Source organism: Brassica napus, chromosome C2, assembly GCF_020379485.1.
Source record: "Brassica napus cultivar Da-Ae chromosome C2, Da-Ae, whole genome shotgun sequence".
Lineage (NCBI taxonomy): Eukaryota > Viridiplantae > Streptophyta > Magnoliopsida > Brassicales > Brassicaceae > Brassica > Brassica napus.
The window spans coordinates 42,528,500-42,662,107 of NC_063445.1; the positions used below are offsets into that span (position 1 = coordinate 42,528,500).

General features: G+C 37.4%; 10 protein-coding genes, 2 long non-coding RNA genes, 2 other non-coding genes and 4 pseudogenes across 15 annotated transcripts; 10 read left to right on the forward strand and 8 right to left on the reverse strand.

The window, feature by feature from the left end:
* The first annotated feature begins 15,309 nt into the window (after nt 1-15,309).
* Nucleotides 15,310-18,217, forward strand: LOC106416982. The gene is made up of 6 exons (XM_048749100.1): nt 15,310-15,493; nt 15,548-15,621; nt 15,710-15,820; nt 15,915-16,025; nt 16,120-16,200; nt 16,406-18,217. The coding sequence occupies exons 1-6, from the start codon at nt 15,310-15,312 to the stop codon at nt 18,215-18,217; spliced, it is 2,373 nt and encodes a 790-aa protein (XP_048605057.1).
* An 8,183-nt stretch (nt 18,218-26,400) lies between these two features.
* On the reverse strand, nt 26,401-28,934 carry LOC106379765. Its single transcript, XM_013819644.3, has 5 exons — nt 27,940-28,934; nt 27,551-27,804; nt 27,382-27,463; nt 26,896-27,280; nt 26,401-26,799 (listed from the first exon to the last, which is right to left on the reverse strand). Exons 1-5 carry the CDS (start codon nt 28,120-28,122, stop codon nt 26,534-26,536), a joined length of 1,170 nt encoding a protein of 389 aa, XP_013675098.2. The 5' UTR covers nt 28,123-28,934; the 3' UTR covers nt 26,401-26,533.
* Nucleotides 28,935-30,166: 1,232 nt separating this feature from the next.
* LOC125582408 lies at nt 30,167-31,387 on the reverse strand. Its single transcript, XM_048749101.1, has 3 exons — nt 30,767-31,387; nt 30,490-30,537; nt 30,167-30,256 (listed from the first exon to the last, which is right to left on the reverse strand). Exons 1-3 carry the CDS (start codon nt 31,385-31,387, stop codon nt 30,167-30,169), a joined length of 759 nt encoding a protein of 252 aa, XP_048605058.1.
* Nucleotides 31,388-31,451: 64 nt separating this feature from the next.
* On the forward strand, nt 31,452-35,516 carry LOC125582409 (annotated as a pseudogene).
* Nucleotides 35,517-39,212: 3,696 nt separating this feature from the next.
* LOC125582410 lies at nt 39,213-39,731 on the forward strand. The gene has a single exon (XM_048749102.1). It carries the CDS (start codon nt 39,213-39,215, stop codon nt 39,729-39,731), a length of 519 nt encoding a protein of 172 aa, XP_048605059.1.
* A 14,209-nt stretch (nt 39,732-53,940) lies between these two features.
* On the reverse strand, nt 53,941-58,080 carry LOC106345194 (annotated as a pseudogene).
* Nucleotides 58,081-58,443: 363 nt separating this feature from the next.
* On the forward strand, nt 58,444-60,859 carry LOC106453874. The gene is made up of 7 exons (XR_007319988.1): nt 58,444-58,513; nt 58,600-58,625; nt 58,728-58,775; nt 58,929-59,043; nt 59,422-59,502; nt 59,810-59,973; nt 60,077-60,859. It is a non-coding gene; the product is annotated as a ycf3-interacting protein 1, chloroplastic (transcript).
* Nucleotides 60,860-66,606: 5,747 nt separating this feature from the next.
* On the forward strand, nt 66,607-68,115 carry LOC125574880 (annotated as a pseudogene).
* A 1,757-nt stretch (nt 68,116-69,872) lies between these two features.
* Nucleotides 69,873-70,737, forward strand: LOC125582381. Its single transcript, XR_007319987.1, has 2 exons — nt 69,873-70,180; nt 70,269-70,737. It is a non-coding gene; the product is annotated as an uncharacterized LOC125582381 (long non-coding RNA).
* Nucleotides 70,738-83,480: 12,743 nt separating this feature from the next.
* Nucleotides 83,481-86,163, reverse strand: LOC106451836 (DNA-3-methyladenine glycosylase 1). Its single transcript, XM_013893815.3, has 5 exons — nt 85,325-86,163; nt 84,707-84,764; nt 84,535-84,618; nt 84,082-84,217; nt 83,481-83,938 (listed from the first exon to the last, which is right to left on the reverse strand). Exons 1-5 carry the CDS (start codon nt 85,830-85,832, stop codon nt 83,675-83,677), a joined length of 1,050 nt encoding a protein of 349 aa, XP_013749269.2. The 5' UTR covers nt 85,833-86,163; the 3' UTR covers nt 83,481-83,674.
* Nucleotides 86,164-89,540: 3,377 nt separating this feature from the next.
* On the reverse strand, nt 89,541-91,560 carry LOC106453876. Its single transcript, XM_048749103.1, has 3 exons — nt 91,556-91,560; nt 91,421-91,506; nt 89,541-91,331 (listed from the first exon to the last, which is right to left on the reverse strand). Exons 1-3 carry the CDS (start codon nt 91,558-91,560, stop codon nt 90,553-90,555), a joined length of 870 nt encoding a protein of 289 aa, XP_048605060.1. The 3' UTR covers nt 89,541-90,552.
* Nucleotides 91,241-93,306, reverse strand: LOC125582377. Its single transcript, XM_048749055.1, has one exon. It carries the CDS (start codon nt 93,012-93,014, stop codon nt 92,358-92,360), a length of 657 nt encoding a protein of 218 aa, XP_048605012.1. The 5' UTR covers nt 93,015-93,306; the 3' UTR covers nt 91,241-92,357.
* Nucleotides 93,307-95,738: 2,432 nt separating this feature from the next.
* LOC125582379 lies at nt 95,739-96,513 on the forward strand (annotated as a pseudogene).
* A 1,978-nt stretch (nt 96,514-98,491) lies between these two features.
* LOC125582378 lies at nt 98,492-99,076 on the forward strand. The gene has a single exon (XM_048749056.1). It carries the CDS (start codon nt 98,606-98,608, stop codon nt 99,014-99,016), a length of 411 nt encoding a protein of 136 aa, XP_048605013.1. The 5' UTR covers nt 98,492-98,605; the 3' UTR covers nt 99,017-99,076.
* A 5,489-nt stretch (nt 99,077-104,565) lies between these two features.
* Nucleotides 104,566-108,786, reverse strand: LOC106439594 (LRR receptor-like serine/threonine-protein kinase GSO2). Its single transcript, XM_013881075.3, has 2 exons — nt 105,102-108,786; nt 104,566-105,027 (listed from the first exon to the last, which is right to left on the reverse strand). The coding sequence occupies exons 1-2, from the start codon at nt 108,466-108,468 to the stop codon at nt 104,663-104,665; spliced, it is 3,732 nt and encodes a 1,243-aa protein (XP_013736529.2). The 5' UTR covers nt 108,469-108,786; the 3' UTR covers nt 104,566-104,662.
* Nucleotides 108,787-110,073: 1,287 nt separating this feature from the next.
* LOC125582380 lies at nt 110,074-114,000 on the forward strand. Of its 2 annotated transcripts, none has more exons than XR_007319986.1 (2): nt 110,074-111,314; nt 111,989-114,000. It is a non-coding gene; the product is annotated as an uncharacterized LOC125582380 (long non-coding RNA). The 2 variants fall into 2 exon arrangements; XR_007319985.1 differs by having other exon boundaries at nt 113,506-114,000.
* Nucleotides 114,001-117,375: 3,375 nt separating this feature from the next.
* LOC106453878 lies at nt 117,376-119,201 on the forward strand. Its single transcript, XR_007319984.1, has 2 exons — nt 117,376-118,318; nt 118,870-119,201. It is a non-coding gene; the product is annotated as an uncharacterized LOC106453878 (transcript).
* A 165-nt stretch (nt 119,202-119,366) lies between these two features.
* On the reverse strand, nt 119,367-120,317 carry LOC106453880 (mitogen-activated protein kinase kinase kinase 20). Its single transcript, XM_013896078.2, has one exon. The coding sequence runs from the start codon at nt 120,315-120,317 to the stop codon at nt 119,367-119,369; it is 951 nt and encodes a 316-aa protein (XP_013751532.2).
* Between the last annotated feature and the right edge of the window lie 13,291 nt (nt 120,318-133,608).

A 133,608-nucleotide genomic window follows, 5' to 3' on the forward strand; every position in this document is an offset into this window, starting at 1 on the left:
ACGAAACTCCACTCTTCATTTTCTTCTTCTTCTCATTCCCCTTCCCATGCGCATTATCCTGCGTTATCCCATGCACTTCCCAAAAACCTTTTACAAATCTACCTGCATGTATGTATGTTATCAAGCTAACGAGTTGTGGGTCGTCAGGTTCACCCGGCCATTTAGGAAACATCTCTTCAATTCAGTCCCTTAAAACCATTCTCCTCACACGCACCTGCAACACCAGGTTATAATTAAACTCAGCCACCAAAATAACACACAACTCAGCCATCAAATATAATAAATCAGCCATAAAAAAAACTAAGAACTAAGCGTTAAACCTTAACTCGGCATGCTCTTTGATTTCGGCAGCCAACAAGTTATCAAAACTTGCACGTGTACGCTTTCCACCCCATCGTAAAAGCGGAACGTCTTCATTATTCACCACCCTCCCAAAATTCTCACCGAAGTAGGCGACGGATTCATACGCCCAAATCAATAACGCGACGGTCATGCCGCTTATTGTGTATGACCCTCCTTCTGGAGCCAACGTTTTAATAGAGTCAATGAGAACTTCGTATGCAGTCGGACCCCATGGATATGACCCCATGGCTTCATCGTCGAATACCCTTATTGCACTTTCAAAAGGTATCCTTGAATTGTGATGCAAACAATTGACTCCCATGGCTTGAAGAAGTAGCAGCCCCAACCACTTACGCTTTTCAAAACTCCAAAGCGGACAGAACGCTAATGCTTCCTTCAGTTCATCTAACTTGGGTCCCATCCCAAGCGGCGCCTTCAACTCCTCCCAAAACTCTTTGTATTGATCAGATTTAAACCTTTCTGTTGGCAATGGACCTGTGTTTAACCCAGTGATCTCACCAAACTCGAGCAAGCTAAACATGATAGTATCATCAACCACGAGACACCATATCTCCTTCTTATGTACTCGCAGCTGTCTACATAGTAGATAGTGTACGGTCCTACCAGACCATATGCTTTCGCGTCCAGCTAGCCTAGCAACTACTCCAATGGGAGAGTTCACCAGTTCTTCCCACACATCAATTCCAATTGTTTCTCTAATGTGGGGGAAATTTCCTGGACGGAAATTTTGATTAATTTCTTTTTTTCCCAGGTTAGAAGACCCTTCAGGGTAAAGTCTTGGAGGGTAATCCCGTGATTTAACTTCAGCAACATCCATCTGATCATATAACCAAACAATAAATCAGCCACAAGATAACAATAACACATCCGTACAATAACAATAACTCAGCCACAAAATGTTTGAATAACTCAGCCACAACATAACTGTAACTCAGCCACAACATAAAAGTAACTCAGCCACAACATAACATTAACTTAGTCACGACACAGCGATAACTCAGCCATAACATAACCCTAACTCAGTCGCAACAAAACCCTAACTCAGAGGCAACAAAACCCTCAACAAAACCATATCACAGCCGCAACATAACCCTATCTCAGTCACAACAAAATATAATATATACCGTCGCGATATCCTACCGGAAAAGGCGAACTCATAGATAAGAATGCGGCGAAGATGATTTCGTACAAACGATTGAAGACGACGATTTCGGGCACGACGATGACGTAGAAAATAGAGTATCACGACAGAGAGGTAGTTCGAGGAAGAGGAAGTAAACACAGACAATGTCGATGATGGAGAGTAGGAGTATCCTCGCGGTTCCTTCTTCGACGGTTCCTTCTTCGAGACGACAAAGTCAATGTTCTTAGTTAGTTTATTTTTTTACTTCTATGTAGTTATGTTGGAGAAGAGACAGTTTGATTTTTATTCTGATGATGTGTATATTTAATTAGTGATGTGGATTTAATGTTTAAAAATAACTTCAATTAAAAAAAACTAACCAAAAGCCCTTACAGTCATTTACTATGGGTAGGAAAACATTCTAGTAATTTTTAAAATACGTTTAACACTCTAGTAATAAACCAACTTTTCTTATACATTCTAGTAATTTTCTCTTGATTTTATACATGCTTTGTTTTGGTTTGGGTTTAATAATCGAATCAAGTCATTCTCCTTTTAAGAATAACTATATCTTTTTTCCGCGCTTCGCGCGGATAATTGTTTTTATATGTAATTGTTGATTTTGTTGTAATATTTTTATATAATCTCTTTTTATATTTAATTGTTGATTTTGTTTTATATTTGAAAGTATTTAAATTCAAAGAAAGTTGTTTTCTTGTTTTCTCTTGTTTAAAGGTTTTTCATAGTTTTATTTCAAAACACTTTTGACGTATTATAATAGATAAGTTTTTATTTTTGTGGTATTGGACTTTTTATAAGCTAAGGTGGATCAATGTCTAATTAAATGTAAGAAATAGTAGTGTACATAATTTCTTATAACGACTAATTTTATTAAACTTAGGTGGAGTTTACATAATCCTTCATGAAGAGGATGAACAATTAAATTAAGTACATTGTAATAACATTCAAATAAATTGTCATTCGGAATTCTAGCCTTAGCCAAAAGATCTGCCACCTAATTTGTCTTTCTTCCCGTCCAAGTAAATGAGATATCTTTAAAGTTTTGCACCCACCAGCATATTTCCCTGATCCAGCTATAAGCTCCAAAGTGGAGATTACCATTCTTTAATATGGCTTTTTCACAGTCACTCTCAATGATTAGCATTCTATAATCCCTTATCCAACATGCTGTACCGCCATTAAAATTCCTTGATGTTTACTTTCAAACGCATTTTAAACCATCTTCCCTGCAGCTTGAAATGATTCTTTATAACATCCATACTCATTTCTTAGAATCCAACCTGCTTTCGCTGGAATAGTTGAGTTGATGAAACTCTCAATCTACATTACATTTACTGTTTCCTTGGTTGGGCCTTAAATGTACTTGTTAGAAATTTTTTTTTTAATATTTACGCTTATATGTATTTAATTTAGGAGACTTATTTTTACTTTTAAAATATGTGACCAATATAGCTTTCCTAATATTGTTTTATGTTTGGACATGTATATAATTAAACAATACATGATTATTGTTTTTTCATGTATTTATAACATAATATGAAGTCCGTAGCTAAGGTGTAACATAATATGAAGTTCGTAGCTTATAACATAATAATAGGCTTGTGGTTAAAAAAACATAATAATAAGCTAAGGTGGATCAATAGCTAGTTAAGAAGTTCGAAGCTTTTGTTCGTACATTTAAAAGAAAATAATTATTTAAATCCATAAATCTCGAATCAAAGCAACATATTTTTGTATCTCTTACCAATCTTTTCAAGTTGTAAAGCCATTGTATATATATACTTTTAACTATCTTCTTAACTCTTATCAGAATTTTGGGTTTCTTCTATGATTTTCATCAATGAAGTAACGTTTGATAGAGAAACATATAGTTGTTCCTAAGTGAACAATGGTTTTGGGAAGTACAAAAGAACAGCTATTAACTGTTGGCCTTGGCTTTTGTCATCATAGGCTCATAGCTTTTCATCTTATAATTTTTCCATCTCTAGCGTGTTCAGACTTAAGAGTACACACAAAAAATAAGATGATGGGTACATAACCTGACAGTTTTCTATTTGTTTCATGAACTATTCTTGTTTTGGACATCATCAATCATGTCTGCTTTTGGGAGGGTACCTTCAATGGTACTCTCAATATTAAGTACGGCAGGTTCTTTTGATTTAGTCAGACGATCCAAACCATGTCATCTTATTGAACTTCCCCATCTACGAAGAAACAAAGCAGTTGATGGCTTCATCAATTTTTAAAAACCCTATATGAAGGTAGAGAGCAATCAATCAACCTTATAAATGCCATGTCAAATGCCTCTTTTCGTGGAAGCTTAAGCTCAGATTCTAATGGAGCAAATATAGCTTCAATTTGAGGCATGTCATCATCATATTTTTCTGCAGCAAGGATCTTTCTTAAGGTGGATTCCGTAGCAAACTGAGCAACCATTGATGCCCTCTCCTCATAGATTTTCTTGATTTATAGATTCCGAAACACGGTTCTTATGTATAAACAAAAGGTACTGTCTATAAAGCTCTGACAAATTAAAACATAAAAGTGAAGAACACATGATGTAATAATTGATCCAAAACTAAGTGGCAGTAAAATTCTGAACGTAATAACTAATCCATAAACTAAGTGACAGTAAAAAATTTGAACGCTAATGCATAATACTCACGGCATAAATACACCTGAACACTTTCATAATAATTGACTTGTTTTAACTAACAAAAAGGTAAAAACTTAAAATTTTGGGTGAACGGAAGAAAGAAATTGACATATGAAACTGAACTTCCTTTAATGAACACAAACACAAAACATAAAAACAGACAACACAAGTAACAACAAACTTTTTCAAGATCTTTCTCTCTATGTCTCTCAGACAAACTTTAACGATTTGAGTTCAGTGTGTGGTTTCCCAAACTCTCAAATCAATGTCTGCATCACAATAGTAGGGGTGGGCACGAGGCAAGTACTTGCCGATTTTTGGTTACTTGCTATTTGACTTGCCTTGTCAGAGTAATTTATTTTACGACTCGATACTTGACTTGCTTGAAACAAGTACTTGTTTTATCAAGTACTTGGAAAAAAAGTTGATACTTGCAAATAATTTTTCTTGCCTTGTTACTTGCTAAACCAAGTAATTGTCTCTTGATTACATACAAAAAGATACATATTCTAAATTTTTAACATCCAAAAGTCACATGAATTTTCAAAGAAATAGACAAAAATGAAAATAAACGTTCAAAATATTGAAAGACCATATGAAACTCAATGTTCCTCCATTTTGTTCCTATATTTTATTTCGATGTTCCAAAAAAATTTTGCAAGTAACAAGTATTATTTAGCAAGTAACAAATATTTTATAGAACGAGTAACAAGTAACGAATAACGAGGCAAGTACCAAAAAATAAAACGATACTTGATACTTGCCTTGTCCTTGCAAGTAGTAAGTTTTTTTGACTTGTTACTTGCCTTGCTAATGACAAGTACTCGACTTTGCAAGGCGAATACGGGTCAAGTCACGAGTATAAGGCGAGTATCGAGTAATGATGTCCAGCCCTACACAATAGGGCGAAAAAACTAATAAATCAAGCCAATACCAACAACAAAAAAAGCAAGAAAATTAAAATCAAATCGACACATAAACAACTATAGATTGTCGTTGTATAATCTATGAAGCTCCACTTTCACTGTATCTGAACCATGAAGCAGAGTGAAGTTCCAGATGCACAGACTCATATATGCAAAGTTCCAGTCATCTTTTTAGACTCTATGAGATGATATATAGTACTTACAAACATATATAGCCTCTGAGAAAAAAATGAAAACACCATATTAGCAAACCAATAAGAGACCTTTTCAAAAAGAAAACTATTGCAAAATATGCATTTCAATTTTTCCGACTATTTGATTCTATTATCCAAAATCACATTGCTTTACCGTATAGATGTATCAATAGCTCAATGGGCAGTTATGATTTCTAGAGGCAACACCCCAAACGCAACCACATTGGTCTTCATTAGTTGTTCCATTCATAAAGAACTCGAAGCTAGATATCTGCAAAAATAACGAAGGTTACAATTCACAACAGCAAAAACGACATTTGGATTCTCAACATTTAACTCTAAGAAAAATCAAAACGTGTATTTTTTTAAAAAAGGAGACAAGCAAAAAAAGGCAAATCTATGTCTCAAAATAAACGTCTCGCTTCTCTCTAGGTTAAAAAAAATAAAAAAAAAACATCTCTCTTTTCCGCTACTCCTCTTCTCCATCTCATTGTTCATCTCTGTACCCTCTTCACCAGCAAGGGTGGAGTTCAGTTGAGGTTGTCTCCGTTATCAGATCCGGTGGTTCTGGAGCATGCTTGGCGGTGGGGTTAGAGGACGACCCTTTTCTCTGCTAGTTTTGTCTCTGTATCCGTTAACTCGCCTTCTTGTGGTCCAAATTCGACATCTCTGAAGAACACCACTTCATCAGCTCTGGGGGAGGAGACAACGGCCTTGCCGTTTGGTTTCTTTGACATAGGATCGCCGGAGACAGATCTGGCGGAGGAGACACAGGTTTTGGCAGAGGAGTCGGAGTGGAGAACCGCCTTACCGTTTGGTTTCTTCGACGTAGGATCGCCGGAGACAGCTTTGGTGGAGGAGACACCGGTTTTGCCGGTATAAGTAAAATGTCCTTTAAACCTATAAAGTTTAAGTTATTTACCAATCCAACCACTTTTATCCAAACTCATTCACTTGACTCGTAATCCGACCCAGTATTAATCCTGAATCCTTAATTTCGTCTCCTATTTTGGATCTCACTTTACCACCTCATCTTCTCAAATCACGATTTCAAAAATCCATCTCAAATACAAACTGATTTTCCTCTCTTTTATCTTCATCTCTTCCATTTTCTTATTCACAGTCATCATATTTTCCATATTTATCATTTTGAATACGAACCATTCTATTTTCATCTTCTTCCCCATAATATCTCTCAAAACTTGATTCATCGAAAAAACAAAAAAAAATCCAACGAAAATGGATTAAAAAAATAAATACTCACACTAAAAAAGAAAGATCAGTTTAAATCATTTATTTTTAATATTTGCGTTATTTATAAGTGATGCAAAAGAAATTTACATCACTTATATAAGTGGGTGCGGCAGTTTGCAGAAGCGGGTGGTTGCGGTTTCAAGCGCTATTAAGTGTTTTGTATTATTGACATAATGTTTGAAAATTGTTGCGTTTGCGGGTTATTTTTGAGTGGTTTACCCATAGATGCACAAATTAATTAATAAAAAAATATTAAATAGACAAAAATTTAACTGTAAAAATGATAATTTTAAAACTCAGTAATAAAATAATATATATATAATTATATTTATAAATCATATTTTTAATAATAAATATAAAAATTATATTTATAAAATCATATTATTACACTTGTATATATATTAGCATTTATATTATCTAAATTTTTAAAACATTTAAAATTTTTTATTTTTATATTTATATAATTTTTACAAAAAATAAAAAAAAATACCCTTAATACCCTTAGAAGCAACCTTACAATAAGGATGCGGTCTCGCTTCAAAACCCTAGGCCGGCAGCCGCCTCCTCCACTAGTTCCCGCTAGTCATAGATTATTGAGTCTTTATTTTCCTTATCTTTCGATGGTTTGCTTCTGGATTTATAAAGGATTGTAGGAGTTTGATGTAGTTTCTGGATGTTGATACGATGCCCGTGTGTTTGGTTTTTTTATTCCCTCTTTAGTGTTTAGTTATTTTTATGTGTTTCCCCTGCTTTAGTGTTTTACATGTATATGTTCCAATGTTATCATTGAAAACTCTAGTAACAAAAAAAAAAACAATTTTACGATAATAAAGTTTTCAAAAAAATCTAAATATCTAAATAAAAACACACAGAAATCTAAAATAAAAAAAAATCTAAATACCTTATATATTAAACACAAAAAAATGTATACTTAGAAGCAACCCTACAGTAATAACATTTTAATAAATAATATTAACAAAGATAACAAGACACGATTTTTGATTTTGTGTCTCTTCTCATTGTCCCACATGAAAAATGTGCTTTAACAATCAACTGAGTTTTTATATTATTTATCTAAATCATCTTTAAAGGCAAGTTTATGATTTTGATATACTTTGGCTTAAAAAATAATTTAAAATTTTATTTTCTCGAGTATATATTAATATAGTGGACCGCAGAAGTATACTAATAGAATATATATAAACCGTCGGTAGCTATTCTCTAGAGAAAATTCATCAAGAGGTACACTAGTCATGAAAATATGTTTTTAAATTTTTATTACTGTATATAAAGCGAAAACCTAGAAGATATACTAATTAGGAATCTAAAAGTTTTCTGCATACTTTATTTTCTCGAGTATATATTAATATAGTGCAAGCAGAAGTAAACTAATAGATATGAACCGTCGGCTGTTCTCCAGAGAGTTGCTCTGTTTACCTAAACCGCTTCGAATTTACTCATTAAATAATAGAATAACCGTTCGTAATAAAAAAAAAATATCAAAAGGTACACTACACTAGTCATGAAAGTCTACTGATAGAACTTTATTTGATTTGTTTAATAGTTTTACTGAATTGCATAAATTAATTAATTTTATGAAATTAAAATTAATTAACTTTGCAAGTTATGCTATAGCCTATTGCAGCTAAGCAGCAAGTAAAGAGCTTGGACCTGGAACATTTATATGAAATATACGACTGGGGCTCCAGTTTTAAGAAGCCCATATTTTGAAACATATATTGTGTATTTAGATATACATTGACATTAGTGTAAAATCTATAAGGAAATTTAAAAAACTTAAAATAAAAATAGTTCCTAAAGAAAATTATAAAATATAAAATATATTTATGTTATTGTGATTTAAATATGAATAAATTCGATAGTACAATTAAAATGATATAGTGCTATATTATTATAATTAATAATTTGATTTTTCGTTAAAGAAAATAAATATTTTAATATACTTTAAAAAGTTAATAAATATAGTTAAAAATTTTTAAATAAAAGGTAATATTTTTTATTTTGAATAGGGCCCCGGAAATCAAAGTATCAAATCCAGAATATGTTTGCATCCAGGTCCCGTCCAGTACCATTAGACCACAAGTCCACTGAGTAGTTTTACTTTTTGCGAGTATTTAGTGTTTTCTCTGGTCTATATGCTTACTAAAAATAATCAATTGATCATTCGCTATATCTCGGTTTAGTGCTCTTTCTTGTTCTTCCCACCACTACCATTCTTTCCCTCATTCTTGAATTACATGGAAGCAAAAAGGAAAGATGATCATGAAATTGGTTTTGATTTTACAAAATTCCCACCCTCTAAATGGGGTGATCACTTCCTTACTGTGACCGTCACTGACTCGGTGAGTCCAAATATTAATATGTATATATACACTAATCTAGATCATACATCAGTGCATAATTCGTTGTATGTTACATGCATGTCTAACGATCTATGAATTGTGTTAACTATTAGGATCTTGATGCTCTTGCAAAAGAAATTGAGTTACTAAAGCCTAAAGTGAGGGACATGCTAATTTTGTATTCGGAAGATGATGGAGAGACGACGAAGAGGAAAATTCTTATAATTCATTTTCTAGTCACTCTTGGTCTGGCATATCATTTCGAGAATGAGATTGAACACATAGTGAAAGTTGCTTTCGAGAAGATAGCGAATTTGATCGCCGATGAGAATGACCTGTACACGATTTCTATCATGTTCCGCGTTTTCAGAACATATGGTCACAACATGTCATCTGGTAAGAAACTTGAAAATGTCATATAATTGAATGCTTTGTGTTGCATGTTTCTCATTTCATATCGCAGCGTTAATGAAAATATACATATATCTATCAAGAAGTATGCATGTTTTATTTTTATAGGAAACTTAACTAAACTGAACTATAAATAATTTTTAATTATTTTATCTTTACCTATAGAGCTCAAAAGGCTAAAAACACCTATTCAAATATCAAACTATCTTGCTTACCTCTAAAATACAAAAAAAAAAGGTGTTTAACAACCCGGTTGTTTCCAAATAGATGTGTTCAAAAGATTCATAGAAGATGATGAGAAGTTCAAGAGATTATCTAATAAATGATTTCAAAGGGATGCTAAGTTTTTATGAAGCACTACACTTCAGAACAACAACGGATTATATATTGGATGAAGCATTGAGCTTTACATGGAGCCACTTGGAGCCAATAGCTACAGGTCAATTAGCAAGTCCAGGACACATTTCAAGGCTTATACAAAAAGCTCTTCACATACCTCAACACATGAACATTGAAGCACTGGTTGCAAGGGAGTATATTTCATTTTATGAACAAGAAGATAATCACGATGACACGCTGCTCAAGTTAGCAAAGCTCAATTTCAAGTTCTTACAGCTTCATTACTTCCAAGAACTAAAAACAATCACCCTGTATGTGAATATTCATCTAGTTTTAGGAAGTTTTCTTTGTGATTTCATATTTTAACATTTTGTACATATTTTCTGGCAGGTGGTGGAGGGGACTAGATCATACATCGAAATTACCACCTAATTTCAGAGAGAGAACCATCACTACAAGAAAATAAATGTATTGTGATGAAATTTTCCGTCACGATAGCAAAGAATTTGTAACAATATTATCATTGTTACGTTTTTGTTACCAATTATTAATGGTTGCAATAAGTGTGTCAAAAATTTTCTGGAGTAACAAAAATGTCACAATTTCTTGCGACTAAATTTTTTGTAACAAATCGTCACACATAGTTACGTTGTATACTAGTAACAAAATTGTAGTAATTTCTTATTTATTAAATTTTATCAAACCGTCTTAATTTGTGACTGTTTAATGTGACAACTATATCACTTCTAATAACGGATCTATTGTCACAAAATGTCACTAATATTGACGACATTATAGTTTTTTTACTGTCACCGATACTGACATTATATATTGCCCCAAACCGTCATTATTTATAACTAATTTAAAATCTTAATTTTGTAGCCTGTTTTTGGTCAATTTTTTTTTTTTGTAGCCTATTATTATCAAAAAATTAGTCACAAAACATAATGATCAATGACGAACGAAATAATATTTATCCGTTACTATAATTGTGTAACAAAATTTTTGTATTTTGTAAGATTCATTATGTTATTAATTTGTCATAATTAAACCTCACAAAGTATGACAGTAATAGTAAAATCTCAGTTTCAATTGGTTACTCTATAAATCGAAATAAATATAACTCGGTTTACAAAATGAAATTGGTTTAAAATAAAATTAGGTTTAGATAACTAAACCAAATCATTAAAAAAAATTCAACCCTAAAAAAATAAGCGGCCATGCCTGCCTCGCCTTGCCTCCTCCAGCCGCCATGCGTGGCCTTGCCTCCGCCGCACAACAGCCACTGCGACCACGGCTGGTCTTGTCTCCTCCACCATCAAGCTTCTTCTGCATCCTCCACCATCAAGCTTATTCTGCATCCTCCACCCTCCTTTACAAAAAACAAACAAAAATCAGATTCAAAGAGAGAGACAAAGACAGCGACAGAGAGATATATGTCAAACCGTGGAGTGGTGGTGAACGGCGAGCGTGACATCAAATGACGGAAGACAGAGATACCACTCATTCAATTCTTCAACCTGCACCAAAATCAAAGCCACGCAGAAGAGAGATGATGGAAGTAAAATTTATAATAAACGACCATTAACGGAGGTGGTAGAGAAGATGGAGAGCGATGAAGGCAGAGATCTTGCGAGGGTGGAGAGATCTTCTGACGAAAGAGAAGAGAGGAGATGCGGAGGCCAGCAGTGAAGAAAGCTATGTATGGAGATCTGAAGAAAAGGAATAACTTTGGTCCCTTGGATCCAATCTCATCCGACGGTGAAAAGCTTGATCATTGTGCTTGTGAATCAGCCAATAGGATTTTTTTTGGTTGTTATACTTTTTTTCTCAACTGACAGAATACATTTTATTCTTTAATGTTAGTTGTTTTAGAATTTTTGTTTCTAATCTCATTTTCGTACAGCAATAGAATTTTACTTTCTAATTTTTCTTTAGTTTTTATGTTTATTATAAGTTTTATTGTTGATAAAAAAAAAGTTATTAAAATTATAAGTTTACTTCACTTAGAGTACATGTTATATAGTTCTAGAAATGAAAAATAGATTTAGAAATGAAATTTATGATATATGATTTGGAGTTTGAGGTTTAAGTTTAAAATTTAGAAAATATTTAAAAATAGTTTGAAGTATGTAATATGATTTAATGTCTTAAGATATAAGGTTAAGTATGAATATATGGTTTGAAGTATATGTAAGGTTAAAAGTTTAAGTTTAAAAATTTGGGATTAAAGATTTTAAGAGAATAAATTCTGGTAAAAGTTTCTTTCCTTCTTTCAAGATTCAACATATACCAAGAGCAACTAATCTAGTGGCGGACAAGCTTGCACGAGGTGATCGGAATTCCCCTTCGGCTGTGTTCTATGTTGATTCCACCCCACCGGCTTGGCTTTCCGAGTCGGTAAGACCTTTATCTTAGTTTAGTTATTATAGTTGTCAAAAAAAAAACGGAATAAATTCTGAGTTTATGTAGAAGATTTAGATTTTAAGTTTAAACTATTATATTTGAAGTTTAAATTTATGATATAGAGTTTGGTGTAGTTTAGGGTTTAGATTTGAGATTTGGACTTAACTTAGGGGATTTGAGATTAAGTGTTTGGAGTATATTGGTTTAAATTTTAAAAATATATATTTGAATTGAAAGTTTAAGAATTAATTTCTAAATTTTAAAAAGATCGAATTAATTGTTTTGTATGTAAATTTAAATTTAGGGTTTAAGTTTAGGGAATAGTGTATAGAAAAGTTTCATATTCAACCTCAAAAGAAAAATGATAAACAATGGTTTTTTTTTTAAAACCAGGATAAACCACTGTTAAAACTGAGCTACATAAATAAACCTTGCAAGATCACCCAAATAATTTTGCGTTTGAAAAGTTACGACATTTTTTATTTGTTAACCTTTTCAATGCATCCATCACGAACATTTAGTTTATATATCTTCATAAACGGAGTCATAGCCTTTAGTCACATAGTTGTCGCTATGGTAACAATAAACATAGTTACAAGTATGTCACATTTTTTGTCTCATTTATTTTTGTCTCATTAATTTTTGTCATATTTATGTCACTAAATGCGACATAATTTGGTTACGACATAACCAGTCACAATATTGTGACTAAATAGCTACTCTTTTTTGACATAAAAGATCAGTTACAAATCAGTGTACGTTATGTCACAAATATGTGACTATGAAATCTAGTCTCAAAAAATCGTAACAATAGCTCTTTTTTCTTGTAGTGCATTGAGAGTTGGTTAGCGGCATTGATGATGTACTTTGAGCCGCAGTTTTCACTTGGGAGAATTATGTCGGCTAAGTTATACTTAGCAATCACATTTCTAGATGATGCTTGCGATACATATGCTTCTATTGACGAAGTTATGAATCTGGTTGATTGTATAGAAAGGTACATTCTTTATATATATTTCCTGAAAATTTATGATGTTGCCAGGACCGACTCAACATCATTTTGGGCCCTTGGAAAAATATAATTTTTAGACCCTATTATTATTAATTTTTATTTGTTTTCTGATTAAAATATTTTATGTTATTACATTTATAACACTATTTTAATTTAAATCTAATACATATATTGTTAATAAAAAATGAAAAATAAAAATAAAAAATTGGAATTTGCATCATATAAATCAACAAGCTAGCTAGTAATGAGTGAAATATTGCATTCTTCTATCAATAGATGGGACCCTGATTACATGGGAAAACTTCAAGGCCACATGAAGACGGCCTTCAAATTTGTAATGAGCGTTTATAAAGAGTATGAAGATACATTGAGGTCACAAGGAAGATTATTTGTGTTGGACGAAATGATAGAAGAGGTTTTTACTTTCAAAAGCTTAAATAATTAATATGTTCACGTAAACTGGCTAGTAAAATTATATGTTGTTGTTATTAGTTCAAGATACTCGTGAGGACAAACCTCCAACTTGTCAAATGGGCACGAGAAGATTACATGCCTAGCGCTTTGATGAGTATATAGAAACTTGGGGAGCTGAGATTGGTTCGTATACGGCCATATCTTGCTCTGATATGGGACTTGGAGAGATTGGTAAGAAGAGATATTTTGAGTGGCTAAGATCTAGACCAAAGGTTGTCCAAGTTCTAGCCGCAAAGACCCGTCTAATGGATGACATGACCGACTATGAGGTATCAGTTTTACTAAAATAATTTTAAAACTATTAAGTCGCGAATATGACATTAGGTTTGTTTCGAGAAATTTAGTTCTACTTGACTAGTTAATTATTGATTTGGTTTTCAATTCGCGGTTTAATGAAATGTGTGTGAAAAAAAAACAATCAACTTGAACATACAAAACGTTTAATTCCCTTTTGAAAAATTCCTCCTTTGTAATATTTGGCTAATATATCATGTATTGTATTGTGGTTTATATGATCAGGAGGATATTGGTAAAGGTTACACTGCAAACGCACTCAACTATTACATAAAACAACATGGAGTTACCAAAGAAAAAGCTATAAAAGAGTTTGGTAAGATGATTAAAGATATCAACAAGATCGTTAACGAGGAGTGCTTGAAGACAACCAACATCTCTCGTAGAGTTCTTAACCAAATAATCAATTATGGACGCTCATTAGACGTTCTCTATACATCTGACGATGTCTTCAACCACCGTGAAGGCATGCTCAAGGAGTATATCACCACTTTGCTCGTTGATCCAATTAATACATCTTTAGAGTTTAGAGTGGAGAAATCATAGCTTAACTTACTTTTTTGGGTTTCGAATAAAATGTGTTAGTGAATTTATGTTTTATAAAGAAAATTTATTTTGTTATGAGGACTTCACACTCAAATAAAAACATCTTGGACAATCTCCATCAGGTTCAGAGTTTTACGAGCATATGGTTACAACAAGTCCTCAAGTAAACAGAGCAGGTTTTCTGCATAACCATATGAAACATTGACCAAAATTTGAAGCGTTGATATGGCTCCCAAACTTCTTACATAAATTATTTAGAGCTTCTTAAATCTCGAGACCAGCCGTGAGGTAAAGAAAGTTATTGAACAAGTCATATGACTGAGTAGGGATGGGCGTTCGGGTACTCGTTCGGGTTCGGTTCGGTTCTATTCGGGCTTTCGGTGTTAAAAATTTCATCGGGTATTTATAAAATGACACAAAGAACACCAAACAAAGTTTTTCTCCTCAAACTAGCACTCAGGATCAGAAGTCACAAAAATAGGTTTCACTAAAGGGGTAATTTACCCTTATGCCCTCTTCTTTAAGTAATTAAAAAGAAAAAATTGAAATCAATTGTCGCCGTCCTCGTTTCATCGCTTCTTCTTCTCCTCATCGCTGTCTTTCGTCGTCGTCGTCTCTCCGTCGTCGTCATCATCGTCGTCTCTCCGTCGTCGTCATCGTCGTCGTCTCTCCGTCGTCGTCATCGTCGTCGTCTCTCCGTCGTCGTCTTCGCCTCTCCGTTGATCCGTCGTCGTCGTCTCTCCGTTTATTTATCGTCGTCGTCGTCGTTTCTCAATTGATATGTCGTTTCTACGTCTATTCATCTCATTCTCTCTCTCGTGTGTCTGATTTGATTAAGGTTTGAATCATTTCATTTTGTTATACATTATCTAGTTTTTGTTATATATTATTCATTTGTTGATGAATTGAAGTTGATTTTGTAGAACAATGGAAGTTTTGTGCATCTGTGGACAATGGATCTCAAAAGAATCTCTACAGTGGGAGTTTCTTGTTGATTTGAAGAGGAATGCATCAATCATTTCCATAGAAGAAGATCTACTGTATGAAGATTTGATGAAGATTGTCTCTGAAGATTTTAGTGTTAAAGAGGAAGAAATCAGTTTGAGTTATGGTATTTCATTGGATATGAAATGTATTATTGAAAGTTTCCCCCCACTCTCGATAGGTAATACTCGTCAGCTCAGAACTTTCATTTCCAAGACTAGAGCATTTGATGGAACCTGTCGTTTGTGTGTTAAGGTTTGTATGATTTTTTTCTTCCTTAGACTTTTCAGGATATGCTTCCTAATCAAGTATTATGCCTTACAGAACTACTCGACTTTTGCAGGTTAGTACTGATCCAGCTAGCTGTAACACTCAAGCTTCTGATACATTTGCTTCTACTGTTCCATTGAATGCCAATCCAGTGATTCTTTCTACTGTGCAGAGAGAAAAACATGTACATTGTCCCTAATTCCCTTTTTCTGTTTGTGTTTGCATGATATGCTTCATAATCAAGTATTATGCCTTACAGAACTACTCAACTTTTGCAGGTTAGTACTGATCCAGCTAGCTGTAACACTCAAGCTTCTGATACATTTGCTTCTACTGTTCCATTGAATGCCAATCCAATGATTCTTTCTACTGTGCGGAGAGAAAAACAGGTACATTGTCCCTAATTCCCTTTTTCTGTTTGTGTTTACATGATATGCTTCATAATCAAGTATTATGCCTTACAGAACTACTTGACTTTTGCAGAGTCTTCTATATGAAGGTGTTTCTACAGTTCCTCTTAATGCTCTTCCGGATTTTAGCCATGTCCATATTGGACTTTTGCAGGTTAGTACTGATCCAGCTAGCTGTAACACTCAAGCTTCTGATACATTTGCTTCTATTGTTCCATTGAATGCCAATCCAGTGATTCTTTCTACTGTGCAGAGAGAAAAACAGGTACATTGTCCCTAATTCCCTTTTTCTGTTTGTGTTTTCATGATATGCTTCATAATCAAGTATTATGCCTTACAGAACTACTCGACTTTTGCAGAGTCATCTATATGAAAGTGTTTCTACAGTTCCTCTGAATGCTCTTCCGGATTTTAGCCCTGTCCATATTGGACTTTCACCAACCACGAGAGGAGCTGGCGATATTAAGGTGAATAGCTATTTTAAGACAAAGAGAGAGTTGATGTTGAGGATGAAGAAATGGGCTTTAGAGTGGAAGTTTGAGTACAATACTGTCTCTTCTAACAAGTCAAGAGTGCTTTTCAGTTGTGTTGATGAAAATTGCACGTGGAGGATGCGTGCTATCAAGCTACCTCTTTCAGATTTTTTCGTTGTTAAAAAGTGTGTTCATGAGCATACATGCGATACAACACACAGGAAAGCCAACCACAGACAAGCATCTGCAAAGTTGTTGGGTTCTTTGATTTGCAGCAATTATGGAGAAAAAAAGGAAGGTCTCAAACCGAAACAGATCATTGAACAGGTCAGGATGCTGCATGGTGTTCACATCAATTACAAACAAGCTTGGAGAGTGAGAGAAGAAGCTCAGATTTTGGTTAGAGGGACTCCTGAAGACAGCTATTACAATTTGTCTAGGTGGTTGTATAAAATCACAGAAACAAACCCTGGTTCCTTGACTTATCAACATGTGGATGCTGCAGGAAAGTTCAAGTATGCATTTGTGGCTTTTGGTCCTTCGATAAGGGGATTTTCATTGATGAGGAGAGTTATTGCAGTAGATGGTACATTTCTGAAGGGAAAATTCAATGGGACTTTATTGGCAGCTTGTGCTCAAGATGGGAATTATCATCTATATCCTCTCGCCTTTGCAGTGGTTGACGCAGAAAATGGCGCCTCTTGGAAATGGTTCTTTAGAGGTTTGAGCCAGAAGATCCCGGACGCTTCGGATCTTGTTTTTGTATCAGACAGGGCTAACTCCATTTCTTCAGCGTTGAAGGATGTATATCCCTTATCTCACCATGGAATTTGCAGGATCCATCTGCTCCGCAACATCACTCCTACATATGCGAAGACTGGGTTGCTACCTCTGGTGGAAAGCGCTGCTGATGCCTATACGTGTCACGAGTTCTGGTTAATCTTCAAGGACATAAAGGATAAATGTCCTGAATTGGCTAAGTATCTGGAAGATTCTGATTTTAGGAAGTGGGCACGAAGCTATGCGCCTGCGAACAGGTATAATATCATGACTACCAACATTGCAGAGTCTCTCAATTCTATGTTGAGGATGCCTCGTGAGTTGCCCATTATCTCTCTCCTTGAAACTATCAGATTGACGATGACCACTTGGTTTTTTGAGCGACGCGAAGCGGCTGCGAAACATAAGCACCTGGTTACTCCAAAAGTTGTGCAGAAATTAGTATCTAGGTTAGGGGCCGCAATGTTGTTGAATGTGTATCAAGTTGATCGAAGCGAGTTTGAGGTGAAGAATGAAACAATGAAGTTTGTTGTTGACTTGGAGAAGCGGCATTGCACATGTAATGTTTTCGACATTGACAAGATCCCCAGCATCCATGCCATCGCTGCTGCTAAGCATATCAAGAGAGATGAAAACCGTTTTGTTGATGCTTCTCACTTGACAGAAACGTGGGCTAAAGCTTATGCTGAAAGCATACATCCTGGTGGAGAGTTGTCAACGTCCACCTATCCAGAGAATATTGATGAACTGTCTTGCCCACCTCCAGCTACCAAAAAGAAAAGTGGACGCCCTCCTACAAAGAGAAAGAGATCCGTTGGCGAGTTTGGGGTTCCTGGATCTAAATCTCAGTCCCACAAGTGCAGCAGATGTGGCACAGGAGGGCACAACAAGAGCACATGCGAGAGGCCTATAGGATGAAGTTCTACATTTTTATTGATTATTATTTGGATGTTGGCTATTTGATGGTTACATGATATGCACCAGACCATATACATTTTTTCTTTTGGAACCCTATCCTGAATAAGTATGATTTTTTCCAACTTTTGTAATATACAACATTATCTTTTGATCCCATTTCAATTCTTAGTTTAAACTTCTTTGCTAGAAAAAAACACAGTAATATTCAACTATTCTGGAATCCCATCCAGAAATCCCGAGTTCCTTTCCAAGGTTTATAATACAACATTTTCTGTTAAGAATATTTATGTGGAAAAGTGTAACAGATGATTCTCCTCGGTCTAGCGGCTAAAACACTTATCTGTCGAAATTGTAACGCTTGACTCGACCTGGGTTCGATACCCCTACTAATCATAGTTTTTTAAAAAAAATTTAAGTTGAATAAAAATAAAAGAAATATATTACTTTACTTACAACATGTAATGACTGAAATCAACTTGGCCTATCGGCTACTACACCTTAATTCCCTCTTTCCTCCTAGTCATCTTCAGGTTCGAATCCTAGTAGATGTGTATATATATTTTTTTTTCCTCCAAAATTTGCGAATCACATTATCAAATTTTCCAAATATGTAGATATTAATCCTTAGTTTTGATCTCATTTCATTTTTTTCTAGTTTAAGAAAGAAGCACACTAATATTCATGTATATTATTCATGCATACTCTGGAAGCCCATCCTGAACTATCAAAGATCTTTCCAATGTATTATACTATAAATTGTATGGCTAAATTCAATTATGTGGAAGCAACTAACAGATGATTCTCCTCAGCCTAGCGGCTAAACCACCAAACCTATGATACCGAAACATTTGTTCGACCCGGGTTCGACTCTCCTACGAGTAATGGTTGATTTTTTTTTTGTTCAAGCATATATCTCAGGAATCAATGAGTCTCTTCCAAACGACATCGAGTTGCTTGAAGATATTATCAAAGCTGATGGAAAATTTGATTTAACTGCTGAGTTGGAGAAACTCAAAGAAGAGCACTCGGAAGCGGAAGGAATGCTTGCTGATGTGAAGGTCAAAGTCCCTGATTGGGATAAACTTGGCGAAAGTTGGCTGTGTCATGAGTAATTTCATGTTATCATCTTCTCTTTTTATGTTTTTAAGGACCACATTATGTTTGATTTTCAGTTTTTATTTTAAATGAATAAGTACTTTTGTTTCTCTTGTGTTGTTTCTTCAATTAACAATCTAAATAAAAAACTTGTTCAATGTTTTTCACTATTTTGTAAGGTTTTGGCCTAGTGTTCTTGTATCTGGGTTATCTGATTTGCTTATTTGTTTTTGGAAAGCTATCCTGAATACCTAAAATGATATCCAGATTATATAAATCTATCGTCTGTGAATAAATAAGTTCACATTTACTTTGTTATCGAATATCCACCATAGCCTAGTGGCAAGCCCTTCTACTCTCAGTGTACCCTTATCACACAATAAGCCGTGTTCGATGCCCGTTGTGTATACTCACATTTTTTTCTGTTTTTAATTAATTATTCAAAAGTTATATTCGTTTTATTTTTTTCTGTTTTTAATTAATTATTCAAAAGTTATATTCGTTTTATTATAGCTTTTGGCATGTATAACACCCTTCGCACAACGGCTGCACACTTTGATTCATCTTTCGAGAGTTCACGAGTTCAATTCACATCGGATCACATTCTTTTTCAGTTTTTTGTAAACTTTAAAGGAATTTGTTTTTGGAAACCTATCCTGAATACCTAAAATGATATCCAGATTATATAAATCTATTGTCTGTGAATAAATAAGTTCACATTTACTCTGTTATCGAATATCCACCATAGCCTAGTGGCAAGCCCTTCTACTCTTAGTGTACCCTTATCACACAATAAGCCGTGTTCGATCCCCGTTGTGTATACTCACATTTTTTTTTGTTTTTAATTAAATATTCAAAATTTATATTCGTTTTATTATAGCTTTTGGCAAGTATAACACCCTTGGCACAACGGCTGCACACTTTTATTCATCTTTCGAGAGTTCACGAGTTCAATCCAAATCGGATCACATTCTTTTTCATTTTTTTTGTAAACATTAAAGGAATTTGTTTTTGGAAAGCTATCCTGAATACCTAAAATGATATCCAGATTATATAAATCTATCGTCTGTGATTAAATAAATTCACATTTACACTGTTATCGAATATCTACCATAGCCTAGTTGCAAGCCCTTCTACTCTTAGTGTACCCTTATCACACAATAAGCTGTGTTCGATTCCCGTTGTGTATACTCACATTTTTTTCTGTTTTTAATTAATTATTCAAAAGTTATATTCGTTTTATTATAGCTTTTGGCAAGTATAACACCCTTGGCACAACGGCTGCACACTTTTATTCATCTTTCGATAGTTCACGAGTTCAATCCAAATCGGATCACATTCTTTTTCATTTTTTTTGTAAACATTAAAGGAATTTGTTTTTGGAAAGCTATCCTGAATACCTAAAATGATATCCAGATTATATAAATCTATTGTCTGTGATTAAATAAATTCACATTTACACTGTTATCGAATATCCACCATAGCCTAGTGGCAAGCCCTTCTACTCTTAGTGTACCCTTATCACACAATAAGCCGTGTTCGATCCCCGTTGTGTATACTCACATTTTTTTCTGTTTTTAATTAAATATTCAAAAGTTATATTCGTTTTATTATAGCTTTTGGCAAGTATAACACCCTTGGCACAACGGCTGCACACTTTGATTCATCTTTCGAGAGTTCACGAGTTCAATTCACATCGGATCACATTCTTTTTCATTTTTTTTTTGCAAACTTTAAAGGAATTTGCTAGGCTATGGTGCATTTTGCTTTCTCACTCTTTTTCTGGAAACCCATCCTAAAAGTACCATAAGCATTTGACAATTCATCAAGACATCCTAAAAAATTTTCAATAACAATCTAAATGAAAAAAACGTTAGGGATAATTCATTACAAACTTAAACTTAAACGTTAGGGATAATTAACGTCAAAGTAGAAAAACAGAGTAAAAAACAGAACAAATATGACATTTTCACTTCCTTTGACCTTCCTGGAAATCTTTATCCATAAACTGGTCGAAGATCTCACAACATAGCTTGCTTCGTAAGTCCATCGCAGTTTCATCATTTATATTAGCCATGCTCTTCAATCCCAGTGACCTGCATTCCAGCATCTTCACAACAAAAATACCACAGTTGTATGGAAATTTTGTCTTTGGAAGCCCTTCTGCAAACTTAACTTGAAATGGACTGATATCTTCGAAATTAACCTCTTCACCAAGAAGTTCCATCTTTATGGCACTAATCAACACTGTCATAAATACCCAAAATTATACAATAAATTAATCACCAACAGACAACAAAATGAATATGTAAAAATGCATCACAAGCACAAGCAGCAAGAGACAAACTTTTATTTTCTAAATTAGCTAAAATTCTTTTTTCAGGATACGCATACTTTCACAATCCTATCCATAATCAATGTAACAATATAAATAAAACTGATTTTTCTACACTGAATGATAAAATTAATAAATCACAAAGAGTTTTTACCTGCCAGTTCTTGGATTTGATTAAGAGCACGTTTGATATTTGCTTTTGGAAGACCACAATGGAAGAGTGTGATTGTGTTATCAATCAATTGTATCTCCACCCCAATATAGTGATAGCTCAACTTATCTTCAATGACACCATATATAACATCAACATCTTCCAGCCATACCTTCTTTGGATGTATTAAACCTTTCACAAGTTCGCCTACACAGCCCTCCAATAACGTTTGTTTTTTCTTATGTGGCTTCCTGACAGATTCATAAGCGTACCCAACCACTTCTAAGAATCTGACTGGTACAAAGCATGCTGCTGGAAGATTGTTGTTGCGGAACCAAGTACCTTGCTCAACCCTCTTACAATTTAGCATTTCAAATGCAACATTTATGTGCTGCCAATGTAACAATATAGTTAGAAACTCCATATAGAACTGCTATAACATGGACATCTAACATAGCTCAACTCAACCTCTTCCTAAACATATGACACAATCAAATATCCACAAAGCATTATTACCACTCAATAAGAATCGAAACAGAGTTTGTAAATACAAAACTCAATCATATCCTTTTCCTAATCACAATGCATCATCCAGAACCACATTAATTATTAACATTAAATAAATAGAAGACAGAACAGAGTGTGGATTACCTCTTTGTTGAGATTCTTTTCTGCATCGTCCATTTTTTGAAAGAACTCTTTTTCAATTTCTCTTCCATTGATATAAAACGGTCTGTAGTTGATAAAATTAACTAGTATCAATCGAAACTTTTACAAAATAAATTAGGAATATTTATGCAAGGACAAAAAGTTGCTTACACACGATATATGCCCCGTAGATCCATCCAGTGTGCAAGCCTTGAAAACCGAGGAAATTCAGGTGTCACAAATGGATCAATTGGAAGGATTACCTCAGGTGTTACAGGCATAGGAGGGTTTCTAGGTCGTATTGGCCTCTTCTCTTCTCGCTGTAGAAAAGGAAGCAAATCTACTGGCTGAGCATTTGCTTTCTTCTTCTTCTTACAAGCGACAGCCTTCGCCTTCCCCTTTTTGAATGACAAAAATTCAGATACATTTATATCTTAATTCCTAGTATGATGTATAAATATTTCATACCTTTTTATCACCATCTCCTTCACTTGGATTCACACTCTGCGTCTGCTCTTCTTCTATCTGAAAAACAATACCGAGATATTAAACAAATGACATTATTTTTCAATTCAAGTTATCCAAGGCATTTGTTTTACCTTTTCTGTCATCTTCCAAACACCATCTACCCATTTTCTTGGTTTTCGCATCTCAGAATGGTTGAAGTAAATTTGTTCAGTAGAATTGTTCAAAGAGACAAAACACGTGCCATCAAACAAAATGACTTTAACTTTTCCAGCGCACCAGGCACCATTGTCGAACACCTCTACGTCATCCATTAGCTCATAACTTTTCTTCGCTCCAGGTCTCTCAGGTGGTGGTTGAGGACGTATTCTGTCAATTGATACACGTGTCTCAACACTCCTTTTCCTCTTCTTTTCGTCCAGAGACGGTGCGGAGTACTCAACTTTCACCATCTCAACCCCATCAACCAAATATGTTGCCAACACATTTCCTGGATACCATTTATGACAAGTATTGTCATCTTGTGATGAAATCTCCACATTTGCTCCGATCTCAAAGGTATTTTGAACTCTGCTTTCTACATCCTGTGATGGTTTAGATTCAAGGATATCCAGTCATTTTGATAGTTGCTTTATATTTATTAAAGGTTTTAAAATAAAAGTAATACCTTATTTTGCTCGTGAGTCTCCTAAATGTTTGGTGAAATGTTCTCATTCATAAGCTCGTGAGTCTCCTGAATTCAGGAATGGTTTCATGAACACGTACAAGGGCTTCCAAAAATTACTTGAAAAGTCCAATTTTTTAAAGAATGTACATGTTGCGTCTGAATTGAAGTAAGGACTGGAGTCTCAATATTCTGTTGAGCTATTGGAGAACCAGGTGTCTCTTTCGTGATCTAATTCATAGGCTCTCGTGTATCCTGAAGTCAGGAATGAGATTATGAACACGTACAAGAACTTCCAAAAATTAATTGAAGTACAACCAAATTCATAATTTTATAAATACCAACAGTTTTCAAAATTATACTTGCCTCATTGTTAAGTTGTTCATCTGCTTGATCTGTATTGGCTTCACCTTGTCTGGAAGCCGTCTCATGAAATGGAGTTGTGTCAGTCTGTGCAAGTACAACAAAAATTAGGAAGGCAATCCTAAATATGTATAACATCTTCCAAAATTACTTGACAACTCAAAAAAAAAACTGAATCAAGAACTAGATAAACATTAATTTTAATTTCCGAAAAAAAAGTTACCTCATTGTTTGGAGTTTCATATGAAGTAACTCTTTGTAGTTTCTCTAGTTTTGTCACACGTTCTTTAATCTGTTTCCTGTCTTTTTCAATCAAACACAAACGATCGTTCATGATCCTTAAATTATCTCCCACCATCTCGCTGATTCTGTTGATCTTTGATTCCAAAGACTCCTCCTGATACGAAGAAGAAGCTTGACTCATCCCTCCATTCCCAAACAGTAAAGATGCTCTTCTTATTTGTTCATTAGCACCGTATAGGTCTACTGACATGTTTCGCCAATCTCTAATTTTAAACTTATAACCTCTCTTGGATAAATCGGCCATGTCATCCAGATCTTTATTAGCTTCGTCTTCCATGCAAACATCAGCTTCTGGATCATTAGGAATAGGAGGTAGGATGCATATGACCTTAAGCTGAAACCATAAAAATAATTAGCTTTTAAATGGAGAATCATAAGGCAAAACAGAAACAAGAAAAAAATAATGTAAAAACTTACATGATCTTTGATTTCAATTAGGAGAACATCTATCAGCTGTGGAGAAGCTATTTGAAGGTACTTCTCACACAAAAATATTGGGGTAGACGGTTGAACGCTCAGAATAGGAACCACTTGACTGAATGCATACTGTAGCAAAGGTACTGACTCAAGTATCCATATAAGAAATGCCATAGGGAATCCTTGCAAATCATAATTGTTTTTGTCGAGGCTTTTGTCGACAGCTCTCTGAAGTGATTTTAACAGCAAATTATAAGCTGTTCTCCCCCATGGGTATGTCATCAAGACATCCATATCCTGCGCTATTTTCACATAATCCAAAGTAAAAGTTGTGCCACCGTCGAGAAGGCTCTTCTGTAGTAGTATGCTCTCAATCAGGAGGAGCATTGCAAGGCAGAATCTCTCATCAGAAGCATCTTCTCTTGTGTTTCTGAGCTGCTTCTCCACGTCCTTTACTGTATGAGTACGCCCTTTTAGGAAGTCCCACTTAAATCTCTCGGTTTCCTCTCGTGGTTCTCTTGCTTCACCACTACATTTCAAACCAGTCACCATGTGGAATTCTCTTATAGAGAACCTCATTGGCTGAGCACCAAAATGGAACCAGGCTTCGTGTCTCTTCACTGTCTTGATGCTTTTGGTGAGAACTGTGTGCACTATCTTAGCTGATAATTTCAAAGACCTCTCTCCAAGCTTGATCACCGGTCCCAAAAACGTCCCTCTTATTCTGTTGAACTCATCATTTCCTAGAATTTCCTTAACAGTTTTGATATAAGCAACTATCGAGTGTTTGTTTATCGATATCGTCTTCTCTGGCTCTGATCCAATCAGATACCTCAGCTCAGGCAGTGCTAGTCTTAATGGTAATGGATCTCCCATCTTGTTTCTATGCTGCGTAAAAAAGAAAAATTTTATTGTCTAAATTAATTAAAATCCAATTTTCAGGAAGGGTTTTCTGAAACAATACAAATCCCTCCTGAAGTCTATACACATGCTTTCACATGAACTAGAATTCTACCAATCATATTAGGTTAAAACGAGCAAGTCTATACACAAGCAAAAACCAGGAGACCAATCTCTCAGAAAGAAAACACACATAAGGTTGAATCTGCAACATACCTTAAAGAGATAGAGCTCTAGAAATGGTTTTTCTCGGAGAATAGAGAGAGCTCGCGTAAAAGATCGAGAGAGAGAGAGAGTTCTGGAGATGGGTTTTCGTCGGAGATCGAGAGATATGGAGATGATAGAGAGATTCGAGAGGCGGAGACGAGTGAGATTCGAGAAGTTTGAAACGGCGAGAGTGTTGAGACGGCAAGAGTTTTGTCTTTTTCCAATCGAAATGTATTGTTTTAGAAACCTATCCTATATTAATTGGTTTAAGTATGCTTATGTAATATTCTTTAACAGATGATTCTCCTCAGACCAGCGGTTAAACCGAGGCATTTCATAACTCAAAAGTCTCTCTATCCCCAGGTTCGATAAGTGGTGGATTCAAAATCAATTTTAATTTTTTTTTTTGTTACAGTTTGGAGTTAAATACAATTAAATGTAATCCATTAACAGATGATTCTTCTTTGCCTAGTGGCTAAAATCCCACACTATCCAAATACGCAAACTCTCTCCCTCTGGGTTCGATCCTTTTTGGATCTAAATTTTTTTTTTTTTGTCTGTAAACATCACAATTTTAAGCTTACAATTTTTTCTGGAAACCCATCCAGAAACATTATTTAACCTTCCAAGATATATGATACCCAAAAAAAATACTTGATATCCTTCCAATCTTTCTTATGTAACCAGACGCCAACAACATAACAAAATAAACAGTCATAACTAAAACCGAGTCTTAACTAAAACAAAAAATGTTTTGATGCATCATTCTCATTTCCCAAAGCTCTCATCCACAAATTGGTTGAAGATCTCACAAGACAAGGTTCTCCTTAGCTCCAATGCATTGTCATCATTAATCTTTGTCATGTCTCCTATCTTCAATGACTGGCACTCCAGAATCTTGACAAGAAATATCCCACAGTTGAAAGGATGTTTTGTCTTGGGTAAACCTTGTGCCTGCTCAACCTCAAATGGAATCATCTTCACTTTATCTACCTCATCACCAGAAGATTCCACCAGCAGATCAGAAATCAACACTGTCATATTTAAAAATCAATATCAAGATAGAATCAGTTGAATATTTCAAACCAAGAAACAGTTGAATACATCAAATACAAATTGTTTATACATACCTGCCAACTTTTTCACTTGAGGAATATCAATGTTGTTGCTTTCCTTTTGAAAACAATCATATACTGTGATTCTTTTCTTCTTCAAATGAATTTCCATCCCAATCCAGACATTGCTTTTTTTTCCAAGAGTAATCCCATACACAACATCAACATCTTCTCCCCATGTCTTCTCTGGATATACCTTCTCTCTTACAATATCTTTAAATAAATCGTTGAAAATCTTTTTACCTTTGACCTTTTCTTTCTTGTATGCCAAATCATGAGAGAGCAAGCAATGCAAGAACTCCATAGGTAGGAAGCACGCCTTTAGAATCTTGTAGTTGTGGAACCAAGCAGCATTCTCATTTCTTCTGCAATTTAGCATTGCAAAGGCTCCATCAATGTGCTGCAAAAAAAAATGCAAACATTATCTATTTTGTTACTATCTAATTTCTGAAACTAAACAAATCCTTCCTGAATTTTTTTAAAAATATGTAAAGAAATTACCTCTTTCTTAAGGTCCTTTTTTGCATTTTCCATGCTTTGAAAGAAAGATTTCCTTATCTTATTATCATTGATTGATAGGGACCTGCAGTCGATTAAAGATTCAAAGGAATTACTAAACCTCTTATACATAAATATAAGAATATATAGACAAGGACAGAAACATGCTTACGTTTCATGCATGCCGGGCTTTAATGTCATCCAATTTTGAAGCCTTGAAAGCTTATGTTCCGCAGGAGTTGAAAACGGATCAACTGCAGGTATAATCTCAGGTATTACAGTTAAAGCCGGATTTCTGTCAGACTTGAATGGAGTTTTTGTGTCTCTAGATCGTTTAGGCACCCTCTCGCTCCTTCTTAGGAAAACATTATCCATTCCTGAATTTTGTGATGAGGCAGCAGCTTTCCTTTTCTTATCAGGCTTCACCTTTAATCAAACAATAGACACCAAGCAAAATATTATCAAATTTGTTGCAATCGGAATTTCTGGAAACCATTCCTGAAACTAAAATGTATGTATATCAAACAATTCACGTGAAGTATAATTCAAGTTATGATTTACCTTATCTGCCATCTTCCAGACTCCATCTTTCCATTCTCTATGAATTCGCAAATCTGAATGTTTGAATAGAATAGTTTCCATAGAAGTATAGAGACACACCGAGTATGTGTTATCACCAAGTACCATGCTAATTTGTCCGCTGCTCCAGCCATTGTTGTAAAAGACTTCTACCTTATCCATCATCTCAAAGGATTTTTGGTCACTAGTTGGTGTTGCAGGACGTATTTTGTCAGCCGTGATAGTATCCTGAAGTTTCTGAAGTCTATGTTGGTCTGCGAAGAGTGTCGTGTACTCAACTGTCAGCTCCTCTAGTCCTTCACACAGTTTAAGATCAACAACCTTTCCTGGATACCATATTTCGTCATCAGTAGACAAAATCTCAACCTCTGCGCCTATTTGAAAGTAAGCTAGAAGCCTGCTTACTTCAACCTATGAAAAATGAAGATTCAGTAACATCAGCGGTTTCAAATTGTTAGAATAATAATTAAAGATCAAATATACTCGATGCATACCTCGTTTGTTTCTGAAAAATCTATAGCACTTGTCTGAAGATGCTCTGTTTTCTGAGTAATAGGCGGTATCTTTGAAACATGCTCAGTAGTAGGTTCAGTAGTAGGCTCTGTGGAAACTAGCTAGTAGTAGGTTCTGTAGTATCCTTGAGATTTTCTTCTGCTTGATTCTGCTCTGATGGTGTCTCATCGGATTGCTCTCCCTCACTTGTCTGAAGGTGCTGTGTTTGCTGAGTAAGAGGCTGTGTAAGAGGCTGTGTAAGAGGTTGTGTCTTCGAAACATCTGTGGAAACTAGCTCAGTTGTATGTTTTGTAGTATCCTTGAGATTTTCTTCTGCTTGATTCTTTCTGCTTGATTGTGTCTCCTCTCCCTCACTTAGAGAAAAATATTGGGTCGCAGTTTCTGTCTCACTCTATAAGACAAAAGTAAATGGTAAGAGTTAGTTGAATAGAAAAATATTACATAAACATTTTAAATATTTCTTCTTACGAAAGCATTCTTATTTTCTTTAATAACTAGTGCAATTAGTGAAGACAATGGAGAGGAAGGTGTGTGATGCACAGCATGTGTATCCTCCTGTAATAACAATAAAATAAAAGAGGTAGTTGTGAAGAAGTTTCTACAATTTAAAATTCAAGTTGTACTTATGAAAGACATTTCTATGCTTACTTTTTTATTGTTTGCTGAAATGATCTCAGTCAATGGCTGTGTAGCCTCATACGTTCCCTCTGTTACCGTCTGCAAAAAAAAAACAAAAAAAGTCAGGAAGGGGATCAAAAACACGTACAAAAGCTTCCAAACATTACTTGAAATCTCCAAGATTTTTTGAGTATTTACCTGCTGTTTCTAAATTGGAGAAAAAACTTGAGCCTCAATACTCTTTCGAGATATTGGAGAAGAAGGTGTCTCATTCATTTCCAGTGTTTCTTTTTGCAAAACTTGAGTCTGAGCAGCAGGTGACTCAATCACAATCTGCAAAAAATATTAGGAAAGGCCATCATGAATACATTCAATTATAATTTCTAGAGTAAATATTACCTCATCATTTGTTTTTCCTTCTTCTTGATTAGTTTTGGGTGGCGTCTCATCAGTAGAGGTTTGTGTTTCCCTCTGCCAAAAATTAGAAAGGTCTATATATGTAAATCACCCAAAACTAATTGTAAACTCCAACTGTCATTGAGTATATACCTCTTTTGTCAGATTAGGAGTGAAAACTTGACTATCAAGGGCAGGCGTGTCATCCGATGGCTCTCTCTCAATCTGTAAAAATTATCACGAAGGCAATCCAGAGTACGTTCTAAAGCTTCCAAACATTAACTTAAAAATCCAAGATTTTTTTTTGACCATGTACCTGCTGAGTCTGACTTGGAGTATAAACGGGAGTTTCAATACTCTTTGGAGCTATTGGAGAAGAAGGTGTCTCATTCATTTCCATTGTTTCTTTCTGCAAAACTTGACTCTGAGCAGCAGGTGACTCACTTGTTAATTTCTCTCTCACAATCTGCAAAAAAATATCAGGAAATGCCATCATGAATACATTCAACTATAATTTCTAGAATAAATATTACCTCATCATCTGGTTTTCCATCTTGATTAGGATTGGATGGCCTCTCAGTAGGTGACTCACTTGTTTCTTTCTGTCAAAAATCAGAAAAGCCTTTATATGTAAAAAAAATCACCCAAAACTAATTTGTAAACTCCAACTGTGAAAACAATATCATTGAGCATATACTTCTTTTGTCAGATTAGGAGAGAATACTTGTGTATCAAGGGTAGGAGTGTCATCATCTGATTCATTCATTGTCTCCTGCAAAAATCAAGAATGCATTCAAGAATATGTACAAAAGTTTCCAAATATTACTTCAAAACTCAACAATATTTATTTGTTACATACCTCATGTGTCAAATTAGGCTGTTGAGACATTGGAGATAAAGGCGTCTCACTCGATGGTTGCGTGTAATCCTGCAAAAATCAGGAAGGTATTCAGGATTTTGTACAAGAATTTCCAAATATTTTCTTAAAATTTTTTGAGCATATACCTCATTTTGTTGAGACTTTGGAGATGCAGCTGATTCAATCATTGTCTCCTGCAAAAATCAGGAATGCATTCAAGAAGTACAAAAGCTTCCAAATATTACTTCAAAACTCAACAATATTTATTTGTTACATACCTCATATGTCAAATTAGGCTGTTGAGACATTGGAGATAAAGGCGTCTCACTCGATGGTTGCGTGTGAGACATTGGAGATAAAGGTGTCCCACTGGATCGCTGTTTGTCAAATATTAGGAAGGCATTCAAGTGATGGATTCTCTACCTCAGTGTATTTTTCACACAAGTAAGTCGGCCCAGGAACCTCAACTGTTGGTACACACTTACTGAACTTATTCCTTAGCAAAGGAATCGACTCTAGTATCCAAAGAAGGAATACTAGAGGATAACCTTGCAACTCAAATTTGGATTTATTCTCCAAATGATTCGCGACAGCGTTTTGAATTGACTTCAGGAGCACAATGTAAGCCTCTTTTCCCCATGGATATGTCATATCTTGTGCATTTTTCGCATATTCCAAAGGAAAACTCCCTCCTTTGCTCTTCCGCAATAATATGCTCTCTACCAGGATGAGCATTGCGAGGCATACTCTCTCCTCAGAAGCATCTTCTCTTGTGTTTCTGAGCTGGTCCACCACGTCACTTAACTTATGACTACGCCCCTTTAGCAATTCCCAATTAAATCTCTCGGTTTCCCTTCGTGGTCCTTCTAATGCACCACTACATTTCAAGCCTGTCATCATATGAAATTCTCTTATAGAGAACCTCATTGGCTGCGCACCGAAATGGAACCAGGCTTCATTCTCCTTGACAGAAACGATGCTTCTAGTGAGAATGGCGTAGACTATCTTTGCTGATAACTTCAATCCTCTCTCACTGAGCTTCATTATAGGTCCCAGAAATGATCCTCGGACTCTTATCATCTCATCTGGTTTTAGGATGCTGTCAATAATGGAGATATACTCTGAGACGGAATATTGGTTGATTGCTGACTTTTACTTTGGCTGTGAACCAATAGGATACTTCAGCTCTGGCAGTGCTAGTTTTAGAGGTACTGAATCTCCCATCTTGTTTCTATCCTGCGTAAACAAGGAAAAAAAAAAATTCAAACTTTTCTGGAAGGCTTTCCTGAAATAACACAACAAATGCTTCCTGAAATTATTATAAACACTAGACAGTTTCACAAGCAACAAAAGACTCATAAGCAAATTCAAGACCCTATCAAAAATATCAACATTCCTAATCAAAACAAGACTCCAAGCAAAAAAGTTTCAAAATGTGTTACCATCCGAGTTTCAATATTCAACATTCAATAGATGCAGCAACAAATGCTTTCTGGAAATCTTCTAAAAACATTCAATAGATGCAGCAAGAGACAACAAACTTTTATTTTATAAATTTGTACAAACACACAGAAGGTTGAATCTGCAACATACCTCAAAGAGATGAATTATGCTCCAACAACTTTGTGTTCCCACAATTCAAAAGTCTTTCATTTGCTAAGCTGGTTAATAAGAAAGAGTAAAAAACAAATCAAAATCAAAACGCAAGCTTCACAAATTTTAATTCAAAAACCCTAATTTTGAAAAGTTACATAGTGATTTGTGTCCGATTTTGAGAGTAGAGAGTGTGACGCTGATGATTAGATAGCCGGAGAAGATGATTAGCGAGCCGGAGAAGATGATTAGCGAGCCGGAGAAGATGATTAGCGAGCCGGAGAAGATGATTCCCGAGCCGGAGACGATGATTCCCGAGCTTGAGACGATGATTCCCGAGCCGGAGACGATGATTCGCGAGCCAGAGACGACAGTGCCGGTGAGGGTTTGAAGATTCCCGAGCCGGAGACGACACGGTTCGAAGAGTCGCGAGTGAAGGAAATGAATTGTTTGTTTTTTTTTAATTCTTATAACACAATGGCAATAGTGACATTTTACCCTTTAATGAATGTCATTTTTGTGACTTTCATTTCCTGGTGTCATTTTTGTGACATAAACTTGAAAGGTGTTCTTTTGGACAATTGCCCCCTATTCAAATATCAAACTATCTTGCTTACCTCTAAAATACAAAAAAAAAAGTGTTTAACAACCCGGTTGTTTCCAAATAGATGTGTTCAAAAGATTCATAGAAGATGATGAGAAGTTCAAGAGATATCTAATAAATGATTTCAAAGGGATGCTAAGTTTTTATGAAGCACTACACTTCAGAACAACAACGGATTATATATTGGATGAAGCATTGAGCTTTACATGGAGCCACTTGGAGCCAATAGCTACAGGTCAATTAGCAAGTCCAGGACACATTTCAAGGCTTATACAAAAAGCTCTTCACATACCTCAACACATGAACATTGAAGCACTGGTTGCAAGGGAGTATATTTCATTTTATGAACAAGAAGATAATCACGATGACACGCTGCTCAAGTTAGCAAAGCTCAATTTCAAGTTCTTACAGCTTCATTACTTCCAAGAACTAAAAACAATCACCCTGTATGTGAATATTCATCTAGTTTTAGGAAGTTTTCTTTGTGATTTCATATTTTAACATTTTGTACATATTTTCTGGCAGGTGGTGGAGGGGACTAGATCATACATCGAAATTACCACCTAATTTCAGAGAGAGAACCATTGAGAGTTGGTTAGCGGCATTGATGATGTACTTTGAGCCGCAGTTTTCACTTGGGAGAATTATGTCGGCTAAGTTATACTTAGCAATCACATTTCTAGATGATGCTTGCGATACATATGCTTCTATTGACGAAGTTATGAATCTGGTTGATTGTATAGAAAGGTACATTCTTTATATATATTTCCTGAAAATTTATGATGTTGCCAGGACCGGCTCAACATCATTTTGGGCCCTTGGGAAAATATAATTTTTAGACCCTATTATTATTAATTTTTATTTGTTTTCTGATTAAAATATTTTATGTTATTACATTTATAACACTATTTTAATTTAAATCTAATACCTATATTGTTAATAAAAAATGAAAAATAAAAATAAAAAATTGGAATTTGCATCATATAAATCAACAAGCTAGCTAGTAATGAGTGAAATATTGCATTCTTCTATCAATAGATGGGACCCTGATTACATGGGAAAACTTCAAGGCCACATGAAGACGGCCTTCAAATTTGTAATGAGCGTTTATAAAGAGTATGAAGATACATTGAGGTCACAAGGAAAATTATTTGTGTTGGACGAAATGATAGAAGAGGTTTTTACTTTCAAAAGCTTAAATAATTAATATGTTCACGTAAACTGGCTAGTAAAATTATATGTTGTTGTTATTAGTTCAAGATACTCGTGAGGACAAACCTCCAACTTGTCAAATGGGCACGAGAAGATTACATGCCTAGCGCTTTGATGAGTATATAGAAGCTGGTGGAGCTGAGATTGGTTCGTATACGGCCATATCTTGCTCTGATATGGGACTTGGAGAGATTGGTAAGAAGAGATATTTTGAGTGGCTAAGATCTAGACCAAAGGTTGTCCAAGTTCTAGCCGCAAAGACCCGTCTAATGGATGACATGACCGACTATGAGGTATCAGTTTTACTAAAATAATTTTAAAACTATTAAGTCGCGAATATGACATTAGGTTTGTTTCGAGAAATTTAGTTCTACTTGACTAGTTAATTATTGATTTGGTTTTCAATTCGCGGTTTAATGAAATGTGTGTGAAAAAAAACAATCAACTTGAACATACAAAACGTTTAATTCCCTTTTGAAAAATTCCTCCTTTGTAATATTTGGCTAATATATCATGTATTGTATTGTGGTTTATATGATCAGGAGGATATTGGTAAAGGTTACACTGCAAACGCACTCAACTATTACATAAAACAACATGGAGTTACCAAAGAAAAAGCTATAAAAGAGTTTGGTAAGATGATTAAAGATATCAACAAGATCGTTAACGAGGAGTGCTTGAAGACAACCAACATCTCTCGTAGAGTTCTTAACCAAATAATCAATTATGGACGCTCATTAGACGTTCTCTATACATCTGACGATGTCTTCAACCACCGTGAAGGCATGCTCAAGGAGCATATCACCACTTTGCTCGTTGATCCAATACATCTTTAGAGTTTAGAGTGGAGAAATCATAGCTTAACTTACTTTTTTGGGTTTCGAATAAAATGTGTTAGTGAATTTATGTTTTATAAAGAAAATTTATTTTGCTATGAGGACTTCACACTCAAATAAAAACATCTTGGACAATCTCCATCAGGTTCAGAGTTTTACGAGCATATGGTTACAACAAGTCCTCAAGTAAACAGAGCAGGTTTTCTGCATAACCATATGAAACATTGACCAAAATTTGAAGCGTTGATATGGCTCCCAAACTTCTTACATAAATTATTTAGAGCTTCTTAAATCTCGAGACCAGCCGTGAGGTAAAGAAAGTTATTGAACAAGTCATATGACTGAGTAGGGATGGGCGTTCGGGTACTCGTTCGGGTTCGGTTCGGTTCTATTCGGGCTTTCGGTGTTAAAAATTTCATCGGGTATTTATAAAATGACACAAAGAACACCAAACAAAGTTTTTCTCCTCAAACTAGCACTCAGGATCAGAAGTCACAAAAATAGGTTTCACTAAAGGGGTAATTTACCCTTATGCCCTCTTCTTTAAGTAATTAAAAAGAAAAAATTGAAATCAATTGTCGCCGTCCTCATTTCATCGCTTCTTCTTCTCCTCATCGCTGTCTTTCGTCGTCGTCGTCGTCATCGTCGTCGTCATCGTCGTCGTCATCGTCGTCGTCTCTGCAGACAGCGACATCATGATGGTCTCGAAGGAATGCAGTGCAGTCCTTCAAAACAGAGCAGTCAGGAAATTGGAATATCCTGGAAAATTTGTCCTATCTGTTCAGATTGGAAAGACAGTCTTCGCTTGTTCTTTATGCGATCTGGGTTCCAGTGTGAATCTCATGCCTTACTTAGTTGCAAAATGCGTGGGACTAACCAACTTCAAGCCAACCAGGATTTCTTTGGTGTTCGCAGACAGATCAGTCAAGTTGCCAGTAGGTGTTCTTGAAGATCTACAGGTTCAAATTGGTGACACCACTGTTCCGGCAGACTTCGTGGTTCTAGAGCTCGAAGATGAACCAAAAGACCCTCTCATTCTAGGCCGACCTTTCCTGTGCACAGCTGGTGCAATCATTGATGTCCGCAACGGGAGGATTGATCTCCAACTGGGAGATATTGTGATGAAGTTCAAGATGGATGAGTTTCTCAAACGACCTATGCTAGATGGTCAGACCTTCACGATTAGCGACGAGAATGCCGCCTTGACCCCTCAACAAGGGATGATCGAAGAAATCCTCGCAGATGATCCTTTGGAAGTAGCCCTGATACGAGTAGAGTCTGAGCAGAACACGTGCAACGTTGATGCTGACGGGTAAGAAAAGATGCTAGACTCGTGTGAAAGCATCGAGAAGACGGTCGCTTTTCTAAGTCTGGGGGAAACGAGCAATCAGATTTCACCAGAAGGTGCAACTGCTCCTAAAAAGCAGACCAAACCAACCAGCTAGCTCGATGATTCGTGGAGCGAACTCAAAGCTCCAAAGATCGAATTAAAGTCCCTTCCAGTGGGACTCAGGTATGCGTTTCTTGGACCTAATTCAACATACCCTGTCATCGTGAACTCTAAGCTTAATAATGTGGAAACTGCTAAACTATTGTGTAAATTGAGAAAATACCACAAGGCAATAGGATATTCGTTAGCTGATATTCCCGGTATTTCACATGATTTATGCATGCATAGAATACACCTAGAAGATGAATCGATGACTTCTGTAGAACATCAGAGGCGGTTAAACCCAAATCTAAAAGATGTTGTTAAGAAAGAGATAATGAAACTTCTGGAAGCTGGTGTAATTTATGCGATTTCTAATAGTAAGTGGGTTAGTCATGTTCATGTAGTTCCTAAGAAAGGGGGGTCATTGTGGTTGCTAATGAAAAGAATGAATTGATACCCACTAGGACAGTAACCGGTCACCGTATGTGTACTGATTTTCGAAAATTAAATACGGCTACACGAAAAGACCACTTCCCGCTCCCATTTATTGATCAAATGCTTGAGAGATTGGCTAACCACCCATATTACTGCTTTTTAGATGGTTATTCAAGTTTCTTTCAGATTTCCATTCACCCAGACGATCAGGTGAAAATGACCTTCACATGTCCTTACGGAACTTTTTCCTATAGGAGAATGCCGTTTGGTTTGTGCAACGCTCGCGTGACATTCCAGCGTTGCATGATGTCTATTTTCACTGACCTAATTGAGGATATAATAGAAGTTTTCATGGAGGATTTTAGCGCCTATGGAAACTCCTTTTCTGCGTGTTTGTCAAACTTGTGCAGGGTCCTTCAGCGCTGCGAGAAAAAGCATCTCGTTTTGAATTGGGAGAAGTGTCACTTCATGGTGCGAGATGGGATTGTTCTCGGTCACAAAATTTCAGAAAAGGGGATCGAAGTGGACAAGGCAAAGATAGAAGTCATTGTTGGGAAAAATATCCCGGTATCATTTCCTCCAGCCTCCAGGCAGGACCCAGACGCTCAGGTCCCCGATAAGGGAACGCTCCAGGTCCCCGCTAAAAGGAACCCCGAGTTCGGTCCCTGGAACCGAGCTCCCTTCCAAAAAATGGAAAACTTCTGATAAGGAGAACCTCCCATATTTCCGAATATGGAAGAGTTTAACCTAATGGAACCGACTCCCAGACGACTATATAAGAGCTACTAAAACCCTAAAGCAAGGGATCGACTTCTCCAAGGCTTAGAGACTAGAATTAGACGGCTAGAACTAGAGTTCATTCAAAGATCATTGTTACCTCTTTTGTTCTTGTTTGTCTGATCAATAATACGTCTCTTCAAGCCCATATTCTCATCATTCTCTCAAATCCTTACGAAATACATACAAACTCATCCGGTTTACCAGCTTGTCCCTCGTTCTGTGGTACTCTAAAAGAGCCTACACAAAAATCCCCTAACAGATTGGCGCTAGAAGGAGGGGAGTAGTCTAACTACATGATGGTGGTGGTGGATGACCACGGTGAACCAACTGAAGATGCTCAAACGACAGCTGAGCCTCAAAAGCAAATAGACGGCTTGCAAAGCCAAATCGCCGACATTCACCGAGCTCGGGAGACTACCGGAGAGAACCCCGACCTCTCTTCAGAAGTTCAAAATCTGAAGGAGAAACTTGACGAACACTCCAAACAGCTGGAGCAAAGCGCCGAGAAGCTAAGCCAGCTTCAGTCGGAGAACACTGTCCACCGGGACCAGAATCAAGCCCTCAACGCAACAGGCAACAAGAAGCATCGTTTCAATACCCGAATTCGGCCCATGGGAAACCTGAACACTCCTAACTCCGGAGAGGGCACAACCGATACACCTCCTACGTCGGGAGTAGCTGGGGCCACTCGGGAAGGGACCGAGAATCCTCAAATCCACAACCTGGAAGAGAGCGATTCCGAGCCGGAACCCGGGAAAGAAGCACCCGAGAGGGCAACGGCAACAGAGTCCTCCATAATCGCCTACCTGGAGCAGATTTTCTCTAAGAGATTTGACGCCATGCAGTCCATGGTAGAACGACTACCAGGAGTAGCTCCCCCAATCCGGAGGAGTAATCCAGATTCCTACGCCGATACCCCCTTCGTGGAGGAAATCGCCTCAGTCGAGATGCCTAGAAATTTCTCCTTCCCCATCATCAAGATGTATGACGGTACTGGCGACCCCGACGATCACATCACGCAGTACAATCAAAGGATGTTGGCGGTTGCACCCCTTAAGGAGTCCCGCGAAGCCACGATGTGCAAAGGGTTCGGTTCCACTCTGATCGGACCTGCCTTGCAATGGTACATCAGTCTCCCCACCAGGTCCATATCTTCCTTCGCAGGCCTGAGCGACAAATTCGTGAAGCAATTCGCAAGCAGTAGGAGCTTGGAGAAGACTTCAGATGGTCTCTACAAGATCCTCCAGCATCGAGTGGAACCCCTGCGAGGCTACATAGCCCGCTTCAACCAGGAGAAAGTGGTGGTCCCCGAATGCAGCATCCTACCGCGATCTCTACCTTCAAAAGTGGTCTACTTCTAGATGGGGGGCTATACAAAGAGTTGACCATGTACCCTTGTAAGACCATGGAAGATGTGTTGTCCCAAGCCTGGGCTTAGGTGAAGATGTGGCTAGCCGTGCCAAGGATCAGCCAAAGCAGGACCAAAGGTCAGCCTGATCAGATCGAGGAGACCGAGAGGGAAGATCCTCCTAGAAAGGATCCAAAGACCCTGGTAGTAGGAACATGGGCAGGTTCCAGTACCGGCCTAAAGTTAAGGAAGAAAAGATGTCGGTATCTACCTGGCCCGATATCTCCCATCTCTCAGTACTAACACCAGAACTAGTCAACGCACTGAAACAGATGGGCCAACAGGTTAAGTGGCCTCCAAAGATGAAAGCACCTGACTCGTTCCGGAACCCGGAACTTTGGTGCGACTTCCATCTCGATCATGGCCACAAAACCGAAGACTGCATTGCCCTGAGGATCGAGGTCAATGAACTACTCCAAAAGGGGCATCTCTGAGAATTCCTCTCAGAGAAAGCCAAGGCCCACTTCAGCAAAGAGACAGCAGGGAAACCCAAAGGAGCTGCACCAACCTAACCACCTCGCCAAGAGCGGGTGATCCATGTCATATCCGGAGGTTCGGAAGTAAGCGGAATGAGCCACGCAGCCGCAAAGAAAAGCACCCGTAACGCAAAGCATGGTCTGGAAACGACCAAACCAAAGCGCCTACTTCTAGGCACCGACGAGATAAGCTTCACAGCTAAGGAGCAAGAGAAGATCCTAGCTCCCCACCATGATGCTCTAGTTATCTCTCTCACCGTAGCAAACTGCTTGGTGAAAAGAATACTAGTAGACAACGGCAGCTCCAGCAACATTATCTTCCAGACGGCATACCACGATCTAGGGCTGGAGGAGAGCACCCTGACGCGCAAGGTAACACCACTCATCGGGTTCAGCGGCGAGGTCAAGCAAACCGCCGGAGAGGCTATCCTCCCAGTATACGCTGAAGGGGTCAACATGTCTACCAAATTTCTGGTCGTAGATTGCCAATCAGCATATAACATGATCTTGGGACGACCATGGATTCACGCCATGGGAGCAGTCCCTTCAACCCTTCATCAGATGGTGAAGTTTCCTACACCCTGGGGCATCATAATAATCAGGGGAGACTAAAAGAACTCTCGATCCTGCTATCAGACCACCCTGAGGGGGAAGACCAAGATCTAATAGCAATTACAGAGAAGACCTCGGACCCCGCAAACCCAGGGATCAGAGGTCAATGATACAAGTAATTGGGGGTCGTTCCGGAGAAGGCGGACCATGAATCATTCCAAGAACCCGAGGAATCCTTAGAGAACCTATGTCGACCGCTCCGCATGGTCTCCCCCGAAGCCCTTCAAAGTTGCATCTGCTCGCAAGACCTGGTCCTTGCAGGACCCTCGTCCCCCGCCTCACATAGACAAGATCACCGAAAACCTTATCAGGTATCAGCCAGTGGTCTCGCGGATAAACAAGTGGGGCACGAGTACTTCAAGGAGACCTCCTCAGAGGGTATATCGGACGGTTCCGGAGTAAAGGGCGCCTCGCAAATGCAGGATGGAGACACTTAGCCAGGCAGGAGTCCTCCGAACCTGGTCGCTCTAGTGGATGAATGAGACTACACGTTTCATGGAAGTGCTGAAAACCTTCATCAACAAGAGACAGTGGTCCCCGAACACTAAGGTCTGGGGAATGAAACAAGTCTCGACCGCGGTCCCTAGACCCAAGAAAGAGGCAGAACCCCGCAGAAGGAGGAACCCTCCAGCAAGGACGCTCGTCCTAAAAGCAAGTCAAACCCTGCGGATCACCTAGCAACAAGAGGTAAAACATGGCCTAACCACCGGGGTACCTCGCAAGCTGATATCTTTTACGGTCTCCGGACCATGATTTCTATTAATTATTTTATCTATTATTTAAGCATAAGTTTTTCCTACACCTATGTACGCTTAAATGTCTCCGGACAAAGCTTATATAATAAAATAGTTCCGACTATAAAAGAGTAGTAGGAATGCCATAATACTTAAAGGGGCAAACGAGTTGGATCAGGTCCAAGAGACCTTCGATCCTGGCCAACCCTTAATGACAAGTGGTACGACAACGAAAAAACAAAACGGGTATGAGACATAAGGTAGGAATGGGTCTGCGCAAGCCTGAGTATGCCGTCAATACTACCTAAAACCCCTGTATAGCCTCAGGCATATTGGGGTCCCAAACAAAAATACCTAAAATGTGAAAGTACCTATATTAAAACGCTATGTGCTAGAATAATACAGGGGACACGAGGTATAATTTCCCTTGAGCAAGTGCAAAAGTCCGGGAGCACCACATAATATTCTACTTCTCTAGACGTGGGAAGTAGCAAAGCCTGGCACTTGGGTTTTCACCCACACCAGCACCCTCTAAGTCTGATAGTGGCTTTCTGCAGAAAGCAGCATGCAACACGGGAACTCGATAGTGACCAGCTTCCGAGCGGTAGAATGCGATACCCCAACAGGTACCGAGAGTGGCAGAATGCAGTCCCTTTAAAACCTTAATTCCGGGTTCTGAGAAAGAACTCCGGGCTCAGACAGGCCTCAGGGCCAAGAACTTATTGGTTCCCTAAAAAGACTCCAGGGTCCAAAGACCACGTATCCAACTCAAGACCTCAGGGTCCAGAACCCACGGGTTCCCTAAGAAGAGACCCTCGGGTCCCAAGATTATTAAAATTCTCCAACCGACCCCAGGGTCCCCAGAGGAGATCCAGTCATACGAGACCCACGAGGTCTGATCATTGCAAGGTCCAAAGGTTCCAAGGAACCTTAACACCCGGGATCCATGGGTTCTCTGACATCCATAACATCTAGAGCTCATGTGGCCCAGGTCCTATAAGAGACCCTCAAGCAATCAACGCTTGGCTCACTTGAGCAGTATTCACCAGCTCTGCAATCCTGACTAATGAGTCAAGCTTCAAGATCCCAGGGTCACTCAAACAACCTGCAAACTTCTGAAAGATTGTTGGAAATCACAGAACTAAAGATCCCAAAGACGAAGGACAAGCAAGCAAACGAAAAATGCAAATCCGGAAAGCATAAATCAAAAGGCCACAACAGGGCCATCGTTTGAAACAACAAAATACAAAGGCACAAAGGCCTGGTCCAGAGTTTTAAAGCCTTCACCAACGGCAGTTACAAAATAAAACCCCTCTAAGGGGTCAGGAGTACGTACAACAAAATATCGGGATCAGTTGGCTGGAGGGTCGTCAGCAGTGGGCTCTGGCATCTTCTTCACTTCCTCGTCACCAGGAACCTGAGGCTCATACTCAAAGGAGGGAGCTGGGAGTCCTAGAAGCTTGGCTTCGGTGATCTTCACCGTCTTGTACTGCTCTAGGGTATTCACAGGATCCCAACTATCGGTCTGACCACTAAGACACTCCCGCATCAGCTCCCATCGGGCCACGGCCTTGGCACAGTTCACAGCCATGGCCTTCTCGGCCTCAAAGGTTTCCGCAGCATCCTTCAGATCGTTCAGCTCCTCCTCCCTATTCTTCAGTTGGCTCCTCAGAGAGACGTTCTCTGTTTCCGCCAGCTCCCCTGCTTTCTCTTGGTTCCTCACCTTGAGCCTCAACGCCTTGATCTCCTTGTCCTTGGCTAGAGAAGCATCTTTTTCCTCGCGCAGCTGGGAGGCCAGAGTATCCATCTCGACTTTTGTAGAAGCTGCACCTTATATCCTCTCCCCGAGATGGTATAGTTGAGACGCCACCTACGCATAAGCTCTGATCAGCAGCCGGAACCAAAAGACCAAAGAATCGTATGAGGTATTACCTGAAGTAAGTGACCCTGGAGCGACTGAATAGCCATGGAAGAATCATCTTCCGATGCCAGAAGCACCGGAGTCGAAGGGAACACCTTCGCGTTGAGGTTGGTGAGCACTGTGGCCCAGTCATAAGGGGCAGAGGGAGAACCTTTAGGAGAAGAGCCCGACGCCTTAGATTTCTTCTTGGAAGAGGAAGGAGCTGCAGCAGCAACCGCCTGGCGTTTGCTACTCCTGATAATTTGCACCTCGTCATCGTCTTCGGTAGGAGCAACTTGCTTGGGGGCAGCTTTCCTTGTGGACATCACCTCAAGAGCCTTCTTGTACTCTGCCAGAGCCTTGTCACCCTTGGATCCTGACATCTCACCTAGCACATGAAAGTAGATCAAGTCAGCAACTATAAGAAGAGGTATGGAAGAAAGTGGAAAGCTTACCCCAGATACTGCAATGCTTTAATGCTGCTTTGCTCACGAGAAAAGGAATCTGACGTCGCTCGAGAGGAAGCTTCAACACCTGCTCGATGGTATCCTTCCCCGAATAATAGTCAACACGAGGCAAATCTGCATTAAAAAGACAAAAGATCGTTAGTATCCTAGTATCTAGATAACCTTCTTGGTTCCTACGACTAGCCTACCCTCCAATCGCCAAATAGAGGAAAAGCTCGGGAGGTGCATAAAGGCGAATTTTTCCGTCCAGTTTTCCTCAAAGGCCGGAAGCCATTTTCTCTCCTTCTTGACAACTTCCCTAACTGGGGGCTCCTTGCCTTGAGGATGAAGGTGATACCTCCACTCTGTGCTACTTAGAGGAGAGACATAGTAAGAACACAGGACCTCAGCCACTCCAATCACAAGTCCGTTGAGGTCACCTAAATTCTGCAGAGCTATTAATGTCCTCCAAGCCGGAGGGTTTAGTTGACTTGGTAAAATCCCTAGAGTTTCGGACATCTTAGCTACCAAAGAGGGAATTTGATCCCTGAACCCAGACGCGAAGTAACCTTCTTAGACAGGAACCTCATCCACACCGAAATCAGAAACCCTGTCTTCTGGATCAGATACTCGAATAGCAACATCATCAGGGAGCTCGTACTTCTTCCTCCAAACCGCGACCTCCTCAGCCCCTATCACCGAAGGAGGGCCAATCGGAAGATATCGGCTCCCCCCTACCGGTGAAGCTCTCTTAGCAACGATAGCTTTGGGATCTTTCGATTTGGCAGCCAGATCCAGAGAAGAATCGGAAGAATCCATAGATTCCGTCGGAGCAACCCTCGATCTACTAGATCTAACTCTACTACCTATGGAAGAAGAATCTGGAGAGAGACCCGACTCAGTCTTCATATCAAGAGCGGAAGGAAGAAAGGATCTAAAAGTAGGCAAAAGAGAAGGAGAGGTTACCTGCAGAATGAGGACCCAAGTCGAGATTTGGAGATCACAAGAAAACTGCGAGAGGGAGAGAAAAGAAAACTAAAGGAATCAGGAGGAATCAGAGGGGTAGAATCGAAAACCCTAGAAACACTTTACACGCGTCGGGGGGGAAAGACCACGCGTGAATACGAATCTCGAGACAGATATCGAAGAGCTCCCCCTTTTCTCGCCAAAATTTTGGACCAAAATACGGGGACCATAAGGATCCCCCTTACTATTTCCCCAGCTCAGGGAATCTCAGCCATAAGAAGCCCCAGTCCTCTCCAATAGGAACTCTCTCATCTGCAGAGTCAAAGCATCGACCCCGTAGCACTCCCGCCTTTCCTCAAAGCAAAGGATCATAGCCTCAAAGATCCCTGGATTCTCCCAGCAAGAACTCTCTCCAGCCCGCACGCGGTTCAAAATCCAGAGCTCCAGCCTCGTCATCTCCAGAAGATAAAAGAAACTACTACTAGACTCCGGTCAAACACGAAGGAGTCAATCCTCACCTGGGTTCAGAAAGAGTTCTGTCTTGAGTGGAACCCAGGCTAGCAAGACCAGTGGAACGGGGTCCTGCCTAAGGCGAACCTGCTGAGAATAAGCAACCCCGGTTGACTTGAGTGCACAGGTTATTCCCCGACTGCGATGACGAAATCGAGAAATAAGGGGCAAACTGTTGGGAAAAAATATTCTGGTATCATTTCCTCCAGCCTCCAGGCAGGACCCAGACCCTCGGGTCCCCGATAAGGGAACACTCCAGGTCCCCGCTAAAAGGAACCCCGACTTCGGTCCCTGGAACCGAGCTCCCTTCCAAAAATTGGAAAACTTCCGATAAGGAGAACCTCTCATATTTCCGAATATGGAAGAGTTTAACCTAATGGAACCGACTCCCAGACGACTATATAAGAGCTACGAAAACCCTAAAGCAAGGGATTGACTTCTCCAAGGCTTAGAGACTAGAATTAGACGGCTAGAACTAGGGTTCATTCAAAGATCATTGTAACCTCTTGTGTTCTTGTTTGTCTGATCAATAATACGTCTCTCCAAGCCCAAATTCTCATCATTCTCTGAAATCCTTACGAAATACATACAAACTCATCCGGTTTACCAGCTTTTCCATCGTTCCGTGGTACTCTAAAAGAGCCAACACAAAAATCCCCTAACGGTCATGATGAGCTTACAACCTCCAAACTCTGTCAAAGGAATCAAGAGTTTCCTCGGACATGCTGGCTTTTACAGAAGATTCATCAAGGACTTCTCCAAAATCGCAAGACCACTCACTCGCCTGCTCTGCAAGGATACAAGATTTGAGTTCGATAGTGATTGTTTGCCAGCCTTCCACACGATCAAAGGAGCTCTAGTCAGCTCACCCATCGTGCAACCACCAGACTACGAGCTCCCATTCGAGATCATGATAGACGCAAGCGATTTTGCAGTTGAAGCAGTGCTAGGACAACGAAAAGACAAGAAGCTTAACGTGATCTATTACGCGAGCAGGACATCAGATGAAGCTCAGTGTCGCTATGCAAGTACATAAAAGGAACTTCTAGCAATTGTCTACGCCTTTGAAAAGTTCAGATCCTACTTAGTTGGATCTAAGGTGATAGTGCACACAGATCATGCAGCATTGAGGTATTTGCTGACGAAGAAGGATGCGAAACCAAGGCTACTCCGACGGATTTTATTACTCGAGGAATTTGACCTAGAAATCAAAGACAAAAAGGGCATTGAGAATGGCGTTGCGGATCACCTCTCCAGAATGAAGATAGATGAAGATACAGCACTTGATAACAGCCTTCCAGTCGAGCATGTCTACTCGATCAGTTTGGGAAGCGTCAAAGAACAACCGCTCAGTCCAGTTTGCTCCAGCGTTCTGGAACACCTTGTCTGTGCAATCAAAAAGCAACATCCCAATCTTCCATGGTTTGCTGAGATCGCCAACTATCTGGCTGCTGAGAAAGAACCTGTCAAATTCACTGGCAATGATAAAAGGAAATTTCTAAGAGGAGCAAGACATTACTATTGGGATGAACCCTATTTGTACCATAGTTGCAAGGATGGAGTATTCCGACGATGTGTATCCGAGTCTGAGATTCGAGGAATCCTCTATCACTGTCATGGTTCCTCTTACGCAGGGCACTTTGCAAAATTTAAAACCGTCTCTAAGATCCTTCAAGCCGGTTTTTGGTGGCCAACAATGTTCCAAGATGCCCATTCCTACATCTCTAGATGCGACTCATGCCAGCGACAAGGGAATATCAGTAAACGGAATGAGATACCTCAGAACTTCATCCTGGAGGTTGAAGTATTCGATTGTTGGGGAATCGACTTCATGGGACCATTCCCACCATTCTTCAAGAACGAGTACATCTTGGTAGCAGTTGACTACGTTTCCAAGTGGGTGGAGGCGATTTCCAGTCCCACAAACGACGCAAGGGTGGTAACTAAGATGTTCAAAACCATAATCTTTCCAAGATTTGGGGTACCACGCGTAGTCATCAGTGATGGGGGTAGTCACTTCATCAACAAGATCTTTGCAGGTCTATTGAAGAAGAATGGCGTGCAACACAAGGTAGCCACGCCATATCACCCTCAAACTAGTGGGCAAGTGGAAGTTTCAAACAGAGAGATCAAGAGCATCCTGCAGAAAACAATTAACACAAATCGCAAGGATTGGTCGCTCAAGTTAGACAACGCTCTCTAAGCTTACAGAACAGCTTACAAAACACCAATCGGGACCACTCCTTACAATCTGGTGTACGGTAAAGCTTGTCACCTGCCGGTTGAGTTGGAGTATAAGGCAGCTTGGGCTGTGAAACTACTCAACTTCGACATCAAACCAGCGGCAGAGAGACGATCCATGCAGATTCAAGAACTGGAAAAAATTAGGCATCTTGCCTATGAAAGCTCTAAGATCTACAAGGAGCAAACTAAGGCTTACCATGACAAGAGGATCATCAACCGCAAATTTCAACCTAAGGATCAGGTGCTCCTGTTCAACTCAAGGTTACGATTGTTCCCTGGAAAGTTGCGATCTAGGTGGTCCGGACCATTCACCATTAAAGAGGTCCGCCCCCACGGAGCTGTCGTGTTGCTGAACTGAACACGAAAGGGGAAGAATTTGTTGTCAATGGCCAACGCATAAAGCCATACCTTGTTGAGACAGCAATCACAGAGGGTGAAGTGATTCCCCTAAGCGAGCCTCCCTTAGCCTAATAGGCCAACCAAGTCAAGCTAGTGACTTAAACCAAGCGCTTGGTGGGAGGCAACCCACTGGTGAGTGTAAATATTTCTTTTAGATTTCGTTTTTGTGTTTCTTTTTACTTATTTGAAGGATAAAAATAAAAAAAACCCGAGTTACTAAAAACCGGAACAGTCTCCGACTTTTCGGAGCAGCCGCTCTGCTAAGGTAAGTTCCTCGAGGAAAAAAAAAACGTTTTTATTAGATTTGAATTAATTTTGTAAAATAGAGGGAAACCCTAGGAAATAAGAAGTGGGGCACGAAGTGGGCCTATAAAAAGGGAACTTTCCCCATCTCTTTTCCACTTCCACAAAAACCGCCCCCCATCGTCCCTCTCTCCTCTCCCCCTCTCCTTTAAAAACCTAAAACTCTTTCAACTTCTTCAACTTATTGTGAGTTTTTCGGTTTCTACTTGCTTGCTTTCGAACTGTTTGGCTAATTTGCAGGACTCTACCATCACCAATCGAACGGTAAGAGGCGAAATCACACTGTGATTCTCGGCCTAAAAATCTCTTTTTCTTCTCTTCTTTGCGCTTGAATAGATCGATTTTAGGGGTTATCAAAATCAAAATCGACCTCTCCTTTTGCTGCTAGGATGGTTAATAGAAGTTGAGATGAGAATGGTTAAATCGATTAGGTTAGATGGAAAGTAATCACCTTTAGGCCAATGTTCTTCAATTGCACATGCATCGATTGTTTGGATATAGATTTTAGGATCTATTAAGTCGATTTCTGTTGATTATACCACTACAAGATTGTATTTGATTTACCATTATCAATCGCTTGCTCTTTATACATTGGGTTATGGAAAAGTCCGGAAAGAGCACTTGCAATCACAAAAGCTCCCAACTTTTTCCATTCAAACCCAATCGAAGGGTACTAAGAACTTATCCTTTGGTTTTGTTTTGCAGATGGCTCCCAGACGAACCAAGGCAGCATCTAGAATCAAGCCCCAATACGCTCGGGGTGAACCGGAGGATTACATTGTTCCCCCAACCTACCCATGGCCACGCAAAGAGGGAACCGAGATCTCCATCACAGACCCGAACATCCCAAAGTCCTCGAAGACAAGATGGGATAAGGAAGCCTCGCGCCGCTACAACACTCTGCTCAACACCAACATCTTCCCCACCCGTTTTGTCGACGCCGGGGCTTTGAGGATTTACATGCGGTTCTCCATGTTCTGGGAATAGCTGATCTCTGTCACAGAACTCACCTGCTGTACCCTGATTTGGTGAGGCAAGTCCACGCCACCGCGGAGCTAACTTTCAAGAGGCCCGGCTTCCCGATCTTTGAGGAAGCCTCTTTCACTTTCTTTGCGAGTGGTGTTAAGCACTCCATCAGCTTGGAGACGCTGACTAAGATTTATGAGATGTCCGAGGAGTACACTCAGACGTCCTTCCCCAAGAAGTTTATCCCAGAGCAAGCATTCTGGAAATTCATCGCTTCAGGGGATTTCAAATCCCGATCAGCCAGTCAGTCTCACATCCGTAACCATATTCTGTGCATTACTGCTAAGGTCCCGAGCAATCTGCTCTTCACAAATGACCAGATGTCAAAGGTGACACGGGGAGAGTTGCAGATGCTATGTGCCGGTGTTGAGGATGAGCTCAAATCCTCCGACATTGGGATTCTGACCGCGCCGATAACAACCAGTCCCGGTTGTGTGCTTGTTCAGATGTTTGTGGACAAGAAAGCCATACTGGTTAAGGGTTCTTTGAAGAAAGACCGTTCTGGGAGTTTGCTTACTCCTCTCTTCCGCCACTTAGAGATTGATCTCACTGTCTATTAGTGTAACGAGACAGCGGCGTCCATTGATATCCCTTACCTGATGAACTGCCAGATTCTCCACGACGAGACCACCTACAGTTTCCTCAGTCAGGACGGGAGAAACCTCTACTGCAAGCTGCCTCAACCGAACATCACCTCACTAAGTGATGTGACCAACATCTGTTTCGTCCCTGGTGCTCAGTATCTCTACGCCGACCCAAAGTCATCACACCGTGACGACACTATGGACGATGTTGAGTTTGTCCGCACAGATGGAGGCGACAATGCATATGACCTGGGTCCCCTTGATGACAACACAGATGACGCCGCCTACCGTCGCTGGATGGTAGATTCTCAGCGCAAGAACAACAGCCTCATGAAGAGGATACTGAAGGCGATTACTGGAGGATGCATGGGAGCTCCGAGCACAGCTGAACCTCATCAAGACCAGCCTACACCGCGTAGTCATCGTCCAGGGAAGGAGCGACCAGGAACTGCAAGGGGTGACGAAGAGACTCCACTCCGAGCAGAAGGAACAGGCGTTCCGCGGGCCAGTCCGAGAGCGATGATACTGACTAAGCAGTCTCCTAGTTTTGTCTACATTGTTATATCCGTTTGAACTATTTCTATTTCTGTTTTTGTTTCCTGCACTTGTTTATTATTTTCGCCTTTCCTTGAATTATTTTCTCACCAGGGATGGTGAGAAGTAAGTCTGGGGGAGGCGCTTATCTGCTACTAATCGTTTACCTTTGGTTTTTATGTTTAGAGTTAGTCCGCTTTGATTTCATTATCGAGTCAGTTTGTTAAGATCGAGTCAGTCCAAACTTTGTGGGAATCAGGACCTTATTCTATGATGTGTATTAACCACCCTCGTGCTCTAATTCTTCTTATTCAGTGACCTTAGCAGAAGCGACAGACGCACATGTGGATCCAGAACACCCTGACATTACATCATCTTGTTCTCCAAAAGCTTTCAGCTTGTCGAGGTTACTCTGGAAAGACTTAACTCCATCTAACTTGAACTTAATCTTGACAGCAATTCTTCTTGTTATGGGCGTTAGAATAAGGTTTAACGTGATCAACACTCAGAACTTCTTATTCTTATTATCCATCTTGATGATCCTGAGTGGCTAGCTCATCTTTAGCTAGTACCCACCTTAAAAACCTAAAGCCTTTGTTCCGCCGTCATGCATTTGTTATTCAGTATCTTATGTGCATATATGTACAAAAGGGCCGGAGAGGAAAGGATCGACACAGTCTCTCACTCGTTGATGCAACATAATTTTCTGCTGAGGAATAGGCGGAAGCACATGGAGCAGCCGCTCCACCCCCGATGATCTAACTAAGAAAAGAAGAGAGACAAGAATGAATGTGAGGTCAAGAACTCCAGTGGCATGTCACTATCACAATTGTTACCTCCTGCTTCGTCACCATCACCTATGTATTAGACCAAAAAAAATTCAGCTTTATGTACTTCAGAATAAGGTGATGAAGAAGGAGAAGATTCTAAAGAAAAAACAGACGCCACTAGTAAATTAGAAGGAGTATAAAGAAAAGAGATGATAACCATGCAGATCAGAGCGACTGTTCCTAAAGAAGAACATGCAAAAACAAGTAGAGGCTGTGGACATCAATGGATCTATCATCTCTTGCAATTTTGCGTGATATCCTGCATTCTCTACGAAATTTGGTAACCCCTAAATACTGATTAGCTCCACTTAAACACAAAAAGGCATGTTTCATACCTAGACCGTTACCCTATCTAATGCCTATGATGAGAAGCTCACACTACTCTTAATTGAATATAAGGAGTTTTGTCTGGAAGATTTTAACTTTGGCAGGTATGAGATACAGAGTATGGAGCCGTTTTGAACAGCAGTCAGTGGGGTTCTTGGAAAGGATGTATCGTTTTAGCTAAACTGCTTATATGGTTCAGAGATTCGTGGTTATTGTATGATTGCTAAGAATAGGCGAGTTCCCACACTTTCAAACCTTTCTCTCAGTTCTTGGTACTTGATTTTGTTTGAGGACAAACAAGGATCTAAGTCTGGGGGAGTTGATATATTGTGTTTTTGGCACATTATACGTATGTTTTACTAATAATTTTCAAGGTTTTATCGAGTCTTTTTAGTCCCTTTCGAGTCATAGCAGGTCTAGAGTTGCATTGGATGGGAAATGGACCAGCTAGAGGAAAAGAAGAGAGAAAAGTATGATTTGGAGTCTTTCGCGCGGAACAGCCAACCGGAGCAGCCTGAGTGCATGCTCCAGCGACGGAGATAAAAAAAAAGGAAGTTTCCAAATATTTCGGGATTTGCCCTAGATTTCCTATTTCTTTCCTATAGCCGCATGTGGCTCCTATATATATAGTTTCCTATTTATTATTTTAGACCTACATTAGTTTTTACGCAAGAAAGACCTAAGAGAGCTTGTGATTTGCGATTTGCTACTTGTAAGGTAGACGGCTCCATCTATCTCCTAGAGAAGATTATCCTGAACCCTCTGATTTCTTTGATCTATTATATGTAGTGTTATTCAGAAATTATGCCTCTCTGTTCTTGTGTTATGTCTGAGTAGTGACCGAGTTAGTTTAGGGTTCTAGGGTTTGGATTCGTGAGATGTAGCATAAATAAGTCATCTTTAGATTGTCTACATTCATATCTGTTCTTATTGCTTGCATTGAACCGATCACTTAGTGCATGAATTAGGGTTAATCAATTTAGCTAGCCGTTAATTGATAACTTGACACGATTTGAATGAGCTTTGCATCCTTAGTTAGCGAGAGTAGATATTACAGTGTATTGTGAACATATCAGACTTGATCTCTAAGGCTTGCCATCGAGTCTTGATCCAAACGAGAGTTTAGGTATCAAGACCGACTCGCAAAGGAATCAACACCACGAGAGTGGGTTGATTCAATAAGAGTGATCCGAGTTTAGACTTATTATAAACTGGACTTGAATAATTGTTTGGCTTGTGATTTCCATACCTGAAGAAGAAATCCTAGACTAGCGCCTTTAAATCAATTCAAAACAACTTAATCTTGTTACTTGTTCTTTACGTTATTTACTTCTTTAAAAATCCCACTTCGTTTTAGCTAAATTTTGATCCCATAAAGATAAAGTGTGAACTGGTCCTCTGGAATTTAATCTAAAGATATTACGACTACACTGTTAACTTGACGGTAGACAAAGATCCAATTTTAGTGTATCATTAAACCCAAAAGAAAACCATCAACAAAACATTAGGTTTAATGCATGATAGACACGTTGCTTGTCGTCGTGGCTTCTTCTCTGCGGAACCGAGGAAAGAGAAACCGGTGCCGGAAATCATGCCGGAAAACTCATCAATCTCTGCCTTCGATTCAATTGAAATCTGCTAGCATGCTCTTTCATCGTCACTGATCATAACGTTTTCATCTCAAATCGCCAGAAGTTAATTCCAGAGAAAAGCTTCAGACAAACAAGAACAAGACCTTGTCGGAACACCCGATAAAGCAGCTCCAATTCTTCTGCGTTCTGCACCCGATTCCCAAAGCAAAATCTAAATCTCAAACCTTGACCCTCATGGATACTTCGAGTTAACACATAATCGAAGATTGGTGCCCCTTCAAAATCAAGGCCCAAGCATTTCTAACCAACAGAGAATTCAATCCCAAGATCAAGCGGTCTAACCATAGCGAAGCAGAAGGTGAAGAGCTTTGACCATTGATCTGATACTAATCGGATACTTTACTGAATCAACTTAGAAACAGAGATAAATAAACAGCTTGACGATCTAATCTGTTTTTCAATTGAATATACAACAAAATCACCAAAAGTGAAACACTATAAAATTCGTCGAGACGAAGAAGAGATTCGCCTAGCGAAGAAAACAAGTCGATCACTTGGATCGAATATTTTACAGAAACAAAAACAAGAGTCTCATCTCCTTCTCTGTGAAAGATGGTAGTGAGAGAACGGAGAAGAGTAGAGAGAACTCTCATGACTTGATGAATAAGTACGATAATATCATAGTTAAATTTATATTATATTTACTTTACTACCATTAAAATATTATATATATATATATATATATAAATATATGTTTATTAAATGTATATTATATTTACTTTACTAATATTAAAATATTATATATATATATATATATATGTTTATATTATATTTGGTATAGTAATATTAAACCGATTCTACTGTAATACATATATATAGAATGAATCATCTATCTTTTATATCACACATATATATATATATATATATATATATATATATATATATGTTTATATCACATCAGATAGAATGAATCATCTATTTTTTAAGATAAATTTCTTAGGACAATCAAAATCACTCATAGTTATAATATCTGAAAAGGTTGGCAGAAAATCCAAAAATATTTATACTATTATTTGCAAAGTGATTTTTTCGCTCTTACGTTAGAAGTTAAAGTGTTTAATTTTTTTTATTATCCTTACTTAATAATAAGATTAGATTTGTTAAAATATTTAATTACCCATAAACTAAAAAGCGATTTTCATTAATTTGAAAATCATCATTATCTAAAAAGATTCTATATTATGTTATCCAAAAATATTTTACTCATGATATTTTTAAAAATAAATATAAGTCATTGTATATAGTTTTATGAATGTTTTCATCTTTATTTTACGTACTAAAAGAAATTTTATAAAAATAAAAAACTTTACTGTATATAAAAATTTTAATATTTAATTAATTATTAAATATTTCAAAAACATGAAAATAATTTATTCTATTGGTTTTTGGATTAATAATATATCTATACAAATTTTTATAAATTTATTAAGCCCGCAAATACAGACAAAACACCTAGTCGATATATATTAATTTTTGTATCACGATGTACGATACAGTGCGAATGTTTAGTATTTATGATGTTTAAAAATTTCCAAAGACATGAAAATACTTATTACTCCTTCCGTCTAATAAAGAATGTCACTTTGACATTTTTCACACATATTAAGAAAATGATTGAAATGTATTTAAATTTTTATTAATTACACATATTCAACCAATAATATTTTAGATAAATGAAATTATTTATAAAATCAATGTAATTTTAATTAATATTAAACTGAAAATTGCATTGAAATTCTAAAACAACGCTCTTTTTGTAACAAGAAAAAACTCTTTTTGTAACAAGAAAAAAAATGTTAAAATGACATTTAATACGAAACAGATGAACATAAAAACAAGAAATGCAAGATACATTACACAAGGTGGCCAGTACAAAAGGACAGAGATAGACTGGTTAAGAGGGTAAGCAACTGGTTAATAAGCCTGTCTTCAAACAAGAAGGCTAAGACCACAGAAAAGATTGTCATGAGGATTCAATGATAGTTCTTGAAAGTTACACATACTGGTGAGTGGTGAAATTTAGTTAGAAGGAATTCTATAAAACTAGTTCGAAATGATAACCCAGATTAATCGTAACAATCAATAACGTTACTCGGTCACATAGTTTGAAGCAACGGCCAAGATCCTCTCATCTCTTTGTGAAGATTTTCTTCTTGTTTCTTCAGCTTCTGTGGCCTCCTCTTGCTCATTGGCTAACACTATAAGGTGACCTTCTTTACACACAAAACTCTGTACGATGCATACGTTGTTAGATACATAATTTAAAACAATCCTAACTTATAATATTGTTTTGCATTTACCTCAATGATGGCTCTGAGTTTCTTAATATCGAGTTTGACTTGCTCTTGCGAACTGTATTTCTTTTTCTCGTTCTGTTGGTCGATGTACCATCGAATCAGTTCCTTTTGTCTCATTCCTGGCAATTCAGAACCTAAAGAAGAACAAGAGTTACTCATGTGTTTCAAGAGTTGTAAGAACTCATTAGTATGGAGAATTGAATAGTGAGTGATGTTGATTACTGTCTTTGCTAACAGTTTCTTCGTGCTGTCTAAGTCGAATGACTAATGCCTGGGTGATTTTATCATACTCTTCCTCGTTAATCACCAGCTTTGGAGCTACTGCTCCTTTATCTGTTGTTACATCAGTAATGTATGTTATGGTTCTGAAGTAGAAAAGGAAGATGAAATGAAAATATCATGCGGTAAGTATGTACCTGCAGTTGCAGAAGCTGGCTCAGCTGCACCATTCTGTTGCTCTTTATCTCCATTACCAGTATTTTCGACATCATCTGTGTCGTCAATGTTGTCACCGTTAGCATCTTGATACTCAGAGAGGTCAACATCGGCTGACTCAACACTGGATAAGAGAAGCAAACATGATTGTTTATGGTTATAATATTGGAACAAAATAAGAGAAACTTTAGGAGAGGTTTGAACGTTACCTAATGACAGAAGTCTTCAACAGTGTGACAGCCAAAAGAACATGACTTGGTTTTACCTAAATTAGAAGAAAAAAAAAAGTTGGCTTCCCAGATAGAGCAACTGAACGGTGAGAGACAGGAGAGAAAGGAGAGAGACGGTCGTTAAGGATAATTACCAGAGTTTCCAAGTGAGTCCTAGCAATGGCTTCTGAGAGCGTAATCAGTGCCTCTGCCTAACTGTCATCCTATACGCGACTCTTGTGCCAGGGGTTGTATCGCCACTACGTAAATCAACATAAGAATCGACCAGTAGCTTCCTTGCTTCTGGGCTTAGCTGCAGCAATACAGATGAAGGAAGATACCAAAAAGATTTTTAGCATCCCAACAAAAGATCGTTTAGCAACTAAAAGCATTTTTTGAGTTAGTTTACAACCTTTGGCTTTAAGGTTTTGGCATATGCAATGTAGCGCTTGAGTTGTACGGTAGTGAATTCAGGAGAAAGCGCTGCTTCATGCTTCTGGTGAACTCGCACGATATGATGGGCAATGTGGTAATCATAACGTAGACAAGATCAAACCTCGAGAGAATGGCAGGTGGAAGGTTAACGTTGTACTGAAAACAGACCACAAATAAGATATAGAAAACGATCTTAAACAAAGATAAAAGTAAAACTATCCATCCGTCTGGATTCATAGCCTCACCTTCAGTGGTTTAGATATATCATATCGACCACCAACGGGATTAGCTGCTGCAAGGATTGATGTCCTGGCATTCAACGTGGCTTGTATCCCAGCTTTCGTAATGCTTATCGTTTGCTGTTCCATTGCTTCGTGAATGGCGACCTTTGTGCCCAAATGTAACAGTAAATTTCCATTAGCCACAGTGTAGAAACTCAGTCCTCTTCCCTGTAATAAGCAATGATGATCGATCACTTACCTGATCTTTGATATCCATCTTGTCAAACTCGTCAATGCAACATATTCCATTATCAGCAAGCATCAAAGCACCAGCCTGTGCAAGAGTCAGATAGCATTAGTCATAAATAGATCGTAGAAAACACAGGAAGACCCACATTCTACTTCAATGCAAAAAATTACCTCAATGCAGAATTCACCAGTTTCTGGTTCTTTAGCAACAGTTGCAGTCAACCCAGCAGCAGAAGAGGACTTCCCAGATGTGTAGACAGATCTTGGCACTATGCCTGCTGTATACCTGAAAACAACAAATAAACACTGAGGGGTTTAGAATTAGATTTCAGAAAGACAAAAAAAAAAAAAAAAAAAAAAGCAAACCACAGTCACTGTTAATATTCAATGGGAATCAGTACTTGAGGAATTGGGATTTGGCACAGCTGGGATCCCCAACTATACAAACATTGATGTCTCCTCTAAGGTTGATGCCTTCATGAGTGGTGGTTTTGTGTACACCGCCTAGGAGCATAAGTAGAATTGCACGCTTGATGTCTTGATGACGAAAAACGGTTGGCGCCATGCTTCCAACTAACTTATTGAAGTAATCAGGAGTCTTCTTCATCAGCTGAATTTCGTATAGCTCTTCTCCCTACCAAGTTTTAACAAGTACCAATTTCATTAGTTGTATATAACATGTAAAAGGTCCCCTGAAAGACCTATATGTAATTTATTCTAATAAGCCATACAGTGAACTGCTGCTGATCATCTTCGTTGGAATCGTTTTGGCGGTGCCTCGTGTCAGTGTTCCTGCTACCATCAGCAATCTGAAAAGAAAGGTAAACATTGAGATTGGTTCGACACATATGTCACCTCAGTTTTCGATTCGACAGTTAATATCGTTGACAAAACCTGCACTGAGTTTGCGATAAAGGAAAGCCGGTACGACAGATCTCTAACTCCCAGAGCCTTGAGACCTTTGAATCCTTCGTGTCCAGCGGTGGAGCTTTTCTGCTGCGATGAGTCTCGACGGCATTTTGCTCTCTCCCCAGGTGATGCCATTGCCGATATGTCAGGTAAAACAATTACCGCTCCCGTAAATATAACACTGCGAGGACAAAACCCAAAGAAGAAGAACTCCGGATGAATCCAACTCTTGATGGGAAAAATAACTTAAGAAGGAAACTTACGTGTCACCGGCTCTGGCCTGTTCAACAATCTCATGGCGAAGAATGACATCCAAAGAGCGTGGTAAGGAACCAGCAGGTATCTCTTTAGAAGTCTCCTGCATTCTAACTCTCTGCCAATCCGCAAACTTGCTCTCTTGTCTAAGCAGTGCCCATCTTGCTCTGTTGAGACAAGTTGGGCTCACACAGATCGTAGGCTGCATCGAAACCATAAATCAGATAAAGCAAGAAATTTCAAAGCTAACATTTCATACAAAAAAAAAAAAATCAAGCAGTGTAGCACCTGTGTGTACTTAAACTGTTGCTCGACGTTCTTGATAACACTGCCACAATCTAAGCACTTGAAGGTCCCGTAAAGAAGCTCAGGTCTGACTTCGCTAGTTCGAGTAACCACGCCCGTCACCGACACAAGCTTCCCGATTTCAGCAGTGGTTAGCTCCCTCAACCTGGAAAGAAAGTTGATGATAACCAAGTCAGTCATCTCATAAAGTTGATAATCATAAAAAGACATATCAATTACCTCTTGGTGAAAGGGAGGTTGTAGAAGGAAACATTGATATCTTTGTTGGGAGTCTCAGGATTCATATCAATCACAAACCTCTTACACGCATTCCTTCTGAAGAGCGTCGTTGAAACCCATAACATGCGAGAAATCAATGTACATCATCGTGGATTCGCCGCCTCGGATAGCTTCGATCTCCGCCTCGTAATAGAGCTCCGGCTTGTTCGCATCCACTCGAAAACTAAAGCAAACGAATCAGAAGTTAAGTTAATGTCAAATTAGAGCCAATCAAAACTCGAAACAACAAACCTCTTGAGGAACTCTAAGAAGACGTTCTCCACTTGCTCGTCCATTACGAACCCACCAAAAGCCTCCATTTTTCAATTCTACCAAGAAACCCTAAATTCGTTTGAACAGAAGAAGAAGGAGGCAAAAAATATATACTCCCGCCAAATCTATAGCGCCATTGGGCCTACATATTGGGCCTAGTTATATTATTGAGTTTTAATCGAGTTTTGTTTTAATTTTATCAACTGATGGAGTCTTATCTACTTGTATTATCCTGGAAAATCTAAATTCCAAATTCATTTTTCTTTTTCAGAAAGAACTAAATAAAAAACGGAGTAGCGAACGTTGAATCGCGGAGTTTTTTTCTAAATTCCAAATTCATTCTTCATTTTAAATCGAGAGATGAAGAATCGCGGAGGGTGTTTTTTTGTAGATTACATAAGAGGAGAAAAATGGTAGCGGCTGCGACTCAGATAATTCGGTTGCCGTTACAGTATTGTGCAGACGCGACGGAGATTCGAGGTACTGTTCCGTTAACGTTGGAGCAAGAAGAGAAGGAAAAACAAAACTGAGAAGTTGAAGGAGAAGTAGATCCTGAAGATCTTAAATACGTCACGTCAGTCAGATCAAACGGGTTTGTAATCCCCATCTTCAGATTTTTTTTTGTAAAATTGTAGATAGTGTTCTGGAAACTTGGTGTGTCTTACAATTTGCTTACATAAACAGCTTTTCTTAGGTATTGGAGCTACTCAGAAGGAACAGAGATATGATGATGTTCAATGAGGTAAAAGCCTATCTCAATCAGTCTTTTATGTTTCCTACTGTATTAGAGTTTGCATTAAAAAGGCTGCAAATCCTGGTTGGTTCTCTGCTGGTTTGGTTTATAGTACCAATGCTTGGGATGGGATCTTAATGAGTCTGAGTTTTCAAATCATAGGTTAAGTTGACCATCATGATCCAGGATCCAAGCAAACTGGAAAAAAGGAGGCTGCTTGGAATAGAAAATGCGGATGGCCCCTAGTAGGGAAGACTTGGCTGAAGCCTTGGAGCAGGTTAACTTTGCTCTGTCTTCACTTAAGATGCAGTTAGTATTCTTGCCTTTTAAATCTTGACTCTACCTTTCCTTTAAGTGAAATCCGTCCTGATGCATCTACCTCGAAATAATAATAGCTAATTACAGCAGTTACTTGTAAGCCTTGGTTAAACAACCTTTCTTGAGTTCCATTTGTGAGACAACCAGTCTGTTTGTTTAAATGTTACATCTAGGCTTTGTATCATGCAAAACTGTCTCACGGTGTCACTTCACAAAACCAAAATAAAGTCGTTTGCTTTGTTACTAGGGGTAATCAAGTGAAAATTTGGTGGAGGAAATAGTTTACTGTTGGAATAAGTATGAAGATCCTTAAAAATGTATCGCTGTCTTCTCACAGGTAGATGAAGGAAAAATCCCTAAAGATAGTCTCACTCTCCAGATGCTCCATGAGGAAATGATCCGTTGGCCAAATTTAGAGGTGTTTCTTCTTTAAATCCTAGAATTGCGCCTGAGTGAATTCAAATTTATGATGAAACAACTGCCACAAGGTTATAAAACTGTTACAAATCATGTAGACTAATTTTCATGAGACATCCATGGAAGACTATATTGGTACAAAACCTTTCATCATTGATGGTGTTGATTCCTACATATGATGGAAGCGTATTCCTTTTTGTTTGTAAACTCTCGTGACTGCTAATATAAGTTTAGTTAATTAGATGAGCAGAACTCTGTTTCAAAGCCTTAATCTCAACCCTTACCTTATTTCTTATCTATCTGTTAAGCTTGAGGTTTCAAAGAAGCAGCGAGGAAAATCATTGTACGTGAAGTGAAATCCACAGACACCGGAATAGATCCAAAAGAAGCAGCCAAGAGACTCAACGTAGACTGCGACTCAGCTGCTGCAATTGAAGAAGCTGACGAGACTGGAGTAGCCAGCAAAGCCATGGTTTGTTCCCAAATCTCTCTCAGCACTTTCACAAATCCATGGTTTATTCAAAACCATTGGATCTAATCAGTTTTCTCTTGCATCTGTTCTTAATCTGTTGCAGGGTTATGGAGCCTTGTACTTAGTCTCGTCATTTCCAGTTATCATTGGTATCTCGGTTGTGTTCATCTTGTTTTACAATTCCCTTCAGTAGATTCAAAATCATTTAGATTTTACATGCACCACCATCACCAGTGAACCATCATCAATGTTTTTTGACTTAAGATTATGAAATAAATTTCAATTATTTAATCACATTCTTCCTCAATCAACGCCTTGTGGTATGCACAAACTCGGATAAATACTCCAAATCTTTTGGTACTATTATTATTAAGTGTTGTTCGTGCGAACATATCTTATCTCGATCAGATCGTGTCTCAATCTTGGGCATGGTCCCATGTAAATAATGTTATAAAACTTAAACTTAGGTATCTTTTTATGTTTTATTGTAATAAAGTCAATAACCTTTTGGCTGAGACTACTAATACGCAGGTAAAAGAAAAAAGAAAAGCTGGACGTGCAAATCATGACTTAGCCACCATTAGCCACCAAACGTGCAGTCCATGCTTACTCTCTCTCTCTCTCTCTATAATTAGCCACCATCTCGTTGATAATTTGTGGGATTATGAGAGCTTCTAAGTGTTTTAACCGTGATGAAGCACACGAACAAAGTAAAAAGGAGTGAAGTAACCGTAAGTATTTGAGAGAGGAGAGAAATTTGAGAATTTAAGAGAATGAGAGGATTTGTGAGATTGAGAGAATGAAAGAAATGTTTGTATTGAATTGTGTGTTTAATTGTGTAACATACATGGTGTATTTAAAGGAAACAAAAGCAATAAGCACTCAATGGTGGAAGAATAAATAACTAGTAGTGGACTAGCCACTCCTCCCCATTTGGTAAGTGATATGACCACTCCTCCCACTTCCTCCACTAACTAGTAGTGGACTAGCCATTCCTCCCCATTTGGTAAGTGATATGGCCACTTCTCCCACTTCCTCCACTACTTCCCTTTGTTTAATTCTTCATGTCAACACTCCCCCTCAAGCTTGACAGTAGTGAGTGTCAAGCTTGGAAAGCCATGAAGTATTCCCTCATTAAAACCTTTTCTTGGAAAAACCACTTGGGATAAAAACCAAGCAAAGGAAAAAGAGTAGAATACTCCACGGTGAGGAGATCATTGACATGGAAGGTTTATGAGTCCAAGTCTTGGAAGAATGGACTCACAAACTTTGCTACTGGCCGCCTTGGTGAAGATGTCAGCCAGCTGATCCGCATTTCTTGTATAACATGGGAGAATCACTTGCTGCTCCACTGCTTGTCTGACCTTGTGGCAGTCTACTTCTATGTGCTTTGTCCTTTCATGAAAGACTGAGTTGGATGCAATGTGTATTGCGGCTTGGTTGTCACAGTGCATGGTCATGGGAGAGGTGATCTCAATTCCCAAGTCGCCTAAAAGCCCCTTTATCCAGATAAGCTCACTGGTTAGCTTCCTCATTGATCTGTACTCTGCTTCTGCGCTTGAACAAGATACTACTTTCTGTTTCTTGCTCTTCCAAGTGACAAGATTCCCTCCAATGAATGTACAATAACCGGTGGTTGACCTTCTGTCTACTCTATCTCCAGCCCAATCTGCATCACAGTATCCTATCACCTCAGTGTTCTTGTTGCAAGCCATCCATACACCTTGTCCTGGCGCTTCTCTTAAGTATCTTAGAATCCTCTCCACCATGTTCCAGTGATGAACCTTGGGAGTTTGCATGTGCTGGCTCACTTGATTAACTGCGAAACACACATCTGGCCGAGTGATGGTTAGATAGATCAGCTTCCCAACCATCCGTCTATACTGCTTGACATCTTCAAATGGAGTGTCTTCATACTCCCCCTCTCGCAATACCTTGTAACCTTCTTCAAGTGGTGTCTTGGCATGTCTTCCTCCAAGATCTCCTGCCTCCTTTAATATGTCCAGGGTATACTTTCTTTGGGACATGAATAATCCTTCCTTTGATCTGCACATCTCAATGCCAAGGAAGTACTTCAGTTCTCCCAGGTCTTTGATGTCAAATGCGGCCTTGAGAAATGTCTTGGTTAAACTGATCCCCTCCTTGTCACTACCCGTGATGATGATGTCATCCACATAGACTAGAATTACCGTAATTCCTTGCTTGCTGGTGAGAGTGAAAAGTGTGTGATCCGCTTGAGACTTCACAAATCCCCTTCCATTCAATGTAGTGCTTAGCTTGTGGTACCAAGCTCTTGGTGATTGCTTCAAGCCATAGATTGCCTTTCTGAGTCTAAGAACATTCCCTGGTTTCACCATTTCTTCCATCCCCGGAGGTGGTTTCATATACACTTCATCTTCTAGTTCTCCTTGCAGGAAAGCATTCTTCACATCCATTTGCCAAAGGTCCCATTCTAGGTTCACTGCTAATGAGAGTACAATAACCGGTGGTTGACCTTCTGTCTACTCTATCTCCAGCCCAATCTGCATCACAGTATCCTATCACCTCAGTGTTCTTGTTGCAAGCCATCCATACACCTTGTCCTGGCGCTTCTCTTAAGTATCTTAGAATCCTCTCCACCATGTTCCAGTGATGAACCTTGGGAGTTTGCATGTGCTGGCTCACTTGATTAACTGCGAAACACACATCTGGCCGAGTGATGGTTAGATAGATCAGCTTCCCAACCATCCGTCTATACTGCTTGACATCTTCAAATGGAGTGTCTTCATACTCCCCCTCTCGCAATACCTTGTAACCTTCTTCAAGTGGTGTCTTGGCATGTCTTCCTCCAAGATCTCCTGCCTCCTTTAATATGTCCAGGGTATACTTTCTTTGAGACATGAATAATCCTTCCTTTGATCTGCACATCTCAATGCCAAGGAAGTACTTCAGTTCTCCCAGGTCTTTGATGTCAAATGCGGCCTTGAGAAATGTCTTGGTTAAACTGATCCCCTCCTTGTCACTACCCGTGATGATGATGTCATCCACATAGACTAGAATTACCGTAATTCCTTGCTTGCTGGTGAGAGTGAAAAGTGTGTGATCCGCTTGAGACTTCACAAATCCCCTTCCATTCAATGTAGTGCTTAGCTTGTGGTACCAAGCTCTTGGTGATTGCTTCAAGCCATAGATTGCCTTTCTGAGTCTAAGAACATTCCCTGGTTTCACCATTTCTTCCATCCCCGGAGGTGGTTTCATATACACTTCATCTTCTAGTTCTCCTTGCAGGAAAGCATTCTTCACATCCATTTGCCAAAGGTCCCATTCTAGGTTCACTGCTAATGAGAGTAGAATCCGGATTGTATGAAGCTTGGCCACTGGTGCAAAGGTGTCTAGATAGTCCTCTCCATACACTTGTGTGTATCCTCTTGCCACCAGTCTGGTCTTCTTTCTTTCTGGCTTCCCATTTGCAAGATACTTAATGGTATGTATGAGTCTGCTGGTCACGGCTTTCTTCCCTTTTGGAAGTTCTGTCTCATACCAGGTGTTGTTCTTCTCCATGGCCCTCATTTCATCATCCACCGATATCCTCCATTCATCATCTTCCATAGCTTCTGCATATGTTCTTGGTATCCATTCCAGGTCCAATGAACTCATAAAGACTTGATGTTCTTCTGGATAGTGAGCTAGGGAGCATAATCCACTTTCTGGATGTGCCACAGCTTGAGCATTGTAGTAAACAAAATCATTTTTAACCCAATCTGAGGCTGGTCTTCTGATCCTTGTACTTCTCCTTAGGACTTGTGTCTGCTCAGGTTCATTACTGCTGCTTGGTTCTCCTTCTTGAGCTTCAGTGTCTGGTTGTCCCATCTCATCTTGATCATGAGATAATACTGGGTTTTCTTCAGGTTGAGCTTGCGCCGGTTGATCTTCATTCCCCCCTTCATGGTCAGGATGAGAGTCTTCAGTGTTATGAACCATGGTCTCTTTATAAGGAGTAGTGTCCCGGCCTTTCTCTGGTTCCTTTTCTAGGTTAATGCCGAGTCTTTCCATAAGAATCTTCAGGTTGTTAGCTCTGTCCGAGGCAGAATGAGATAGATCTTTGAGTTCCTCCCAACTCTTCTCATCATAATAGGCCTTGGATTCCATGAACTTAACATCTCTGGATACTAGGACTCTCCTTGTCTCTGGTACATAGCATTTGTACCCCTTTTGGTGCGTAGAGTATCCAATGAACATTGCCTTTGTGCTCTTTGCCTCCAGTTTGTTTCTTAGTTCTCCTGGAATCAAAACAAAGCACACACACCCAAACACACGCAAATGATCAATTGATGGTCTAGATTTGTTTAGTACCTCATATGGGGTGGCATCAAAGAGGACTCTTGTAGGTGTGCGGTTGATTAGGTAGGTGGCTGTGACTACTGCATCCCCCCAAAAACGCTTGGGTACATTTGTATGGAACATCATACTCCTTGCCACTTCCATCAAGTGTCTATTCTTTCTTTCAGCCACACCATTTTGTTGGGGTGTGTAAGGACAGCTGGTTTGTTGAATGATTCCATGTGAGGCTAGATGTTGTTTGAAGGCTGTGCTAGTATATTCACCACCATTATCTGATCTAAGAATTTTAATCTTAACATTGAAATGGTTAGTAATATAGTTCTGAAAATTTTTAAATGCTTCTAGCACCCTATCCTTAGATTGCAACAAAGTGATCCATGTGTATTTAGATTTTTCATCAATGAATGTCACAAAATATTTATGTTGTTCTCTAGATACACATGGAGCAGTCCACACATCAGAGTGAATCAAATCAAAGCAGTTTTCATATTGGGTTTTTGATTTAGGAAACACAGTTCTGCAATGTTTTCCTAATATACACGCTTCACACTCATTTTTAAAAGAAATACTAGGCAACAGGATGTTCAAGGCACGAGAATGGGGATGTCCTAGTCTAGCATGCCAGATTTCATCTTTAGGGAATTCAGAAACAGAATGAAACACACACGATAATTGAGATACAGGTCTTGTGTCCTCAAGTAAGTACAAGTCTCCCTTGGTAACACCTTTGCCAAGCAACTTACTAGAATCAATATCCTGAAAGTATACATTGTTAGGCGTGAAAGTAACTTGACAATTGAGATCATTAGTTACTTTTTTAACAGACAGTAGATTTGAGGCAAATGTAGGCATATAGAAAGCTTTAGATTCTTTATCAAACAATCTAAGTTCACCTACACCTTTTATTGGAATTTTATCTCCATTTGCTATCATCACATTTCCTAAAGCCGGTTCTATGTTCTTAATCAGTTCTAAATCACTTATCATGTGATGAGAAGCACCAGAGTCTATAACTAAGGGCTTAGCCGATTTAAAATTATTCATAGAACCATTTGCATTGTGAGAAGTATTAAGGGAGATACCAAGAGTTTTAGATATACCAGATTCCTTGAGAGCCTTGATGAGAGCGGTTAAGTCAGACTTCTTGATGGTCTCATCTAGATTGGCTCTTGGCGTGGCATAGCCTGATGTGGAGGCAGTAGCTCTTCCCACACCTAGGTTGCTTATACCCATGGTGATTGGTGTTGTTGGCTCAGCACCATCAGTTGAGAAATTGGCTCTTGCATCTTGGTATTGAGGGCGGTTGTCCCTAAATTTGTTGGGCTTGAGGTGCGGATGTAGTATCCAGCATTTGTCCTTCATGTGGCCCTTCTTCTTGCAGTGATCGCATGTCAAGTTTTTCTTCTCATCTAGCTTGTAAGCTGCCTTGTTTGACACGGCTCGTTCAGCTTGATGTGCCATGTTTAAGTCTCCCTTGCCTCCAAATAAGCCCACAGAGCCTTCTTCCTTCTGAATTTGAGCGCATACTTCATCCAGGTCAGGTAACTTGTCAGCTCTCAGGATGTGCTTGATTAAGCTCCCATAAGATGGATTAAGCGTGAGCAGTAGTCCAAACACTCTGTCCTCTTCACGCCTGGTTAAGAGAGTGGCGGGGTCGGTAGTATGTGGTCTGAGTAGTTCCATCTCTGCCCAAAGAGACCGGAACTTGCCAAAGTGAGGCTGGAACTCCATATCTCCTTGGTTGAGGGTATTGATAGCTCTTTTTACTTCAAAGACCCTTGTAAGGTTGGAGGTATTTCCATATACTTTGTAGAGTGTATCCCACAGCTGCTTGGTAGTTTCACAGTAGGAGTAAGACTCCATGATGGCGGGTTCTAGGGAGCTAAGGAGCACTGTGAGAACCATGAGATCTTCCTGAGCCCATTTGTCTTCATCAGTAGCTACCACAATCTCCTGTCCATCTTCTCCTTGGGTGGTTTGTTTTGGAGCTGCTTCTGCTGAGACATGACTCCACAAACCCTTTCCTCCAAGGGCAATCTTCACCATCCTGGCCCACAAGAGGTAGTTAATCCCCTTCAGGGTCACAGGTATGCTGATGCGGTTGTTGTTATTGTTGTTGTTGTTCTCCATCTTGGGGATTTACTTGGTCAGAGGTAGAGTTTAAGAACTAGAAACAGAGTTTTGATTTTGCGGAATTTAGAAAGGTTTCAAGATTGTTGCTGCTCTGATACCATGATAATTTGTGGGATTATGAGAGCTTCTAAGTGTTTTAACCGTGATGAAGCACACGAACAAAGTAAAAAGGAGTGAAGTAACCGTAAGTATTTGAGAGAGGAGAGAAATTTGAGAATTTAAGAGAATGACAAAAAGACAATGGCTGCTAGTCGACATTTTCACACCAAAGAAACAAAAAGACAATGGCTGCTGCAGTTCTCATGCCAGCGATTAGCTTCAGAGACGAGAGCACTCATGAGGAAATGAAGAAGAAGATTCTAGTCAAGCAAGCGAGTATAATGCAATCCGAGAGGGAGATATCGATGGACCCTAAATCAATTCGGTCATTGTCTTTCTCGGGTTCGCTTAAAAGGAACGATAGCTTCGATATGGTTCTCTTACCGGCCATGTCACCTCCTAGAGACTTAGATGCGCCTATGCCTCTTCCGTTGCAGCCAGTGAGCGGTAACCTCTCAAACTCGACCACTAACTCTCCTAAACAACGTTCTGGTCTGATGCGTGCGCTAAAAGGTAAGGAACAAGATTTGTCTTGGTCGGCGTCATTCAGGAGAAGCAAATCTTATGGATCTACGAGCAAGAGACAGTCTCTTAAAAACTCTTTCTTCATTAAGACCGAAGAGCACCAGCTATAACAACACTTTAGAAGACGGATTCAAATGCAACGCTCTGTGTTTATACCTCCCCGGTTTTGGTAAAGGAAAACCGGTTAGGTCATCAAGGAAAGATGATTCTTCTTCCTTCACCCGAACCACTACCACCACCACGTCATCATCTTCTTCCGTTACAATTTCAAGAACGGTCTCCGTCAGAGAATCCACCACAACCACTATCTCGGTTCGAGCTTCAATGGAGAAGTTCGACTGTAGCTCCTACGCTTCGGAATCCGGAGGAGAAGAAGGTCGAGATCACTCCTTTAACTTGCCGTCCGAGCTACTCAAAAGCGGTTCCGAAGAAAACGACCACGATGATCCAGTTTCGGCGGCTTTCGTGTTCGACAAGGAACCTATTGAGAAGAGTTTTAAAGATGTCTGGTTCGAAAAACAGTAGATCGATGGATTCTTCGGTTCGTCAGGTTCGATTCTCCACGTTCCCGGCGTTCTCACCACGGTTATTAGAAGCCGCCAAGAACTTCAATACTTTCTTGGAAGCTCAGGTCGTTTGAGTGATGATGGTGTGTTGACTACAATTAATATATGTAATATACGAAGTCTTGTTATAATAATATTTTACTTCGGTTGTAATTTCCGAAGTATGTATCAATATTGTTTTTCAACTCGAAGAAAACAATATTGATGACACATTTTAATATTCTTGTTATGGTGGACTTGTCTAGTTTTGATCAAGTTCTCGATTGTTTGTGTTTGAGTTTGAGTTTATTTTTAGTGTATATATTTAGAAAAAAAATTTAACCTTTGATGTTGGTCAAATTTCTGTGTTATCTAGAATGAAAGGAAATACACTGCAGAAAAGTATCTAACAAAAACTAAATAAGTTATAACCTTATAACAGAAGAAAATATTATACGAAACAGATGAATAAACCAAGGAAAACAGATTTAACATAATTCACCAAATAGTTACATCTATAGACAAAGAGATAAATTTCATTAATGAATATTTGAAAGTATTTTAATTTTGCTATTACAGAATTACATAGAATTACGTTAACACAAAAATATATACTCCCTCCATTTTGTTTTGAAATTGATTTAGAGGATTTAACTAAAACTTAAAAAGTTAAAATAAGAGAAAACAGTCATAAAAACCTTGAACTTTCAAATTAAAATAAAAAAAACCTTGAACTCATGTTTAAACAAAAAAAAAATACTCCAATTTTCAAATACTAGTCATTTTAACTCTTATTTTTTGTTGACTAGGTCATTTTAGAAACCTGGAAAATCAACTGTAAAACCCGTAAACGTTTGTTAACTCTTAAACTACGTCGTTTTAAAAACTGATTGCACATTAATGAAATGATGCCGTTTTACATCTATAAACATTTAAATCATCTCATTTTTCGCGAAACCTTAATTTTCTAATTCTCTAATCTCTCAATCTTCTAATCTTTAAAATTTAGAGCCATTGATAATGCAAAGGATGGCTAGGACGATGGAGTTATTTCGGGTTTGTTGTAGTGAGAGATCTTAAGCAAAAAGTGTTAGGGACGCTACGACTGGACAACAGAATCAAGTTCGCGAATAAGGTGATAATGAAGATGATAGTGAGACTAATGAGAATGGTAATGAGGATGAGAATAAATGTATTGGTGTCGAAGAAGATTTTTTAAGTATTATTCAAGACGACCTCGTTTAACAAGTTAACAGACGTTTACGGTTTAATAGTTGACTTTCCGAGTTTCTAAAATGGCCGAGTCAACACAAAATGAGAGTTAAAATGGTCAACATTTAAAAGTTGGAGTATTTTGGCTCCAACACGAGTTGAAAGTATTTTTGGATTTAGTTTGGATGTTTGGGGTTTTATTGTCAGTTTTCTCTTTAAAATAAGGGAAAATTGAAAAAAAAAAAGACACTTTCAAGTTAGATTTGTCTCTCTAAAACTTTAGCTACATCTTTTGTCATATTAGGATTTTAATTTCCATAAATACCATTATACCCTCAAATTAATCTAAATTATATTATATTTATTATATTTAGATATTTAAATTAGATTTCTTAATATAATTTTATAAAATAAAAAGGCTAGAATAGATAAAAGGTATCCGTAGACCTAAATACCTTCTTGTCTTTTCCGCCTATCTCCTTCCTCTCTTCAATGGTGATTCACCGTTCTTCATCGGCTAGAACTCATAGTCTCATATCTATGTTTCTTCTTTTCTATTTATTCTTCTCGTTTTACCCTAATTTGTTTTTTCACTTTATTCCTCTTCTCCTCCCTACCTTCAACATGTATCAATGGCGATTTAGGGTAAGTGAAGAATCATTGTTTCTTCATCGTAAATCATTAATATTTTCGTTTCTAATCTCATTTTTGTCTTACTCCTCTTTGTTTCTAGACACAATCAACAAAAAAGGTAATTGACGTGAAGCTTCTAAAAGAGGAAGCAAGAGGGTAAGATCCAGATTTTGCATAAACATGGCTCTTTTATGTCTTAATGAACACTGATGCATCGAATTTTCCTCTTTATTAACCAGAAAGAAAGGCAGTAAACAGAATGAGTCAAAACAAATATCTAGAAAATCCAAAGTTGTGTCTGCTTCAGATGCCAGTGCCGAGTTACCAGCATCAATACAAGTATGTATAATCATTCTAGCATAATAGATATACTGTATGTTTGTATTCATGGAATCTTAACTTTTCGGTTTATGATCTTGTTTGTAAAGGAAACGTCAAGGGGAGAATAACCAGACAAACATGAGTGAAAAGTTCAATCCTAATGAAGATGCAGCACTGAAGAGTGTCAGGATGAGGGGTTTGAATCGGTCTCCTCCTCTAAGTAAAGAACTGATGATGCAACGGTCTTTTGTTCAACGTGAATCCCCCCAGTTGACAAAGTTCTCAGACTCGGTAGCTGCTAGAAGTGCATCACATTTTTCTATAGCGAATTAACGGTGGTTTAATAACAAAAAGATGGTGATGGGCCACCACGTTTTTCGGGTTAAACCCAAAGATTTTACAAAAGAGAGAATCCACCGGTGAGAACATCTTAACCATAACTGTCTTTGTTTTGCAGTGAAACTTTTGTGGGCTAATCAATTTCTTTTTTTCTTTGCCATGTGTTAGGGTGACAGTGAAAAAACAGAAAGAATAAACATCTCATGGTCATTAACTACTGCAGGAGGAAACTTAGATGTAATGCTAAAAGAACATGAAAGACACATTCTATTAGTTGTTTGAGTGGATAAAAAGACTAATAGGGACAGGCTCAAGCGTCTCTTGCTACAAATGGCATCAGACAAGAATCTTTTAGGACTAATCAAAAGGAAAAAAAGGTTTGAGGTTTCACAACTTAGAGTCAGTTGATCTTTTGGTGAGGTCTTGTGTAAAGTTGAAAGCTAAAATTGTGAAAAGAAGAAATCAACAGAAACAAAGAAGAAAAAAGAACTTCAACCACCATTAAACCCGAGAAACTTTAATGTTAACCTTTTTGTATTCTCATCTGATTTGCAATTGTTGCTTAGAGATTTAATTTTGAAAAGATATTGAAATTCAAGAACATGATTACTGATCTCAAACCCTGAAAATGAGCCAATGAAAATCTCTATTATGATTACGATATGTTGAAGTTCCTAAGCGATTTGTTTGTACTCTTATGGGCTGTCCTACCAAAATAGAGAAGATATCACTAGAGACTCTATACACCAGATTTAACATAGATTAGAACCATGACGTATTGATAGAGAGAAGAGATGATTATGTCGACGAAGAAGAGAAAAACACAAAGAACGAAAAGAAAAATATGTGGGAAGAGGAGAAAAACGTGGGAGCAAATATTTTATGAGAGATTTAGGGTAGATTTAGTTTAGATTTAGAAAATATCTTTAACCGAATATGGAAGTTTCCATATTTTCCGGATTTGCCTAGAATATATATCCTAGCTTACGCAGAACACAGTAGAGTAGATGAGAAACATATTCTTCCTTAAGCGCCACATAAGATAAAAGGCAGAATATGTTATGGCACAAAATATAGATAAGGTATATCATTGCGTTGTGGCTATATGTCGTTATCAAGCTGTAGGTATATGAAGACATCTTTCTTGATTATAACGTTTCGAAATATAGCTGTGTTAGAATATATAAGAAAAGCTAGTTTACGTTGTATAACTAGGATATATCTATGTATAAAACTTAGTATCCGATTTCTAGACTAAGTAGATGACCAGAATGAGTATTCTAACTGTAGATAGAAGATAAAATAACATATGATTCCACTTTAAAAAAAAATCTTTTAAACATATATATTGTCATACTTATGTTTCCAATAGTTTTCATATTTTTTAACATTTTTAAAATTTAGTTTACTATTTTTCCCATAAAAGAAGAGTAAAATATGTCCAGAATTGTCCAAAATATCAGAAGTCCTAATGTGACAAATAAAAGTTCAAAGTTTCTCATTTTTCCAATTTTCCCTTAAAATAAAGTCTATTTTGTTATTCTTCATAGTTAAGGTATCGTCAACATCACTAATTAGTCAAATGTTACTAATCCCAATTTATTTGAGTCTTCAGCCATTTAACACCATCACAGAAATATATAAATGCTCAATTAATCTTTCAGTCAACTTTATATGCTGATTTTAGAACATACAAACATATAAGATTTGTGATAAAATATTTTTAAAAAACTTTAACATGGAGCCAAAACAAAAGGTTCAAAAATTACGTTGGAGCCAAACTTAAAAAAAAATTATTTTTATAAATTGATAGAAAAATAATCAAATGAATCACAAATTCATTCATGAGTTCTTACTGTGATCTAAATCTTCCATTTTTAGTTAATGAAAGTGAGTTTTTTTAGTTGAACCAAACTCTAACAGATGAAGAAGTTGACGTATTATGCAAGGAAGATGACGATGTGATGATGGAAGAAGCATGACGGTCATATATTTTATTTTGGAAAGAGCCCAATAACTTGGTTTTCTCAGAAGCAAGATACAGTGGCTCTATCATTTTGTGAAGCTGAGTTCATGGCAGGAACTGAAGCGGCAAGACAAGCTATTTGGCTTAAGGACTTGTTGTACGAGGTTATTGGTGTTCCTTTTGCAAATTAAGACTGTCATCCAGATAGACAATCGATCCGCAATTGCTCTTAGCACCCGGTGTTTCATGGTCGGAGTAAACACCTACATACCAGATTTCATTTTATAAGGGAGTGTGTTGAGAAAGCTCTTTTGGAGGTCGAGCATGTACCTGGCAATGAACAAAAAGCAGACATCTAACGAAGGCTCCTGCACAGATAAAATACAATGAGATGTGCAAACTGATTGGTTTCCACGATATAGACAAAAGAGATTTCAAGACAATATAGCCTCTGTCAAAAGGATCTGGCCAGGCTGTAGAGCGTCTGATCAAGGATGGCATCTGATCTGTCACAGAAAATTGGTATCAAAACCTAAGGTTACGTGGTCTTTGGTTTCAGGAAATATTGTTAGAATAAACAAGAAATTTAAGTCTCACATCGGATGTTAGACCAAAGAAAATCGGATGTTATAATGGTCAAACTCTAATTAATATGAGGCATTTTAGAAAGCAATCGGCCCAATCACAAATCTATGAGGGCATATGCCAAAAGCATACAATATCAAACTAAATAAGGAGTTAAACATTAGTGACATATATCTAGCTTGGCTTAAAACACACAAAAACCATTTTTATGGTTATAAGAAGCATAAAGTAGTTTATGAACTTATAGATATGTTAGATCAACTAGAAAGAACCTCTCGACATTGTGTCAGAAGTCCTTGGTTCAAGTGATTTTTGAGATGAAACTTATATTCATGTTGTAATTTGGGCTTTAAAAGTTATGGATTTTAGGCCCAAACTTCATGATATTAAAAATGTGATTTTGAACTAACATACCCGAATATAGAATAATGTTGCTTCGACGAAGGGAAACAAAAAAATCCCACATATGAATGTGTATTCTATATAGAGTAGAAACAATAAATTACAAATATGATAAATTAATAAGTTTTCCGGGCCTCAAATGAGACCGCTTAAAAATAAGACATAATTTGATAAAATAATAAGATAATTAATTTTTTTAAAAAACTTTAGATGAATACATGGTCTTGTTAGACCTATAAATTAATAGTTGTTATATAAAATAGTTGTATAAGGTTTATATAAAAAAATAAAATATATGGTATTCATTATTTTTATTTTAAAATGAAAATCATCTTCTTCTTTTTTTGTATTTCAGTATTCTGGTATTTTTTTATCAAAATACATATAACACATGTATATTCGTAACTTCTAATCTAATAAAAGAGACAAAAACCAAATCTACAAAATTTAATGAGTATAACATCACAAAATCAAATTTTCTTATTTTAAAAATTGAAAAATAAAATATTTTATCAATATAAATCTAAAAATATTTTCTTAAAATTGAATAATTCTATGTAATAAATTATCATAATCATAATATTATTAGTTTGTACACTTTTACTGTTACTAATGGTATACTATTAGTGGAAACTCTTTGGTACAATGGTTTGACTAAAGGGTTCATTAATGCTTCTACATCAGAATGTCCGGGTTTCGAATCCAGAGGAGACGAAATTATGCAGATTAATAGAAAAAATGCTTAAAAGAGATCTGTAGCATAACGCAAGGAGTACCGTCAAATGTTGATCCTATAGGGCGGCTCAGATATGTAGTCTGGCGCAACGAGTACAGTCAAACGTGAATCGTTTGTTATATTTTTCATAGTAATAACATAACTATCTATCGTTAAAAAGCGGTATACTATTATTCTAACAGATAAATGATAACATGTCTTATTAAAAATGATGACATGGATCTTGTGTAATTATGATATGGTTTAACATAAGGGAAAATTGAAAAAAATGATACTTTGAACTTTTGTTTGTCCTTTTAGGACTTCTGGTATTTTTGACAATTCTGGACATGTTTTACCCTTCTTTTATGGGAAAATAGTAAACTGAATTTTAAAAAAAAAAAAAAAAAAAACTATTTGAAACATAAGTATGAAACTATATATGTTTAAGTTTTTTTATTTTTTTTAAAGTGGAATCATATTTTATTTTATCTTCTAGCTACAGTTAGAATACTCATTCTGGTTATCTACGTAGTCTATAAATCAGATACTAAGTTTTAAACATAGATCTATCGAGGATATATAACGTAAACTAACCTTTCTTGTATATCCTAGCAAGTCTAGAATTTGTTACGTTATAATCAAGAAAGATGTCTTCCGTCTACCTACAGCTTGATAACGAAATATAGCCACAACTCAACGATATACCTTGGCTATATTACGTTCCATAACATGTTATGCCTTTTACGTATATGACGCCTATATGAAGAATATGTTTCCCACATACTCTACTGTGTTCTGCGTAGGTAGTATATATATTCTAGGCAAATCCGTAAAATGGAAACTTCCATATTCGGTTAAAGATGTTTCCTAAATCTAAACTAAATCTTCCCTAAATCTCTCAAAGAATATTTTCTCTCATGTTTTTCTCCTCCTCCCACTCCCATGATCTTTTTCTCTTCGTTCTTTGTGTTTCTCTCTTCTTCATCCACATAATCATCTCTTCTCTCTATCAATACAACATGGTTCTAATCTATGTTAAATATGGTGAATGGATGTCTAGTTTCAGTGAAGAGTGGAGTTTCGTGGTAGACAAAGAAAGGCGTGGTCGAATGGTAACATTAAAAACTACTACTCCATTGGAGAAGCTCAAGATGATGGTGTGTGACGATTATGGGGTGGACCATAATGTTGTTAATGCCGAGTTCAGTTATTATCACCAATGATCGGCAAGCATCTAATTTTGTGTACTATGCAAAAGGGAATTCGACTACTACCTTGTGTGTCAGGTTCTCTGGTTCTGGTGTAAATCAAAAGGAACGAGTCAATATCTATTTGAATAAGGAGCCGTGTGATTCAAGTAATGTTGAGGATGAAGAAGTTCTTGAGATAAATCGAGCAGAGTTTGTGAAGCCGTCAAAGGAGTCTGGTGAAACATCGACGAAGAACAAGGCTTCTCTCCGTTGAACCCTAAATCGCCATGGAAGAGCCACTACTCTACGGCGAAGAAGACAAGGAGAATAAGAAATTAGGGTTTCGTGATGGCCGCGTCTCCCTTTTTGTCTATTTTAATTTTTTGTTATTTTTTTACTTTTTAATATTTTAACATTAAATATCAATTACGAAAATTATAAATTATAATTATAATTCAACTTAATTGGTAAATTAAGGGTAATGTGGTATTTACAGGAAATAAAATTCTATTTTTCTAAAACATCTTCTACAAATGACAAATTCAAGTTCAAAGTGTCTCTTTTTCCAATTTTTCCTTAACATAATTAGGACATAAAGTATGGTAGTTTAACATAACATGTCTTATAATAGAAATTCAAATACAAAACAATAAATATATGGTAGTTACTATAATTAAAAAATTATAAGAAAAATAAATTAAATCTTAGAGAAAATTTATTATAAACTTACACATTAAAAAATTTAATAAACAATAAATAAAAATATTCATTTATTTTATTAGTATTTTATATATTTTAATGTTTTAAGTGAGAAATATCAATATTTTCTAATATTATAATAAGATATTGTGTCACTAGCATATTTTTTATAAATAATATAATATTATTTTTCAAAATTTAAGCCATGGTGTTAAAATTATTGTAACATGATCAATTTATTATAGATATTTACATTTTGACAAGTTATTTAGACATTTTAATAATCTTTATATCGTATCAAAATATATATTTATATAAATATTTATATTTTTTTGGATCGTCAAATAAGTAAAGCTATATTTAAGTTTATTACTCAAGATAAGGATAAACCTAATAAAGTTTTTAAATTTATTGAATTATATTTAAAATTTAATTCTAGTAGAATAAATAGAATAATTTAATTGATTGATTAGCATTTGATTCATTAAGTTTATTAAATATCTTTATAAATTAAATCTTTTTAACTAAAACGAACAAAAAGATTTTTATTTAATTTTATTCCTAAAAAGAAATAAAATAATATAAAATTTATTATTTCAACATATGAAAATTAATATATTAAATTTAACTAATTTAAATACAAAGAAATTAGTAAAATTAAAATAAATAAACATTACAAATTATTACTTTATATTTTTAAAAAAAATTAATAAACTTAAAATTAAATGTAACAAAAATATATATTTAAAAATAAAATATATTTTAAGAGTTATTATTTCTGCACTTGATGGAGGAAACTATCTAGTAATTGATTAAAATGATTAATGATGAAATAAGTAGTTCATTATCTTTATGGATATTAAATAGAAAATACGTAATTATGTGTCATCATGATTCTCTATGACAAGATAATTCTTTACAAGAATGCCATAATGCAATTTGCATTTTTTTTTATAAAACAATTTGCATATCTTTCATCGTTAAGATTTGATTTTTGTCAATGATGTCTGGTAATTATTAACTACGCATTATAATTAGGTTCCAACTTATGATTTTAGAGAATAGAGTAAGTATTGAGAGATTATGTAGTAATCATGTTTAAGAGTATTTAAGAATCATCATGAACAAGAGAGAGAGTCTAGAGAGATAATCTCAAACTTCTTCATTATTAATCTGATCAGAGTTTACAATATATATGAGGAGGCAACACTAGGATGAGAGTTTCATAAAGAGGCACTATTACAAGAGATAAGGTTTGTTTTAATTCAAACTATCCAATGAGCTTCTTCCTTGTGCATAAAGCTCATTTTGCTTTATTCAGCTCGTCTCCAACCTGTCACACGCGCCTACTCTTCCCTTGCAACGGTCTGATGCCTTAGCAAAGGGAATAGGGCTTCTCTTCTTCATCCAAAGTTACCCGGATAACAAGTATAATAGGATAACTAGGGTAACTTTGGTTTAACCTTTGGAAGTTACTCGGGTAACTAGTATTACTACGCCATGTACGGCCTCTTCATCATACTCAACTCCTCATGTCTTTCTCTTCCCATATATTGATCTCATCTCAACACTCCCCATCAAGCTTAGCTTTGTGAAAGTCTAAGCTTGGATAGCCATGAGATCTTCCTCATTAAAAACCTCACCAAGGAAAACCCATTGGGACAAAACCTTGATGAGGGAAAAAGAGTATCATGACTTAGGGGATCAGCTCATTCTCTTCCCAAGATCTATGAGTCCCAATCTGATGTGAATGGACTCCATTGTCTTTTGTCTTGCTGCCTTGGTGAACACATCTGCCAACTGATCTTCACTTCTTGTATAACATGGCTAGATCACTCCCAAGACTATCACCTGCCTCACCTTGTGGCAGTCTACTTCAATGTGTTTTGTCCTCTCATGAAACACTGAGTTTGTAGCAATGTGAATAGCCGCATGATTGTCACAATGCATAGTCATTGGTGTTGCTTGCTCAATCTCCAAGTGCCTAAGAATCCCTTTGATCCATATCAACTCGTTGGTAAGCTTTAGCATAGCTCTATACTCAGCTTCAGCACTAGAGCATGATACAACCTTCTGCTTCTTACTCTTCCAAGTAACCATGTTTCCACCAATGAAAGTGTAATATCCTGTTGTAGACCTTCAATCTGCTCTATCTCTAGCCCAATCAGCATCACAATAACCCACAACTTCGGTGCTCTTATTGACTCCCATCCATATACCAAGCCCTTGAGTTCCATTCAGGTACATGAGAACTCTCTCAACCATGCGCCAGTGATGCTCTTGTGGAGCTTGCATATGCTGGCTTACTTGGTTAACAGCAAAGCATATGTCTGGCCTGGTGATAGTCAAGTATATCAGCTTCCCCACAAGCTTCCAATACAGCTTTGGATCATAGAACAGCTTGCTGTCTTCAATCTCCCCCTCACGTGGATTCTTGTACCCATCTTCCATGGGCATCTTGGCTGTTCTTCCTCCATACGCACCAGCATCCTTCAAGAGATCTAATGCATACTTCCTTTGAGAGATGAATAACCCTTCTTTGGATCTGCACAGCTCAATCCCAAAAAAATACTTCATCTCTCCCAAATCTTTTATATCAAATATTGATTTCAGAAACTCCTTGGTGGCTCAGATTCCTTCCTTATCACTGCATGTTATGATGATGTCATCCACATACACAAGCAAAACAATGATGCCTGAGGGCGTATTGAGTTTAAAGAGTGAAGATCGGATCATTTCAGATTCAAACAATGTGAAGCTCGGACTTCCTGAAGCCTCTACCATTCAGTGTTGTGCTTAGTTTATTGTACCATGCTCTAGGTGATTGTTTCAATCCATAGATGGCTTTCTTCAGTCTAAGAACATTTCCTGGCTTCACCATTACTTCAAGACCCGGAGGTGTTAGCATATATACTTCATCTTCTAGCTCTCCTTGGAGGAAAGCATTCTTCACATCCATTTGCCAAAGATCCCACCCAAGGTTGGTTGCAACTGATAGTACAATCCTAATGGTATGGAGCTTTGCAACAGGTGCAAAAGTATCAATATAATCCTCTCCATAGGTTTGTGTGGAACCTCTTGCTACCAGCCTTGTCTTACGCCTATCAATCTTCCCATTAGGTAAATACTTGATGGTGAAGATCCACTTGCATGACACAGCTCTCTTCCCCTTAGGCAACTCACTCTCATACCATGTATCATTTTTAATCATGGCATCAGCCTCATCATTGACTGAATCCCTCCACTCTTGAATCAGCATTGCTTCTTCATAGCTTCTTGGCACATATCTTTCATCTAAACTTACCATAAAAGAGTAATGCTCTTCCGAAAACTCAGCAAATGAGCACACAGCTTGGGAAGGATGCTCCACAGCCTGGGAATTGTAGTACACTCTCGTGTTTACCCAGTTTCTCGTGTTTGCCCACTCGGAAGCATCCCTCCTTACATGTGTGCTTCTTCTCAAAGGAACTTCTACTTGTTCCTCAACAGCTTCTTCTTGTATATGAATTTCTTCTCCAACTTCCTGACCTTCATTCTGAACTTCTCTTACTGATTCATCTCCACTTTGGACAGGAGAATCTGAGCCTTGATCTTCTAGACCTTCAGCTTCTTCTGAGCCTTGATCTTTTAACCCTTCAGCTTCAGATTCACTTCCCCCCTCATGTTCAAAGTGGGATGGTTCTTCAGCGGCCACTTGAGTAGGCTCTTCACGCCTGCTCTGATCCTGGGACATGCCAATACCGAGTTCTTCTAGTATGTTTCTCAAACTAGCAGCTCTATCTGATGGTTGGGAAAGCTCTTCAAGCTCTTCAAGCTCCTCCCAATTCTTCTCTTCATAATACCCTTTATCTTCCATGAACTTCACATCCCTAGACACCAAGACTCTTTTAGCAGTGGGATCAAAGCACTTGTATCCCTTTTGAGATGCGGAATATCCAATAAGCATAGCCTTGGTGCTCTTTGCTTCAAGTTTGTTTCTCATCTCTCCTGGCACCAGTACATAGCACACACACCCAAATGTCCTCAAGTGATCCAGAACTGGTCGACTCTTGTTGAGTACCTCAAATGGAGACTGATCCTCTAGGATTCTGGTTGGCATCCTGTTGATCAGATAGCAAGTAGTCATCACAGCATCACTCCAAAATCTCTTAGGGACACTCTTGTGGAACATCATTGAATGGGCCACTTCCAAGAGGTGTCTGTTCTTCTTTACAGCAACTCCATTATGTTGTGGAGTGTAAGGACAGCTAGTCTGATGTAGAATCCCATGTTGAGCTAGGTGATCTTTGAATGTGTGGCCTATGTATTCTCCACCATTATCTCACCTGAAAATCTTAATCTTGGCATGATAATGAATAGTAACATAGCTTTGAAAAATTTTAAATGCATCAAGAACCCTATCTTTTGTTTTAATGAGTGTTAACCAGGTGTATTTGGATTTTTCATCAATGAATGTGACATAATACTTACAATCATCCCTAGATAAACAAGGTGCAGTCCAAACATCAGAGTGAAATAAATCAAAGCAATTCTCATAAATAGTGGATGATCTTTGAAACACAGTCCTACAATGTTTGCCCAAAATACATGCCTCACAATCATTATTTTTAAACATGACACCTGGTAACATAATGCTTAAAGCCCTAACATGTGGATGTCCAAGTCTAGCATGCCACAATGCATCTTTACTTAAGGAAGAAACAGAACTAAATGAGAAGCAAGAACTAGAGATGGGACTAAGATCTTCAAGCATATAAAGGTCTCCTTTGGTTGTTCCTTGTCCAATCAACTTACTGCTCTTAATATCTTGAAACTTAACATCATCAGGACTAAAGATAACATTGCATTGAAGATCAGTGGTGCATCTTTTGACAGATAAAAGATTAGAAGTAAACTCAGGCATGAACAATGCTTTAGAGTCCTTATTAAACAGTTTCAGTTTACCAATTCCTCTAATAGGAATTCTATCTCCATTAGCAATCATAACATGTCCACGAGCCGGTTCTATGTCTTTAATCAGGTTATTATCACTAATCATATGATGAGATGCACAAGAATCAATGATCAAAGGTTTATGCATGTTTCTAGTAATCTCAGTCCTTGATGGTTCATTTTGTTTTATCAGGTTTCCTAGTAATCCTAACATCTTACTAGTTATACTCGGCTCACTAGTAGCAGTGTAAGCGCTTTTAAACAGTCTAGTAACTTATCAGTATTACTAGGATTACTAGCAGCAGTGTAAGAGCTTTTAAAAATGTCTAGTAACTTATCAGTAGTACTAGGCAATGTATGAGCAGCATATGAGTATCCAAGGGTGTTTCCGAGAGTGTTACCAGATTCCTTAAGAGCTTTGAAGAAGGCTTCAAGGTCAGCTCTCTTGAATACCTCCTGATCCATACCCATTCCAATTAGTTGATGAGATGCCAAGGCTTTACATTCACTTTCACCCACCTTAGCGCCTGAGCTAGCTCCGGATGAACCAGCACCATTTGCTTCAGCAGAAAGATGAGCCTTTGCTTCTCTATCCCTGTTGAACCTGCGTGGCCTGAGGTGAGGATGTAGGATCCAACACTCACTCTTCTTATGACCGGTCCTCTTGCAATGCTCACAGCTTCCCTCATACTTTTCATACTTCCTTCCTGAGCCTCTGTATGCAGCCTTGTTTGCTTGCATTCCTTCAGCTTGATGAGCCATAGTGAGCTCACCCTTGCTTCCAAACATGCCGAGAGATCCCTCCTCCTTCTGAAGTTGCGCGCATACTTCCTCCATGGATGGTAGGTTAGGTGATCTCAAGATGTGTTTGATGACATCCTTGTAGCAAGGATCCAATGTCATCAACAACCCAAACACTTGATCTTGTTCTCTTCTTTCCATAAGAGCTGCTTGATCAGTGGTGTTAGGTCTTAGACTTTCAAGTTCAGACCATAATGATCCAAACTTTCCCATGTGTTTGGTGAGCTCTTCTCCATCTTGCTTCATGGAGTTAATGGCTCTCTTCAGCTCAAACACATGACTGATGTTGGAGACGTTTCCAAACGTCTTTAAGAGGGTCTCTCACAAGTGTTTGGGAGTCTCACAGTAGCTGTAAGCTTCAAGAAGAGGGACATCAAGAGATCCTTGCAGCACGGAGAGCACCATCAAATCTTCTTGCACCCACTTCTTTGCTTCAGCTTTGGTGAGAGTCTTTTCCTCTTCACCTTCTTCAGTTTCTTTGGCCACTGGCTTCGGACCATCATCAGTGATGTGGCTCCACAGCTCTAGCCTTCCAATAGCAGTCTTCACCAATCGAGACCACAAGAGGTAGTTTGAGCCACCTTTCAACGCAACCGGGACAGTAACTAGCTTGCTGAAGTTGTTTCCCTTCATCTTCTCTTGCTTGAACCAGAAATGACCAGAAAGCTTCAAACTTGCAACTCAGCTGAAGAACACACAGTACCAGACTTCAAGAACACACGAACTCAAAGCACAGCACCACAGGACTCAACTTTATCACACAGCTTCACGGAACACTCAAGAACACAAGAGCAAGAACACAAGAACACAAGAGCTAGAGAAAGAAAGAAATGGAACGAGGTTTCTCAATACCAAAGCCAACCTGGCTCTGATACCATATGATTTTAGAGAATAGAGTAGGTATTGAGAGATTAAAGGTAGATTAGAGAAGATTAATGGGAGATTTGTAGAGATATTATGTAGTAATCATGTTTAAGAGTATTTAAGAATCATCATGAACAAGAGAGAGAGTCTAGAGAGATAATCCCAAATTTCTTCATTATTAATCTGATCAGAGTTTACAATATATATGAAGAGGCAACACTAGGATGAAGGTTTCATAAAGAGGCACTATTACAAGAGATAATGTTTGCTTTAATTCAAATCATCCAATGAGCTTCTTCCTTGTGCATAAAGCTCTTTTGCTTTATCCAGCTCTCTTTCAGCCTGTCACACGCGCCTCCTCTTCCCTTACAACGGTCTGATGCCTTAGCAAAGGGAATAGGGTTTCTCTTCTTCATCCAAAATTACTCGGGTAACTAGTATACAACGATAACTAGGGTAACTTTAGTTTAACCTTTGGAAGTTAGTATTACTACGCTATGTACGGCCTCTTCATCATACTCAACTCCTCATGTCTTTCTCTTCTCATATATTGATCTCATCTCAACACAACTGTCGTGGCAAAATTAATTTTTCGCTGTCTTGGTCATGTTTGTTTTATTCTTTGTACAGTACGTTCAAATATTTCATCTCGACGGAACTATCGTATTATTATGATTTATGAACAACATACTTCCCTCCTTTGGTCGGTTGGGAATTTCTCGGTAGGACTAGGCCGCTAAGCATCATACAAATAGAAAAATATTCTTATAAATTATTAGTTTTATGTTTCACTTGTAAATGTAATAGTAATACCAGCATTTTTTTGTCTTGTACCACTTATTGCGATCATTCACACCCTTTGTATACATCATCAAGTTTACTATATCAAAGAATTAAATTACATTTTTTTGCACAACTAAAATAAGGCTGTAACAAATGGTAAGAAATTTATAAATGGTGTGAGTTCCTTTAACGAATTTCAAGATGATAAGGCTTCCAGGAGGACCGGAAAGAATGCATCAATTTTTGTACTAGATGGGGTCTAACAAAGCTTTTTTCATATTCTTCCAACTCGAACGCTAAAGAAAATTTGTCATAAAAAGAGAATAAAGTATAAAAAGTCCATTGATAATCTAACACATGACAATGCATCCCAACTTAGTGCACATGCTCTGTCTCTCTTCTTTACAATATTCCTCATATCCCACAAACTATTATCCTCAGAAACCAAATTAAATACACACATATATTAAATATAAAGCACAATCACACACGCACACATACTTTTGTACAAAAATCAATACCTAAAGTTAGGATCTCAAATCTATATATCACATGGATAATAACACATCAATATTATTTGATTACGTAAAACTAATAAATAAAGCCAATGTGAACAACAATGATATTTTTTTGCCTATAGAGCAGCCTTGACCATACACTCGAGATGTCTCGGACAAGTGATCAAATGGTCGTTGGTTAACCCGGCGGCTTGCATCAACGAATGTATAACTGTCGGACCAACGAATCTAAACCCGCGACGAACCATGTCTTTGCTTATGGTTTCTGATTTTGATGTCTTAACCGGAATCTTTTGGCAAGATGTGTATTTTGTGGTAACCGGTTTGTGCTTCATAAATCCCCAAATGTATATGTTGAATGATCCGAAATCTCTTTTCACCTGCAATTTTTTTAATCAACTATCAGATGAATTTTTCAAGTCTCGTTATACTTTTTTGGTAAGATCAAGTCTTCTTATATGTTTTTGCAAATAAAACTGCAACAAAAAGAAAAACATTTTTATCAATCTCAATTAATATATACCTTGAGAATTTGTTTAGAGTTGTCAACAATTGCAAGGACTTGGCTAAGGCCAATTCCGTAGTCGTTGACTATCGACTGTATCTTCTTCTCGTTGAACTCTGCGACCAACTCTGGTTCGAAACCAGAGAAAGCCTCTCTGTAAAACCAAAGCTTACAAATTTAGACCAAAAGTTTCAGAGAGGAGTAAGATACTAGGAACTAGGAAGCACAACGACACTCTTCAACTATGGTTCACGGCAACAACACGACTTTTAAGTTAAAACTACGATGAATTGGATCATCAAGCTGTATTTTACAACTTCTGCTTCCTATAATCAAGACGTCAAAAACGAGATGCATTTATTGTTACCAGGGTTGATTTGAATATAATTTTACATTCAGTTGTTTTTTTTAAAGCAAAATTTATAACCAAAAACATCATTTTCATTTTGTGGGTATCTTAAATTTTCTTACCTAAAAGTGTTTCTTCTTTTCAAAACCGAAGTCCAATCGGATCCCACCTGAGCTCCGGTTAACACCAGAAGCTCAAACAATAGGCTGAGAAAAGATTTCAACAGTAATCTTAATTAGTTTCAGTTAATAAGAAATTTTTGTTCTGTTTATAAAAGAAGAAAATTTTATTTACTTGTCATCATGAACAGGAACTCCCCATTCTTCATCATGGTAAGCCACATAGATTGGATCTGTCAGAGCAAACTAAGATCTTAGATCCAATTAATCAATATTGATTTGGCATGGAAAAAAGAAATGAGAAAAAGACAAAAATAGCACTAAATCAAGTTTTTGTTCTCAAACTAGCACTTAAGGTCAAAAGTCACAAAAATAGCACTTAATGTTTTATCAAAAGTCACAAACTTAGGGTTTAGAGTTAAAGGGTGGGGTTTAGGATTTAGGGTTTAGGGTTTAGGGTTTAGGGTTTAGGGTTTAGAGTTTAGGGTTTAATGTTTAGAATTTAGGGTTTAGGGTTTAGGGTTTAGAGTTTAGGGTTTAGGGTTTAATGTTTAGAGCTTAGGGTTTAGGGTTTAGGGTTTAGAGTTTAGAAATGAGGTTTTGGGGATAAGATTTCAAATTTTGAAAAATAAAAAAATTAAAATTTTCATAGGATAAACTTAGAAATATGTTATTTTGGTCATTTTAGTTTTTGAGTGCTATTTTTGTGATATAAACTTTGAAATGTGCTATTTTGGAGATTTGCCCAAAAAAAAAATTGATTTTTCTTGCAGAACAAGTAACTTTTACAAACCTGAACTTGTAGTGATGAAACTGCATCTCTTCTTCTTCTCACGTTCAACATTTAAGTTCTTTTCGTTTGATTGTACGGATTTTACCCTACCATAATGAGAGATCTTCTTCTTTCTTTCTTCTTGTTTCATAGCAGCCTCTTCTCTTCTTGCAGCAGCTATACTTCCAGGTTGCTTCTGAACAGTCACCGTGGACTTAACCTGTCTGCAGCCACCATCAGTGCGCTCTGATAATTTCACCGGTTTTGCAGCTGGTTTAGGCTTCTCATAACAGGCCAGTTTTCTTATGGGTTTTGAGTTGGGAGACAAAGGTGGAGACTTTAGGGATTTTGGTCTTGGTGAGGCTATCTTTGATGCAATGGGATGTATCAAAGACTTAGGAGGAGATTTCTTGAGTGAGTTGCGTCGGTCTACTGTGGGAACTTGGTTCGATTTTGGCTGAAGAACTGGACGACCATTGATTTGGGAAATGGCTTCTTGGTTCATGTTCTTTGATTTTGAGGAACACATTTTCTTTTTCTCTCTAGCTTTGTGTTCTTGAAGGATGATGATAATGGGATGAAACAAATGTGAGATCGCTAAAAGGGTTTTTATAAATGGGCAAAAGGATGATAAAATGTGGGGTAGGTATCAAATTTAATAATTGCTAGTGGGATGTACTCTTATTTATTATATCCACACTAATTAAGGTTTTTTGAGACAAGAGTCTTGTATTGTGTTTAATAAGGTCTGTTGGTGTTAATTAGGGTTTAAATTAATTAGGGTTTGGAGTGAAAGAGAAGTGGGTTTCTTTAGGAACATGGTGGGGTGAGATATGTAATGCAAATCCAGAATAGCCTATGGCTTAGGGAAGAGTTGGATCACTACTGTAGGACAAGGACACCGCGTTCCTTTTTTTTTGCTTACTCTTTTCTCGTATTATATATTTTCTTGTACTTGGTATCTAACTGTTTGATATATAGATAGTTATATATATATATATATATATATATATTATTTTATTTTATTTTGATAAAGAACTGTTTCATATTATCTTATCTTTTTGAAGACGTTCTCAAATATTTCAACAATTTTAATTTCACAAATTGTTGTAAGCTGCTTGAAATGTTTTAAAGAGTCTTTTAAATTTTAAGAAGCATTTAAAATTTCTATACTCAATACATAATCATTTAAAAGACAAATTAGGAAAAAAAATTCTTAAATTAGAAGAGTTTATTAAACTAACATAAACAAATTTTTAGGATTTTATAAAACAACTTTTAGGTTTTGGTATTTGATGTATTCTTAAACAACTTAAGGTGTTATGTATATCACTTAAGTTTTGACCATTATTAAAGTCAATTGTTTTTAAAATGCATGTGAGTTTTCACTAATTATCTGAGATTTATGCATACATTTTTTTTGTTTTATAGTATATTCTAAACTTCTAAATGTTCACTCATAATTCTCTTAAGGTCAATTATTGATAATATCGCCTTTAAAATATATTTCATCCGTTTCATATTAAGTGTCATTTTAACTTTTAAATTTTGTTTCATTATAAATGTTTTTTACGTTTTCAAGGCAAATATTAAATGTTTTTTTCCAGATTTTACCCTTACTCTTAGCTCATTAATTAATAAAATCAAACAAAATAAAGTATTAAATAGGGGTAAAACAGAAAATTTAATCATTTTTTTAATTTGTGTGCAAAAATCTTAAACGACACTTATAATGAAACGGAGGGAATACAATTCATTTCTCGTAGGTAAAACAACTAGTGATCCGTAGTAGTCTCAAGAGCTATTAGATCAACATTCACCAAAAAATATTTTTATCACCAGATACTTATAGATTTCTTAGTATAGTATTAGTGTAATACGTACTAATACTTATGAACAGAAATGATTAAGTATATGTTATTATGATTCGTTATCATTTCGGTTTTGATAAATTTTATATGAACTATACTGGCGATTAGCAATTCGTCAGCGAGAAGAAGAAATGTCATTCTCTCACTTTTGCCTTTACTATTAATATTGCAAGTGTCTTAGTTATTTTAATTTTGAGAGAGACCTTTCATTAAAGATCCAGCTTGACAATTTCGCTTCACAATCAAATATTTCATTTTTCTGTTTATTACCTCCAACTCTAATTCCTATCATTTCTCAACCCATGTACAGATTATTATTCTCTACAAATAATTTTCAACTTGTTAAAACACTAAATATACATTTACAGATTAATTAAGTTAAGACCCAAAGTAGATGGATGATCTCGAGTAATAATTATTCTCATTAACCATTTATATATCATCAACTAACACTTTTTGCATTTAGCTGCAAAGCCCTTACGTTCTGGAATATAAAAGACTACTATAATATTAAGATGGTATAATTAAATACAAATAGATGAGGAGAGGAACACAAATATGGTATATCTATAAGAATAAAAAAATGAAATTGGTCCCAAGTTTCAAGCTGTGTACCAATGGACCAGCTTCCAGCTTTTGAAGGAATCTCATCTTTTAGGTAGCTAAAGCTTACATTTAAGCCTTTATCTACATATATGGTCCTTCAGAATTACACAATAAAATCTTTTAAGGATAAACACAAAACAAATATCCAAAAAGTTAAAACAGTTATATTCGATTCATATTATTATGAAATACACTAATTATTCGTGTATTGATCGGAAACAATAATTATATGTACGCAAATGCATAATATGTATGCGGTTATTTCACAAATTCAGAAGACTAGATAGTCTGTAATTAGGTCGAAAATCCTCTTGTTAGATACAAAAAGGTTTTATTAGAACGATTAGCGAGACACATCATAGACTAGAATAGATAATAGAATAATTACGAAATTTAACAGAAAAAGAATAATCACGAAATTAAGTGGTCTAGAAAAAGTTAAAATCATTTTAAGTCAAGCTGGAGCATCTAGGATGACAACCGAACAACCGAAGTCTTTTCAAACGTCAACTCTTTCTGGTTCTTCTTAATAGACCGTAGTCTCCTTTAATTATTAATTATTAATAGTGTTTGTTTGATGTCTTATTAGAAGATAATATCATAATATTACTAAAAGGTCAGGTGAGAAAAAAAATAGTGGGATGTGATTCTTTTTTTCATTTTTTTGGTCTAAGGGATGTGATTCTTTAAATGGAATCACGAGGAGGAGACATCCCATGTGTTAATGAACAAACCATATAAAATAAAGTTTTGTGTGACTTGATTTAACATTTAAACGAAATATTATATTTGTAAAAGCCTTTCGTTTCCTTTTTATAGAGCCTAAAATAGTTTTTTTTAGCTTAATTAAAATAGTTTTCCTTTGCATAATTCCTTTTTTTGGCCAAACAATTTTTTGTTGCCCATATACAGATCCATATACGTATACCATGCTATTTTTCTTCAATATATTAATAATGATATATATATATATATAGTCTTGCATGATAGTAATATATATCGTAGAAAGATGTGAAGAAACACTTTTCACTCCCCCGGACGAGCTAGCTCAACTGGTAACACCTCAGGTTTCGGTCTGATAGGTCACGAGTTCGAGTTTCGGACGGAGAGGAGTGTCCAGAGCCCGTAAGAAGGTACAGATGCCGGCTGGCTCCGGGCCTAGGTGGTGAGCTGGCCCAAGGTTGGTCTAACACCTGGTTAATAAAAAAAAAAAAAAAACACTTTTCACTCATGAGGATGGTCTGGTTTATGAATAAAGCTAAGAATCGTTTTTTTTTTTTTGAATGATACGTTTTAACTATTATTTTACCAAAAACAAAAAAACAACTTGTAGCTTCTATTGTGATTTATTATTGTTTTTAATCAGTGAATTAAACATACTTTTGTATATGTATATTGTCATTAGTTCTGACAAATTTTTGCCATATATGAACATATATATGCTTAAATATGGGTGTTAATTACTAGATTTCCAGGCTGCATAAATTTACTTTTCTGTCACTCTGAAAGAAACTCTTCAAGAGATATGTCCAACCGATGTTGGGCAATCTAAAAAACTTTGTCTCTATCCAATTTACATCTCTAGTCGTTACAAACGGGTCCCGTAAGTCTCATTTTCATGTTTTTTTCTGCAACGGTTTTAGCCAACACATTAATTTTAATGACGTAAATCATCAACTGGAGCACCAGTCTTATTATACACATGAAAAGTTAATAACATAGCAACAAAAAAAATACTTTGCTTAGTATATATAATCAGATTGTTTCACCTTATTGATAATTTACAATACTGGGTACAGTTTTAGTTTTATTTTCTATATCATTTGTTTTTTGAGCCCTAAGAATCAAGAAATGCTCTGACAACATCTATAATTGGAGCCATACATATCGGACATTTCTTGGTACTCCAAAGAAGCTCATGGCCACATTTCAGACACGTGCACATATGTCCACACCTGCAAAAGTGCAAAATGAAATCGCGATTCTGTTACAGCTTTTGCGTTTGGACGGAATCATTATCAGGTTCTGCAAGCATACATAAACGTACCTATATAGAAGCGAGTCTATAGGCTTCTCGAAGCAGACAGAACAGTTTCCTTGCAAAGAATCTGAAACTGACATTGAGAAAAATTCATAGTTACAGTTACATCATTCAATGGTGGAATCTCGATGGGTTTTTAATTGAACCAAGAATACTTTTAAAAGCTCACTCACCTGAAGCTGATTTGAATTTCTGGAAATAGACGCAAGATTTGACAAAGCCTTTTAGTTCTACCATTTCTCTTTGCATCTTTTTAACTTCTTCCATGAGACCACATATCATCTGTGTCTCCTATGTGAAACATAAATCTGTTACTTCACTAACACGTAACCATACTGACCTAAGAAGAAGAAAAAAGAGCAAAACTCACAGAGGAGGTATTCTCATGATCCTTAAGGTAGGGTTCATGATCTTCGAAGATCCACGTTTTCATCGTACTTTTAGCTGAGTCTTGGCTGAAACCATCACATACAATTACACTTTCAAGATCCACACTCTCTGTTTCCTTTTCTTTTAGTTTCTCTTGGTATTCTGCCGAGCACTCCTCACTAGCTTCTCCATCCACATGATTGCCTTTTACTTCTAACCCTTTTTGTGGCCGTGAGATAAGAATTTTTTCAATCTCTTTCCGGAAGTCGCTTGTCAGGAAGCTAAAAACCGTCTTTCTGCACAGTCAATCACAAGCTCAAAACACCAAAAATTTAAACAAGTTAAGAAAAAAAAAGAATAGATCATTGAACATACTCCTTGATCAATTTCTGAAAAATATCATCATTCTTTGAATGCCTCTTGATAATCTCCAGCTCCCTTTCCTTCCTTAGATCGTCCCAATAACTCCGTGGTCGCGATATGTGGCTAACCCAATCATAGTTCACACTATCTCCACTGTAATCTTTATATTCATCTTCACCTTCCATGTCATTTTCAACCCAACCATTTAGAAATCTTGGTGATTCAAGGATTGGACACAATGTTTCTGATGCTTCTTGCTTCTTGTCTTTCGACGTTTCTTCAACGTCTTTTGAAAACATTTCATCAGTATGGCTCTCTCTAGATACGCTGCTCGCGTTTTCTTCTTCCTTCCTTTTCTCCAAACTAATCATTGATGTAACGTCTTGAGGATTGACTCTATATCCATCAGTCTCTATATTGATTACCTCTGTGACCTCCACATCAATACCGCTTCTTGCAGCTTTTCCCTCTTTTTTAGCTTTCCCCATAGTTATTCTCATATTGCTTCTCTCCTTAGAGTCCCACAGGTTCACTTTCTCCGTGATACTCAATGTATTGTTTGTTTCTACACTTCCCATTACAATACCTTTCTCTGTAGTCTCTCCTGACCCTTCTCCTTCTTCTGTAGATTTCCTCTCAATTTCATGTTTCTTTAACCCATTCTTGTTGCTTGTATCTTCACTCAATACAGCTTCATTGGCAATTTTCGGCTGCCCGGTATTTTTCTTGTACCTATCATTGCATAGTGATTGTAATTGATGAATCAATATAGATTGCGCTTAAAGCTCTTTAAGAACTGCGAAAAAACAAGCTGAAAAACATTAATAATAAGCTTGTTAGCACCTGAGATTATTCATCACACCAGACCCTCTTGAAGACCGTTTTGCTGATTTAAACAGATGTCTTTCTTGGATAGCGATGCACCTTTCAAAAGATCTGATCCTAAGCATATACTAAACCACAACAACAACAACAAAAGAAGGAAAATCAAAGTAACCAAACCTCATCAAAACTGCAATCTATTTATTGATTCTAGTAGTTACTTAAACTCCACCAATTTCAGTCGTGCCAAATACGACCCGATCAAATTAATGATCAGTACTAAATACGACCATAATTCAATTATAATTCAAAAATACTATATAAACTTTTTAAAACGTGCCAAAAACTACATTGACCGTAACAGAAGTTAATCAACCGTTAAAAAACAAAAACAATGTCCTTTTGGTTTAATCTTTTTTTTAATAAATATATCTATTCTAGGATTCAAACCCATGCATTGATACACTTTAAAAGAGACACTCTAACCAGTAACGGAAGAAAATGTTTGATAAATAATTACAAATTTGAAACTATATATACTACTATAAATAATTACTTTAGTTCAGTGGTTATAATGTCTCTTTAAAAGTGTATCAATGCATGAGTTCGAATCTCAGAATGAGCATATATTTTTTTTTAAAAATATTAAACAAACTTCTGTTACGGTCAATGTAGATTTGGGCACATTTTAAAAAGTTTAAGTAGTATTTTTGAATTATAATTGAGTTGAAGTCGTATTTAGCACTAATCATTTGTTCATGTCGTATTTGGCACGACTGAAATTGTTTGGGTCGGAAAAAAACCATTTTTCCAGTACAATACCATATTTGTTATGATGTACGTAGTATAAATACGGATCTTAAAGGTGTAAATTCATTCACACACTTATTAAGAAAAACCTAGAACGGTATTTGTCTCAATCTGTTTTTAGCATTCATCAAGTGTAATTCACAGAGTTTCTCAACACTATTATATTACCAGTTTACAGATCAAATAAAAGTACCTGAAGACGCTCGCATCCACGAGGTGAGAACTTCGAAACCGCGGTGAGACCAGCGATCCATTTGAGATACTTTTTCCTTTCACGTAGAATCACCATCAAGAAATCTTCAAATGCTTGCCGTCCTCTTATCCTTACCAATGGAGGTGAACATCTTGATTCTCTCTCCTTCTCACAAGAATCTGATATGTTTGACTGTAAACACCAATCTACTTCTTCACTGTTGTTTCTTGCCTCCTCATTGAGAGACTCAAAAAATAGGCTATCAATAAAGAAATGATTTCGAGTCGGGCTAGACGGTCGCGACCTAGCTTCCCAAATCTGAACCAGAGAAGAAGCTCCCACGATGATCTCATTTCTTGACGAATTCCCTGTTTCAACTAGATTATAAAATGGATTTGAATTGGTCTCTGGAGAAGAAATATTCTGTTGAGCTTCCTCTGTATCAGAAACAGAGGTTCTTGAAGAACATTCAAGAACCTCATTTCCATCTTGTTTATTTCCAGAATCATCCCCCGGAACGACATGAAAACTATCGGATTGATCTCTGACTAAAACTTTGAGATCCTTTTCTTTCTTGCTTCGATCACTCGGGACACATTCGAACATCTTTGTCGAAACCATTTCCAAAGACGCCATTTTTTCAAACGAAAGATAAGGAAAACAACAGTTGCACTGTTTTGTTACACTCAACAACAACGAAAGATGAAAACTATAACTGCAATAAGTTGAAATTTAAATTTGATGCACTTGATGTAACAAATAGTTTTTTTGATGAATAAAATTTTACATCACTCAAAAAAAAAAAATTGGGAGGAAATGAATCAGTGTGTTCCACGAACAAATTGAAAAATATATTTGGAAATAATAATAATGATCTTAAGAAAAATCATTCCTTTTCTTAAATTCTTCTGTTTCTCGAGCTATAAGAAAAGTTATATAATTAGAGATTGACTTTCTGAAAACTAGTGTTATGTTAACAGAAACAATGAAAACAGAGGATTATCAAACAGCCAGGGAGAGAATCAAAAATGATAATATCTCGAGAAGAAGTTGAGTATTACGACTTGCTCTCTACATTCGATCTGTTTATATAGATAATATTTTGACTAATTAAAATGCTAATATAAGGTTTTAGCTGTGAGTTGAAATGGTTATTTTATCTTCCAATCTTATATATTAAAACAGAAGTAACAACCTTGATTCATGTGTGATTTTTTAAAAATGGATTCAGACCTATTTCTATAAAGTCATGTTAGATTTAATCTTTAATTTTATCATTTAAATTTTGGATATACCATAAATTTTTATTGGGCTATCAATAATTGGATTTAAAGAATAGATGATCCATTGGATTAATAAATAGTATAAATTAAATAGATATAATTTAATGTTGTAATATTATACCTCCATATGTTAAATATTTAAATATTTGTCGATATTATTTTTTAAAATTATAAAGATTTTTTTTTAAATAACAAAAATCATATTATTTAACAATGATTAATCTTTATTACCTTAAACCAATGAAAACAAATTTTAAACTAAATAGTTTATTTTAAAATTAAACAAAAACTAAATGTTTAATTATTTACTCGATAATATAAATCTACGAAGCGAAAAGTTTAATTTTTTAAAAACTTTCTAAATTTGTGAAATGTTACAATATCTTTGAATATGACAATAAAACAATATTTTACTAATCTTTATATATATACTTACGATTTTAATAATGAAATAATAATCCGAAAATATATATATAGAAGAAGATACAAATGCATATGAAAGTTTAAAACAATCTATTCAATGAAAAAAATATACCGTAAACTTATTATGTTTTAAAAATTGATAGACATATATATTATAATATATGCCAATTTAGAATTGAAAACAAAATATTTATATAAAAATAAATGAAAACAAAAATCCGCGCGGTTGCGCGGATCGAGATCTAGTGGTGATTAAATGCGGTGTAATTTTGTCTCAGATTTCTTACATGAAATCTTTTTTTATTTCCAATAAGGATAAATTGAATTGAAGAAAACTAGATATGTGTATTTTTATTGGATTTTATACCAAGTTAGTGTACATTTAAAATATAGTATACTAGTTAAGTACTTAAAACAAGAATTACAGACAGATGGCTAATGGGAAAATTGCCAAATATGACTCACAACTTGATTTCAAACACAAAAGTAAATCCAAACTTGAATCAAATGCAAAAGTAACCTAAAAGGTTATTGAAATTACAGCCAACCCCTTGTGAACAAACAAAAAAATCAAAATTTTTTTACGTGGACTAGTTCTACTTAGAAATAATTTAAAATTTTTGTAAAAAATATTTTGATAAGGGAAAAATTGAAATCATGTAATTAACATATGTTTTAAGAGATATAAATTAAGATATAACAAAAGTTAATTGTTTTCAACATAGATGAGTGAAAGTAGTGAGTCATGATATTCTATGGTTTAGGTTTTGCCAACATATGTTGTAGTATTGTATGTGTTCTTAGGGTTAGATTTTGGAATGCATAAATGTTTTTTTGAAAACTTTAAAATTTACCTAAGTGTGTTTATTTCTGTGTATAGTAAACACTATTTAAGTATAACTACGGGTTTATAACGTGGTTAGTTAGTTAATTTAGTCAATTTAGTTTAGGGGTTAAATTTAGGGTCTGGGGCGACTTACTAGTAAGTCGTCTGATGTACAGTATTCAACAGACGACTTACTAGTAAGTCGTCCAAACCGGACCAAACCTTTAATTTTACAATGTACTTTTAAACCTAACCGGATTATTTACCGGCCATATATAATGTGTTTTTTTCACTGTTTATCGAAAATCAGAAAACCCTAAAGCCGTTTCTCTCAAAGGCGATTTCGAAGGCGATTTCCGTCGATTCTCTCTAATCCATCGTTCTCATCGTTCTCACCGCCGGTTATCTCTCCGCCGTTATCACCGTCGTTCTCACCACCGTTCTCACAGCCGCTTCCTCTATTTAAGATCTGAGAGGAAACCCTAGTGAACATTCTCTCAGAGGCGTCTCATTGAACTCCGCCGCCGGTAAGTTATATCTCTTACTGTCGAGTGATTGATTGAGGAAAAAATGAGCATAAAATTGGAAGTCTTGGAAGACTTATATTTAAGCTGGAAAACTTGCCAGACGACTTAATTATAAGTCTTCGATTGTTTGAGATGGTTGTCTTTGATTGTTTTGCAGGAAAAAAAAATGGAGATGCCAGAACTCCCCCGTAGGATATATACATTAGGGGAAGAGCCTCCCGCAGTGCATAGCATTTTGTATCATACTTGTTGGACGTTGCATGCTGCTTTAAAGAAAGCTCTTCATGATGACGAATATGAAGAGCTGAAGGAGTCGAAGTTGGGAGTTTTCATCAAGTCCCAAGAGCTGGGATTTGATTGGGCTTCAAGGCTGGTTCACTACATGCTCGGTTTCCAGCTGGACATAAAGAAGAAGTATGAGCTGTGGAGTCTCGTTGGTCCAGAACCTGTGAGGTTTTAACTGTTAGAGTTTGAAAACCTCACTGGTCTAAACTGCGAGTACATCGAGGACCTTGAGAGACCTCAATCTGTTGTTACAAAGGAGTTGACTTCTTTTTGGGAGATGCTGGGAGTTCATGTCGAAGCTGGGCCATCTACTCAGGAGATAATAGCAGCACTTGAGAGATGCGAAGGGTGGTCTCGAGATGATCGCAAGTGGCTCGCGTACCTTGCCATCTTCACTGGATACATTGAAGGGAGAAAGTATTCAACCCCTACACGGGTTAGTCTGGCAAGGCTAGTGACGGAGCTAGAACGGTTTGAGAATTATCCATGGGGGAGAGTCGCGTTTAAGGTGCTGATGGAATCTGTGAAGGGCAGAGATATTTCGGATTGTTACACTTTTAATGGGTTTGCGCAAGCTCTCCAGGTCTGGGTGTACACAGCTCTTCCGGAATTGGGTGCTACTTTTGGTAATCCTCTCCCAAACAATTCGTCTCCACCGATACTGGCTTACAAGGGTCGCAAAGGACGCAGACAGTTTAAAAAGGCTATCCTCAGTCAGGTATTTACTTCAATCTGGACGACTTCGCAGAAAACTTATAATTAAGTCGTCTGATAAGTCTTCCAATTAGACGACTTAGAAGAAGACTTATAATTAAGTCGTCTGGAAAGTCTTCCAGCTGGATGACTTAGTAGAAGCCTTATAATTAAGTCGTCCAGGAAGACTATCCAAACTACTTAATTATAAGTCTTCTACTAAGTCTTCCAGCTGGAAGACTTTCCAGACGACTTAATTATAAGTCGACTACTAAGTCGTCCAGCTGGAAGACTTTCCAGACGACTTAATTATAAGTCGTCTGTGAAGTTTTTTCTTTCCATCTTTCTTAATCCGCCAAATATCTAAGTTCATATCTTCTATTTACTGCAGACTAGGGTGATCAACTTTGTTCAGAAGGACATTGGCGAAATGTTTCCAAAATGGGAGTTTGATGTTGAGCACACGCTCGCGGAGAACATAATTAAACTCATGTTTGTGAAAAAACCGTGGAAGTGGACCATGGATTGCTGGGAAGTCACTGGTACTTAGGTCAATACAAAGCCGGCGGTTGTGAGTCCAGCGAAGAAAAAGGTAGTGAAGGAAGACAGTCCAAGACTTCGGAAGAAAACTCGTAAAGCGGCACCTGCAGAAGCTAGTGAAGAGGCAGCTGCAAAGGCTAGTGAAGAGGCAGCTGCAGAGGCTAGTGAAGAGGTGACTACGACTGTTGGTGGGTTGACCAAAGAGGATATTAAAACCATGTTCAAGGACATAGCTGATGCCATGAGAGAAGGATTTGGGACGTGCCTTAAGGAGATCAAGTATCTGTCGGAAAGGGTGGAAGCTGTGGAGAAGAAGGTTGGTATCACCACAAAACGGAAAGGGACATCATCTCAAAACACTACCTCTCCACCTAAACCGACGCTCGAACCCAAGGTTAGTAACGAATCCTCTCCCAACAAGAGACTGACTAGACAAAGTCTTAAGAATAAGAACTGAAAAGTTGCATTTGCTTTGTTTCTTGTATGTCAGAACATGTGTGCTTTGTTTATAGTGTATGGATTTTATATATGTATTTTGTTTCATGTTTGAAGACACTCATTGGTTATTATTGTTTGAAATGGATCTTTGGTTATTATTGTATAAACCCATCTTGTATATTGCAGAGAGAAAGTGTTAATGGGACAAACGCGGGAAGGAAGAGCTTGGCGGAGGATAAAGGTCCAGATGTGCCCGCAGCTGTGCCCGCAGATGCTAGTTCCTCGAAAGATAAAGCTCCAGAACCGAGCCTTGTTCTATTGGACAAAAATCAACCCACTGTTTCGGATTTACAGAAGAAGGATGCTAGATATCAGGAAAAGAAGGATGCTGCTTTGGCACTTTGCCGTGCAAAGAGTGATCGAACAAGGAAACTTGCTGCCTCACAGCAATCTCCTTATACGGCAAACAACACGGCCAGAATGATCATTTCAAACAGAAAGCTTTATCCAGGCTATAATCCTTTTGCACCAATTGACAAGAAGAAGTTGAAGGAGCTCGCTGATTGGTTGAAAACTTGTCCCTAAGTGTTTGCTTTTCCCATAATAGCTTGCTTTAGTCTACAAAAACTGATTGCTTTTCAACATTTTGTGTTTGCAGTCATTATAGAACAACTCTCAATAAAAAACCACGTAAAAATAGAACTTGGTGGTATCAAATCCTCTGAACCTCCTTAGAGTGGCTGGAGGACTGTGTAAGTCTTCTGCTATGACTTAGATGAATTACTGATAAGTCATCTACGTAGACGACTTATCAGACGACTTAATTCGTCTACGAATTACTTGTAAGTCGTCTATGTTAAGACTTACCAGTAAGTCGTCTGATATCTTCTGACTTGTACTCTATTTTATATGCAGCATATTGATGCTTGGATTAATGTGCTGAGGAAGAGGTACGACGCTAACCCACAACATTTCAGGAGCGAGAGAATGTGCTTCCTTGATCATCTCTTTGCTCAGCAATGGAGATTCAACTTCAAGGATTTTAAGGACTCGGAGCCCGATCAGAACGGTTTAGGAAGAAGACTCCCTGGTGGGGCGTGGAATTATTATGCAGGCACTATACCATCATTTTGTCAATCGAACAAGGTTTGGGGGACGGATATTGATGATATCTATGTGCCAGTGAACTTCGCCGACCTTCATTGGATTGCTATGTGGATATCGATCCCTAAGAGGCACATAGTCGTCTTTGACAACATTTGTTCCAGTATCTCCCCAGAAGAACTCGATGTGGTAATGGAGCATTTTCTCTACATGGTCCCTTATCTGCTTGTTGAGTGCGCTTCCTCAGACGAACAATGTGCCCAATACAGCCTGGAGCCATTCACATATGAGAGACCGACCAATATACCTCCGGTCCGAGCTGGTGATTGTGGCGTGTACACTCTAAAGTACATTGAATGTCATGCTCTTGGGATAGAGTTTAGTAAAAAAGACTTTGCTAAGGCCAACGGGAAGAGTATGAGGGATAAGATGGCGGTGGATATATTTCAAGAGCTTCCTGACGCGCATGAGTTCGAAAACAAGGACATGGAAGACAACCTGGGTGCGTATGACGGGTGATTAACATGCCACGTTAGATTATTTTGTATGATAGATTAGTCTGATGTGTGTATTTGAACTTGTTCCCTATTTTGTATTTGAACTTGATCCCTATTTTGTAACTATATTCTGCGCAGAAGACTTACAGTTAAGTCGTCTGGAATGTTGGACGACTTAACTATAAGTAGTCTGGAAAGTCTTCTGAGCAATGACCTTTTGTAACTATATTTCGAATAATATAAAGGGCAAGACCATCTCAAATTTGTTTGGTAGTGAAATTTGACAAAGAAATTGACACAGATAAGTTCATAACACAAATTTTTAGTACATAGACTGAACACTGGACGACTAACTTGAAGGTCTTCTGGAAGAAAAAAACCCTGGACGACCTTCTGGACGACTTAATTGAAGGTCTTCTGGAAGACTAATCATTGGACGACTAACTTGAAGGTCTCCTGGATGAAAAAACTCTGGACGACTAACTGGACAACCTTCTGGACGACTTAATTGAAGGTCTTCTGGAAGACTAATCACTGGACGACTAACTTGAAGGTCTTCTGGAAGAAAAAACCCTGGACGACTAACTGGACGACCTTCTGGACGACTTAATTGAAGGTCTTCTGGAAGACTAATCACTGGACGACTAACTTGAAGGTCTTCTGGAAGAAAAAACCCTGGACGACTAACTGGACGACCTTCTGGACGACCTTCTGGACGACTTAATGGAAGGTCTTCTGGAAGACTAATCACTGGACGACTTACATTGTGGTTTCGTATGGCCAGTTTCCTTGCATTTTGAGCATCTATAAACCTTGTGTTGCTTCCGGGGTTTGCGTCCTCTCATCCTGGATAGCTCCAACCAAGATTGCCATCTTGATTTCTTCTGTCTTCCCGGACCACGCTTTACATCCGGAGGAAAGCATGTGTGTTCCTCAATTTGTTGTCCAACACAAGGATATATATTCTCTGAGTATCCTGCAAACAGAAAATCCTTTGAGTACACTAGACATACAAGTGTGGAGATATGCAAACCAGCAGATGTTCCAGCAGCTATAACATGATAGCAAGGTATTTTCTCCACTGCATAGACACCACAATCACACTTTCCATGTTCCAAATCAATCACACAGTCCATTTTCCCACCTTTCACAAAGAATCGCCATCCATCAATTGGTTGTACCGTCATCGTATCCGCTATCTCCGATCGAACAACAAGCAAGTATTCAACACCTCGACTATGTTGAGTTGGGAGACTCAAAGCATCTTCTCTCCTTTTCCAAAACCACTTTCCTAGCTTCTCCCTTATGAACTCTAACAGGAACTGAACAGGAAATCCTCTAGCTCGCTTCAGAGCGGAATTAATAGATTCAGCGATGTTGCTTGTCTTTATGTTGTACATGTCCCCCTGACAATAAACCCTTGACCATAGGCTGACGTCGGCATTCTCCAAATACGTTGCAAGGTCCGTGTTTGCACTCCGTATCTCAGCCATGTACCGGTCAAAATCTTAAACCGTATGAGCATAAGCAGCACCTTTCACCAAGTACAAGATATGTTTCCCTTTATACTTTTTGACAATGTTATCTTGAAGGTGATAATAACATATTTCTCGGGTTGCCCAAGGAAACACCTTATCACACACACTTTTAATGGCCGTGTGCCGGTCATAGACTATCACCAGAGGCTGCTCATCAGATACAAAACTAGCTACAAAACTAGCCAATTTTGTGAAAAACCATTCCCAAGAAGGTTCATCTTCAGCATCTACGATCCCAAAAGCCAATGGAAATATCTGAAAATTCTCATCTTGTGCGGCTGCAACTAACATAACACCTCCATACTTCCCATTTAGGTGAGTCCCATCCACCACAATGACCCTTCTCTGATACTTAAAACTTTTGATAGAAGCTCCAAAAGAGAGAAATAGATACTTAAATCTATTGATAGAATCAAGTTCTATAGCCGTGATAGAATCGAGATTTGCTAAGGAGATTTGCTCGAGATATGATGGCAGACGCGAATACCCATCTTCTGCTGATCCTCTCACCAATGTTTGTGCATATAAAAGTGCTCTGTATGAAGTGGTGTAATCAAGCGTCATGCCAAACATGTTCTTCATTGCATCAGTGATATGCTGCGGATTCAACCCATCAATGATTCTAACACGATCAATGAAAAGCCTACCAACATACTTCGGAGTACAGTGTCTCCGCTGAGCGAGTCGGTCTCCCACTGAGCATGTATGTTTTTCCACATACTTTGTTACCCAAAACGTGTTTGTCCCATGTTTTACACTCGCTCTGACCTTCCATTGACAACCACTACCCGGACATGTTGTCACAAGGAGATTTTCGTTGACTTGTATATTCTGAAGGAGAACCTAAACCTCACTGCTGTCAACCGCAGCTCTGAAAGCAGTGCATCCTTGCTAACAAAACTCTGGTTGACATAGATACTGTTACCATTCGATCTTCCTCCTTCAATCTTTTTGATATCTTCAAAATACATATCATCATCTTCCTCATCCTCATCTTCAACCTTTCCATAAACACTGTAATCCTCACCATTCTCGTCCGCTTCAGCAACAATAGAGATACCAGCATCCTCCTCCCCATCATGATTTTCATCTTCAACCAAATCATCATCATCATCTTCAAAACATTCATCAGCTTCATCAGCTTCATCATCTTCTTCTCTGAACTCTGAAACCGTTTCCACCTTGCTATGGCTTGATACACAAAGTCGTACTCCATGCGTTTTGGTTATCTCGAGCAAGTTTCGAACTTGTCTATCACTTGTAACATGAATAGGAGGGGTGTATGGAGCCTGCATCATTTCTGCTGGTAATGAGTAGGTTATCTCCACAGATTTTGTGCTCATGTCCAGGTTATAATCTTCTTGAGCCATTGCAAGAAGTTCAGCATGTGTCGAACCTTCCCCTAAAAAAATGATTCTCGCACCTTTGACATTATCAACCACAAAATCCCAACGGCAATCTTTCAACAACCATTCTCCATACACTGCATGTAACTGACGCATCATCTACAAAAATTCAAAATAAAACACATTAGTAAACATAGAAAAAATGAAAGTTTACTAAACATTAACGCAGACGACATAACAGTAAGTCGTCTGGAAGACTTACCAGTAAGTCGTCCAAATAGGTCACTTTTGCAATTGAATTTTAAATAGGACGACTTACAAGTAAGTCGTCCAGCTTTGTTTGTTAAAAAAAAAAACTTGCCGACTTACCAATAAGTCGTCAAGGATAAACGAGTTAGTTTTGCATTTGACCGAATTGTGTCAGATATTTGACTTTTTCTGGACGACTTACCAGTAAGTCAACTCCGGGAAAACAAAAATTTCAATATTTTATTAAAGCTAGACGATTTATTTGTAAGTCTTCTCAGGTTAGTTTGCAATTCGAAAAAGAAACTTAAATATTTAACTTTACCCAGACGACTTACTTGAAAGTTGTCCAGGCAGACGACGTACGAGAAAGTCGTCCGAGATAAGCAATGTTTGACCATAATCTAGGAAATAAATCTGGACGACTTTGCTTATCCTGGACGACTTTCAAGTAAGTTGTCTTACTTGACGACTTCCGCGTAAGTCGTCTGGGAAAAGTTAAATATTTAAGTTTTATTTTCCAATTGCAAAAGTAACCTGAGACGACTTACAGATAAGTCGTCCAGATTTAATAAAATATTGAAATTTTTGTTTTCCCTGAGACGACTTACTGGTAAGTCGTCCAGGAAAAGTCAAATATCTGACACAATTCGGTCAAATGCAAAACTAACACATTTATCTTAGACGGCTTATCAGTAAGTCGTCTAGGATATTCTCTAGATTTTTTTTTAACAAACAAAGATGACGACTTAAAAGTAAATCGTCCGTTTGACCAGAAGACTTACCCGTAAGTCTTCTACAGCCAGACTGCTTACGGGTAAGTATTCTACACGAACAAATCTGGAAAAAATTTCAATTTCATACCTTAAACTAGTGAGATGACTTCCTTAGCACACAGAGTCTTCTCCAGCCACCCAAAATCTCAAACGAAAGTAACCCACCAAGAATAGTATGCTTGAATGGCTCTATCAACCCTAAAAAAAATTTGAATCAAAAGCTTGAGTTTTTTGGATGAATATGGAGGAAAAGTGAAAGAGATGTTGTTTTTAGTTTATAACAAGTGAGAAAGAGAGAGTGTAAATCGATTTTAGGTGCATTAAGAGCTTCAAATTGGTTGTTCATGGTGGTTGGGGTATTGATGACAATGATAATGTTTTAATTACTTGAAGATGATGAGGGTGAGAGAGTAAAAATATCATTTTCGGAAAAAAAATTAAAAAAATTTGATGGCATTTTCATGAATATTATGAACTTATAGGGTGAATAGGACAAAAAAATCCAAGAAAAACATGGGTTAGTTTTATGTTTGACTTTGAATTATGAGTCAATCTTGCAAAAATTTGCTAATGGGTTGCCTCGAACAAATGAGCCAGCCAAGATTCATTTCTATACGTGACTAATTATGTGTATGCAAGTTTATACGACAGATTCAATTCAATTGATGGAATTCATATCCAATGCGTGTAGCTTAAGGATCAATGGATTATTGTAAATTGGAACAGATAGTTTGCTATATCTTTGTTTTTTTTTTTTATGATTGAGAACTTGATAGAAGGGAGAATTAGTGAATCATGGATTTAAAAGAAAGAAATGAAAAAAAAAAATATTTAATAAATGATTTTTTGAAAGTCAACATAAGCTAGAATTACACTAAATAAGAGCTAAGAAAATACATTTCTTGTTAAGTTTTGTCAATAACAGGTCTTAGGAGCACATCTAATAGGGAGATGATAACTAACATATCTTGTTACGTTTTATCAATACAAATTTCTTCTTTAAGTTTTAGTAGATTTTATTTATGTGCTCTACTACTAGTTTTTTATGTAATTTCCTTCACAACTGAAACTTGGTACTAAAGCTTAAGATTTTTACCAAAAAAAAAGCATAACTTAGAAACACATTAGCCAGTAAGATAAAATTGTTGCCAGAAAAAAAAATCAATAAGATAAAATTATACTACCTCCATTCCTCCATTCCTCCATTCCTCAAAGATAGATTTTGTCAGTGTTTTTACACATATTAAAAACATTATATTAATATAATAAATGTATCATTTCTGTAATTATATATTTTCAATAATTTTTAACCAATATTAATTGAATAAAATCAAATTTTTTTTTTTTGAAATGTACAACTTCTTTATAGAAAACATAAAAAATATATCTTTGTAAAACAATTTTTTTCTAAAACATCTAATTAAATGGATTGGAGGGAGTATATATCCTAACTCTTCTACAATAACAAAGTTGTCTTAACACAAAGTTTCAAAATATTAGAAACAACTTTTCTAATTTTTGTTTTTGGACTACTACTTACAGTTTCTTTATTTGTACTATCAATTTTGGTGGTTGGGAAGCATTGTAAGAACCATTATAAATCGAAGAAGCTTAACCGAAGTAGCACAAACCCTAATCACTAAACCAAAACCTCAATCACATGACTTTTCTAGATGAAGCCATTTATTTCATACGTTTTTTAACGATTACTTAGTACATGATCAATTTCATTATTAACCCAAAACCAATATGTCTACGCAAATCATTTCTGGGAATCAGTTTGCATCTCCCTATAACTAGCACCTCTACTGTTGAAGACCCTGAGAAGACAGTCACAAGCTTGTCTTGAAGATGGTCTCTCCTGAGGATACGTTTTTGTGCACTGAATAGCTATTTCAAGAACCTGATAAGCTGCTTCTTCTTCACAAGGCAAAAGCGGTTTAAGCTCTGAATCAATCAGCTTCTCTCTTGCTGCAGAACCAAGAACTGTATCTACCCATCTAACCATATCCGTCTCTTCACCAAACACTCCCTCTGTTGGCTTTTTACCAGTCACAATCTCCATCAACACTATCCCCATACTGTACACATCGCTCTTCTCAGTCGCCTTCAACGAGTAAGCATACTCTATGAAATAAAATAAAAAACATTAGCTATAACAGAAGAAAAACCAAATCAAGAAACGCAAGAAAGATGTGTACCTGGTGCGATGTAGCCATAAGAGCCTGCAAACAAAGAATTTGATTCTGTGTTGGTGTCACAATTCTCAGTTAGGATCTTGGCGAGTCCGAAATCTCCCAAATGTGCTTCCATGTTGGAATCAAGAAGCACGTTGCTGGATTTGATATCGCGGTGAACAATGGGAGGAACACAATCAAAATGAAGATACTCTACTCCTTGAGCCAACCCAACTGCTATTTTCAATCTTGTTTCCCAACCAAGAACCTCTTTCTTCTTAGCGTGAAGCCCGTCCCATACACTTCCATTCTCCATGTACTCGTAAATCAACATATTCAAACCTTGTGCTTTGCTGCTGCAGTAACCCATTAGCTTAACCAAATGTCTATGCCTGATGGTTCCAAGTGTCTTCACTTCTCTGTTAAAGCTCTTGTTTGACATCAAATCATCTTTCCAGAGGATTTTCTTCACAGCAATCGTCTCTCCGTTCACCAAATCCGCTTTGTAAACTTTTCCTGACCCTCCTGATCCAATCATGAACTCGTCGTCAAGGTAATGCGTAGCTTCCATGATGTCTTCCCACTTAATATCCGACTTTGCACCTCCATGGCTAAACAGAGGAGCTTCTGAAGAAGAAGAGTTTGATGAGAACGCGTTGCTTCCGCCTCTCCCTTTCTTGAAAAGAGCTAGATTTTGCTTGAAGAAGACGACGATCACAAGTACCATCACAGCAATCGCTGCTAATGATGAAATCGCAGAGATGATAATCACGGTTTTCGCGCTAAGACCTTGCTGCTTCTTGTTCAGACCAGCACAATGACCAAGAGGGCTTCCACAAAGACCTGCATTGCCTACAAAAGCATCAGCTTGCCATTTAGAGAACTGCTTCTTCAACTTCCCCTCGAGGTTGTTGTAAGAGAGGTTGAGATACACTAAGCTCTTCATGTCCCCGATCTGTCCAGGAACAACTCCGACAAGGTGATTGTGAGACAGATCAAGTGACTCAAGCTTATGTAACGTCGAGATCGTAGATGGAATGTCTCCGGTGAAGTTGTTGTAGCTGAGATCTAAAGCACTTTGAAGATCCTGTAGCTGTCCAATCTCAACAGGAATTTCTCCGGTTAAGATGTTTCTCGATAACCGGAGCTCGTAAAGCTTGCTCAGCTTGCCTATTCCTGAAGGAAGCTGACCTGACATCTGATTCTTTCCGAGGTTAAGTACATTGAGAGATTCCAAGTTTCCAATCTCTTGTGGGATCGAACCGTTGAGTGAGTTTCCATCAAGAGATAGCACAAGAAGCTTTGTTAAGTTGAAAATCTCCTTAGGGAGTGAACCGGTAAACTGATTGGAAGAAAGCTTGAGCTCACCCAAGAGTGGAAGCTTCCCAAGCCATGGAGGTATAACCCCTGAAAGAAAGTTATCGTTGATATCAATGTGTGTCAGCTTCTTGCACAAACCTAGCTCTAACGGTATGTTTCCTGTAAGAGAGTTGCTTGAGATATCCAACAAAGATAACTCATGAATCTTCCCAAACGTCCAAGGGATTCTTCCTGTGAACTGATTCTTCCCTAACCTTAACCGGTCGAGACTCCGAGACTTCCCTAGCTGAAGAGGTACATCTCCCTCGAATTCGTTATCCGTGACATCAAAAGAGAGATAAGAGCTTGAACCGCACAACGGACTGATCGAACCATTGAGCTTATTGCTTGAGAAGTTGATCCTTGTGAGATTTTTCAGGTTGATGAGCGAACTAGGAAGACTCCCCTGGAGAGAATTGTTGTAAAGGTGCAACTGTTCTAACGACTTCAAGAACTCGAACGAGGAAGGAATCGTACCCGAGAGCTGGTTATCAGCTAAATCAAGAATCGTCAGCTTGTGACAGTTACCTAAAGTGGCGGGAATGTTACCAACGAACTCGTTCTCTCTCAAGTGAAGCAGAGTAAGGTCATCTAATCTCCCAATAGAGGAAGGAATCTCTCCACTGAAATGATTCCCAAACATATCAACCGACTTCAGACTCGTGCAGTTCCCAATCTCGGTCGGGATTTCACCGGAAAACCGGTTCTCGTATAGATACAGAACTTCTAATTTGCTGAGGAAACCGATTTCGTTAGGTAACTTCCCCTCCAAGTCATTGTGATACAGAGCAAGCTCTTGTAGATTCCTTAGGCTAGATATTGAGTGAGATAACGTACCCTTCAAGGTATTGTTGTTAAGATATAAAACCGTGAGTTCAGCGAGCTTGAACAATGAATCTGGGATTCGTCCGGAGAGCGTGTTGTTCGACAGATCAAGCGCTTGTAATGACTGACATTTGCTAACTTCCGCCGGGATTTCGCCGGAGAGTTGAGTTCCAGACAAAACCAGTTGGTTCAAGCTTGTGTTGTTAGAGCACAAGCTCTTTGGTAAAGAACCAGAGAGACGGTTATTGGCTAGAACCAAATCTTCAAGCTGGTTCATGTTCCAGAACTCTTCGTGTATCTCTCCGGTGAGATTGTTGTTGGACAAGTCAAGGGTTTGAAGATTCTCCAAACCGGTTATTTTCTTTGGAATCGGACCTTGAAGTCTGTTACCGACCAGGTTAAGGTATTGTAGATTGCGCAAATCACCGAGTTGGCTCGGTATCCCACCGGAGAAGCTGTTGTTTCCCAAATTGAGTATCTGGAGGTTTCGGAGTTGACTCAGCTCCGTCAGTAACGACCCGTTGAGGCTATTCAACGCAGCGGTGAACAAAACGAGGCTGGTGCAGTTTCCCAACTCCGGCGGGATCGGTCCTTGGAGGAAGTTTTGTTGTAGAATTAAAGCTTGGAGGTTAACAAGTCGACCGAGTTGACTCGGTATTGAACCGGTGAGTCTACACTTGGCCAATGCGAGCGTCTGGAGATTGACGAGGTTACGGAACGTGTCCGGAATTGATCCGATTAGGTCGTTGTCTCCGAGTTTTAACGACCTGAGGTTCACGAGTGAGCCGAGTTGACTCGGTAGCTCGCCGGTGAGTTGGTTAGAGAAGAGATGCAAAGTTTCCAAGGAGGCGGAGAGGTTGGAGAGAGCAGTTGGGATGGGACCCACGAGACTGTTGGAAGATAGATCGAGGTGGATTAGGTTACTAAACCGGCCAATCGAAGGAGAAATTGAACCGGTTAAGTCAAAATCAGAGAGATTTAAACCGATGACGACACGACCACCGCACGTGACACCGGTCCAGTTGCAGTAATTGAGATCATCTGAATTCCAGTTTTGGAGAACCTTTTCGTCTTCTGGGTTTATCACAATAGACTTCTTCACTTCGAGAAGAGTTTGAAGATCGTCACTTTGAACCGGTTGACCCAAACCCGGCCCGATTGAAAACCAGAGGACGAGCAACACAATAAGAAGAGAACTTTGCTGCATTTTTTTCCCTTCGTTTTTCTTCTTCTTCTTCAGAAACAAGAGACGTATGAAAGTGAATGAAGTATCTTGAGTTTCTTGTGGTGATTAGTGTGAGACTAGTGTTGGAAACATAGAGAATTTAAGACAATTGTTGGTCCCTTTGGTTGAAGACAAATGATTGGTCGTAAGAACGGTGCATGGGGACTCTCTCTCTCTATCTATCCATCTATATGACATATAATCTGAGAATATGTTTGTGTATATATATGTTTAATGTGGTGAGTTAGAGGAGAAGTTAATGCAGATAAAGCTAGGGATGGGGGTATAAGTTTAAATCTATATAGATATATTTCCTTTTAAATGACAACACGCGAATCTTTCTTTCTATCTTCTGTTATTTCACTTGATTATTGAGAGAGAGAGAGAGTTTGTGTAAAGGAAGCTGAATGAGGCAATGGGAAAGAGAAGACGAAGGTCAAAGATGGTCAGAGGAGAGACATTGGAATATGCAATTGCAAGTGTCTTACATTTATGTTGCGGCTGTGTCAATGTCTCGCTATATACTCTCTCTCTCTTCCTAAATATAAGATTTTTGAAGAATTTTTTTGTTCCAACATATAAGATGTTCTCTTATTTATAGATAACTTTAAGTTTATCAAAAACTGTGTAACCAATCAAATTTAATAGTTCTATTTTGTAATTAGCAGAATAATTTTCTTAATAAGTGTATTTTACCTAAAAAAAACTTATATTGAGGAACAGAGGGAGTAAATGCTATTTGTGTTTAGATTTATTCATCTTACGAACATTTCCGGAAGAAACTCTATAACTTCAAATATATACTACTAAACTTTAAATTTAGAGTTTTAAAGAGTAAAACTTCATATTTGGGGTTTCGCTACTCAAAACTTCAAATTTGAAGTTTCATCTTTTTATTTGCATTTTGGTCGTTATAATTAACTACACATCACATTTATGATTTTCAAGTGTTTTCACATTTATCGTTTTATTCTGTAAAACTTTTGTATATCACAATATTCAAATTTATTTTAATAAATTCAAATTTGACACATAAAATTAAATAAAAAAATTTTAAATAAGATTTATAATATTTAAAACTAGAATTAGACAACAAGAATATTACAAAAGAAACTTAATAAAAAAACTTTTTAAAAAGAAACATGAAGGCATAATTATTACACAAATTTAAATATTACAACAACACTAATAGTCTAGTAAAATTTCTTCTGAGCCTCTAAAATATTGTCCAAACAAATTTTATGTAACCGAATATGGAGCATTACAAAAATAATTTTATGGAATAATGGGTTATTTTCCTTGTGGTTTAATATTTAATTATGCATTTTTATTTATTAATTTATATTTTAGTATAATATTTTATTAATTAATATTGATGTAATATTTTTATATATGTGCTAGTTATTTATAAAACTTTTATTGATTTATATTAATTATGACAAATATAAGAACCATATTATAAATTACAAATAATTTTGAAGTTAAATTTAAAGTTTTATTTTTGGAGAAAAACACCATGAAACTTCAAATATAGAGTTTTGCAAACGGAGTATAAAATAAAGAGTCCTTTCGAAGATGCTCTAACCGTAATTGATCCACATTATTCAATTTGACGAGAGTTTTAGTTGTGCAAGTAACGAATGACGGTTTGGAATGAGATTAGTGACAATGAGGTAAATAAGTTGAATGAGTTTAATGATCATGAAATAGTATAAAAGGATTGATATGGCGTTGACCATGGCCACCGAATGAGAGTAGTTGAGATCAGAGAACGCTGACATGGTTGAAGGGTACTTCTTCGATTTCTGTTTTTGTTTTGAAGTGTGTTGGCTTCTCATTTACTCAAGCCCTTGCATGAAAAAGAGAGCAGTTGTATTTCTATGTATAGATTCTTATATAGTGTCGGCATATACATCATTTTAAAAATATTATTGTATTAATTTAAATATTTATATTAATTTAAATATTTATTTTATTTATGTGATAAATATTTTCTTTATCTTGAGCGTTGGAGGAGGTTGTGAAAATAACTAATTTTATAGAAAATTAGAACCATATAATATATGGTACACATTTTTACTCTATAATTTAAACCAAGAGTCTTTAAAACTGTATGTTTGACCGTAAAATCTAAACTCAATTATCTACATAATCAATTGCTAGGTCAAAGGGGTTTTCTCATGATTCCATCCACTTTTGTCATCACGACCACACTCGGCAACATATTGGTTTGATCTAACATGATTCTCTTTGATATTTTCCCGATTAAATAAAAGATTTTGCAGATGTCATCTTTGACATAAATGCAGATGTATCTACTGCTGAATTGAATCACGAAAGAATTACACTCAGAGGCAATTTATGAGTTTATTTTACACAATAAGACAGTTTCTACTACCAAGGTAATTTTTTCTAACCAAATTCATTTTCTAGCTAAAATCTAACTAAATAACCTTGTAACTAAATGATCCAAGCTAACTAAATTTAATATATATATATATTTTGCTGGGATTTAACCACAGCCTTTCATTTATATATTATTTTAATGTTCAAGATTCAACACAAACAAAATGCTCGGTAACATCATCTCCCGATCCTCTTCCTCAAGCTGCTATGTCTTCCTCTTTGTATAACCTTAAACGACAACCACGGCGAGCTCCAATCATCATCCCCGCCGTGACCTGCTTCTCGCCACCGACTTTTCTCCTCCACGATCCGCATTTGTCAAGTTACCACAGTGAGCTCCTCCCACCACTTTCTCCCCACACACTCATCTTACGCCATAGCACTCACGAGCACGGGAGCTGTTCTCAGCGACGATGGTTGCGGTGAGTTCCAGTCTCAATCAGTAGAGCTGGAAATTTTAATCATTGCCCGCGGGCCCCGCCCCGTTTGACCCGGGGCGGGTGCGGGTCGAACCTTTTGAAATTTTTAAATCGCGGGTACGGATGCGGGTCGAGATTATTTTGAGCGGGGCGGGTGCGGGTCAGCCGAATTTGAATCGCGGGTACCCGCCAACCCGCAAATTAAAAAAAAAAAAATTTTGAAAAAAAACATTTTTCGTAAAATATATAAAAAACAATAAATATTTGTATAATTTTAATTATAAATATATTTTTTTAATAGTATTTTTAAAAAATAACTATTATATAAATAAAAAATAATTATTTTTAATTAAAATAATTATTATATAATTAGAAAATAATCATTTTTAATTAAAATAACTATTTTTAATATAATTAATATTACCCGCGGGGTTGGCGGGTTACCCGCGGATTTTGGCGGGGCGGGTGCGGATATAAAAGTTTTTGTTTGCGGGTTACGCGGATCGAGTTTTTGAATCGAAAAAATGATTCGATCCGCGGCGGGGCGGAGCGGGTCGGGGCGGGTTGACCCGCGAACCCAGCACTATCAATCAGTAACCCTTCCTCCATTGCCACTGTTGTATCTTCTTCATCAGCTGTAATTGCTAACTAATCATCTGTTTTCACCGTAGTAACAGTCAACGAACATGGCGTAATGAGTTAGATCCAAGTTTTATTGGAGCAATTCGGTGGTGACTCAGTCGGAACGAGTTAGATCCAAAATAGTTAATTTGGACATTTTTGCATATTTGGTCCCTAAACTTATTTGTTATTTATTTTGGAACCCCAATACTTTTTAAAAGTGAAAATTGATCTTTAATTTTGTCCAAAACTTCAGAAATTATATTTAAACCCCTTGTAGTAGGAATACATGTACACTGAATTAAATTGATACAATAAAAAATAACTAAAGACATACCTAAATGACTTAGATGAACAAAAACAAATATGAATATCAAAAAAATACGTACACCGAATTGTACAACAATAAACTATGTACATAAATTTTTTTTTACATATTACTTAACTCGTGTACATATATTAGTATTTTTTAAACACATAAGAAGGTATTTGCGTGTTTGATATATATACTTTCAAAAGAAATTTACATGTACACATGTTTTTGACTATTGAAAAGGGCTAACGTGTATGATATAATATTATATTTTATCAGATATTTATATGTGAAATACATGTTCGATGTCCAATATGTTGTAAAGTTATGTACATTCGTTAATGTACATTAAAATTGTGGTGTACATGTGTACAACATGTGATATATCATGAGACGCGGATGAGCTGTGGCATAGACGAAGTCGAATGTGATCCCGAGATTGAACCACCACTGTTTCACTTTACGGTGAATGAGAAGAGGGGACGTTTCGACGGCAGTGAGAGCTTAGGTCACGGCGACGACAAAGACGATTTGCAACACACATACCGAAGACCAGAAAGAAGAATTGCGGCGGAGAAGAAAGAGTTGTGGCAAAAGGAAGAGATGCGACAGAGAAGGAAGAGTTGCGGTGGCGGAAATAACTCGGACCCAATGACCTTCAACAGACGAGTACACGAGTACATCGAAAATGAACCAATATATGACTATGTACACTTTTTAACGAGTACACGTGTACATCGAAAATGAACCAATATATGTGAAGAGGGTGTACACATATAGGTGGATTAGTGGTTGCTTAGTAATATACAATGTGCACATATATTATATCTTAACGCTATCCAACAAAATTATATCTTAATTCGTATTCTACTTGGAAATCACTTCAATAATATACATATGTACACAAGTAAATATGTACACATGTACACAAGTAAACATGTACGTAAGTAAACCTGTACACATATAATCTTTGTACACATGCATACTTTTATATATGCACACATGTTAACATACATGAGTAATAATAAATTTTGATTATCATGACAAACATTTCATAATTTTGAAAAAAAAATAAAAAATGTGTCATATTATTTACTAATACAAATTTAGTGTTTATAACTACAAATATTTTGCAAAAAAAAATTAAAATCATGTCATATTATTTAGGAACATGTTGATATTTTATTGATTCCTAATAACTTTATAGTTCATTTAACTCAATTTTGTGTGTATTTAAGTGTTTTTACTGCATTTTCATAGATAATTTCGGCTGGACTGCACAATCTAAAAGTTTGGGCTGAAATTGAGAAGAATACAAAAGTACAAGGACCTAAGTTGCAAGCAAAGAAAGTTGGACAAAACTCGTCGGCTTCAGAGGTGTGGATGCAACGGAACGGTGGCAGCAACAAAGATGAAACGGAACGGTGGCAGCAGCAAGGATGAAACGGAGGATTACGCCGTGTAGAGCTTTGAAACGAGGCTTTGCTGCAGATATGTGATGGTTTGTCGAAGATCTCGTCTGGCTTCAGAGATGTGTGGTTCCATCGGAGATCTCGTCGCACTTGTTCTGGGCATCATATGCTAATGGTGCGCAGAAAGCTAGAGTTATCAATTTATGTCCAGTAGTCTCACAACTTCAATAGCTTTTACAACTCTTATTCAGACTGTAGTTATCGAATATTTGAGGAAGAAGATCAAGAATATTGATTTTGTGATTATTGAAAAACGTAAAAGAACGAATGGCTGAGATTAAAACTTGTTCTTTTCATTTTAAGATATTTTAAAAATGCAAAATGAAAAAGGGAAAGTGACAGCAGAAAAGTAACGATTACTAGTTGAGGGTAAAAACATAATCAACCACTATAAACTACTTTATGAGCAATAACTGTTCTAGAGTGTAATAAAAAACTTAAAACTGGCTTAGAACGAAAATAACTCTTGAATCACACGGTGTTCATACGGACAGTTACATATTGATTCTTATTTTTGCTTAAACAGTATATGGATATAACTTAAATTAATAAGGTCTAAAATAACTTCAGTACTCTTCAACGATTGTATTTCAGTTGTATGTATGTAAGTCAATTCTGTTTGTACTGTTAACAGAAGTCGTATTTCCATTGGTATAAAATCGATAAGAGAATCAGTATATGGTTTGAAAAGGTTGAAATGTCATATTCATTTTGTTTTTTTTTTCATGGAATGATAAAGTGTGAAACCCTTATCTCATTGGATAAAACTATCCTTTTGCTTAGTCAATTTGTTGTTCTTATATGAGGAGTTTATTCCTGAGGTATGATTACTCTCAATTTGCATGGTTAATTGTCTTTTAGCATGTGGTTAGACCTCTCTTAATCTAATCCGATTGCTTTTATTTCTAGACATACATTTCGTCTAACAATGTCATCTTCTTCTTGTTTTGGCCCTTACACATAAATAAGACAATATAGGTAAATCATTCCCTCTCATAGCATTGGGCGTTCGACTACTTTTATATGATATGGTTCTAAATTGTTCTTCAACGTTTACCTCTAATTGTAAGATAACCTATCGTTGTAAAAAAAATTTGGTTAATTACACACAAGTTGCATGTTTGAGAAGGTAACGATTTTCGAGAATATTAATTGACATACACATGACCAACCATGTAACTAAACGCCTAAAATAAGAAAATTAAATTTTAACTCTAAACTATACTACTATATTACAAAAACTAAAGCTTTACTTTTGTTTTCTCTCCATTTCTAAAAGATAAAAAATTTAAAATAAAAATTTGTTTCATAAAAATATATGTTTTGCATTCTATGTAATTTTATAAGTTAATAGTACATTTAAAATTATAATTAATTATACTTAATTACAATATTATTAGTTTAAATTATAAAAGTATCTAATAAAAATGATATCATTATAATGAATTTTGAATATATTCTTATGATATCTATGAATGAAACACACGAAAATATATTTCTAAGAAACATAATATACTACTTCATACGCTTTAGCGAATTGTCAACTATACAATATGTTGTTTTGGGATTTAAACTCATAGTAAGCATCATCAAACCCAATTTTCTGGTAGAAATGAATTACTCTCTTCTTTCATAATAGATGCTAATTTAAAAGTTTTCTTTTCGTTTTAAAATATAGATGTTTTGACATAAATATATTAACTTTAACTTTATCGAAAACAGTTTCACCAATTAGATTATACATCTTCTTTTATAATTAGTAGATTATTTTAATTTATATTTTCAAAAGTAATTTTAAGAAAAAATGAACTTTTATTTATTTGTTGTGATTTATAGGGGTGGGCACTTCGGTTATTTTATCGGTTCAGTTCGAGTTCGGTTCGGTTTGGTTAGTTCGGTTCTAGAATTTTTCCAGCTGAAGTAAACCATAGTTAGTTTGGTTTGGATCGATTTCGGTTCGGTTATGTTCGGTTCGGTTTATATTCGGTTTGGTTTGTATTCGATTCGGTTTGTATTTCGGTTCGGTTCGGTTTAATCGAATTTCTCTTAGTTTATTTATTGTACAAGAAATCATGTTTTAATACATAAATGTATGGTTGTCATGAAATAATCGCTTTGATCATAATAAATATATGTAATACATAAGCTAAAAGAATAGTTTGATGTTTTCACTTTTCAGTTGTATAAATATATGTAACAAATTCTTAGAACTTGATATTAAAAATCTCACCTGAAGTTATTAGAATTGACACCACCAAAAGGAAAAATAGGCAGGAAGGAGAATAGGAGACGCAGAAAAGAGACGCTACGAAGAACTTTTGTTTTTAATTAGACTTGGTTTAGGTTTTAATTTTAGGGTTTAAAAGTATGCGCTATTGAAAAAAAATTAACATGGAAATTATGTGGGTTTGATGACGAATATTACAAAAGTTAGACGAAGTGTTATGGAAATCAAATTATATTAGGATTTCTTTCGTGCAAAAGGAAATTACGTGGGCTTAATCTTAGGATTTTAATATCTTGATATTACTAATATATTTAATTTAAATAACTATAAAAACACTTCGGTTTATCGGTTCGGTTCGGTTTAAACTGAACTGAACTGAACCGTTCGGGTTGGAAAAATCTTCAACCGAATGATTTGAAATGGACTTTGGTTTGGTTCGAATCAGTTTCGGTTCGGTCGGTTCGGTTTGGTTCGGTTTTTTTGCCCACCCTTAGTGATTTATCCCAAAATCATATATAATGAAAAGAGTACATAAACCAATGAGTTGTTGGTCTAGTCAAAGCCATGTCTGGTATTTTCGAGGACCCAATCAATTTTTTTTTCTAAGTAGTAAACGCAAACTATATGTTAAAATTGTATCTAAAATATACAAATAAGACAAAATTATCTAAAAACAAAAATGAGAAGATAAAAAAATTATATACCTATAATTAGTATATATATTTTCCATATTTTCTATATATTATGTTGAAAACATTGAATTTTTTATAAATTAATATATAAAACATATTTTTTTTTAATATTAGGGACCCTTATGTAAATGAGGTCAAATTCAAATGTTTCACTTCTTTGGGCTCGTTCGTAACCCTACGGTTATTGGTAAGTGATTTCTAACTTTTTAGGAGATGATTGGTAAATGCTATAGTTTTATATTTTTTTGCTGTAGAATTTAATTTGTAAAATTATTTGGAGTGTGACTGGTAACTATAAAAAAACATTAGAAAATAATAAGAAAAGAATAAATAAGAATAAATTTTTGGAAATGATGAGGAATGAGAGTTCCTTATCAAAATTAACAAGGAACAAATTTGCATTATAATTCTCTAAAAAAAGGAATAAGAAGGAATGAAGAGAAAAAAATATTCCTCATGAAAGGTAATCTTTTTAAGGAACGCTAACGAATGTAGTGTTTCTCTTCATTCCCTTGGTTACCATTCAAATCTTTGGTGTAACTTTCATTGCTGTAGTTTTTTAAAGTTCTGGAAATAAAGTTTTCATAGCCATTTTTAATTTTCTAGATATCTTATTTGCTGTAGGTTTTTTAAAGAAATTAAAACTTGATTAGTTGACATATATGACTCAACTAAATTTTGGTTTTCTAAATCATTTATAACCATAACCAATCACCCCTTCTGTAGCACTTTATCACTATTTAGTTCAAGTTGGGAGGAATTATTGCATTGGTTGGGTTTCCAATAAAAAGTGAGACTATCCTTTTTATTACCATAAAAAAAGGAGAGAGTATATAACTGACATAATTGATGATATTATTTCCTTTTTGAATTGTAGTATCTTCGTAAGTCGTAACTAAAACCACCAAGGTAAGGTGGTACTAAAAAGTATCAATGGTTAAAACCTGTTTATAAGCTATTTAATATGTTTAGTAGTAAAACAATTTACAACAAAGCTTTCATAGCTGGGTTGGTTAGAGCACCCGTTTAGTAAGCGGGAGATCCTGAATTTTCCAAATTGTTTTACTCGAGCAGGGAACGTGTTCGACGAAATGCCCCATTCTTTTATCTAACTGCGTTTCTAGTACCAATGTCATCCTCGAACTTTTTGCGGACACTCAGATTCGTCTGGATCTAATGCTGATGTTTTACGTTTAGAATCTTAAGTTTCTGTCTTTAGAGACTGGACTAGTTGGCTAGTTATAAGAATCGTTGCTTAGAGTTGATTGCAGTGACATAGAAACCCTAATCAGCTACTGTATTTGTTCATCAATTTTGTACCTTTGCAAGGAGGCTTCTACCATTTTGGCTTAAAAAATTATTATCTCTTGAATCTTGTGACTGAAATGTTTTCTGTCTTTTTTTGTTAAATTGATCAGCATGCGATGAGTAATTCTGCAAATTGATTTATCATGTTTCATTTGTGTGTTTGAAGGAAGATGGCTAGTGGCAGCTTGAAAAGCCTTGTAACTTCAGCAGTCACTATTGGTGTGACCGAAGCTAGAGCAAGGATTTTCGGACACATGCTTAACCCAACGGGACAGAGATCTTAAGGAGAAGCTTTTTGGTGATAAGGTTGCTGAATGGTATCCCTACGACATCAAGAATGAGGATCCCAATGTCTTGGCTAGAGAAGAAAAAGAGTACTTTTCTCCCAAACCTTCTTGTTTTCTTGTTTTACTTTCTCTAGATTCGATTTGAGTGGACCGAAGCAATGCCTATATTAACATGTTTTTCATAAGTTATACTTCAGTTGCAAAGTGTGTATACATAATTTCTAGTGTATGAGCATTGTAATTACCACGGTGATTGAGTCGGTTAACTAGAGAGAGGAAATTTAGGGAGAAGGGTTGAGCATTCTGGATTGGTCTAGGAGCTTGGTTTGAGCTTAGGCAAACTTAGGGTGATCTAGAATTTATAATAATGTTCTATCTTTGTTGGTTCTTTGCTTGTGTTTGTTCATGTTCATCTTCTGTTATTGATTTCGGAGATTAATTTTAGTCTTCAGGGCATGAGGACGAAACACGATTTTGAAACTATTGAGTTTCTGCAGTGAAATGCAACAAAGTAGCTTTATAGGACGTCGAAACTGGTTATCTCTCATTTTGAGGAGGACAGTTTTGAGGATCTTACTCTGTCTATACATTTCAATGACCCTTGCCTTTAAACTTTGAGACCTTGTGTGTTATTGTAGGCGCTTATCGAAGCTTGAGATGTTGAAGCGTCGTGACAAAGGACCACCAAAGAAGGGTCATGGAAGACGTGCTGCAAAGCGTAACAAGTAGAGAATGTTATCTTCCAACAAAAGAGATCTGTACTCTCATAATCAGCTTCTTCTGGTTAATGTCAGATAGAACTTAGTAGTTAGATTCTTTTTATTTTGTGTTTTACTCTGCTTCTTTAATCTTTACTCTCTAGTATGCAACAACCTTATATACTCGTGTTGTGTAATAATCATGGATTCAAATCCCAAACTATGCGTATGGAATTTTGATCATAATCTTCACTTATTCTGAGAGACATCTAGTTGAAAGTGTGATGATGTTTGTTTGACTAGTTCTACAATATACGAGTAACATGCAAGTAAAATCACTCGGCAAAGAATAAAACAAATCTGATAAAAAAGACAAAGATATTACAATACACTGCAACAATCAAGAAACAGACTCAGCAGAAACCTAAACATAACTCTTAGCAACCGATAAAATCTCCAGGTCTTGTAGCCATCGTCATCATCCTCGGTACATTGTTCCTCATGGCAGGTGGAGGACACCTTAAGGCAGGAGGACAGTAGCGAAGCATCTGGTCTGGGCGTGGTGGAATGACACTCCTCATGACTCTTTCTGGCGCAACAAAAGGATGTTTCAGTAGATCCGCTGTAGTAGCTCTGAGCGAGGGATGCAACTCCATGCACCGTTTCAAGAAATCGCTGGCCACGGGAGACACAAGTTTGGGAAGTCTCCATGCGTAAATATCTCCCATCTTCTGTGGACGGCCACCAAACATCTCAAGATCAACACATCCTAGAGACCACACATCAACAGCCGGTCCGATCATCACCACTCCATTGGTTCTAACAGCTTCAGGAGGCATATACGGCTTCGTACCACCAGAGAAGGACCTAGGGTCCGAACTAGGTTCCTTGGATAAACCGAAATCACCAAGTTTGAGATCCCACGGCTGTCCAAAATTCTTGGAAGGGAAGATGAGAACGTTGGCTGGCTTGAGATCACAATGAACGTAGCCGTTGGAGTGAAGAGCTTCGAGACCTTGTAAGATCATAAGAACGGCTCGTCCGACCATAACCTCAGGCATTGGTCGGCCATGGAAGCTGGAGATCATGTTGTGGAGAGTACCTTTGGAGGCAAACTCCATGTAGATGCAACAACGTTGGAGATTGATGTCTATGTGAAGACTAGGGCTTGTGGTTTCGACTATGCGTGGATGGTTACGAAAACGAAGCATTATCCTATGCTCTTTCTCGAGATTCTTGATGTAATAGACGGGAGATGACTTCTCTGCATGTAATCTGGATTTGGAATCTCTCATGAGGGTAACGGAACCAAAGCCACCTTGGCCTAGAAAAGCCACAAACTCCAGTGACGAAAATTCCTCAACAACTTCTCTGTCGTCTCTAGACATCTTCTTCTTCTTCCCTTAGGGTTATGCTTCTACCGAACTCTGTTTTTGCTTTGAGTAACGCGCAAGAAATAGAATCAGTGATGGTTGTTCATAGGTAGGGTGTGGGCACTTATTTATAAGAGAAGATGATATATTTGAGTCGGCACTCACTTCTATCCGGTTCTTGTAATCGCGAGGGTGAGCGGTTACTCTTATTTCCTTTTTCTGTTTTCTTAAGTTTTCCTTTTTTTCTTTTTTTTCTTTTTTTTTTAATATTATATATTATATTTAATCAATCCGATAAATCGGGCAATCAGATCCGGTTACAAACCCGCTTTGAACAAAATATCCGAAATCAAACTATTACAAACTATCTTCGCCCGCCCACTAAACCCGGCACATTCCGATAGCTCGTTTTTCGAAATCCTTCGGAAACCGGTTGCCGTTCCCGACCATTGATGATAAACCACGGGAACGTGAGGTTCTCCTTGTTTCCTCGGATGCCGGAAATTCTCAAGTCGCCTCTGGCGTACCTAGCTCCCGATGAACTCCACAAGCTTATAACCATCACTGTCCATCAAGCGCAAGACGAGCAATGGAAGGGAGTTCCAAATACTTACCACGAAACCTTGTTCCACCAAAGTCGGGTTTGTAAAAACGCCACACAGCGCCTGAAACACCACTCTAAACGAGCAAGCACTCGCTACTGCCGCCACTGAACCACTATTCTAAAACACCGGGCTGAGAAGGAAGCAACATCAAACCACAAGCTTCATAACCTGCAAAGAAGAAAAGATCCGTCTACGAGGAGGCCGAGCAACTCCGACGAGATCCACAAATTAAAATCGATGAAATGGGGGCAGTTGAGCAAGGGAAGAGCAGCCGCAAGAAAGAGGAGAGCACATCCATAGACGACAGGCTCCGGACTGCAAACCGCAACTGCGCACGCCAAGACCACAGACGTGAAACCACCACACAGCCACCTCACCTCTATGCACACGCCGGCAACAACTACAACCACCTTCCCTGAGCAAGAGACAATCCCACTACCAATCGACAAGACGCCAAGCCGACATGAGAGGGAAGCTCTGAACTCCTCTCCACTACGAAGAACAATCTTCGAAACCACGAAACCACCACGACGAGCACGGGGAGAGAGTCCACCGCACCACCACACGCTTCCAACGCGAGAACTCCGACGAGATCCACAAATTAAAATCGAGAATCTCCGGAACCAAACCCTAAACGCCGACTTCGCTTGATCCCTACCCTTACCGGCTCACAGGAAGTCCAGATCTAAGCTTACCAACCACGGATCCAACCTCCCCGGAGCAGACCAGAGCACCATGTATCTCGACGGGTCGGCGAAAGGGGCACTAAACGGAGCAAAAAGAAAAGAGGGAGAGGAGAAGAGCAAGCCTCCGACGACCACGCGCCCGGCTGACGGCCGTCGGAGTAGAACGGAGAAGATAGCGTAGAGAGGCTAGAGGTTCTGGTTTTTGGAAAGAGAGAGAATTACTTAGGTTGTTTACTTTCAGAATTTTTTTTTTGTCATCTATATATTTCATTCCAGGATCATAAGAGATCAAAACATCCAGTTAAGGTACAAACAAAAGACCAACACTAAGACTCTTCCACGAACAAGTCTACACCTCTTATTTTCATCCAAAAAAAAAACATGAAACCATGCACAAGGTTTCGATTAAACAGGAGTTCCTTTACCTTGTAAACCACCCAAAAAACCTCCATTTTTACCATGAGACTGATCAACTACACACAGAGGGGAGCTTCCACTCTCAAACAGATCGCGTAACCAAAAGGGTGGCCCCTCTGCAACATACGACTGATAATAGCCTCCCTTAATCACACTCTGAGCAATGAGGAAAGCGCCTGTGTTAGTTGATCTATCTTCCTTCATCACCCTCCACCATTCCAGTTTCTTCAACCTTTCAACTATCTGCACGTACTGCTTTCTGAAATTTGGCCATGCCTGTGGTCTTAGTATCACATTGATCAAAGTTGTATCATCAAAAGCAATGATGACTCTCTTTAGATGATGCGCATGACAGCTTTCCAGAGCCCACAGTAGACCTTTGAACTTCGCTTCATGAAGGGAATCAGTGTTCGAGAACGCTCTCCTACTGTGTATTTGGACCTTCCCGTGATCATCCCTTACCACCCACGAAGCTCCACTACCAGATTGCTTCTTGTCCCACGCTATTCCGATGTTGCATTTTAGCCAACCACGGTGAGGAACGGACCAAGATTTCACAACTTCCATCTCTGCCTCCTGTTCTTCCACCTTCCTTCTATTCTCATTACTTCGAGCCAAAACCCATAAATGTGACTCCTCCCTAATCTTCTCCACCAGCTCAATTGGATAGTACTTCTTCCCTTCAAAAATGACCCTGTTTCTGTATTTCCACAAGTACCAAACTATCCAAGGAATAGCATTTCTAAATCTCTCATCAATTTCTCTGTTTTTCATCATCAGAAACAAACTGTGAAAATTAGAGAAGTGTGAAACTGCATCGAAACCAAATTGCGGAGTAGGAACATTGGCCAATGCCCAAACCTGTCTTGCTATGGAGCATCCAAAAATGATGTGATTTATAGACTCACCCTGATAGCCACAGGCTTGACACACCGGATCCATTTTGATACCTCTTTTGACCAAAAGTTCACCAACAGGAATTGCATTACTGATTGCTCTCCAAATGAAGTTCTTAATCTTTGGGACCGTGGGAATTTTCCAAACTTCAGTCTTCAAATCGTTCAAAGAAGGTCTCATCTCTGCTACTCTGATTTCTTCTTCTCTGTTGAACCTATTGATGAACCAATATCCCGACTTCACTGAATAGCTACCATTCCTGTTGTGTAACCAGACCCAATAATCTTGTTGATCAAAAGCAGTTTGCATCGCCAAAATTCTTTTGATATCTTCTTCATAAAACAACTCTTGCAGCTTATCCAGCCTCCAACAATTATTTTGAGGGTCAATCAGTTTATCTACTGTCAGCATCAAATCGACGAAGATATTTTTCATCAGCGGTCTCCTTCTAACATCTCCCTCTATCCAATCATCGACCCACACTGAGACAGTCGTTCCATTACCCAAGTGTTTCCTCAAACCTTGAAATAACAGTTCCTTTCCAAATTGTATGCTTCTCCATCCATACGAAGGTCTCGATCCATTTTTTGCATTTAAGAAGTCTGAATTTTCGAAATACCTGCTCTTGAAGAATCTTGCAAAGAGGGATTCAGGGTGATTGAGGATTCGCCACGCTTGCTTGGCCAAAAGAGCTTGATTGAAACTTTGTAAATCTTTGAATCCCAAACCTCCCTGTTCTTTTGCCAGACACAACGTAGACCAACTGAGCCAGTGCATTTTCCGTTTGTGCTCTAAAGAGTTCCACCAGAAGTCCGCCATGGCCTTGGTCAGGTTCTCACAAGATCTCTTTGTCAGTTTGAAACACGACATAGCATACACCGGCATCGCCATAGCTACTGCTTTGATCAGAACCTCTTTTCCACCAAGGGACAATTGCTTAACAAACCAGCCAGACAGCCTCGACTTGAGCCTATCGTATATGTAAGCCAACATTTCTGTTTTAGAGCCACTGAAACATTCAGGAAGGCCTAGATACGATCCTGTTCCTCCTTCTTTGGCAATCTCTGTGATCGTTTGGATTGAGGCTTTCACGGTTTCTGTGACCTTGGATCCAAAAGTGATGGCCGACTTCTCTAAATTCAGCTTCTGTCCCGTAGCCCGCTCATAGATTTTGAGTATCTTCACCAATTCAGTCGCTTGCTCAGCAGAAGCTCTACAAATCAGCAGACTATCATCAGCAAATAACATATGATGTATCATTGGCCCTTCTGAGGTGAATTGAATTCCTTGAATTTTTCCTTCCTGAACCGCTTTCTCTAGCAAGTGTATCAGACCCTCAGTACACATTACAAACAGAAATGGAGAAAGTGGATCTCCCTGTCTCATTCCTCTCTCTGGCTGAATGCATCCAAAAGGCTGGTCATTGATGAGCGTTGAGTATTTAACCGTTGAAACACAGAACAAAATCTTTTCACTCCAAGCATCTTCAAAACCCAACGCTTTCAGCAAAGCACGCAGGTAGTTCCACTCCACTCGATCATAGGCCTTGGACATGTCGGATTTTATTGCCATGAAATCCTTGGATACTCTCTCATTTGTTCTCAAAGCATGGATGATCTCGTGGGCAATAAGAATATTGTCTGAGATTAATCTCTCCTCCACAAAAGCCGACTGAGTAGGAGAAACTATATCTTCCATTAGAGGCTTCATCCTGCTCACGATGATCTTCGAGATGATTTTATACAATACCGAACACAAGCTGATGGGTCTTAGGTCTGCCATGATCACCGGATCTTCTATCTTCGGGAGTAGACATAAATGGGTGTAATTCCATTCTCGTGGGAATTGATTAGAGGTAAAAAACTCCTTTACCTCTTTAGTGACCTGCTCTCCGATCGTACCCCAATACTTTTGAAAGAATAATCCCGTCATCCCATCAGGTCCGGGAGCACTGCTTGGCGTGATTGAGAATACAGCCTCTCGAACCTCTTCATTAGTGACCTCTCTATCCAAAAGTTCATTCATTCCAGGGGTTACACGTTGTGAGAAACCTTCAAAGATGTCGGAGAAGTCTCCATTATTAGTAGAGGAGAAGAGTTTTGTGAAATATTCCAATGCAACTCCCCCTTTGGCAGCTTCAGAAAAATGTTCTTGGCCTCTATCATCTCTCAGCTTGTTGATTCTTCTTCTGGATCTGTTTGCTTTAACAGAAGCATGGAAATATTTTGTGTTCAGATCACCTTTTGTTGCCCACTTATCTTTACTCCTCTGTTGCCAATACATCTCCTCCTCCTTGTAGGCTTGTATTAACCCCGCTTTCAAGAAGTTAATTCTGATCGTTGATAGACTGAGCGATGATCGTGCCTCCTCTAAAGCAACTTCAATCTGTTTGATCTTGTCTCTAGAATTTAATGCCTCCTTCCTTTTCCATTTACTCAAAGCCTTTCTGCAGCTTTTGAGTCTATCTGAGACTTTAACTTCAAAAAGAGGATGGTTTGAGAGCCAAGCTTTCTTAATCTCCTCTTTAACTCCTTCTCTGAACAGAAACCTTGAATCAAACCGGAAGCTACCTCTGTACGCTTCCGAAGCCAGTATCAGTTTAGTCAAGACCGGTCTATGATCCGAACCTCTCTTATCCAGAAACACTTGATTGGATGCCGGGAAGAGGTGGAACCACTTCTTATTCCCGAAAACTCTGTCAAGTCTGGATTGAATCGAAAGAGATCCCCTGATTCCTCCCCAAGTAAAACCATTCCCGGTACCAGGTAGCTCTACCATCTCAGCTATATCCAGCATATCATTGAAAGGTTGAAAAGAGGCTTCACTCCTTCTCGGTCCTCCTATCTTTTCTTCATTGTTTCTTATCTCGTTAAAATCTCCCATCATGCACCAAGGATCTTTTCTGTGAGCTCCTATGCGAGACAATCTTTCCCATAGCTTAGGTCTATTACTTCTCATCGGTTCACCATATACACAGGAAACAAAAAACCGATCCTTCCCGAACTGTACAACCAAATCAACCAGGTGCTTATCTACAAACTTGAAAACAATATGCACAGAATTCTTCCAAAGCACGGCTAAACCTCAGCTGTACCCAATAGGATTTACTGTCAAAATCCTATCATAGCCTAACCATGTCTGAAGATCCACCAAATCTTCTCTTTGCTGCTTAGTTTCCATCAAGAACAAAATATCAGGGAAATATTCTTTGCGCATTTCCCTCAGTCTTGGAATCACCAGATCTTGTGCACGGCCCAATCCCTGGCAATTCCAGCTCATCATCGTCATTTAGATATTGGACGGTCCCTCATTTGGGACCACCAATGGTTTCTTAAACCTTGCAGAGCTTTGAGATGGCTCGACATCATCATCCGCCTTCCTTTTTATTTTTGTCACTTCTCCTCCTCCTACCTTTTTTCCACTTCCTAAGTCTCCTTTGCATGAACCCTTGCCATTTGCTTTTCGTGTGTACGTTCCTGGTCTCCTTCTGGCTTTAGGTTTCTTTGGTGCGGTCCCGGAAGCACTAGTTTCAAAGAACCCAGCACTATAACCCGTTGAACCTTCCACAAGAAGTTCTGGTTGGGAGAATCCAGATTCCACCTTCAAGTTAGGCTTAGAAATAACCACCTTTCCTGACTGCAAAACTCTATTACCAGCATCAATTGCACTCGCCATTAACTTATCTGGTTTATTGCCAGCCTCTTTCTGTTGTGAGAAGTTGAAAACAAAACCTTTGCCTTTATCCAAGTTATTTGTGATTGTAGGGGCAGGTTCCAACATGAGCATCGTCTTTTGGCCAATGGGATCATTTCCAAGATCTTCAATAGATTTCCTTACTCTTTCCATTCTTGCTATCTTCTCTGGGCCCTCAGGTACAGCCAGGTAAGCTCTCATCCCTTCCAATACTTCTTTCGCAATCTTTGGTTTTCCTGAGAGAGGGTCGAGACCAAGATGACTCTCAGGAATCACTCCAAAGAGTGGGTCATTTTCATCAGCGATCTCCATTCTCACCGAAAGAATGCTCTCTGCCGAGGAAGTTGCGATTTTTTCTGTCACACCTTGCTCCTTCTTGAAAAGAGGACAGAGAGGCTGTTCATGAGTAAGGCGCTGACAGGTATAGCACCTTTTCTGGATCCTTTCATAATCATATAAAATGTTCACTTCTTCACCACCTGGAATTGTGACCTTTCTTGATCTTCTCAAGGGTTTGGAAACATCAAATTTTATATAAGCCCTTATGTAATCTTTAACTTGCGGCTTTTCAGGGTCGTAAGCCACTTCAATCACTTCTCCAGCAAAGCCCGCCCAAGTGAAAAGAGCTTTCACCGATCGATGATTGATTGGAACATTCCTCATCCGGACCCATATGTATAGGTATTGAAGATAATCTGCAGGAGGTCTCTCCACCCATCTTTCCAAAGCGAGTGGCCATAAGTTCAACGTATGCACTCCTCTATCCAAAACATCTTGTAGGTCATGTTCATGTTTGAAGATGAACTGAAACCTTTCCTTTGAAATAGCCACACCTTTGACTCTGTTGTATAGTTTCCATTTACGTGGCATATCTAGAATTACATCTGACATGGTCTGACATCGAGGATTCAAAATCCGCCCAACCAAACTCAAAGAGTTTCGACCCGTAGAGTAATACTCCGGATTGTCAGGCAGAACAAAAGGTTCCTCTTCTTCCTCTAACGACATGTTTAGTAACGCCTTATTGAGCTGAAATGCCATCCAAACACTTCTGATCTTCAGGATAAACTGATTTACCGAATAGATCTGACCGCGGGAGAAAAAGCTTCTGGATTGAGATTTTTATCAACGAACACCAAAATGAAACTCTAGATGAAAGAGTAGATCTGAGTGAAAAGGGGAAAATATCTCTGAAACTGGATGGGATTCGATGTGAGAAACGTGTTAGTATACTCTGAGGCCCCACTTTGCTAAAGAAGTGTATATTAGCAAATGAGGAAATAAAGCCCAAAAGAGGGAAGCACTATCTTACGCTAAGAGAGAAAAAACTTTTCAAGCTTTAGTTGTTCCTTTTTTATAATTTCCTTTTTTTTTTATTTCTGTACTTTTTAATTGATTTACATTCAGATTTCAGATTGGTCACATCACAACGGCAAGAGATCTGGAGAGAAACATTTTTTTAAAATCATCAGCTTATTATACAACTCTGAATGAATTGTAACAACCTTTTAAACCGACCAAAACCGGCTTTCTAAATCACATATGGTTCAGTTGGTCTTCGGCTTTTTTTGCTTTTTCTTCAGTTCACTTCTATAATTGTGTACAAATGGATTTTTTTTCGTAAACCAATAATGTGACCTCAGTACCTGAAGAAAAGAAATAGTCTCATTATTTTGTGTTGATATTGGATATGCAGCATAGTTTTTGGAGAAGTGGTAAACAAAATTGTCTCTTCTTCAACGATTTCATTCTACAAGAAAAACTCTATAAATTAGTACTTGATTAATTAATAATTTTTTTTGTACCGAGTTGGACAAGTTCAAAATATGACATAAATCGATAAGATAAGACGATAATTTTTTTTTAGAAATTTATATGTATATATATACTCCATTAAAATTATAAATTATTAATCTTTATATATATAGTTTATTTAAGTACAAACAAAAAAATGTATTGTTTATTTTATATCAAAAATAGAATTCATTTCTTTTTTCTTAACACTTCAGCATATTTTGATAATATTTCTTAAAATTATATCTAAAACAATATTTAAATTCCATGAAACACATTTCACACACACCAAATAATATAATTAAAAAACGGTTTTCTAAAATTTAATTAATTTCTATAAGATAAAATCTAAAAAAAAAAGTTCTTATAAATTAATAACTCTATAAATTTATAAAATATCATTCCAAACAATATTAACATATATAGTTTTTACTGTATATTGCAATAGAATAATGCATACTTTCAAGTAGATTCGCTATGTTAGTCGTCCATGTTTGTCCGTTAAGATTTATGTGTTGCCGTCTATGACTAGAAACTAAACTTGGGATTTATAATGCATGAGAAAGTGGATCCTCAGGGGCATCATGGTGATTCCATTGTGGCATTTTCAAAATGAGATATAGAAATCATTCAGACCTCAAAGAACATAGTCAATTAGTAATTAGTACTCACTAACCAATACTGTGTTTTTAGTGTTCATAGGAGTGTGTATATTGAAGAACAAACACCAAAATCTATTTAATAGCAAAATTTACAAATACACTTTAGATGTAATGAACATGTACACTACAAGAAAACAGCAAAGATTCTGAGGGAAAAAATCGTCGGTATGTCGTCGGAATAGGTATTCCGACGACATACCGACGAAACAAGTCGTCGGAAATAATTCCTCGGAATTTCTTTTTTCGTCGGAAATCCCTCGGAATTTTCCGACGGAATTCCGAGGAAACAAATTTCCGAGGAAATTCCGAGGACCATTATTTTGTCGGAAATGTCCTCGGAATATACCGAGGGAGAACTTCGTCGGGATATTTCCTCGGACGTTCATCGATCGATGCGTTTTAGACATATATACATCGATCGATAGGAATATACCGACGGAACTGTTCCCTCGGATTATACCGAGGGACAGCTTCCTCGGAATATTCCGAGGAACACGTTCCTCGGAATATTCCGAGGGAACAGTTCCTCGGTATAATCCGAGGGAACAGTTCCGTCGGTATATTCCTATCGATCGATGTATATATGTCTAAAACGCATCGATCGATGGATTTATGTCCAAAAACGCATCGATCGATCGCGTGAAAAATATAATTAATTTCCTCGGAATGTAAAAAATATTAATTTTTTTAAAAAAATAAAATTTCTGAAATTTAAATTCGAAAATATGAAATTAAAATTAAAATTAAAATCATATTAATTAATATTCAAAGTTTCACAAATAAAAATAAAACATTCCGAGTTTTTGGGAAAAAAAAAATAATCTACGGGTCTGGCACGTCCGGGAACACCTCGTTCGGGTACATCTTCTGCATCATCTCCATCATTTGCTGGTTCAGCCTCCTCTGTGCCTCATAGCCCGCCTGTTGAGCCGCCATCTGGGTCTCCAACAAAGATATACGATCATCTTTGTCCTTCAACTGAGCCGTAAGTACTTCTGGATCAACAAAGGGCGGTGGTGCAGAAGAAGGAGGAACCGACCGGGTGCGACGACCCAAACCGACCAAACGTCCCTTTTTCTTTGGAACCGACTGAATAGAAAATAGCCAAATTTACAAATTTAAACCAAAAAATAAATGAATTGAACTTTAAAAAAAAAAGAACTTACGGATTCAACGATTTCGTTGATTCGACACCGAGACAAGTTGGTCGAAGCCGTCGAAGCGTCATCCTCGGTTTGAAGCTGAGACACTTCGTCTACCACCTGAGTTTGGACCAGGTCGACCACGTCCCTCACAAGACCGTCATCAATCTGGCCGGTCTTCTTGTTGGTATACGCCCTCCTCATTAGGGCGAGATCATCAACCGGCTCGCCATCATTTTCTTCCGCCTTGAAAAAAAACATAAATTAAAGAAACATTAGAAATTAGAAGAAATGCACAATAAATTAAAATTCTGAAACTCAAATAATTGAAGAAAAAACATTTGAACTTACCATGCGATCTCCCAGAGTGGCAATAGATTGAGCACCCAAGTTATGCTTGTAGATGCCCTTCCCTTTACGGTCGCTCCTGCGGTTGGTGGAGTTGGTGGAAGAAGTTTCTTTCGTCTCTTCCTTATCCCAATGCGCACACAACTCCTTCCAGACCGTGTCGTTCATCGACTTTGGTACCTTTTAATATAAAAAAAAATAGTTTATTAAATTTAAAAATAGTTTAATAAATTAAAAAATTGTTTAATAAATTAAATCGAACCTTATTGATTTCCCACTTTTTCTTCCACTCGTGGATCTGCTTCCCATAGTTGTCCATAACTTTATGGACGAAGTGGTGATAGATAAAGAGCGTCTCATCGGAATTCCAGTTGAACTCTTGCTGAAAAAAAAACACAATTAGTAAAAAATTAATATTAAAGATTAAAAATATAAGTAAAAAATTAGAATACTTACCGCAAACTGACGAAACCACAGAACCTGCTTTTCGGTAGGGAAGTGAGTGAAAGTCGGATGTCCCTTGTCGAGGGCCGAGTACATCATACGGTTGATCCATGCGCTGATCCCGTTCCCGGATCGGTTGAACCTAATAAAAAGAACAAACGGTTAATAATGAATCAAAATTTAAAGAAAAAAAAATGTTTAATTACCATGTTTGACCATGTCCATGTGGATACGGAGTGAGATACAGAAGATGGTCACGACCGGGCTGTTGAACCAAATCCGCAACACTCATCACTCCTGGAGGACCCGGAGGAGGAGGAGCGGGTGCAGCAGCGGGAGCGAGAGGAGCAGGAGCGGGTGCAGCAGAGGGAGATGTATGGTAGGAGCTGTGGGGCGAAGGGGAATCCTGAAAATGGGTGGAATCCCGATCCTGGCTCCCCGTACCACCACGACCACGACGCTGTCGAGGCCGGATCTGATCATCATGAGACCTGTAAATTAAAAAATATATATTTAATAAATACAGAAATATATAAATTATTATTTTTTTTTAAAAGTCTCAAATAATTTAATCACAAAAAAATATTTATAGATATTAAAAATATTTAATAAATATATAAAAATAGTTCTAATAAAAAAAATAGTTTTAATAAATAAAAAATAGTTCAATAATTACAAAAAATAGTTTTAATAATATATATATATATTAAAAATATTTTTAAATCCCAAATAATAGTTTTTAATCAAAAAAAAGTTGTATAGATATTAAAAAATGTTTTGTAAAATCCAAAAAATCGAATTTATATACAAAAAAAATTTTGTAAAATCCAAAAAATCGAATTTATATAGAAAAATCATTTTGTAAAATACAAAAATCGATTTTATATACTAAAATCGATTTTCTAAATACAAAAAAATAAAAAAATAATAAAAAAATTATAAATCAATTCAACAAAACAAATTATTCAACTAAATCACAATTCTAAACCTATTATACAACCAAAAATCACAATCCTAACCAATCACCTTAACAAAAATCTATCAAAACTCCACAAAAACCTAACAAATAGAATCTAAGAGAGTGGGATAGGGTCCTTACATGATTTGTGTAAGAAAAGGGGGAGATCGCCGGAGATATCGTCGGATTTCAGGGGGAAATCGCCGGAAAAAAAGAGAGGAATCGCGCAGAGGAAGAAGAGAGAAATGGGGAAGAAGAAGTGGCTCGTGGTTATAAAACCTAGGGTCCGACGGACATTTTCCGTCGGAATTCCGTCGGAATTTAAATTTCAATTTTCGCGAAATATTTGCCCGGTAAAATGAAAATATATGCCGAGGAAATTCCGACGGATAGTAAAGTATCCGGTAAAATGAAAATATATGCCGAGGAAATTCCGACGGATAGTAAAGTATCCGTCGGAATTTCCTCGGAATATTCCGAGGAAATACCGAGGAACACGTGTTTGGGGTTTCAAAACATCAATTTTTTTTGGGGTTTTTCATTTGTTATACAATTGTAATGTATACCATTGAGGATTCTTTGTATAGATTAGCATAAACCATGAAATAACAAATTTCAAAACTAATTGAAAGTATTCCCTATACCATTCATTAAAACGTATAAGTGTTTCTCTTATGTTGTGGGATTTCGTTCATACAATCGGAAAAGTGTTAATTAAGGGGTAAGGAACAAATTTTAGACTTCATAAGTAACGTAAGACACTTAATAAGGGTTATGTAGGTGTTATTCAAACCGCAAAACGTTTTTTTCGGTTTACAACCCCTATTTCCTCGGAATTTCCTCAGACTATTCCGAGGAAACCCTTGTCTTCCTCGTAATTCCGTCGGAATATTCCGAGGAAATTCCGAGGAACTAGTGTTTGGGGTTTCAATCTTGTATGTTTTTTTTATAAACGCATCGATCGATGCGTTTGTTTAGAAAAACCCATCGATCGATCACCAGATGGACGAAAGCCGTAAGAATGTGATCGATCGATTGGATTGAACAATCGATCGATGGAACAAATCTGAAGCCTTCCTCGGAATATCCTCGGAAAATCTTGTATGTTTTTTATAAACGCATCGATCGATGCGTTTGTTTAGAAAAACGCATCGATCGATCACCAGATGGACGAAAGCCGTAAGAATGTGATCGATCGATTGGATTGAACAATCGATCGATGGAACAAAATCTGAAGCCTTCCTCGGAATATCCTCGGAAAATCTTGTATGTTTTTTTATAAACGCATCGATCGATGCGTTTGTTTAGCAAAACGCATCGATCGATCACCAGATGGACGAAAGCCGTAAGAATGTGATCGATCGATTGGATTGAACAATCGATCGATGGAACAAATCTGAAGCCTTCCTCGGAATATCCTCGGAAAATCTTGTATGTTTTTTTATAAACGCATCGATCGATGCGTTTATGTGGAAAAACGCATCGATCGATCACCAGATGGACGAAAGCCGTAAGAATGTGATCGATCGATTGGATTGAACAATCGATCGATGGAACAAAATCTGAAGCCTTCCTCGGAATATCCTCGGAAAATCTTGTATGTTTTTTTATAAACGCATCGATCGATGCGTTTATGTGGAAAAACGCATCGATCGATGGG

Bases quoted from the DNA above. Each gene is read 5' to 3' on its own strand.
- LOC125582378 (XM_048749056.1), top strand. From the start codon at position 98,606: ATGTGGATATCGATCCCTAAGAGGCACATAGTCGTCTTTGACAACATT.
- LOC106453876 (XM_048749103.1), bottom strand. The intron at 91,332-91,420 runs GTCTGGTGTGAT...AAGAGCTTTAAG, and splicing joins GCAAAACGGTCTTCAAGAGG to CGCAATCTATATTGATTCAT.
- LOC106451836 (XM_013893815.3), bottom strand. From the start codon at position 85,832: ATGTGTTCCTCAAAATCAAAGAACATGAACCAAGAAGCCATTTCCCAA. The intron at 84,619-84,706 runs GTAAATAAAATT...ATCTTTTCTCAG, and splicing joins GTTCCTGTTCATGATGACAA to CCTATTGTTTGAGCTTCTGG. The intron at 83,939-84,081 runs GTATATATTAAT...AAAAAATTGCAG, and splicing joins ACTCTAAACAAATTCTCAAG to GTGAAAAGAGATTTCGGATC.
- LOC106416982 (XM_048749100.1), top strand. From the start codon at position 15,310: ATGGAAGTTTTGTGCATCTGTGGACAATGGATCTCAAAAGAATCTCTA. The intron at 15,494-15,547 runs GTATTTCATTGG...CACTCTCGATAG, and splicing joins AGAAATCAGTTTGAGTTATG to GTAATACTCGTCAGCTCAGA. The intron at 16,201-16,405 runs GTTAGTACTGAT...CGACTTTTGCAG, and splicing joins TCCATATTGGACTTTTGCAG to AGTCATCTATATGAAAGTGT.
- LOC125582408 (XM_048749101.1), bottom strand. From the start codon at position 31,387: ATGAAGCTCAGTGAGAGAGGATTGAAGTTATCAGCAAAGATAGTCTAC. The intron at 30,538-30,766 runs GTAGAGAATCCA...TGATTTTTGCAG, and splicing joins TGTGTGAAAAATACACTGAG to GAGACAATGATTGAATCAGC. The intron at 30,257-30,489 runs GTATATGCTCAA...TGATTTTTGCAG, and splicing joins CAAAGTCTCAACAAAATGAG to GAGACAATGAATGAATCAGA.
- LOC106439594 (XM_013881075.3), bottom strand. From the start codon at position 108,468: ATGCAGCAAAGTTCTCTTCTTATTGTGTTGCTCGTCCTCTGGTTTTCA. The intron at 105,028-105,101 runs GTACACATCTTT...TTTATTTCATAG, and splicing joins TTATGGCTACATCGCACCAG to AGTATGCTTACTCGTTGAAG.
- LOC106453880 (XM_013896078.2), bottom strand. From the start codon at position 120,317: ATGTCTAGAGACGACAGAGAAGTTGTTGAGGAATTTTCGTCACTGGAG.
- LOC125582377 (XM_048749055.1), bottom strand. From the start codon at position 93,014: ATGGCGTCTTTGGAAATGGTTTCGACAAAGATGTTCGAATGTGTCCCG.
- LOC125582410 (XM_048749102.1), top strand. From the start codon at position 39,213: ATGAGCCACGCAGCCGCAAAGAAAAGCACCCGTAACGCAAAGCATGGT.
- LOC106379765 (XM_013819644.3), bottom strand. From the start codon at position 28,122: ATGATGGATAAGGTAGAAGTCTTTTACAACAATGGCTGGAGCAGCGGA. The intron at 27,464-27,550 runs GTAAGCATGTTT...AATCGACTGCAG, and splicing joins AAGCCCGGCATGCATGAAAC to GTCCCTATCAATCAATGATA. The intron at 27,281-27,381 runs GTAATTTCTTTA...TTTTTTTTGCAG, and splicing joins AAAAGGACCTTAAGAAAGAG to CACATTGATGGAGCCTTTGC.